The sequence below is a fragment of the Helicoverpa zea genome, chromosome 21 (assembly GCF_022581195.2).
Source record: "Helicoverpa zea isolate HzStark_Cry1AcR chromosome 21, ilHelZeax1.1, whole genome shotgun sequence".
In the NCBI taxonomy this organism is placed as follows: domain Eukaryota; kingdom Metazoa; phylum Arthropoda; class Insecta; order Lepidoptera; family Noctuidae; genus Helicoverpa; species Helicoverpa zea.
This window is the reverse complement of record NC_061472.1, coordinates 9,607,220-9,751,398: the sequence shown is the minus strand read 5'-3', so window position 1 is coordinate 9,751,398 and position 144,179 is coordinate 9,607,220. Positions and strand designations below refer to the sequence as shown.

The window sequence follows — 144,179 nt, the reverse complement described above, 5'->3', positions numbered from 1 at the left end:
CAAGCCTGAAGCATGAAAGCAGGCATGCAGCATGTAACCAGGCATGCAACATGGAAGTAAGCATGCAACATGCAGCAAGCATCACTTCTGTCACGGCTCCGGCGCTTCGTGGCTCCGGCGGTCAAATGCGAGCTTATCGTCGCAGATGATTTTCACGCTCACCACCGCAGCTTCGGCTTACTGGCCGGCCGAGCCGGCCAGCCTCAACCGCGTTGGCGAGCGTTAAAATTACCTGCTCCTCAGCTCGCAGGCCGCCTCGCCCCTCCGCGCCTACGCGGTTTTGAATTGCACTCTAGGGGTAGGGCAGACAAGACTACGTGGAGTCGGTTTTGCAGCGATTTGTTTTCGTTACTAGCTTCAATTTTTAATACAATATTTTTTAATTGAACTCTATCTTACTCACTCGCGCCACTCTGCACTCCAGTGACGAAAAAGCGCGCGAAGCCGCGAACCTTTTTCAGTTAATTTGTTCTGTTTTTAGAAATAATGCAATGTGACAGGATTTTTTTGTTATAATAATCATTTAATTTGTCAAGCATGGCTTCTTGAAAATTAAGACAAATATGATGAACAGGTTTTGTTGTACTTACTGGTTAATATGCGACTGGGATAGTTATTTTGCTATGAAATATGGAAAATTTGCTGGGCAGTCAGTATTAATGCTATGTATGTAGTATTTTTGTACAAGAATAAATTTAAGTGTATTGCATTATAATAAAAAAAGCAATGTCATATTGATGTATAATTTCGAATTATCTGCAGTTTGAGTATTGTTAAACATTTAGTTTATTTGTAGTGAACTAAGTTATTTGATGTAAAAAAGAATATAAATGATGAGTATTAATTGATAGGCGATTATTTATTTGATATGCAATTTATAATATCCCGTTAGATACCTATATATTAGCGCTCGACACAGAGTAACTAGTAAATGGAGTGTTGGCAGACATTTTGTGACTCAAACTATCCTGATTAAATCTTTATGAACTAATTAGCTTCCGCCCGCGGCTTCGCCCGCGTTGTGTTCGGTAATATCGCGTTTCCAAGAGAATCTTCAAAAGTCCGGGATAAAGACTATCCTCCTATCCTATTTCTTTCTCAAGGTCAACTCTATCTCTGTACCAAACTTTACTAAAATCAGTTCAGTGGTTTAGACGTGTAAGCGTAACAGACAGACAGAGTTACTTTCGCGTTTATAATATTAGTAGGGTTAAGTTCACAACATTTATAACTCTTAAAAAACACTGGTAGGTACTTCAAAGTTTATTGCATCCAAAGTTTTGATATTTGTATCCGCTATATGAAGGTCAAAATTATTTGAATTTAAGATTATGTAAAACAAGAAGTTTTTATGTAAAAATCTGGGAAAAATCTTAAAAGCACTTGCAGAATCAGCGCTTATTTCTAAACAGCTCACCGTGTTAAGCGGTAGGTAATTGTTTTTTTTTTTTAATAAAGTTTTATTTCTTTTAACTTTACACTTTTATTTCTTCGTAACCCTCCATTCTTTCACTACTCCATGCAAAACCTAGTTTAGTATTTATACAATCATTGGGTTGGCTAAACACGGGCTTGTTCAATAGTTTGTATTCAAGTTCAAATAGCCATCCATATTAGTTTCATTGATAGATGTTTCGCGATGTTTTCATGTTGATTTACTATTATTCATATGTTTATTTAGTCCCGATTTAGGTTAGGAAGATACTTGTAATTAACTCCGAACTTAATTTATTTTAGAGCAAAATGTTGTGAATGTGTAATGTGAAGATCTTATAAACTAGTTGAGGATCCTAGTAGTAATTTTAGTCTGCCTCGTTGGTCTAGTAGTCGCAAGCGCGGCTGCTGTACTCGAGGTCTCGGGTTCGATTCCCGGGTCAGGCCGAAATCGCTTTGTGGGTTTTCTTAAACTTTTACAAAGCAGCCCGTAGTCTGGAAGTTGGTGATTGATTCACGCACGTAAATGTCGGTCCTGCGCCTGATCTCTTTCCGGTCGTGTCGGATTACCGTCCCATCGGGTTATGAGAGTGAAGGAATAGTGAGTGCACCTGTGTCTGCGCAAATGCTTGTGCACTATAATATGTCCTCCGCAGCTGGCTGATCTCCTTAAGTGAGAACAGCCGCTGTGGCCGAAATCGGCCGTGGACGCCATTATAGTAATTTAATGATATAAACCCGAAGACTTTTTCAAGTTTCAGGCAAAAAGTAGCCTGTAACTTTCTTCAATATTTGGGCTATATAACACTGAAAAAAGTCTTATAAAACAAACAAACTTTTCAGCTTTATTACTTCATAGACTCCAAATCAATCATTTATTTCCTAAGAAACGTTTACATGTAATTCAACATTCTTTCCAAACTAGGTATGCCTTTATCTTGGGGACCAAGACTTCGGTGAAAATATTTATTTGATATAAAATAAATGTCAATTGAAACTCAATTTAACTGTTTATAGTAATGCCGGCATAAAAAAGTATTCCAACCAATTAAGAACCTCATCCTTTTTAGGAAATAGGAAATTATAAGCTATCCCTACTAATATTATAAATGCGAAAGTAACTCTGTCTGTCTGTCTGTATGTTACGCTTTCACATCAGACCACTGAACTGATTTTAATAAAATTTGGTGCAGAGATAGAGTTGACCTTAAGAAAGATCATAGGATAGTTTTTATCCCAGACTTTTGAAGATTTCCCGGATTTTCTCTTGGAAACGCAATATAACCGAACTCTACGCGGGCGAAGCCGCGGGTGGAAGCTAGTTATATTATAAGCCTTTATCTGGCAAATAGCATTTACTATTGGATAACTATAAACACTTTATCGGTAACCAGTGACACCGAGCCTAAGAAATAAATACCTACTTTGCAGACAGAGATAGGCTATTTTATATTCCAATCTTAGAAGCTGTATCTAAAGTTTTTTTTACTCAGTAAATTTCCTCTTTGTATAACCTAAGTTTTACAAAGTAACATCAACACTTACTACCCTCATGTAACGCGTAAGTGTGAAATGCTTTCTGTTCAATCAGCAAATGAGGCCGGCATTGTCTCAATCACTTATCGACGAATACCCGGCTTTCACGACAATACTCTTGGAAAACTATGCTTTCTTTTACTGTAAAGAGTACAGAATTTGTATTGAGTGCAATAGAAAAAGATAGCTTATTATCCTCTCTATATTATGGTGGTATCATCATCTTAGCCGTTTCCCAACTCTTTGGGGTTAGCTTCCAGTTTTGCCGGATGTAGCTGAGAAGCACTGTTTTACAAGGAACGACCACTTATCTGACCTCTTCAACCTAGTTACCCGGGCAACACAATATCCATAGGTAAGGTAACGGAACTGCTAGCATATCATTAATGTAGATTCTTTTGTTTTGTTAGAACTTATGGGTTCTTTACCATACGACCAACTTTTTAAGCGTACCGCTACATGACGTCATCACCTGCCTAGTTTCCTCTGCTTGAAATCTATAATAAATGAGTGCACTTATGAAATCAATGCAATACCTTTGTAAATTGGAAATTGCATTAATTTCTTCATTACTGACATCATTGATTTCATACATACTGAAGAAAGAAAATAAAAATTAAAGTCTTAATCTTCTTAATTTTACCTGTAGGTATGACTACACCCACATTTCATCAGTTAACTTACCTCACCTTACTTTGAGAAGACTTCTCAAAGAAACGAAACTTCAGTACATCTGCCAATATCCCTGCACGTTATCGTAACTAGTTAGAACAGGGACCTAAGGCTTTAAGACCATTGTCTAGAATTGGGAAGAGATTAATTACCGGCGTTTCATGCGGGTAGCTACATCTTTGCTTTACGCGGGCCTATTACGGATACGTTGAGTTAATTATCATGTTTTATATGAGCAATCTGTGGAATGACACATAAGAAAAAAAAATACGAAAATGTCATTATCATCGCGGATAAAATTGTGACTACAGGACTTACCTCGCAAGTACCAGGGTGTGGGTTCGATTCCAGATCTGGCTACTAACAACGTAACTTTTCAATGTAATGTTATTTCTTTGGATAAAATAATATGGTGAAGAAAAAGTCGGAAATCACCAACCCGCCCTGACAGCTTCTCGACAGCATTTATACTTAGATACTATTTAAATAATATGTAAGGAATCAAATGGCTGACTTCAATACAAAGCTATTTGATGGAAACTATACCTTATCTTTATGTTAACCACATTCGCCGATTGGTAGTCTTACTGCAGACCTCAAAGAGAAACTATTGTTTTCCTTACTACTCGTTCTTACCCAGCCGCAGATTAAGATCGCTTAAAGCCCGTAAGTCCTAAGCGAAAACAAATTATTTCCTCACAATATTATCTTGTTTTGTGGCTGTTTATCAAAACCGCAGGAGGCAAAACCCTAATCTTATCTCGAGATGAAATACTCAATTGTTTGTCAAAGGGATTTATTTGTTTGAAGGATCCCGTTTTTACTTGATGTGCTTACCCTCTTAAGATCAAGACGTGTTTGATCTCTCGTTTACAATGCTGACATATTTTGTGATGAATCTGTTTTCAATAACAAAAGGATTTAATCTTATTTTTGGAGTGGTCAAACCTTTTCGTTTGGCCGTTGGGTTTTTGAATACGGAGATTAATTTGTAAGCAGATTTTTAAGGAGTTGGGTGAATTATGAAATTGTGTAAAGTATAAATGGCCTTACTACAAAAACTTAAACATCTGTTTTACACTTGTCTAAAAGAAATTTGGCTGCAATATGAACCATATGTCAACGTCATAATTTGACATTTTTTTAGACAAGACCTAAACTCACAGTCTCGTGTCGGTAAGCGCGCGAGGTGAACGTATGCATCTCATTAGCGAGTTACATTTTTTAATCGTTGTGCATCGGTCCCTGCGCGCTGCGGTACTATACGTACCTGCGGGCCGCGCCCGCCGCCGCCTAGCGATAACGACGACACTGATCACGATTCAAGTGTATGGACAAAAATAGTAACCAGACGGAGAATGATAGTGCCATAATTATGGATAGCAATATCAATGATCGGGAGCAAGAGATGTCAGATTCTGAAGGGGAGTATCACCGAGAAGAGATAATAGTACAAGCTGAAATAGAAGAGAATACATTAAGACCAGAGAAGCGAGACCGAAGTGATGAAGAGGAAGAATGGAATTTAGTAAATAGAAAGGAGAAGAAATTAAAAATGCAGAAGGAGAAAATCGAGATATACTTATCAAGCCAGGAAAGAATGCCTAAACAATTTGCGTTAGCCAAATTGTTTAAAATGAGTGGTATAGTGGATATAGACAGAGTAAAATATATAAATCCCTTTAAAGTGCGCATCGAGGTAGACAATGAGTTTAGCGCAAATAAAATTGAGAAATGTCAAGCATTTATAGACAGGAACTGGAACATACAGAGGGCTATGGAAAGAAGCTCATCCTATGGGGTAATTAGGGATGTGGATTTAGATTTGTCGGATGAAGATATATTAAAATGTATATCCTGTAAGAAGCCAGCTGAAATAATATCTGTATATCGGCTAAAACGCCGTGACCCGGAAGGAATAGGCTGGCAGCCGAGTGAAGCCGTCCAGGTTTGTTTCAAAGGTTCCTTTATACCACAATATGTGTACGTAGAAGGTTTGCGTATCAAGGTTACACCATACTTGTTTCCGGTATCGCAATGTTCCAAATGCTGGAAATATGGTCACTTGTACAAGAAATGTCCTTCTAGTAAAGTAGTTTGCCCGAAATGTGGTGGACCCCACGAGAACTGTGAAACAGAAACCTTTAGGTGTGTCAACTGCAGCGGTAAACATATGGCATTGGCTAAAAATTCTTGTCCAGTATTTTTAAAAGAAAAAAAGATAAGGGAGATTATGAACGAGTTCAACTGTACTTATAGAAAGGCACTATCGGTTTACGTTCCTCCGTCGCCAGTGAATGTCGACAACAGCAGTGCTGAGATACAGTCGCACCCCAGCACGCGTATTGTTGAGAACACTAAAATGGAAATGGATTATGTTTTCAGTGATTCCCCCGCTCATATTCCTACTTTTTCGGAAATTGTCAAGGCAAAGAATTCGATACCTGTTACAAAAAAGAAAGTCTCACCGGTCAAATCTTCTGTCAAACAAAATCGACTGAATGATGTGTGCGAAATAGATCAGATTATTTCAAATAGCCCGCCATCGACGACTGACCAAGATAAGACAGATAAAATTCCCTCTCAGGAACATAAAAAGAAGTCGGTTAATTTTGAAGAACTTCTTAGCAGATTGAAGGAAATTATTTTTTTGAGAGGGCAAACAATGGAATGGAAATTTCATGAAATAACAAGATGCTGTCTTGAGTGGTTTATATTAGTGGTAGTCGATTATGTTTCAGATTGGTCATTGTTTAAGATAATTTTGGATTACTTTTATAATAATGGTTAAAAACAATCATATTGTTAAGCTAAATTTAATGCAATGGAATTGTCAAAGTCTTAAACCTAAGTTAGTTACTTTAGAGCAACTTCTTTGTCAGAATAAAATTCATATTGCCGCACTCAGCGAAACTTGGTTAGATGGTGAAGCACATGTAAAGGTCAATGACTACATCATTTACCGTAAAGATCGCGATGACGGTTATGGTGGAGTTGCAGTTCTGGTACACAAATCAATTCAATCTAGCCCGGTAACTCTAACCACTGTTAATCCAGGAATTGAAATAGTTGGGGTCAGGGTGTATAACTGTGACTATATCCAACATATTGTATCTGTGTACTGTGCACCATCAGTTCACACTGAACGCCGGGATTGGGATCATATTTTCTCTCTGTTCAACAGCAAATGGATGGTCTTAGGAGATTTCAATGGCCACCATACAAATTGGTCATGCAAGACAGATCATACAGGTTTACAAATCTATGAGGCATTAATGGATAGTTCCCTAGTAACTTTAAACGATAACAAGCCAACCCGTATTAAATTAGTAAATAGCCAGTTGCAATCTTCTTCTCCAGATATATCTTTAGCTTCCGTAGACATAGCTTATAAACTAAATTGGACCACTCTCAATGAAACCTTAGGCAGTGATCACATTGTTATTCAAATTTCAACACATGTATCCTGTGTCTCGCAACCCATCGTACGGCGAAATTATAAAGGGGCAGATTGGTCCGGGTATCATAACTTTTTGGCAATGATTTGTGAGAATTTTAACATTTCAGATAATCTGCAAGACTCGTACGATACATTTTGTGATTATATAGATATGGCCGCTGAAATTAACATTCCATTAATAAAGATGAGCACAAATCCCGAATCTAACTTTAGACCTAAACCATACTGGGAAACGTCATTGTCAAAACTAGTAGCAGAAAGGCGCCTCGCGTTATCGCAGTTTAGACGCAATCCAACTCCCTATAATTTAAATAAATTACAAAAGAAGATAAGCGAGGCTCAATGTTGCATGCGAAAAGCTAGAAGCAAATCATGGCAAGATTTTTGTTCATCCATAGACGGATCGCTATCCCAAGGTGATTTCTGGAGAAAATTGAAATGGTTTAAAGGGTATAGTGCACCTAAATATTTTATTAGTAAAGAGAGATCATATGATTTGCTACAACAATTGGCACCAGACTATGTAAGTTCAGAAACGCCACAATTTTTTTCTAACAATCCTTGCCTGGAGAAGTCTATTTCCATCAGCGAGTTGAATAATTGCATTAGGCGTAAGGACACTTCTCCGGGTTGCGACAATATTTCATACTCAATGCTGAAGAATTTACCTACTAACGCAAAACTAATCTTGGTATCTTTTTACAATAGTTTCCTTAGAACGGGTTTTGTACCCCAACAATGGCGTAATATTCGAATAGTGCCAATCCCTAAACCTGGACGTGATTTAAATTCGAGCTCGGCGTTGCGTCCCATATCCATGATATCATGTCTGTGTAAGGTATTCCATAACATCATAATTAATCGAATCGAATGGTATATTGAAAAAAATCACATGCTGTCTGATTACACCACCGGTTTCAGAAAGTGCCGATCGACCCTAGATAATTTATCTTCGTTAATAAGTAATATTCAAGTAGGATTTTCGAAAAAACAATCGACTGTTGCATGCTTTATCGATATAGACAATGCATATAATAATGTAAATTTAGAACGGCTTCTAACCACAATGGATGAGTTGGGTTTAGGCTATAGAATATGCACATATGTGTGGAATTTTTTAAAGGAGCGAAATTTAACAATTAACTTTGATCACGAGGGTTATATTAGTAGGAAAACATTTTATGGTTTGGCTCAAGGCGATCCTCTTTCCCCTATTCTTTTTAATGTTTTGACACATGAGATTTGTAAATCTATCGATGAAGTTTGCATTAGTCAATACGCGGACGATTTTGTAGTGTATGTAACGTGCAATAATCTGAATGAGGCAACGCATAGACTTCAACGTGCATTGAATAAATTAACTCAACTTCTGTCTCAAGCCGGTTTAGAAATATCTCCACAAAAGAGTAAGGTATGTATCTTTGACAATAAAAATAGTTTACCGCGTGATCACATTAGCCTCGTGATAAAAAACACTCCATTAGAAGTAGTAAATAACGTTAAGTATTTGGGACTTTGGCTCGACAGGAAATTGCGATGGGCTAAACAAATAAATGAGATACGAGAAAAAACATTAAAATTAGTCAATATTTTTAAAGTTTTAACTGGACCGGGTTGGGGCATACAAGTGTCAAATTTACGAAGACTTTATATATCTTGCATTCGCAGTAGGCTGGATTACGGCAGTTTCCTGTTTGGCAATAGTTGTAAAACTCATTTAGACAAATTAGATAAATTGCAAAATCAATGTTTACGTACAGTGGGTGGATTTATAAAAACTACTCCGATCCACGTCATGGAATCCGAACTGCACCTACCGCCATTATGTGTTCGTCGCCACTACCTCGCCGGTAAATACTGGTTAAAAGCGAAATCTTTTTCGAACTTGCAACTTATGCAGATATTAGATGAATTATGTTTGTTAATAGAAAATCCCTTTTGGAGATATAAAAGTAAGCCATTATTAAGTTTAGCTCATAATTATTTAAAAGAAAAGTCTATTTATGTTAGTAATCAATTAGATATGTTTAAATTAAATACTTGGGTGAGTAGTATTAATCTAGGCAATACACTCAAGTGCAACATAGACACTGTGAATATGCCAAAAAGGAGCTATAATTCACATGCTTTGGAGGATATTTGTTGTAACTACATTAGGAATAGATATTTAAATTATTACGCAATTTACACGGATGGCTCGAAAACTAATAATGTGGGTGGATTGGCTTTTTTCGATCCACAGTCAGATAGTTCGGTAAAATTTTGTATTGAGGCTAACATATCCATAATGACGATAGAATTATATGCTATTTCTGAGGCATTGTCCTATATAAGTTCCTTTCAAGCGGGTAAATTTGTTATTTTGACTGACTCCAAAAGTGCAATCCAACATTTAGCTCGATGCACCTCGAACAGTCGAGGCACACCGATAGCTTATAGCATTTTGAAATCACTGCTTGAACTGAACATGAACAATTTCGAAATAATTCTTCAATGGGTGCCGTCCCATATCGGATTATTCGGGAATGAGATGGCAGACCGTCTGGCAAATGTAGCTATATCAGATGGTGTCAATATTCCACATGTACCTTATTATACAGAAGTAGTTCAAACAGTTAAGCAAAAGTGTATGGAGATTTGGAATGAATATTTCGACAGTCGATCACTCACAAAGGGAATCTGGTATAGAACAATTCAGCCTGGGTTATCTCGCTCGCCATGGTTTGTGGATTCTGATCTACCGAGAAATGATATTGTCACGGCGTTAAGGCTCCGTTCCGGACATATACCACTAAATAGTTTTGCTTTTCTTATGGGCAAAGTTCCATCTAGTAAGTGTACTGAGTGTGATCAAGTCGAGGACGTCTACCATATTTTGGTGGAATGTGTGCGAAATGGGCCTGAAAGAAATTTATTTGAGACTGCGTGCAACATTAGTTTACATGAGTGCGGTATATGTAACAGCATTCTGGCTTACCCATTGTCAGAGCAAGCTAGAATGCTTTATAAATTAGTTCAGTATGCTCTAAAAAGAAGGTCTTAGTTTAATTTTAGTAGTAGGTATTATTATAATTTCTGTATAGACATATTTTTGTAAGCCTAATGGAGATGGCATGATCATGTTTGATCAAATCTCCTTTTTCATTAATAAAGATTAAAAAAAAAAAAAAAAGACCTAAACTGACGTTTAAAAGTTTTTGTGGTAAGACGGTTAATGTCTTAATTATATTGCTGATCAGGATGATACTTTTGGTTACTGGATTGGTAATAATGGTATTTTCTCATAGCATCTTCATTCTCCCAACGCGGTTCTGGTAGTCTCCACTATTTAAAATAATGATTCTTACGTAAAAAATCCCATCCATCATGAATATGACAAATTAGATTAGTAGCATCCACGAGACCTTTTTTCAAAAAACTTTTCCACCCATCTCAAGGCATCCCGGAACGCTAAACCATCGAAACGTCTTCAATCTCAACAGATTTTGTTCCCCGTTCATCGTCGTTTACGTCTCCAAGTTCCCGTAATACGTATCCTACGATATCAAGTCGCTCTTTATCTACAAAAGTTGGCCTTTGTCTCCCGAGTTTAATTTTATCAGTACCAACTTTGACAACTAACCGGCGAGCGATTTGGGAGTTACCCCCGAGTTATTGGACCTTTTCGATGTTCTAGTGCTTTCGATTCGAGATAAAAACTTCCGATTCTCGATTTTGAATGGGGGTTATTAAATTTGTTTTTTTGGTATTATTTTTTGAGGGTTTGTTGGAAGAACTGAGTCGCAACAATCAGAACTCAACATTTTGAAGTAAATATTTCAAATTATTAGAGACACTTTATCCGGCGGGTTTCAGTAACTTTTCTTTCCTAGGTATACCTTCCCTTATTACCTTCTTTCTACAGGCTGCGCTGACACAATGCAAAAATAATTAAGTTTGGTTCAGTTCAGAATTATTACGATTACTATAATTTTAAATACAAACCCCATTAAATAGAAAAAAGAAAGAAGAAAAAATATTTATTGACACAAGCCATACATACACATAGAAAAAAAAAATAGTATCAAAAGGTTGCGCCAAATATAGGTCCAGTTCAGCATTATACCAAATACATTACCAGAAAACCCAAGACCACATACAACTCGAATAAAATTCCTCAAAAAAAGAAACAAAAATTCAAAAGCTCAATTCCGTGGTAGGAAGTTAATAAATCAGTTCTGTTGCAACGGGCCGAAGTTTGCCGACCAATGAGCGGCGATCAATTAGTGCGGTGAGGCAAAAAGTGCGGACTAACAGTCGTAGTTTGTGATTGAGTGTGAAGACTCTTTGCTATTCTGAGACCCTGGTACATGCACTGCTAAATAATATATGACTTTTTGAGTTTTGGTTTGGTAAAAAGAATCAATCATTACATTGTTATATAGTACAGTAAAAGTTGGTTATGAAAGTGCGCTTTTTAATTTTCACTTATGAATAATCCAATGAGCGGCGATCAATTAGTGCGGTGAGGCAAAAAGTGCGGACTAACAGTCGTAGTTTGTGATTGAGTGTGAAGACTTTGCTATTCTGACACCCTGGTACATGCAGTGGGAATTACTTTATGCCTTTTTTACCTTCTGGTTGGATAAAAATGATCAATCATTCCATTGTAAGTACAGTAAAAGTTGGTTATGAAATTGCGCTTTTTAAAAGTGAAACTTATGAATTTAAATGGCATAAGCAGTAATAGGATTGATAAGTAGCAAAAGTGCTTTATGTATCTTCTGGGAATATGTTTATACGAACATCATTAAACTTGAGATACTTCCACAGGATTTGTGGAACATTCATAAATTCAAATACAAAAAAATCTTTGAGTAAGTATAGAATTCTTTAATACCAGAACCTATTTTCTATTAAAAACCAACAAACTAAATAAATAAAAATCTATTTGCATTCTATAACAGACGTCAAATCAAATCCAAAATAGGGCAGACAGCAATAAAAGCCATTTTAACTGACAAAGGAAACAAAAAATGCCTTTGCATTTCCAAATCTGATCCAGGAATAGAGGAAAAACTAATTCTGGGAGCTTTTACACTTAGCTCCAATTAAGCTGGCCATCCATTGCTAAACCAGTGCCAATGCCTTCGCCATTTTTTACTGCATTTTTGGCGCTAGTCTCTTATACAAGTACTTATTCAGGTAACTAATTATTTACTTAAAAGTTTCGTGTATATTAAAAGATTGTAATCTAAAATAATACACACACCGCGCCCGCGGTTTCACCCACGTCCCGAGATAACTGCTTCCCGTAGCCGGATAGAGACAAAAATCTTATATCCTTCTAAGCGGGAGCAACCTCCTCTCTAATTTTCAGCTTAAACGTTTCGGCCATTCTTGAGTTATAAGTAATGTAACTAACACGACCTTCTTACATACATATATCGGGTGTGTCGTACCTAATCACATTAAATCCTGCACATATACTTCATGATATTCTATGGCGAATTGTAAAAAAAATAACATTCAGTGGTTTAGCCACAGGAGTAATTTTTCGTTTTCTTTACAATAGCATGTGTAAAACAGAGTTAAAGTTAGGAGTATCGAATGTTTTGACCAGTTGACAGCTGTCAGTTTTCAAGGGGGAATTTCAGATCTTTGTAATGACTGACTCCGATATCCTGTTCTAATTGTCGCACATTGTTATTCTATTTACTTTGTTTGAAAAATTCATTTTTATATTTTTACGTATTTTTCTTTTTTCTTTGTGTTAATCGACATATATTTACCAATATATTGACGTATTTAATTTAATGTGATTAGGTACGACACACTCTGTATAAGATATGGATATCAAACCTTACAGACAGACATGTGTTGCTGGGGAGTTTGTTGCGCCACTTCTTCTTCCCAGCAAAAACACATAGGAAGTGGTGAAGGGCGGGCGTTTTGGGGGCTGTCTTTTGTTTTTGACGTTCAAAAAGTGCTGATTTATCAGCCTAATTTGAATAAACGATTTTGAGTTTGAGTTTTGAGTTTTATATGTTCTGTATCGTTTTAAATTGAGTGGCACAGATGCTGCAGACTGCAGTTCTCTCTATGTCAATGAATGAATTTGTAGCTAGTTAATTTTCTTGTTCGCTACTAGTTTGGATGCTAGAAACACTTGGTTTTGGATATTCTTGCCGAAGTACGTTTATTATGCAGGGCGTAAGTATTTTCTTAACGGACTGCTGTTGAATCCTGTTATAATTAACACGATATATTTTTTAGATAATTAATTTTTGATTCGATTTCTCATTTCACTTAAAAACACAGTTACACATACACTTGAGATATAAGTGTGTAAGGTTTGTAGGCGTACCTATTCATAGATTTAACACACAGAAAAACGTGCAATACTGAATCAGTTACTTCAAGCTTTCTGTAGGTAATGCTTTGTCCTATTGGGCTATGAGAGTGAAGAAGGAATGAGTACACCTGTGTCTGTGCAAATGATTCTTCGCTATAATATTTCCTGCGCAGTTGACATGTGAACAGCCGCCGTGGCCGATAATCGGCTAGAAGGACATCAATATTTTCAAAAAAAATTGTTCCATCTGCCACGTCACGCCATAGTCTGCTACTAGTGCTCCATAGTTTAATTAGGACAGAACGCTCTATGACGTTATACTAAATTACCGCATCTACAAAGAATTTTCCGTCTCCATGCATAAGGTCGAAAGTGCTCCACGGCAGTAATTACCCAGTTCCACTACACAGTTCTACTTTGTCGCTTCGTCTCAACATTTTTACAATGTGAACTGTTATATTTGCCTTTTAAATAAAATAGTTACGCCGCAATTAATGTTCGGCGTTGTTTGTACTGAATGGTGCCTTTATGGCTATAATTTATCTTCGAAACTTGAAGACCTGATGCAGAACACCAACAGACCAACAAAACTATAAGAGATACCAAAATGGTGCCATAGCAAAAATTGTTTCATGTGATGAGCATTTTCAGCTGAGATAATAAATTTTAAGATCTGGAACACCTGATGTGGAACCCCAAGAGCCCAGCTTCTCTGTAGCATATACAGGTATGATCAAAAGTTGTTCAACTTGATAAGCACTTTCTATTGACTTATACAAATTGAAGATCTAAAACACCTGATGTGGAACTCCAGGGGCCCAGCTAGACTATAGCATATAGAGGTGTGACGTTTTAGCAAAAGTTGTTCAATCTGATAAGCACTCTCTGTTGACTTATAAAAATTGAAGATGTAAAACACCTGATGTGGAACCCCAGGAGCCCAGCTATACTATAGCATATAAAGATATGACGTTTTTGCAAAAGTGGTTCAATCTAATAAGCACTCTCTATTGATGTATATACATCGAAGATCTGGAACACCTGATGTGGAACTTCAAGAGCAATACTACACTTGAAATGTATAGAAACGAATGTTATGAAATAGGTATGATGACACAAAACCGACGATTATCCCTTTATACACTATAGAAATATGAACTCAAGGACAATCCCCGGTGGACGTCGTTAAAAAAAGACAATCCCCGGTTCTGTGCTATACCATTGCTAACTGTGGATGAAAACTACTTGGGCTATTGTGATGGGATGCTAATGGACTAGGAATGGGGAAACTACGGGAACTATGGCACCTGCCGATGACAATGTATTAGATACATGTAAAAATTGCAGGTGGAGACTTCGCCAGCTCACTTACTGTACAGATCAGTCACTGAATAGCAACAAGAGGGCAACAGGGACATGAGCGGCTGAAGTGTGAGAATACCTCGGCGGATTTTAAACGCAGATTACGCGCTCCCTGTGGGTCACTTACCACGAGGCATCCTCCGAGCAGGGCTACTAACCCTGCTCTAGCGCCTCCACTCTGGACGGCTAAGCCAAGCCAGAGGCTTGAGACCTACCCCCGTCATGGTTCACTCCGACCGGCCGGAGATGGGGGCAGTATACTCTCCCTGGAGAACTTAGTATATATAGCCCCGCGGGGTAGCTACTCCCCGTCATCAGCCTCAGATGTCCTGCGGTGCTTATAGCTCATTATTATTGTCGTTATTATCTCAAGAGCCTTTATCCCAATTATGTTAGAGTCGACTTCCAGTCACGATGCAACTGAGTACCAGTGTTTTACAAGGAGCGACTGCCTATCTGACCTCCACAACCCGGTTACCCGCTCAACCCAACACCCCTTGGTAAAACTGGTCAGACTTACTGGTCTGACTACCCATAACGACTGCCAAGAATGTTCAATGACAGCCGGAATCTACAGTTTAACATGCCTTCCAAATAACGGTCATTGGTATCCAAAATATACGTAGAAAGTACATACGAACTTAGAAAAGTTGCATTGGCAGGTACTTGCCAGACCTGGAATCAAAGACGTTCTCTATCCTATAAACCACCACGACTTCCACTAAGTCACCACGACTTTGTTATCTATTTAATGTTTTTTACGTAATAATACGTGTAATATTTTTGCCACACACAACTTAAATGCGGACTAATTAGAATCACTACTTTTATCCCTATGGTCGCGTCTATTGCGCTTCAGTTCTCAGCGTTTTGTTTAGTCTGCTGTGCTTTTGCCGTTGAAGTACAAAAATAAAATATATGTAACGTTTCTAATGCGTATTCCGTTGTTTTCAAGTCAACGGGCTCTTAAAATTCAATATCAGACGATTAAGATCTTTGATTTTGCTGACCCCGTAGTCGCTGGCATAAGGGACAGGATCCGCGTACGAAGTCGCGGGCAGAAGCTAGTAAAAAAAATTCAACCGTTGAAGAATTTCTAATCATTTACGATGATTTTCTACATTGTTTTTAAAATATCGCAAAATTTTGCCTACTCACGATAGTAGACAAAACTATTATAACCATAAATATCTATTTTTAATCATACATCTCTTTGATTGTAAAATGTTTAAATATCTGTAGATCTATAATATCTATTTCATTCGTTTTATTATGTTTCAGATATAATATTAATAATTATTTTGCGTGGGATAAAGTCCTTTCACACTACTAAAAGTTGCACAACGTATATCCTTCGTCCAGTTGACCTAAAGTCAGTGTATTACTGCCCTTATGAACTTCAACCAACAGGGTTATAAGCTGCAACTTTTTCAATTCAGAAAGCACTATTCAAGCAGAACTATACTCACATTTAACAGCCTTAACTTTTTAGATTAAAAAGTCCAACCGATTTTTAATCGATACCTCTTTCAGTCGAATTTTAATTAAAATCGATTCTACATTTAATATATTCTAGTTTGTTATCTGGATAAGTGTGGGAGAGTGAAAAGTCGTGGTGGTCTAGTGGGTAAAACACTAAGCTCTCAAATGAGTTTGTGGGCTCGATTCCAGGTCAGGACGCCAATGCAACTTTTCTAAGTTTGTATGTAATTTCTAAGTATATCTTGGACACCTTTGGCTGATCAAAGTTAAACGAAAACATTTCGACGAAACCGGGACTATAAAGCCTGAAATAGCCAACCGGTGTTGAGGAAGCGTGGTGATTATTGGTCAATCCTTTTCTGTGAGAGAGGAGACCTGTGCCCAGCAGTGGGACAATAAACAGGCTGGTGATGATGATGATGAAGATATGGACAATAGTGCCTTCAAGACACGAGTGAAACCGCGGAAGTTAACTGGGTAATATTGAAAAGTCGTCGTTCATAAAGTTCTAAGTGAAAAAGTATGTATATCATGTCCTGATTAGACTGCGGAAACTACTGAATGGTCAAGGAGAAAATTAAAAAAGTTACACGCGGTCAGTTAGGTTACCTAGTTATTTTACTTGGTAAATGTATAATATACTGCGTTACTATGCCTATTAATAGAACATTTTTTACGTTACACTTTTGGTCTCGGTAGTTATTTGGAGATCCTTGATAGATATTACTAGTCAGAAATTAGAAGTTTTTAGGTTTTGTGTAAAACATTGTAAAGTAAGGCTCATAATAAATGAAAATAGGGCAGGCATATAATGAGCATGATACTTCTATATGGCTTTTGATACGATGGTTATTTGAAACTACCACAACCGCCATACTGACGAACTAAAATAATATAGTTCCTTTTGATAAATTATAGCGAACGCAAATTAGATTCGCGAACATTGTTTAACTGTCCAAATTTAACCGAGACGCCATCAATTAAGCTCAGAGTTAACTGTTGTAGTTTAATTTCTCTAACGGTTAAGTTTTAGATTGATTGCCGCGGCAAAATTTAACATAAGAAGTGAGGTAACTTTCATAATTTATATTATGTCCTATCTAGTGTCCGGTTACTTCAAGACTAGTTTTGTAAGCACTGAAGCACTGGTGGGCCTTAGGTTAAATGTCCTTTTCAGTAAACTTTTCGTTACCTAGCTGAAATAGTCGAAACAGATTTTTTCAACTAGCCATTCAAGAATACTTCATACACAGATTAAATAAATTCACACATTAAACCAGAGGCTGAAAGAGTTCGTGGAGACTGTGCCCATCAAAGGGTAATTTAATATGTTTAACAAAGTTTTCATTACGCCCAATCCCCTAAAGTTACCTACTGCCTTACTTCTTCCAGAATATTTCAACCTTAAACCAAACTGAAGTCGAACCATAACGAGACTCAAGGAATAATACAAAGTTTCCTCCGAGCATCTGTACAGAAATATCAAGATGTAGTTTTCCAGTATTTGATCACAACTAAATGGAGTAGAAACGAATATTAAAGACCAACGACCATTTTTACGCGCCATTTACTTTCAAACGTTACAAGTCTTAATCCCTTTAGTGGGAACTTTGCGAAATACTGCCAAGTGCCAGGATTTAAGAAAAATGCCGCCAAGCACAAGTTTGAATCATATTGAAAGTTTTGTTACTTTAATAACTTTAACCCTGGGGTAACATAGATATTCTGTTACATTTTGTCATTGTGAAATTGTGCTCGTAAGAGTTTTAATGTTTTTTTACATGCATCATCTTTTACTTCTCTTCTCTTCTTTATGAGCAGAGACCTATGCTCTGACGTGAGATGTAGAAAGGCTGATTAAAGAGAAATGATATTCTTTCTTCTTTATGGGGTCATATTTGTATTATATATTATTATATATATTTGGTAGAAAAAGATGATGATTATAGTCATCAAAGTAGCATTTAACTGCGTTTTTACTACGAGCACCACTTTACTTCAAAGTCATAAAGTCAGTCTATCGGACCATAAATATCCTCTGCCAATAATATCAAGCACGCCCAAAATCTTATTAAGAGGAAACAACAAAATTCGACATCACATCCCACATTCGAGATAGGATCTTTGAGCTGGGACCTAATTCCGTTGGTAGAATCTCAACGAGGAAGCCACAACGAATCATGTTAATATTTTCCTGCGGGCCTATATATCTTTGTGGGGGTTCAGACAGAGATCCCTTGGGCACGGCGGGCATTTCGTATCCCATCCCTACTCTGAGATTGCCCTTAGTTTTTTACTTACGGAGTGGAAGGATGGTTAACAAACTTAACCTACAATTTCAGGAAGGTGATTGAATTTAGGCTCATCACAAAAGTAGATTCTTCGTAGAGAAAAATATTTAAATAATATGATTTTGAGGTAAGGACAAAAACAGGTTTAATGAACGTGGTACAATCTCAATCGATCTGAAAATAATATACAAATAGCGAATACAAACACTCAAGTAATTGAAACTCGGAAATCATAGAATTTAATCTCAACACAAAAACATGAACATTTACCCTATATGTGAATCTACAGCCATCTAATGACATAATTTCTGTCTGTTGCCGCTTCCACTAGTCCGTATGTGAGATTTCGTATCCGCAGATAAGAGCCGTCGAAGAAATTGAAGTAATATCGCCAGTTGTTACTTGTTTGCGGGTAAACACTGAAGGATATCCGCGCGTTCTTTCGAAACGCTCCGAGCCATCTTCATGATGGACTCAGTAATCTCGTGTAGTAGTTCGTAATGCTTCGGGATTTTTGGGGATTTTCGCCAGATAAACTCCCTCTTTTTACTACAACTACGCTTTTTTAGGAGACTGCTGCGATACTTGCGCGCGATTACTGTTTATGGCACTTTTTTTGCGGAGGGTAGTTGAGAATTTTTGGTCTTGGCGCCCAACGTGGGACTCGCATATTCGACCATGTTTAAGTCAAAATGTCACTTTACCACGTAAATCCCTCCTCTTGTAAAGTAAACATTGCAATTTCATTTTTTATAACCCCTTCGCCGCAGAAGAGTATAAAGTGCCGGAAGATATTAAAATAATACGCTATTTCCACAAAAACGGTGGCAGAGATATGAAATTTTTCGAAACTAAAGAAAAACAAATTCACATTTTTCTACGACATTCCCACGGCGATGTCCTGGTATCTTTCCCGAGATTTTTTGTAACTTTAAGCTTCACGAGATAACAATGTATATATTTTTTTGCCTTTTGGATATTTTTGTCAACCTACGCATTTGTTATGTTCCACATATAATAGCAGCAGGAAAAGGTTATTTCTGTTCACACAAAATAAATACCAATTTAGATTCCTAAACCAGAATTAATTCCGTCATCTCTTGTACCTACTTTAATATGAATTGAATATTTAATTCCTCTAACAACAGTTTTTTTACATTAATTGGAAATCACTTAACTTCATTAGATTCGATCTTTTTTATTTCACGGAAGGCATCAAACCTTATCAAAATAAAAAAAAATAGCTCCTCCTAATTGGTCTACAATTTCACAAAAACTAAGATTCAATATAAAACTTCTTAGAACTGAGGAGGTAAGAAAAATAGGTTTTCAGTGTTCCAATTAATTAATAATTCGTGGACTGAGTCTCGCTGGGAAATGGGTAGTGGGTGAAATTTTAATGAGCTTCAACTCGTTTGAAGCGCTGCTGTATTCTGTTGCGCTAAATGTGATATAATTCTACTATCGAAGTTCTATTTACATTTTTAAATATTTTAGTAGCTTCATTTTTGTAATGAAATTTCAGAAAATCGTTTGAATGTTACTGAGACTATGAGTAGAAATTAAATTACAATCTTCTAATTTGTCAACATTATTTTTATGCTGCTCTACCTACATTTATTTCTTTCTAATTGACAGACAACGCTACTAAACTGACGAAATTAAATTTCTGTAACTTGAAGTAGGGTTACTTTTATGCTATATCGTCTTATAGCCGTTCCCTATATTAAAATTATATTAGCCCCAGGTACAACATCTTCTCCCGAGCATTTTTCCCAACTACGTTAGGGTCGGCTTCCATACCAAGGTTCCATAGGTACAAGTTATGACTTTCTATCTCTAGTAAGCAAGACGAGAGATAGATAGAATATTGAGACCGGTCATTGTAACACGAACTAAGCCGAGGGTAAAAAATAGTCTCACACAAAATTAGCAAATAAAACGCAAATAGGTACAAAGCCGCTATAAAAACCGTGTCTCTTAAAATGTAGTTTCTTTCTAGTAGCTTCTGTAAAATCTTAGAAGACGCATATCCCACATTTTGTTACTTTCATAAGTCCGGTTTATACTGGCCGTAAACTTTTAAACCTTATGCTTTAAGAAAAATAGAGTGTACTATCAAGTTAGGAATTTTAACTTAGAAAGGAGAGTTTATGGAGAGTTTAAGTATATTACTGTATTTATATTAGATATTTTAATACCTCGGTAGTCGTCGTGGTATCAGCCGTCCACAACTGGTCAAATAATCAAGATCACTAAACCTCGAATATATGTATATGCGAAATATACACACAAGAATATACAAGGTGTTGATTTGCATTTGTGCCATAGTTCAGGAGGAGGACATAAAATACGTAAATAATCGATTGGAATTACAGTAGACGGGAAATAGCTAACATGCACTGCTTTTTTTGTCATTGTAATGTCGTAGTATCTCAGAAGTAATCCAATTTTATGAATGAAAATGAATAATCGATGTGTATTCTTTGTGTTTGCGTTTGTGTGAGTGCGCAGTACGGTTTTAAAGCCAGTACCACACGCGCCAAGTTTAAATACGGCTAGACGATAGTTTTCGGAATTCGGAAAAAAAAAATACGTACCAATTTTTTTATTGATTTGGGTCGAGAATCATTAGCATAATTACGTCCTTGACTATGGCACGGATGCAAATCAACAGCTTGTATTTTGAAAATCTTCTAAATACATACTGATATCATAAAAAAATAATCTAAATACCTTTTAAATATCATGTCATGTTCTCTGAATAAGCCCGCTAACTGACAAGCCCGTTATATTACAATGTAACACAGCAGTGAAATTAACGCGACAACTCTCTGCACCTACATTTGTTTTATTCCAAAAGAGAAATATTATTATAACATCTAGATGAGACGGAAACTTATAAAATTTGCTTTAAATCAAATATTAATTATTATTCAGGATTTGTTAGTAAATAAACATTTTTTTTTTCAATATTTGCAGTAGTTTTAATAACGTACCTATTAACAAAACTTACTCATAATTTGGAAAAAAAGATAATTGGCATATACCAGGCTGCAAATTATATTTTACATAAAAGTAAAAGAAAGTATTGAAAACACAAAAGCATTGGTACTGAATTCTAGTCTAAATTTGTCAAAAAGTTACAAACAAACATAGGCTGATAAACATATTACCCCCTTTGCATTGCGCAGTCGAGTTCATATTTTACTATTTAACAATTTTACTAATACCAAAATCTAACCCAGATAAACGACCCAATAAAGAACCCATCAAAGAAAGTAGCAAGAAAATGTTTAATGCATCTATTTTGGACAAAGTCACTAAAGGAATCGTTGCTAAGTAAAATAGCCTTTTAAGCCAGTACTTTGCTAGAGGCTACATGTGAGAAACTGTAGCGTTTGGTTAAGCTAAAGTCCCATGGTAAACGAAAATGAGCTTTATTTGTCATTAAGTTCCTCTACTCAGACTTCGGTTCGGCAGTCAAAGACATGTCTTTTAAGTAAAAAATATAAAAGTCAAAAAATGATGTTGAAATAGTAGATTCGAAGCAAAAGAAGTGTGAGTAATTTTAGAACTGTGTTTTTCATCATCATCATCTCAGCCATAGGACGTCCACTGCTGAACATAGGCCTCCCCCTTTGATCTCCACAGATACCTGTTGGAAGCGACCTGCATCCAGCGTCTTCCGGCGACCTTTATAAGGCCTCCTGTCTGTGTTTTTATTTTACCGTTATTTTATGTAATGAAAATCGTGAATCGTAAGCTAGTAAGAACCATGCTCTATTTATAAATGCAATCATCACAATAGTAGAGGTAATGTAGTAATGCGTAAGTACACACGTTTTATAGTCAATTCAAAAATATAAATGTAGTGTTTTATTTATTATCATATGATTGCACAGTTTTAATTTCTTTTTCAAAAACATATTTTTTTACAAGATGTAGAGCTTGATTCTGAATCCACAATTCACAAAGCACCTACCTACAACAGACTATGAGACAGTATAAAATAAATAAATGATAATCACTGGACATTCTATCTCCGCTCATACCTCCCTCATCTTTCAACGTGACGTATCCTTACCAGTGACCACTTATCGTCAGGTCGGCTTCACCTTTTAGCTAAAAATAAACGCAGGTATCCTTTGAGACTAAAAGTATGCCAAGATTACTATGCGAATGCAAAGTTTCCCAGTGTTCCTAAATTATGTGCATTTAGATAATGTGTAAGAGTACGTGAGAGCGCTATTTTAGCAGACTGTAGTATTAAAATTACTTCTTGTTTGTGGAGATATTTATGTAAGTTTTTTTGGTAGTTTGTGTAATGTACTTCCGACTGACTACTCGTTTAGTGAGGGATGTTTTACATAATTACATTACCATAATTCTGAAAAGTGCCACCACTTGATTGTACAAAAAAAAACTCGACCAGGGGTACACACAAAAACATGATGGCAACAAAAAGAGAACTATGATATTTTCCTAAAAAATGACGACGACAATTAATTTTCGAATACCTACACGATACATTACAAACGACACACATAAAATACATAATAAAGCCACCAAAACAGTACCACAGATAAACAACCATAAATAAAATACCGCAACTGCATTAAAATCTAAACACAAACAAACAAACTACAGTGTAATGAAACGTTACCCGCTGTGGCCGTAAAAACTCGATTACGAAGAAAACTCGCGTGCAGCAAAACCAACCGAATTGAAAAAGGATTGTTATTATAGACAGTGGTTCCATCCTTTGTACCTTTGTACCTAAGAGTAGACTGCAAACTTTTAGTCGGCCGATTGTTTGGGCTCATAAATCAGTATGAAAATATAGTATTAGAAGTAGAATAGTAAGTTTGTATATAAATGTATTACAATAACGTATGTTAATAAAACTTTCAAGAAAGTGTGCAAATGAAAGGTAGCACGGACGTTACAAGGATCAGAAGTTAAAACTGCTATTGAGATTCAATTGGTATAGAATTGAGCCCCAGGTATTTAGCTAACTTGAATTTTGACTAGAACTATGATTTTCTTAAAAATTGACAACCGTCGACTGTCGGCCGACTGTTTAGTTTGTAGTGTGTGTAGGTTTCCCTAAAACAAAACAGCACTCAAATCTTTCAGTATTTGTAAGAAAATCTTCCTGATACCAACATTTCGAGTCTCTAGATATTCGTGCCTCCAATTTCCTAAATTAGAATTTTGTTTTACGTATGAATTTTGTGAAAGTTGGCCTGTCCAACATTTTCAATTAAAATCTATTCGTTTATAGTGCATGTTATTTTGTTTTAGTTTGTTGAAAATATAGATATAAATGTTACTTCATTTAACGAATTTAAATGTCATAGTATTTTTCGCCTAGTGTCCAATTTAAAATGTACTAGATATATAATATTATAAATAGAAATTCAGCAGTAAGTATACCCGAATGAAAGTGACATTTACCAATATAACTTTGGTTTAATTAAATCAAAAAAGTAAAGGTTAAAGACCTTTTCAAAAATCGAACGTAGTGTAACAATTAAATCAATTTCAAAGTTGTTTTTTTAAGAATTCACAAAAGTCCGTCCTAAAACTGGCAAGAGACCTGAAAAAAGTTTTTCATCCAAAAAAGTCCAATATAAGAGTTTTATTTAGAAAGTTGGTGAGACTGGAGTCGTAATTAAGTATCGTGTCGTGTTCCTCGCTACAAATCTTCGCCGATAAAGATCCTTGTTTAATTGACTGCTTGTGACACAGATGAGAACATCCGAGATGGACCGGCGTTGATAATTGCTGCCTGAGATATATCCAAGAACATTTACGAAGTACTGGGATTTTAGAGAGAAAAGGTATATAGGTAGAGTTTTTTTTCTTGAATCTGTTTTTACCGGGAAATACGTCTGCGTCCTTTTGAGTGTAGGTAACAATTTAACTCCATGGTACAAGCAAAATTCCATAACAAAATTTTATTGAAAAAGGTTTAGCCTTATTATTGTGAAAGAATTGTCAGACACCTAAGCTATTGACATGGATAGCACTGTAAAATGAAAATGCTTGGAGTAACGTAAATTCATTAATTTGATACGAACCTCATTGAATTTTCTTTATAAAGTATACGTGACTAATTTCCTCCGAGCTATCAATAGTCCGCAAACAAACTTCTAAGTTTCTTAGAGAAAGTTTCCAAGCTATTACTAATTCTTACGTATTCCCACTGAAAACTCCGCTTTTATTAAAACAGGAATGTATTTTTGTGGGTTCTTACTAAGTTCTAAGTTTTAGAACTTATTTGTTGACCGAGTTATGGTTTGGTACGTAACGGTCACAAGAGTTCTCAATGGTGAATTTTTAACATAAAATTAGTGAAAATGTGTTAAAATTCCTTGGCCGATTTTTTTATTTAATAAAGACTTGCATTTTTTAAGCCTTTATACCTACTGAAGTACACTCTCCATGATATCAGCTTATTGAGATAGGCCAGCAATGGCTGCCAACCATTTCATTACATTTCATCCCGGTCTTCGGCAGCCTGTATAATCAGCAACACACCACTCAGCATATGTATAATCAGCCGATTTCTTTTGTAGCATCATCCTAAATCCGCGAATTCGCTTCGTATTCGCGTTCGCATTGATTCGCCCATGAAAGACTTAGTCTTAGAAAATTATCTATTATCTAATATAATTCACTCGAAGTGGCAAGAGACCCGTGTAACGTGTCAGATTGACTATTGTCATTCAGTCGCTCCTTGTAAAACACTGGTACTCAGCTGCATCCGGTTAGACTGGAAGCCGACAGCAACGTACTTGGAAAAGGCTCGTAAGACTCGAAGTGGCAAGATTTAGACACAGATACTTCAGTTGTCGAGTCATCCTTGTTCCTATAATCCCACTTTGTGCTCCAGAAATTTGACTCTTTAAATACTCAGTTCTACATACTTTTCAACATTATGACTAGAATTTATTTAACCTTACCAGCAGGTAAGTATCGCAATTTTTGTCTAAATACCGTAGAGTTGGTTCAAGTTATTGTCGTATGTTGGACCTCCGCCAAACTTAGCTCCATTTAATGTTTAACAATAACGGGTCCGACGTAAACGCTTATTATCCACAACTTATACGGCTTTTAATTGGATAGTGGTTAACTTTCAGAAGAGCGGTAATTGTTTTTGGAATATCCTGTAGGTTTATTCAATACAAAATGGTCAAAATATTGTCTTTGTGACAAGAAAGCGTTCAGAAAAGCGTCTTGCCACTCCTCTTTTACTGAATATTTTCATTTATGTTTCGAAATAAATAGTTTTAATTAAATTTCCTCAATACATATAGGTTAATTTTTCATGAAAAAAGGTTTTCTTTGCCTACACCACACCTACATCAAGACATATATCTAATTCAAAAAATTGACTCTCTCAATCGTAATTTAAAAAATTGTCTCTGTCAATTTAATTTATTTTAAAAATCAACTATGGTCTTACAACCCAACAGCTACCCAAAAATACCAAACTTCCATACATATTTGAAAGAATAAATACTGGTGCGACACACGAAAGTATTTGAGACTCAAAGTGCAAAAATCTACCCGTATGATCCGCTTAAAATACGTTATCGAAGCTTGAAGTAAAATAGTGCTGTGCTTGAATTCTAGTAGTGTAAAACAGATGCCTTGGGTGTAGAGTGGGCACGTTTATTTTTTACTTAGGATAGACTTTTTTATATCTCAAGTAAGTACCTACTTAATATTATTTTATCGGATAGGTGAGCAGGTTTTTTTGTGTGTAGTTTTTTAGTTAGGATATGGTGTAATTGTGAAACATTGAAAAATTGAGATTTCTATATATTCTCAAAGTGAAATGCACTATTGAATTAAGACGATAACCAAACCATAACCAGCCGTGTACTTGCCGCCCATCGGTCGAAAAGGCGATTTGACAACAGAAAATGATTTGGTTCTCATTATAATGTAGTTAAGTAGTGCAACCCATTGTAAATCAATTTACAATAAATTAATTTATTTTCATAAAAATACACAAGAAGGTCTTATTAAATTATCGTTGCTTAATTAATTTGAAATAGATTAGTTCAAACATAGTTGCATTTCGATTATTAAATTCGAAGAACGTATTATTTTAGTAGTCCCAATTAACTGCCTACCTACTTCAATGATTTTAATTTAATATTTACTGGTAATAAATATTAAATTAATAACATATGTGGTTTTGACCACACCATCTTCAAAAAACTTATGTAGGTATGAACTAGGTAAAGAAATATAGAATAGAATTTTCAAATACATATTTCAAAGCGCTTTCAAATCGATACACTTAAAATATTCATGTGATTGTGGGCACACTAGTGCTGCACCCTCTTGGGGGACGTTGTGTCTGATTGCCCGGGAATTTTCGGGGATTTTGCCGGCGGTCCCGGCCGCGAGACTGCTCGCGCGGCTGACTCGGCGATATGTAGTAGGTGGTACAAGTGATAAGAATTGTAAGATTTATTGTGTTGCAACTAAATATATACAAAAATGTACGGAGATGTCATGAGAATGGGAGCGAGCGTCAAATACCGAGTCATTTGTGGCAAATAATTACTTTCTATTATTTATGGATGGTAAATGCCATGGCTAGGTACCTAAGAATTAATTATATTTTGAAACGCGCATTTGATTTCTTTATCGTCCCACTGTAGGGCTCAGGTCTCAGTAACCTAGAAAAGCATTGGTACCTACTAGCCTGACCTGGAATAGAACTCGTACATTCATACCTGAAAAGCTATCTACTATGTATTATTTTTGATGCAGCAAAAAAGCGCGCAATCGCTAGTTGCTTATGAATAATACCAAACTCAAACGAATTAGCGAACAATAGGGTAGTGTTTACTTGAAAACTTGGTGTCTGTAATAATGTCGAATTTATAACACGAGCCTTGCAAACTGGTGAGCGTTCTTAATGCTGGCCTCCCAGCTTCTGATGGAAGGGAAACTGGTAATAGCGGTTTTGTATGTGGCCTGTACTTTGGACATTTAGACCAAAAAGTTTTTGTGTAAAATCAGGATTTTATCTATTCGGTCTGAACTTTGTAGTAGAATTGGCAGTTTTAAATGTAGTGTAGAATTTAAATTGAACATTGAAAAAACTTACTGATGATTTTGGACTTTCATGTTTGATTATTACGCGATTTGATTACCAAATAATATTGGGTATGATTGAGTTTTTTTTTTGTTTGATGAAATTATGATTATTTTGCGTAAACCTCAGAAAATGATAAGCCTATTGAGTCATAGGTACCCAAGCATTGATCATCAGTCTTGTTCAAGACAGAAAAATGATTTTATAATTTTTAAGTCCCACTTCACAGTATAATCAAACAACCTTCTAGAAATAAAACAAAACCCACCAAGTAAAGCCAGGAACTATCAAAAGACAACATTGAAACCAGCCCCAACTCCCAAACTGCTGTAAAAGTCGTTTCGTTTGAAAACGGCACGAATTACTACTCCCATCTGATATATCTACGTGAGACAGGGATAAATTACTTCAGAACGGTGTAGAAGACGATTTCTTCGTTTCAACAACATATGTAGATGTCAGATTAACGGAAGACCTGATATACGCCGAGTTAATTTAAGTTGAACCGAGGTGTACAGGTGGGAACAAAAGTGTCATAGATATTACGGTATGATGTCTTTATTTGATTCTTTGCGTGGGTACAGTGAAAATAGCTTTGTTAGCACGTTTAAGAAAAGGGAAAGTTATTTTTGGTGAACATGAAATATTTTATACATTATGAAAGGAAACAGATTTCTTTGCGGTGTATATATTTTGAATGTTTTGACTTTTCCATTTGCTTAATTTTTTTTTTGCAAATTCCTCGTTGAATTTTTATCTCCACAGGATATATTTGATTTAATTTTAAAGATTCTGTCATCAATGATTTCAGCTCAATTAAATTCGAACACTCTGAAACGCGTTCTGTGTTCAACAGTACATTCAACCACAGTGGTTCCCCAGAGGCCCGTACAATATAAGTCTCTTGCAGCCAAACTAAACTTGTACCACCTCGTACAGTCGCGCACTAAATTTATTATAATTGCGCCATCGAACTACGGTATGTTCGGTACGGTGGGTTCTTATATTTTTGTAAAATAAATGTTTTAAGTTTTTTGAGTTTAGAATATGACGTTTGAGATGGCACGAAGTCCCGGCTGTCATTTAAACATCTTTAGCAGTCGTTTCTGGTAGTCAGGAGTCAGTAAGACTGACAACCAGTCTCACCAAGGGGAATAAGTTTGCCCGGGTAACTGGGTTGAAGAGGTCAGATAGGCAGTCGCTCCTTTTAAAAATACTGGTACTCAACTGTATCCAGTTAGACTGTAAGCCGACCCCAACATAGTTGGAAAAGGCTAGACAGATGACTTTAAGCTAGTCATAAAATACTAGGACTATTTATAAAAAAGTTATTTTTTTTAAGATTTGAAGTAAGAACTAAGGTTTCTAGCTACATTTATTTCGGGAAAACCTTTTGTATGTATTCTCTTGAGTACCTACCTAACCTATTTTACTTTACCTCATGTGCACCCTAAATTCAATATTTCTTTCCTCCTATTGATGTAGCACAATAATTACAAAGGAAAGTCACACAAAAAACCTAACTGTCTCTTACATTTCTTATAAACCTATATAAATGTAAACACTTAATATCTGTGAAAAAGCAAATACGTTGAAAAAGAAAACGTAATTTATTATACGTCTATCTAAAGTACATATTAAATCAGTATTTCTGAAAACCTCTTCTCTCAAAGAACTCTGACTTCTTTGAGGAAATATCAAACATTACCATAGAGAACAAAATTACAAGCAGAGATGCCATAACAGAAAATCTCCTAAGAAAGTTGTGCGCCAAAATGCGGGTCTGCGGGGGACGAGGAACGTTATTGTCTTCGCCTTTATACGCCTTCTTTAGAACCCGCCCATTTTACGTAATACCAAAAATGGTTAACAGATGTCTCAAAGAACCCGAGGGCCTGGCTAGTTCACTCGTAACTAATAGTTTTGGCAACACCCACTGTACGTATTTGACCTAGAAGAAGGCGCCTGACCTACCAGCATAACGGCATCTCCACTCATATTTTCTTACTCCATGCATATTACCATTTCAAATAAACATATTTGATTCTTCAGTCACGGAACTGTTTTATAGGCGGAAACAAACAAGAAACAAAATACAGTTTATTTTGTCTTCCAGGAAATAGTGGGAAGATATCTTTGTATGTCAAAGACTGGCTGTTATTTTCGCCCATCTGTCTTGAGGAATGAAAGGGGTAAAACCTCACCTATCCATTAACCGGCGACCTAGACTAACCTTAACCTCGGAAAACGGATTTATTCGGCAGAAAAATCGTATCTTTGGTACATCTTTCAGGTCATCTTTTTGGTCAACATTTGGTCATCTTTCGTAACGATAACACCCTTCTTTTTCTTAGCCTCTCTCTCTCTCTAAAGACATCAAATAAGTTTTTCTTGTTTTCTAACAACATCAGTTGCCTAACTTACAATCTCCTATTTTACATCGAAATCTTTAAAGTATTACATAAACCCCGCGGCCTAATTAACGACATTACATAGATAATAGCTAACAAATATATATAAACTGGGTCCGCTATCAAATCCGTGACTTATCAGCTTTCGTGCCCGGTGATCAACCTTCGTCACCCGCCACCTAAGTCTACTTAATAAGAGGGTACAGAAACTCCACTTCGATCAATCGGAAAAAAACTTGTTTCACTAACTGACACAATATAGTCATAGTTTTGGCTAACTAACGTAATACAGTCATAGTTTTTGCTAACATCGCATTTTATTCTTCTTGTGTTTTTAATCGAATGTTTTAAAATCCCGGGAATTGAGAGTCACTTCACTATTAGTATAGTTATCGGCACGAATCTTGACCTCTGACCTTCACCTGCGCAGAAGTAATTATTAATTATTGGGTCCTTTTGTGGCGGGGGCGGGCTAAAGCGGTGATTGGCCCGCAGTGCATCGCGTCATAGCCGTTACTCGGGATTGGTTCTTTGCTAATAAATCACTTCTGCGCAGATGTAGGTCAGAGCTCAAGATTCGTGCCGATAACTATAGGTACTAATGTACTTCACATTTTTAACCGAGCTTTTAAAAGTTAATTATCTAAATAACCTGCTGATCAGATTTTAAGATAAAAGAAGAAAATAAAACATGTATTGCGACCAGCTATTTTTTAAAAGGATATTTTATAGCAATGGTATAACGAAATACCAACCTAAGTTACATAAAAGTCTGGTACTTCTTCCCATATTTTGTTGAATGGTTACCGGATGAGCTGAGTTGATTAGGTGATAGTAACGGTCTGTCGTACCGACCTTATTATAATAGAGCAAACATTTTGGGAAATTCATTAAGCTTGTTGACAATTTTACTTCAAAAAGTTTCATAGTTTGCAGTCAATGTGTCGTAAAACGTGACATTTTGCGCAAACGCCGGTGACGACGGGTAAGTGTAAGAACCAATAAAACAATTATGTAAATCGACCTTTTTATCTTTGAAACATATTTTTTAGCTTAAAGGCGATAAATCTATATTAGGACAAACAATATGGGAAATAAATATTCCAAACAAAATATTCAAAGTGCACATGATTTTAAGTCATGAATGAATGTACCTTATGTTAAAATTAACTCCACATTATTGACCAATGAAGTTATGGCATATGGAAAAAAATACATCGGTATAATAAAAAATAATAAAAGCAAAGTCCTTTCCAACAAATCGTTTGCGTATACATTCTAAAAGTGATTCACGCAAGTCCCACTAAGCTCCGAAAAAATATGGCCGTAAACAAACGCGAATTCAATGAAGTAGCAATCACGGATGGCCGACGATCGTAAACTCCGAGAGAAAACATTTATTCACAACAAATTGTATAAAGAAAAACAAAGAGACATTCTCTAAGCAATAAAACTCACCTTTTATTGTGAATGTTACGCTTTTTGCTGCACTATATTTACTACTTTTGGTATGAGGAGAAGATGTATGAGGGAAATTGTTGTTCGCTTAAAAATAATGGTCGGATAAACTTCTCAAATTCTAATGTGAAATTGTGACATGTATTACACATGACATGACATGTATTAGGTATATAAAAAATACTTGTAATATTGTCTTTCACATACATTTCTTCTCCGTTGATTTAGCTACAATGGCTAAAAGAAAATTCATCGGGAAATTATCCGTCCGCAAAAATCCGCAAATATCGCAGAATATTATAATGATTCTTATAATATACCAACTTATAATCATCACTAATTTAAGTCGTAACTTCTATACAATCTAGGACAATTTCGTGTTTTCACAGCTCACACAATAAGTTAACTCACGACATCATAGTCCCAACCAAAATTACCCTCAAAATGCTTTATTCCCCCAGCTTAACTTCTAACAAAATAGCATGATACACCATACATTAGCCAAAACCACAAGTGACTCCCTTCGGACATTTAAAACCGTTTTTGTGGGCAATAACGCCGGCGCGGTTATTAGTCTCAGGCATTCTCCCCTGTGTCATATTCCAATGAGCAGTATAATGTTATGCCATTCTAACTCTGAATAAACAAACTTCAACCGGTTAACGTTAAGTTAAAGATAACATATAACATCATGCCTGTTTACCTCTGACGAAGTTGTAGCTACTTGGTTGTATAATGTACTTGTAGCCTGAAGATCTAGTTGGTGCAATAGTCTTGTCGACTGCCGAAAGGTGGTTGCAATTTTAATTCCTGTTAGGTTAGGTAGGTCCATATTTGTGTCATTTATGATTTATCGCGATAATATTGCTTTTTTTACAAATAATAATCAAATGTGGGGCATTTGATTATTTTTCCCATTGGGTGCAATGTAAAAAAGTGTCAGACTTTTACTGACGAAAACTCACATCTGTTCCCCCTGGCTATTCATGTACCAGGGCCGTGGTAAGTCTTTCGAGAAATCCTGCAGCAACCAATGACACTGGCTATCCAATACTGGAGTTACTCAACATCCTCAGTCATCGATTACCTACTGGGTTTCTGACTATCCAAAACGTTACAAGATCAAAAATTACAATCGTGACACTGTGTGACGAAAATATGAGGAAAAACCTTCGAAGTAGTCCCGTCAAAAGGCGAAAAAACCTCGATAAATATTTAATTCCCCTCCCTGCGTACTTTTCGATAAAAATATAATAACGTGTTCCAACATTTAAATGAATCTCACATAAAAACAAGTCATAAAAAAGTATTTTCTTTAAAAAGTTTCACATAGAAATTGTTACTTCACCGCGTGTCAGGAGTCGGGAGTTGTAATCGTGAAAAATAAGGGAATTATACCGTCGGGCGAAGCCTGAACGTATAAATTTTCAATCCTTCACAGAGTGACGTGTTATTTGCGGTATCTTATACAAAGCTTCTTTATAGTCAGACTTGTTACCAACTTATTTTGCGTTTAAAGTTGCAATTTTGTTTATTACAGAGTCGGTGTTGCGCTCGTGTAATATGGGTAACGTTCCGACTGAACAGTTCATTGCACTATTTATATTCTTAACGAAATAGAGAAATAAAAGAAACTCAATCAAGTATCATTATTTTGGAAATCGTTGTTAACACGAAACAAAATAATTGTTCTACGAACTTTAATGACAAGTCTGGTACAATAATTGACCCTTCTCATCATAAGTAAGGCCTAAGCCCAGCAATGAAATAATTGAAAACAAGAAACAAAATTGTACCTCATCATCATCATCCTCCGAGCCTTTTCCCAATCATGTTGGGGTCGGCTTCCAGTCTAACCGGATTCAGCTGAGTACCAGTGCTTTACAAGAAGCGACTGCCTATCTGACCTCCTCAACCCAGTTACCCGGGCAACCCAATACCCCTTGGTTAGACTGGTGTCAGACTTACTGGCTTCCGACTACCCGTAACGACTGCCAAGCATGTTCAATGACAGCCGGGACCTACAGTTTAACGTGCCATCCGAAACACAGCCAATGGTGTCTAAGATATACTTAGAAAGTACATACAAACTTAGAAAAGTTGCATTGGTACTTGCCTGACCTGGGATCGAATCCGCGCCCTCATACTTGAGAGGTTGGTCCTTTACTCACTAGGCCACCGCATTGAAAGAAACAAAATTGTACCTACGTGACAATAATAAATTATTCAACATTCATTTCTGTTGCTATTCTTCGTCTTCCTTCGGCTTAATTCATCAATTAATAAGTAATTGATATACCTTTAACCTTGAGATATTTAAAAATTATCTTTCCGCATCTTGAATTCACGATCGTACCTATAACGTCGCATTCGCTCAATATGGAATTGAAGCTTACAGAAGGCCCGTTTACATAGGTAAAACGAGCCGGTAGATCTTCAAATGTTAGAACCTCTTTACGACAACATTTTTGTGTGAATTTATTATTCCGGTTAGGTATTCCAATTATGTTAACGTGCAGTGTGTTAACGTGCATACTTTGTTTGCAGTTAATCTACATTTGAATCTCTTAGTTCTCTTAGGCAACTAATGTCATCAGTCAGGTACGATGACATGTTTCATGCAGAAAATAAAACACCTATGAACCCCGCTAGTACTTGCCTAGTATAAGCGCCCATAAAAACTAAAAACATAGAAACTGTAGTCAAACTTTCGTTGCCATTAAACTCCTGAACAATTAAATAAAAGCTCAAATGTAATGCAATATGTTACAGTTAATACTGGTTACGTAACCAATGTGTGCTGGTAAGTAATCCGATCTTACTCGACTGCTTACTGGAACGACGTAAACGAGCCTTAGAGGATTTCTGTGTGAGCTGAGCTCATAAACGAAGCAAAGGCTTACGATCAAAACTAGCATGGAAATATTGAAAATATTTCTGAAAATTGCAACTAGATAGTATAAATAGCTTTTCATATCAACCCATAAGGTTTTAAGTCGTATTTTTTTATTTTTGCTGGTATTTTATATGGGAATTAAATGCATGCGACACCGTACTGGGTTCAGAATAAAATTTGAGTTCGTGAATCGAGATTTTCTGCAGTGTAGGATACGATTTGAGGATCGTATGCAGAATGTCAATTACATTACTTCGAGTGTAGTGTAGGTATGGGATGCGTAGTTCAGTAAGGAATTTTGTTGAATAAAATCGGCTTTAATGTTTTCGAATATGTTATTGCCTTCTCAATAAAAAAAATGTACGATTTTCTACGCGGTTTTCTAAAAAAAATACTTAAATTCTGGGTGGCAGAAAATAAGTGTATAGGGCGAGACAACCGTTCAAAATCAGAAGCCAAAAAGTCTGTTAACTAGTTTTACCAACGGGGAACCGAGCTACCCCCAGAAAACTGGATTGAGAAGGTCTAAGGCCTTGAATTTTGCGGGCAGCGGGGCGGCGGCGGCGGCGACGCGGGAGCGGCAGGATCTTACGCGTATATTTATATGGACCGGCCCTCGAATACAGCGGCGCGGGAGCGGGCAACGAGCGGTGCACTCGGTGATCGCCCGCGCCGCCGCCGCTGCCGCCCCGCTGCCCGCAAAATTCGAGGCCGAGGCCTAATAGGCTATATTCATTTAGATTAAAAACTGACCCCTGCATAATTGGGAATAGCTATCCAAAAGATAGGTCGCAATAACCATTTACCGTGCTTCTTAGTTATTCCAATAGGTAGTCCAAAAATAACCTCACCCCGGAACAGTCTAAACTGAAAATCGAAAACTTAATTGGTGTCGACTACCTTTTCAGCCTATAACAGGCGTCCGCAGAATCTGTGTTCAGAGCAAATATTAGTAAGGCTTGTGTGTTCTTTGTGTGCATTTGTGTTTGTGTGTTCGTGTATTGCTGAAGTGACGGTATTCCGTATGCCCATTGAGGACCATAGTTACTGTTATGGTTAGGGCGGTGTAATTTGAAGCAATTGTGGAGTAATAAACAGATGCCTAGGGTTAGTTCGATTACAGTATTGTTTGCGTGATATCAATTTGATATTAAGTTTCAATTCTATGCTAAAAAAAAAAATTCAAGATTACCAAAATACGGGACTTCAGCTAGGTAAAAAAATAAATTCAAGAAGTTTCATTTTCATTAAAAATGTAAAGCGCAATAAACCGATGTTACGCATTAAAAACTGAAAGAAGTCAGTTAAAATATTGAAAAATCCGCACCGTCGCTGCACAATTGCAGTAAAATATGACAGTCAGTCGGGGTCTTTGAACTCGCTTAATATTCGTATATCGCAGTTACATTCAAACGCATTCACAGTAAATAAAATACCAATTGTCAACATCAAATTCAATTCGATTTTTAGTCGTTTCACTCGGAAAGAATTTCGTTGGAGTGTCGTAAAATAGCTGGGGACTGTCGCACCGACCGTTCCCGCGCTCTGACGCTCTGAACCGAATAATTCACGAGACTTTCCAACAAAACTCAAACTGCAATCCTTCTAGACCTTATCCCAGACACATAAGATCCATTTTAGATTGCACAAATCATTGTTAACTTAGCAGAAACCGGCTCCAGCAAGCAGCCGCATCGAAAATCCTTTTAAAAAGAATTGAGCGTCCCCTCGCTGCAAACCTTTGCACAGATAAAGGTTTATTTAAAAATATATTATATAGTATATTAGTTTGAAAATATGTAGCGCTATTTATTACTTTATATTACGGGCTATATTTTTAACTCATGGAGGTGGAAAATCCTAAGTAATGGCCATTGTGATCTTTCAATGCACAGACGCTATTTCTTTCGGAGAGCCTAATTATTCAGTAAAGAATAGCGAAGAGTGGTCTCTTAGTCAATCTTCGAAACGAGTTTAAAAGAGATTAACAGGCGAAACGTTATTAAAATCTAATTTTAAACAGAGAGATTATCGAAAGTTAAAGTACCTGCTCCATTACAAACAATAACTTCTAAATCCAAACTTTGTGTGACCGTTTATTTCTTCTAAAACAAGATTATTTCGCTTCAGCGACGTAGGAAGGAGGATTCGTACTATCGAGAGCCATTCATAAAGAAAGAATACCGATATTTCTTTCTTTCCATTCAAACACAACCTTGGTAAATGTTTTACTATACAAGTTGAATGTACAATGCAACGTAGACGCGTGTTTTCTATAAATTGTAAGGGTTGGTTAGTGTTTCATAAACTAGCTTGCGACCGTGGTTTCAACCGCATCCTTAGGAAAATTGGGCTGAAAGTCCGTTTGTTTGCTACGCTTTCACACAAAAACTACTTAACCGTAGAAAGATAATCATATTATGACCAACATTAAAGATGATGATACGTATTATAGACGTATTAAAGTTTACAAAGCACTACAACTTTTTAACCGATCATCATAAAACTTTGTACACATATTCTTGGTGGTACTAGAATGAACATAGGATACTTTTTATCAACACACCACGTAGGCGAAGCCGCGGGCAAAAGCTAGTATTCTTATAAGACTTTTTAACCCGTTCTATGCCGTTGTGCTCAGATACACGCGAGACAGAATTGTATTTCTATTGTTCTATAATTTACTGCACAGTTTCTATCAACATAAGTTTAGCCATTAAGTGATTGAGGAACCAACATCCAGTTTGCTGGTTATACTAATTGAAGATAATAATTTAAAAACTTTTAGCTTTATTCAGGAACTCAATAAAAAATGGCAGGCAACTTTTGCCAAAGAGTCCAAAACGTACTTGATCGAAAATCGAACTGGCCACCGTCTCCACGTTTGAAAAAAAATGCAAAAAAAGGTGCGAATACTGCAAATCGCTGTGATTCCAGTATATTGCTTTTCATTGTCTCGTTAAAGGTGAAAAGAGTTGTTTTCAGGATAGTCAATTGGTCTTAGCTAACACATAAACATTGCTGCGTCTCTTTAAAAAACAAAAGTTTAGAAGACTTTGTCATATATGATGATCATGACGGGACATTACTAGGATACTAAAAAAATCGCTTTGAAAAAAAAACAAACTGTTAATTTTTGTTATTATAATAAAATTGAGTAATGTACTAAACATAAACAGTTCGAAAGATATTATAAATCAAACAGTATTTACTTTATTTGTATTTATTTATTTTCTTCTTTTATTGTGACATCAGTCATGGGAGATATTCCAATCCCAATGAGTTCGGAAATATCTTGCCATGTAGACGCATCAATCATCAGCACCAGGTCAGATTCCAAATAAGCCGCTTCCACTGAAAAAATACGACACATAATTATAGTTCTTCTACTTACCGCACACGGATAAACAGTATCCGTCTTTGTCTCTAGTGTAGTGTACTATCTCCGTGACAAATTACATCTCAATCGGTTCAGCGGTTTTAGCGTGAAGTCGTAACAAATAAAATGCACTATCACCGCAGCCGCTCGATATAACACACTACTGATACCTCTTTTAATGAATCCTGTGTTTCGAATGGCACGTTAAACTGTAGGTGCCGGTTGTCATTTAACATCCTTGACAGTCGTTACGGGTAGTCAGAAGCCAGTAAGGCTGACACCAGTCTTACCAATACCAAGGGGTATTGGGTTGCCCGGGTAATCAAGTTGAGGAGGTCAGATAGGCAGTCGCTCCTCGTAAAGCACTGGTACTCAGCTGCATCCGGTTAGACTGAAAGCCGACTACCACATAGTTGTTAAAAGGCTCGGGAGTTGATGACCTCTTTTAATGAATCGTTTAGACTTGAAGCCGACTAGTAACAAAAATTCTAACCAGTTGATGATATGTCAGCGAAACGGTAATGCTTACGCTATAAAGTTGGTGCCAGCTGTTACGTACATATTTTAAGTATGCAATGCAACTACAAGTTATTTCAAAGCACCCCTATGCACCGAAATAACACGTAAAAGTTTAAACATTCGCAGTTGTGCTACTAAGAGTTCGGGAAAAACTACACGTGTACTACTTTATACTTAGAGTGTGGACACAACTGGAACCGCCTTGATGAGCACAATCAACAAATCTTTATGCAATGTCTTACAATTCAAGTGCGTGGGTGAGGCAACGCAACAAAAACCCTAGTTATAGGTAACTCAGGCATTTTTGATCACATCGCTTCGCTCACAAAATTGAAAAATAAAAGCATACACTTTGATACTATATAGCGATGATGGTCAACACATTGAATAAGCGATGACCCGATTGTCTAGTTCCTTTGGCACGACAATTTCGTCTCCGGTTGGTTCAATGGTCTAAGTTCGCCTGCCTCATATAAGTGTAGAAAATTCAAGCTACCAGGTTTTTACAACGAACCTATTTAAATACCTAGTTTCGCAGCGTATTCTAGATACATAGCCGACATTCTTTGTCGTAATATACAACTAGGTACCGCTGCGAATATACGCGAATTCAACTGATATTTAGTTTTACCTAGTTCAAGAATTTTATAGAAAAAACTACTAGGTAAGTATCTAATGAAAGTTGTTGAAAGAACATTTGTTTTCTCTGCTCGGCTGCCATATGGTTGCAAAAATCGAATGCTAAAGTTATTGTTTGACTCTTACATTGTACTGAATTTTTTATTACGTAAGTATATAATTAAGCATAGGTTTTACCCAGAAAAATGCACTGAGATGACTGAGAAAAAGTTTTAAAATATAGCACGGAAAGCAGTCATCATATTAAGTCAAGATACAAACGATAGGTACCAGTAAGTGTTTTTTTAATAATCAAAACATAAAAGGCAATAGAAAACAATACTACATAAAACAAGAAATCAAATCCACAACAATACACATGAATTTCAAGCCCCGATAAGATACACCTCTATTTATCTAGAAACTGGGAAATGTCCGTTCATTAGCAAATGTACGGCGATTAGAGCTTGCGGTTCCTAACGCTCTCGTTTGACGTACGGCCTAATGATTCAAGCTCCAATGCAGGGAACTGATCCCGCCAGGGAACTGAGCTCTCTAGCCAGGGAACTGACAATGGAGAACAAAATGACTAGCGGAGGTGCCATAACGGCCCGGGGCTGCGGGATTATTCGAAAGAGTTACCGTGGTCCGGGTATACAGGGTGTGTCGTTCACAATCACATTAAATCTAATCACATATACTTTATGATAGTCTATGGCGAATTGTAAAAAAAATAAGCTAATCCATTCAGTGGTTTAGCCACAGGACTCATTTTTCGTTTTTCTAATTTACAACATCATGTGTAAAGCAGAGATAAAGTTAGGAGTATCGAATGTTTTGATCAGTTGACAACTGTTAGTTTTCAAGGGAGAGTTTCAATTGTTTGTAATGACTGACTTTTATATGGTGTTCTAATTTTCGCACATTTTTATTCTATTTACTTTGTTTGAAAAATGCATCTTTTTTATTTTTACGTATTTTTCTTTTTCCTTTGCGCACTTTAATGTGATTATGAACGACACACCCGATATATGTAAAAGGCGTACAAAGGAACATTATGTGTTTTAGTCAGTTTAGTTTTACTTTTGTTTTACTTTAATTTTAATAAGAAGTGTTTTTTGTTTTGTATAATTTTCTAGTTTAAATTCTATCATTATTTAGCGTATGTTGGTTAACCTAGAATTGGCGACTGTGTAAGTCCTAGTAATAACAAAAATTGTACCCTAAGCTTTATCTACACAGAAGCTGTTGGTAAACCCTGTAATAAATAAACCCACCCAAAACAAAAATGTGAAAGACTGCCAAGTTCGATAATATGGGAATGCTTCGCCTATAAAAGAAGTGAGATCTGAATAAGTACCAAGTTCCATACACATACCTCAGTTAAAAATAGTTACTTTTTAATGATGTTACTTGGAAAGTTTTCATACACCTTGTTATAAACCTACTAAACGCAATGAATCAAGTATTTAATTTTCTATTAAAACTTGCCAAGTAACATCATTAAAAAGTAACTATTTTTAACTGAGGTATGTGTATGGAACTTGGTACTTATTCAGATCTCACTTCTTTTATAGGCGAAGCATTCCCATATTATCGAACTTGGCAGTCTTTCACATTTTTGTTTTGGGTGGGATTTCATTTATTTTTGTAAGGTTGTTTATTTTATTTTTTTCTTATGATGAAGTTAGTTAAAGGAATGTCTCATTTATACTATCTTTTAAATTTTTTAATATGCACTATGTTTCTTACAAAGAAATGAACTAGATTAACTAAATGGACTAGATTTACCAACTGACTGACATGACATGTTATCATATATTATGTTCGTGGATCAAAGTTACACATTCGTTATTTTCGAAAGTGATTCACACTTGGCCGTTTTCAGATTTTTATTTTACTTCTAACTACACTATTTTACTTCTAACTAAACTAAATAAAAACCATTCGAAGATATATTATATAAATATAGATAAATTTAGTTCGTTTTAGTTCCTTAGGGGTATAAATTTACACCGGGTATAAAACACCTTCATTATTTTGAAACCGACTCACACTTGGCCATTTTCAGATTTTCCCCTTTACCTTGACATAAAGACCTACCTCCATGCCAAATTTCAAGTCAATACGACCATTGGAAGTGGTCTAGGTTTTTGATGAGTGAGTCAGTGAATCAGTCAGTCAGTGAGTGTATAGTAAAAATAGCGATTTTCTGACGTCAATATCTCAAGACCTACAATAGGTATATTAATGAAATTTTGTATTTTAGATAAGTGAGGGGGTCTCAATAGATACTAGAAATTTGATATACGTAAATAAAATAGATTTTGAGTTACAGGGGGGTCGAATTTGGCCCGAAATGGTTCGTGTAATATAACCCACGGCCGGTGTGTCGCTTTTTTTGCTCGAACTTGGCGGACACACTGCCGTGTGTCTAGATAGTCAGTAAGGGTCTGACACTCCCTCGCCGCTACTGACCCACTGCGGGAGGATCCATATGATGATTTTACCATAGTTAAAAAAAGATGCCATCGGAAAATCGCCTAAGAAAGTAGCGCGCCAAAATGCGGGTGAGCGGGGGACGCGAATCGTTACTGTCTCCGCTCTTATACGCTTTCTTTGAACCCGACCATTTTTTTGTATTTTTTTTATAATGCCTATTTAGTTCAGTCATAACTGATCGTTTTGGTCATGCTCACTGAAGAAATTTGACCTAGAGGAAGGCGCCTAACCTACCTGCATTATGGCATGTCCGCTCATCTTTCATTAATCCGTGGAACTGAGCTGCCTGCCTGTACTTGTGACTGTAATACCTTTTTAAGCTGCGAACAGATTTCAGGAATAGACTGAAAACGTTCGTATTGATGGTACCTATGCTCCTTGATATGAAAAGTTTTTGATAACGAACTGAAACTGTTAGTGATGTGTTTTCTTTTTTATGGAGTTTTGGAGTAAATATATGTATGAAAGTTAAGATGTAGATTTTTATCAGATGTAGAACATGTTAAGTAAGAGAAAACATTTGTTTGTTTGTACCCTGAAGGCTCCAAAACTATTGAAGCGATTTGAATTATTTCACTGTTGGCAAGGTACACTCTTCAAAAGTAACATAGGCTAATTTTATCCCGGCATGGATAATAGATCCCTCTTATTTACCACGTAGGCTAGTATTTAATATGACTACTACAATAAATACGAAATAATTTATCAACCATATTTACCAAACAAAAAAAACCTAGTCCTACTTATATTATAAATGTGAAAGTTTGTGAGAATGTATGGATGTATGTTTGTTATTCAATCACGCAAAAACAGCTGGACCGATTTGATTGAAATTTTGGTATGTAGATAGGTGATACCCTGGGTTAACACATAGGCTACTTTTTATCAACACACCACGCGGGCGAAGCCGTTGGCGGAAGCTAGTATTTCATAAAAATAAAAACGTCTACAGGTAAGGTAAGAAAGACTATATGCGTTTCGATAAATGAGAAAACTCATCAAAACTACTTATTACAAAGACAAGCCGCTAATTATTATATTTATTTAAATTTAATATGAAGTCATTTAAATTAGATAAGGTCACGAGGTCAAGGGCAATAAAGGTACATCCTACAATTATTTAATTGAAAACCATTTAACCTTTGGATGACGCATTGATCTATTCTTAAACGAAATAAGAGTAACCCGGTTAACATAAAATCATTAGATTATATAATTTGAAATAGTATCACGATCTTAGCATTATGATATTCTTTTAATTGTTTATTTACTAAAATTCATGAAAGAAAATTCGTGGTGGCCTAATGGGTAAAGAACGTCGAGTCGTCGTCGTCGAACGTCGAACCTCTCGAGTATGAGGGTTTTGGTTCGATTCCAGTTCAAGCAAGTACCAATGCAACTTTTCTAAGTTTGTATGTACATACAAACTTTCATACAAACGTACTTTCTAAGTATATCTTGGACACCAATGGCTGATAAAAAGGTGAAGGAAGACATCTTGAGGAAACCTGGACTATATATAGTCTGAAATCACCAACCCGCATTGAGCAAGCGTGGTGATTAATGCTCAATCCTTCTCCGTGTGAGAGGAGGCCTGTGCCCAGTACTGGGACGATAAAAAGGCTGTAACAGTAACAGAATAGTAACAGTACTAAAATTACATTTTTAATTACAATGCATAAAATCTTTGTTACATATTTATAAAAAAAAAAATGTGTTGGTTCCACTACCTATAACTCAAGAATGGCTGAACCGTTTAAGCTGAAAATTAAAGTAGAGGTAGCTCAGACCAGCGGTTCCCGAATTCTTTTGGCTTCGGAACCCTTTTCGTTTCACCATTTATCAGCGTAAACTAAAGACGTAAATTACAACAAATACTAAATACGCGCTTACGTACTCTCTTATGTAATCCTCTTATGTACTCCTTCTATGTACTCTCTTATGTACTCTCTTATGTAATCTCTTATGTACTCTCTTATGTAATCCTCTTATGTACCCCTTCTATGTACTCTCTTATGTAATCCTCTTATGTTCTCCTTCTATGTACTCTCTTATGTACTCTCTTATGTAATCCTCTTATGTACTCCTTCTATGTACTCTCTTATGTTCTCTCTTATGTACTCTCTTATGTAATCCTCTTATGTACTCCTTCTATGTACTCTCTTATGTACTCTCTTATGTACTCTCTTATGTAATCCTCTTATGTACTCCTTCTATGTACTCTCTTATGTACTCTCTTATATACTCTCTTATGTAATCCTCTTATACTCCTTCTATGTACTCCTTCTATATACTCACTTATATAATCCTCTTATGTACCCCTTCTATGTACTCTCTTATGTAATCCTCTTATGTCCTCCTTCTATGTACTCTCTTATATACTCTCTTATGTAATCCTCTTATGTACCCCTTCTATGTACTCTCTTATGTACTCTCTTATGTAATCTCTTATGTACTCTCTTATGTAATCCTCTTATGTACTCCTATGTACTCTCTTATGTACTCTCTTATGTAATCTCTTATGTACTCTCTTATGTAATCCTCTTATGTTCTCCTTCTATGTACTCTCTTATGTACTCTCTGATGTACTCCTTCTATGTACTCCTTATATGTACTCTCTTATGTAATCCTCTGATGTACTCCTTCTATGTACTCTCTTATATACTCTCTTATGTAATCCTCTTATGTAATCTCTTATGTACTCTCTTATGTAATCCTCTTATGTACTCCTTCTATGTACTCTCTTATGTACTCTCTTATATACTCTTTTATGTAATCCTCTTATGTACTCCTTCTATGTACTCTCTTATGTACTCTCTTATGTAATCCTCTTATATACTCCTTCTATGTACTCTCTTATGTACTCCTTCTATGTACTCCTTCTATGTACTCTCTTATATACTCTCTTATGCAATCCTCTTATGTACTCCTTCTATGTACTCTCTTATATACTCTCTTATGTAATCCTCTTATGTACTCCTTCTATGTACTCTCTTATGTACTCTCTTATGTACTCTCTTATGTAATCCTCTTATGTTCTCCTTCTATGTACTCTCTTATGTACTCTCTTATATAATCCTCTTATGTACTCCTTCTATGTACTCTCTTATGTACTCCTTCTATGTACTCTCTTATATACTCTCTTATGCAATCCTCTTATGTACTCCTTCTATGTACTCTTTTATGTACTCTCTTATGTACTCTCTTATGTACTCTCTTATGTAATCCTCTTATGTACTCCTTCTATGTACTCTCTTATGTACTCTCTTATGTAATCCTCTTATATACTCCTTCTATGTACTCCTTCTATGTACTCTCTTATGTACTCTCTTTTGTAATCCTCTTATGTACTCCTTCTATGTACTCTCTTATGTAATCCTCTTATGTACTCCTTCTATGTACTCTCTTATGTAATCCTCTTACATACTCCTTCTATGTACTCCTTCTATGTACTCCTTCTATGTACTCTCTTATATAATCCTCTTATGTACCCCTTTCATGTACTCTCTTATGTAATCCTCTTATGTACTCCTTCTATGTACTCTCTTATATACTCTCTTATGTAATCCTCTTATGTACTCCTTCTATGTACTCTCTTATGTACTCCTTCTATGTACTCTCTTATATAATCCTCTTATGTACTCCTTCTATGTACTCTCTTATATAATCCTCTTATGTACTCCTTCTATGTACTCTCTTATGTACTCTCTTATAGAATCCTCTTATGTACTCCTTCTATGTACTCTCTCATATAATCTTCTTATGTACTCCTTATTTGTACTCTCTTATGTAATCCTCTTATGTACTCCTTCTATGTACTCTCTTATATAATCCGTTTTTCTTGCCCCAGCAGACGTCATCGCGTTAGCTTCTTCGGCTCTCGCTGAAAATCAGCGCTGAGGCTTTTGTCCTGTACAGGGTCTCAACATTATGCTGAGCAAGGGCCGTTTCACGTGGGGTGTGACACATATTTCCCATTCAATCAATCAATCAATCGTTTATTCACTTTGTACATAATTTTACAATATTTCGCTTAATTCTAAAAAGTGCTGATGTAAGATTTGCCTGAACTAGGTAAAAACCTGTGTCTCAGGCGTAAAAGTGCTTATTATAATATATCTAGTAGCGAAATTAACATTTCACAATAAATTGCTATAGTAATTAAAAAGTAGGTTACTGTGACAAATAAAGTGTTATTATACATATTTATTCTAATGCTTACATACTAATTTATTTCAATTATAATATCTAGGTAATTTTGATTTACTACAGTCGGCAATTCTGCGGTCTGGTCAAAAACAAGCCTTGCAAATAATTTCAACATTATTTTTTTACAGCTATAGTCATTTAAATTTACAGATCGTGTATAGTAATTTATTAAAATGTATAAAAGTTTCCTTAAAACGAATAAGTAATCAAACTATCTAAAAGTAAAACATAATAGTATGTACCGTGTAAAGATGATTAAGAGCTAAATATAATCTAGTATTTGGCGCTATCAGGCACCTCCATAATCTATAGAGTTGATATATCTATATTCTGCGGCTTTTCTAGCAGGGCAATCCAAATCTCCCGTCTTATGGTTGCAGGGTTTTTTATAGCGCTTGCAGGTTGCACAGTTTTTTAATTTGTATTATTTAATTTATTACTGTTTTTTAATTTGTAATTCGTCTTTTCTTTTCGTATTTCTAACGACTGCTATTTTTTTTATTATTATAATTGTTTATTGTTTGTAAGGCTGTGTCACACGCGTGCGTGAATAAACGTATTTTCTTTCTTTCTTTTCTTATGTGCTCCTTCTATGTACTCTCTTATGTACTCCTCTTACATACTTCTCTTAAATCCTTATCCATCATTAAATTATTCTCTTAAATTATTATCCTTATCCTTTTTATCCTTTTTCATACTCTTCTTTTAAACTCATCTGATGAACCCTCTTATGTACTCTCTTATGAACTCATCTTATGAATCTCTAATTAGATTACGGGAATCAGTTACCTCGGCACGCGGGTGTAACCGCGGGCGGAAGCGAGTATAAAATACATTTAAACATATAAAATTAGGTGAAAAGAAAAGTAAGATAAAAAATGTGCCTATCAGACTCACTCAATCCCGCATTTGAATATATAATTAAAACAATAATAAAATTAACCAGAGGTGCGTTTTGAATTCTTGCTGCCGACTGCAACAGTAACTGCCGACCGCACATGCCGCGACTGCATGAAGTCGGCCGCAGCTGCACTACTGGTTTGTATGTATTAACATGAAACCGTTTTGGATCTAAGCGGCAGCAGCACGTGCAGTCACAGTCAGATATCGATGTCAGTCATCTGACGGTTAAATATGAATGAACACTGCGTTAAATATGAAATAAATTTATTACCTCTCATTTGGTTGATATTATTAACAATTTTCTTCAACTTATCGAGCTCTTTCTCAATGGCAACTTTAATATTATTGAAGAAATCTGGATCGGGTATATCTTCAGTGGATTTACTCGGACCCTCCATTTCTAATAAAAAATTGAAATAGGATAGATGAAAATAAATACAAAATGACGAATTTTTATGAATTGTATTCAGACTTAAACATGTTTTATTCACAACTAGCTCCTCTGTTATCTTTGAATACATTGATATTTGAAAACCCAACGGACTTGACTTAAAATACACCCATTTAAAACAAAATATGATTCAGACTCATACTGACCTGCTTGCTTATTCTAGTAGTAATAAACACTAACAAAATCTGGAAATATTTTCACAAAATATTAAAAACTTTATTTGATTTCAACTCGGCGCCCTAAAAAGTTTGACAATCGGAAACGCAAACGGAGCGGGAAAATGTACGGAACTTTTTAAAATCAGAATTAGGTCAACGATTGCACGCGATCGTCGACAAACAGCCAGATTATACTAAAAGAGTTTTTAACACCCGAAACTGTTCATTCAAAAAAAGAAGTGAATATTGTATGAAAAATATAAATTAAATTAAGCTTTGCTATTTTCTTTTGTGATTATTGTTTGTTTGTATTGAACAAAGAATGTTTATGATATTCAACAAGGAGTTCGTAGATATTAAAGCAATATGAACAATCTAAAATATTTAAGCCCCTTTACAACATTTAACATAATTCACTGAACGAAATTATTTTGTCAATGTCAGTATAAAATCTCTAAAATGTCGCCAACCAAACAGGGCTTTGTCTGAAACTTTTAATAATTATCCGTCATTACGGCTTTTAACATAATTTTCTTGACAGACATACTTCGCTGCCAGTAAGATTGTGTTAATTACGTACTTTGACTTAATAAAATAAGAGATAGATTACATTAATTTATCAAACGACGACGGAAACTTTCATACGGAGTCATTTATATCCGGAAAAAATAAGGAAGACAAACAAACTAACAAAAAAATACCATCGTGTTTACCTATTTTGTTTTGAACACATATTTTTTCATGCGTGACAACAGCAAACAAGCTCATACATCGTACAGAAGGGAACCACCGAATATTGTTATTTGTAAAAGCCATCACAATGCATGAAATAACGATCAATTAGCACAAACAGTCGAACAATGATGCCAATCATCTCGGTCGAGCGAACTAAATCTGTTTTTGGATGAGTTTTGGTATGTCAGCCGCGTCACACGCCGAATGTCATTGGATTTATAAATACAATCAGCTCCAGAAATAGGTGGCTACAGGTTTTCCAGGCGTCCCGACCTAAAATAAAGCAGCCTGGATTCGTTAACAATATAATTGTCTCCACTTGGGACGTGCAACGGACTGTGAGCGTAAGAACATTTGTGTGCTTTCTGTAAACTAAATAGTGGCCATGGATGATGAGGATGTACAACAGTTTTCTTTGCGCTGGCACAATCATCAGGTAGGTGAGTAATATTTTATTTTATCAACACACCCACCACAGATGAACAGGTACACTTACAGTTTTTATCCTTGAACACTATTCTTTTTGCTTCAGTCATACAGCCTATGCGTTTTTTTAGTTGACCTGAATTTTATTTAAAAAATATATATTATAAATGTAGAATAGTGGCGTTGTTTTTTTTTCGTACGTCATCATTTATCGTAGGTTGTTTGAATGATATGATTAATTAGTTAATAGCTTTGTTTAAATGCAAAATATAAATTTTAATTTGTTCAACGTAATATTAATGTGAAAATATATTAGTACGTACTTGTTCTATAATGTAGGAAGTTTTAAACTATGAGGAAGCGTTGTATTATATTTTAGAATTTTATGTAGAGAATTTATTTGTGATATTGTAATATATTGTTGCAATTGTAATGTAAATATTAGCACCCTTGCTTAGCCTTGTATTACCTTTGCCGATGACACTAATGGCCGTTTCCGATATCTTATCTATCTGCTGTTTTGCTTACTAGAGATAGGAATTAGACATTACTTGTGTGGGGCTTATGTCAAAATTATATCTCTAGTAGTCAAATCAATGGATAGATAGAATATTAGGATAGGCCGTAAATAGAGAGGTTACTAATAGATCACACGCACACCGACTAATCGATTACAGAGCTATACTAATATCGATTAAAAACAGTTTTTAATTTCTTTTCTTATTGTATTGCAGCAGCTTTATGGTTGGAATCCGTCTATGGTACTTAATGTTATTTTTTTAATAGAAAATACTTTATTTTTAAAATTATCATTATTTTTGTTTTTGATTGGGTGTCGCGCTGTAAGTATATACCATGTCGCAGGTTCGATTCCTGCAATTTGAGAATTGTGTACATAAGGGTACGTATGGGGGCACATAGGGGGTTTACATAAAGGTACATGTAAAGAGAAGGTAAATTAGAGTGGTGAGTAGGTACACTCACAATGCTCATGTAGTGTATGTTTCATTAAGATGAATAGGTATTGAAAAATAAAATTTATGTTTTTCATAATGATGTGAATGTTAACATTTTTCAACAAATATGAATAAATAGTAATAGTCATGTTAATTCTTTTTTATACATAATTAATTTTACGAAAAACAAAAACTACGACTTATTTTAATGGAAAAATAATCTTATGTTTACGTAAACAACATTAACTAAGCTGCTTAGGATGTTAAAAAAGCTAGACTACAAATAAAATATTCACCTAATTAAATATTTTTTACTTATAAAAGCTATCTAGGTCGAGTTAAAGGCGTACCTACGTTAATTAAATCTTAAGCAAGTTAGAAGAACTTATAATTTTAAATAATATTGCAATTAGGTTTTATATAGATTTTACCATAAAAAAGCGCTAATCTAATTAGCCTAATTTCAACAAAAAGTTTCATTACCATAGAGTGCCATCCAACCTATTTGTACCATAGACGGATTTCTCCAGCAAGGCTGCTGCGGGCCAAAGGAATAAAATGGTGGTTTTGCTCAACAGAACAGTTTGATAGGAGCCCTAGGTCGTATGTTGAGCAGTGGGATCCTGACTGACGTCACACTGAGTGCTAGTGGGACATCCGTGAAGGCTCACAAACTTGTTCTCGCTTCTTGCAGCCAGTATTTCGCTCAGCTGTTTAAGGTATAAAATGTTTGCTATTTCAAATGTTTGGTGCTTTCTTATTGAAGTATATATGGGTGGCATCTGTAATATCCAGAGCTAAAGATTTTGGTTTTTGCAAATTAAAAAATAAATAAAAATGAAGTACATGAAGACACAAAAAGCGCCTAGTGCGCTATTTATATTCGTCGCATCGGCCAGTTCGATTCCTGCAAAGGACATCTAAAATCGTTCTGAGTGATCGGGAAAAAATCCTAGTATTAATTTTTTTTTTTTTTGATATTGACATTTTACCAATACCCTGTCTCAAAATTCCAGGAAGTGGAAGCGGAGAACAACACACTGGTGGTAGTCCTGAGCTGTGATGCTACGGAGCTGCGACTGCTGCTGACCTTCATGTACACAGGGGAGGTGACTGCCTCCAAGAGCATCTTACCCTCGCTACTCCGACTGGCACAGACCTTGAAGGTGTCGGGACTCACTGATGCCGATACGGTGAGTTGGTACTGCAGCTTTTAAAGGATGTTCTTGGCATGTATGACGCAGTGGCTGAGCTGTAGAGCTGCTGCTTTGAGGGATAAACTAAATTATTCCGAGTGAAGGAGGTTGGGCATGTTAAAATATATGAAAACAAACCCAGAATAAAGGAGGTAGGTATTCCTGGTGTGAACATTATCGCAGAAATCTGATCGCACAAAGGCCTTATTCTTGGTTCCGGAATTTCAGTGCCAGTAAATACAGATAAATATTTTTAGATACGTGTTTTCCTTTAAGCGCTTAATTCTGTGAGGTAGATACCAGTTCCACGATCTGATCACGATCGATGTTCAACACTAGATTTATATCGAACATACCATAACGCAATCTTCCATCATTACAGAACTCAACCCTAACGCCAACAGAGCCCGAAATTCAAGAAGAATTCAACCCCCCAGTGAAACTAGAAACGAAGACCGAAGCCCAACCCCCCCTCATCATCAACGACAACTCCAGCTCCAGTTCCAAACTCAACTACGATGAAATACTATCCCCAACGATCGAGAAAGACGGCCATTTTGTAAACGACTTCATAGTAAAAACCGAGAAGGATCGATTGAGCAAATTAGACCAGATTGTGCAGAATTTGTATAGCACCCACAAGATTGGCAACCCTCCTGCTGCTACTTTGGTTAATTCTGGTGGTAAGGAAACCTTCTTTATATTCCCATAATTATCATCAACATAACCATATAAGCCTTTTCTTTTATGGGTACATGAAGCAACCTAGAGCAGACTTTCAGAGAACTTGGCGATTGATATACCCCTGCCTCCTAAAGCACGTCATTAATTATTTAGCTCCTGCCCTTGATCTCTTGTTCTGTCTTGTCTTGAGAGTGAGCCTAGGGAATAGAGCATCTGTGCTTTTGCTCTATGTCCCATGCAACTGACCGATCTACTTGAAGAATAGCAGCCGCGACCTATTGCTATCCAGTGCTGAATGTAGACCTCCGCTACCAAACGCCAACCAGCCAGTCTTACATTGCAAACCACCTTCTTCAAATTCTATTCAATAATCTTCACTGTCAAATCGAAGATGTGCTAAAGTGACATTCTAATTAGCCAAACAATAACTTCTATTAATTTGATAGAACAAGCTTTCTATAGTAGAAAAGACAATTTGCAATTTTAGTCATAATTACAAAAAATATTCATAGCCTAAGATTTTAAACAATTCAAGAATTAGTTTAAAACTTTCAAATTTTGCGTTTATTTAATTTATTCCAAGTACCTAGGTTCTTATACTTAAACAGATTGCAGCAAGTAAATTGTTATTCCATTAGTGAATTTAGATATGAATTTGATTTAACAACAATGAGTTTCAAGATTTTAAGAAGCTCTTAGTGTCTTTAAGTTTCTAAGATTTTAATTACTTTATAACACTTTTAGTGTACAACGGTATTACGTAACTTTATATTTTATCATGCATTAAGTACATTATAAATTATAATGGAATGGTTAGGTATCCCATCTAAATATCAATATCAATGTAAATAGGCACACACTAACAATTATTATGTAAATAAAACTCAACATTTTTAAAACGACATTTCAAAGGGTTTTTCCCCATCGTGATTCGCTCGTGTTCAGCCTTACCTGTACTTATACTTACTTGATCTGTTTTCTTGAGAAAAAAATAATACGTCACTGTCAGAGCTTTTTCCTCGAATTCGCGGTGCCTGTAAATAATTTGCATGGTAGATAGAACGGAAATATACATATGAGGAAAAATATATTTCAAAAAGAACTATCTTCTACAAATAAAATGTTTGAACATACATCGCTTTATTGGTTCACATCCTTTCATCTCGTGAAAAAAATACGACAGTAACTTCTTACATACTTCACTTTTAGTTTCCGTTCCCGCCAAACTTGATGGCGGCTCACAACTAATTTCGGAGCAGAAGTTCGCGAACGCGGTGGTGGGCCTCTTCCCCATCCATAAAGTCTCTGCTACCTATGGTTTCTGGCCGCGTTTTGTGCTATTTTACGAGCCGCAGTCAAGATGGGCGACATAGTTGGGAAAAGGCTCAGGAGATGATGAGTCAAGCTGGGCGAGAACTATACCTAGCGTTAAATCTGACCCCAAATAAAATTGGGAATAGTGCAGGAAGATTAACGTATGGAAATCATTGCTTTGAAATCTTAAGTCTAAAGACTTGAATATCTTAAATCGAAAGCAGTTACGTGTTACACCATTGTCGCTTCCAGCATACGGCACCTACTCGGATTCACGGAAAACCAGATTCGTCATTATACAGGGTGTTTGGCGCATGGACCGACACAATTTTTTGGGGGATTCGTGAGGCCATGTACTAGTTTTCACTCATAGACCCAATGTCCTATATGTCACTGTATTCGAGATACGATTTTTTTTGTTTGTTTTTAAAAATTACCGGAACTATCACCTTTAAAACGCTATAACTTTTCAGTCTGTTGTCGAATTTACACCAAATCACTTTCATTGCGTTCTCTGATGTATTATTATTCCAAATAAAACATAAATTCATAGCACTAGATGGAAAAAAAATACTTGTTGAGCTTCCAAAGTCTTAAAAATGAAAAAACGTATGAAAAATGTCAAATTCAAAATTAATTATAAAAAAAAGTAAAAGCTTTTATGAACTTCATTTAATAAAAAAAAAATGCCTACTTAATACCCTTTCCAACGATATGCCACATGGGTGTGAAATCATTAATAATGTCGTCACAAACCTAAAGGTACACATTAACCAGTGCCAGGGTAATGAAAACACAAAAATGTTTTAAAATGTTTTAATTAAATTTAAGTTATAAATTATGTTCAAAATGACTGCCTCTGTTGCGAATGCATGCACGGCATCTTTTTCTAATTTCTACAGTCGTCGTCCTCAGTCGCATTTCTGCTTTCATAATTTCAAAGGCGCAATTTATTCTTTCGATTAAAATTTCTCTTGTGGGTACTTCAGTCGCATACACAATTTCTTTTGCACGGCCCCAGACATAAAAATCCAAGGGCGTCAGGTCTGGTGAACGTGCAGGCCAAGGAATTGGGCCGCCTCTTCCGATCCATGAATTTGGAAAACAGTTGTCCAAATGTTCTCGCACGTCTCGCTGGTAATGTGCTGGACAGCCATCATTTTGGAAAATAATTGGTTCTCCATCTAATACTGGTAATACCAATTCAGGTAAATCTTCGAGTAAAAAATTCAAATAATTTTCTCCGGTCAGGCGCTCTGGTAAGAAATGTGGACCGATCAGGTGTCTTCCAATAACCCCCGCCCAAACGTTTACACTAAACTTAGTTTGAAAGGAACTTTGTCTTTTCTTGCGGGGATTTTGTCTTTTTTGCGCCCAATGGTGAAGGTTGTGGAGATTCACAATTCCCTCGTGATTAAAATTGGATTCATCAGTCCACAAAATTCTTTTTAAAAAATTTGTATCATCTACGTCCGTATGCATCATAAATCGGCAAAAATCGAGCCGTCTCCTGTGATCATCATCTATGAGACCTAGAACAATCCATTAAAGACTGGTAAAAATTCACTTTTTGAATGGCAAAAACTAACATAAATTTAAAAGATAAAATTAGAAAAAATAAAAGTTACTAGGTATTTATTTGAAAAACGAACCAGTAAAGCTACAAGGATATTTGTAAACGTTTAAAATAAGTGTATGGTTAAAACCATTTTAAAATACAAGTTTTTTGGGTGCAAAATTTCAGCACAATAAGGTCGAAGATAACTGGTTCAAAATTTAGTTTTACGATTTCGCCTGATAAAATAAATAAAGTACTTAACGTACCTTGAACAGAAGTGTAGTGATACGCATGCTTTCCATTTTCCCGAAGAACTGACCAAACTTTCCAAACCGACAAGTGAAGTCTTTCAGCTACAACTCGAATACTTGTCGTTGGATCCTCATCAAAAGCTTGCAAAATGCTTTCATCAATTACAACATTATGTTGCCTCACATTAACGCGAGGCTCTTGGAAATTTATGTTTCCAGTCTCCCTCAGACGTCGATAGGTTGTAGCAAACGTCTCGTGGTGTGGTATACGCCGGTTAGGATAACGCTGCTGGTAAATTCTACGCGCTTCACGAGCGTTACAATTAGCGCTGCCATATGCCAACAACATGTCAGCATACTCTTCGTTGCTGAAGTTAGGCATTGTAACAAGCACGGTGAATACACCAACAGTTTAACAGAAAAGTTCAACAAACAAAACTTAACAAAAACAAACTTTAACAAAAAACAACGAAATAGGAAAACGTGAAATACACGGACACTTCCGATAGCAGAGATAGTCAAATCTCGACTAAACAAGGATCACATAACAAACTCCAACCCAATGATAGACAAAGACAAGAGATATTTTTCATGCGTAAGAAAGAGACAGGCAGTTTACCTGCCAATTACCTGCTTACCATTGTTCTATCAAACGGGTTCGTTGTTAGAGACGTTAGAGTGCGTGTTCGTTCCTGCTCTGATTTTGACGACATTATTAATGATTTCACACCCATGTGGCATATCGTTGGAAAGGGTATTAAGTAGGCAATTTTTTTTTATTAAACGAAGTTCATAAAAGCTTTTACTTTTTTTTATAATTAATTTTGAATTTGACATTTTTCATACGTTTTTTCATTTTTAAGAGTTTGGAAGCTCAACAAGTATTTTTTTTCCATCTAGTGCTATGAATTTATGTTTTATTTGGAATAATAATACATCAGAGAACGCAATGAAAGTGATTTGGTGTAAATTCGACAACAGACTGAAAAGTTATAGCGTTTTAAAGGTGATAGTTCCGGTAATTTTTAAAAACAAACAAAAAAAATCGTATCTCGAATACAGTGACATATAGGACATTGGGTCTATGAGTGAAAACTAGTACATGGCCTCACGAATCCCCCAAAAATTTTTGTCGGTCCATGCGCCAAACACCCTGTATTTAGCCATTCTGTATACTACTGCAAGGAACGTGCTTCTTCTCACACAGAAGAGGATTTAAATGATCCAAATTGAATGAACCTATAGGCTTATTTATTTTTATTTTAAGCTTAAGCAAGACATTAGTTTATACGAGTCTTACGTGTTTTTCTGTATGTAGCACGTTTGGGAAAACAAGTGATTAATGTTCGCGGAAATACGAACATAGATCAACTGTTTTCGAGTAGGTAATCATTCCAATTCATCAATAAGTTTGTATTCTACTATTTCCCCTGTGGGTTGACAAAAATTGCAAAGTTCGAGCTCATCTGTTTCAGTCTTTACATAGGTACCTATTTATTACCTTCCTGAAGTGAAAATCAATACTTACTAAGATAGTTAGTTAGGTCTTAGGTTCTATCATTTTTTTTGTAGTAAATTACCCCTCCCGCTGAGAGCGCAGCGTGAAGGAGTGTCAGACTTTTACACGTAGTAACTATTATAGTAATCTGTGCTTTTACTGACTAAAACCCTTTACGCCCCTTACGTGCCAGGGCCGCGGTAACTCTTTCGAACAATCCTGCAGCCCCGGCGTAAGATAATGTAAATTGAGTATAAGGTTTTTTCAGATCAGGACTCTATTCAAACTTGCCAAGTATGACTCTTGCAGTATTTAAAAATAAATTACGAACATTTTTAACTGAAAAATCATAGTACACGATCCAAGATTTCCTAAATTGTCGACCAATTATTAATTCCACTGCCCAATACCTACCCATGTAATTATTGTTTGCTTATTAGGCAGAACATAAGGCAGGCAATAATATTAGGCAGGCAGGACTTATTAGGGTCAATTCCGACTGAAAGAGCAGCGGCCGGCAGCGGCCGGCAGCGGCCGTAATTGCAAGGGATTGAGCGCGAGCGCGGCGGGCCGCGCGGTGCCGCGCGGCACCGCACCGCGCCGCGCTCTTACATTTTCCGTGCTCTTACGGCCGCTGCCGGCCGCTGCTCTTTCAGTGGGAATTGACCCTTAATACTCGAATATATTGTTAACATCTGTAGCTTGCATATGCCCACATAAAGATACTTTGACTGATTCTCCTTAACTTTTACTCTCAGTTACAGAGCAACAAGACCCATACGACAGAAAATGGCGCATGAACAGCTCAATCTGCACGATATGCAACAAGCGTCTATCAAACCAGTACAACTTGCGCGTGCACATGGAGACGCACGCGGGGCGGCGCCACGCCTGCCGCGCCTGCTCGCACGTCTCGCGATCTCGGGACGCGCTGAGAAAACACGTCGCTTACCGACATGCGCCGCCGCAGCATAGGCCCGGGAGAGACTTGTCCACTATCTAGAATAAACGGCTCAAAATATAAGGTGGATACGATTTGTGAAAGAAGATATTAAGTACCGTAAAATGGGGTGAATAGAAATTGCGGGGTGAATAGAAAAAAAATCAGGAAAGTTTACAATGTTAATATATCAGTAGCTTTCGTTGAAGAATTTTGGTAGAATTTTAAATTTTAATACAGCAACATTTTTTCTTTGCGTTGGCAACAATTTTTAATTGTCAAAATTGACATTTATCCTTCAAAATACATTTCAAAGTCGACCATCTGTGAACGTGTTTTATTCAACTGCCGAAACTTTTGAATTAAGGCTGGAAAAAGTTGTGATTTGTGCTTTTTAATGTGTTTATCTCATTAGGTGTACAATAAATTATAAAAATACAGTGAAGGTAAGTGAGAATCCGTTATTAAACTTAAAAAAATTGTTAAAATCACAGTATGTGTAAATTTATTGTATATAAGGGGTCAATAGAATCTATTGAAGGGTGAATAGAACTCTAGTAAGGGTTTAATGGAAACCTAGTAGGGAATAATAGAAACGACTAATGTTTGAATAGCAACTAATGAGGGGTCAATAGAGATAAATAAATAGGGTTGTCAAAAACTGTTAATAGAATTTAATACTACTAATAATGTATGGAGCTGTAGATTTAGTGATTGATAAATAAATAAGTTCATTTATTGATTTCTCGACATATTTTAAAAAAAAACATTTAAAAATACAAAAAATAGATGGCCACCGATATCGGGCATAGGGTCCAAGGTACCGCTGGTTAGGGTCCCAGAGACAGAAACCTCCTCACAATACGCGCCGTATCATGGAGTACTGCCATCTGAATCAGTCCCTTGATCCAACCGCCTAACGAGAGCCTCATGAGGTGTTGGTCGAGGCTCTTGGCTATTAGACCATTGGCCGTAACGGCAATCGGCACAATAACAGCCTTGTCGTCATTCCACATGGCGACAACCTCGTGCGCTAAGTCAAGATACTTTATTTGTTTCTCTGTCTCAGCTTTCACGAGGTTCTCGTCATGCGGAACGGCGACATCGATTATTATCGTGCGGCGCGATAATCGATCTATCACCACTATATCAGGCTTATTGGCTATAATAGTCCTGTCAGTGATGATAGATCGATTCCAGTACAACGTGATATGGTCCTTTTCGAGAACTGGGTCGGGCGCATACTTGTAGTACGGTTTCTCAAGATCTACAAGTTTGTATTGCAGAGCAATCTGCTGGTGGATGATCTTGGCCACTTGGTTATGCCTGTGCAAATATTCACCGTTAGCCAAACGAGAACAACCAGATATAATAGGTCTGATAGACTCACCTGGATGGTGACATGCCCGACATATGTCATCCGTCCCGTCTTTCATAATATATCTCCGGTAGTTATTCGTCAGGATAACTTCGTCCATAATTGCACATACAAATCTTTTCTCTAAATAGGTCACCGAAGCGTAGCCAAGATACGGACGCATTGAAGTCTACATCGGGGCCATGAAGTGCCCCGAAGAAGCGTCCGTGTAGCTGTTTGCTCTGCCATACCTCCTTGCGATCATGGGTAGTTACTACCACAGGTCTGCGCCAGTTCCCATTTGCCAACGATAGCGGGGGCAGTCCTCTGTCCACTGCTACCATATCACGGTGCATACCCACGTCGCTTTTGAGAAGACATTCCCTGAGACTGCACACCTCACGGTTGTGGAGCGTCTTTGCATTTAAAAAGCCTCGACCTCCACATTTCCGTGGGATGTACAGCCTCATCACCGACGATTGTGGGTGATGCATTAGTCCTGCGGTCAGCAGTGTGCGGACTCTCCTATCCAAGGCATCCAATTCAGTTTGAGTCCATTTGAGTATGCCGAAGGAGTACATCAGGACTGGCATGACCCAACCATTAAAGGCGCGAAACTTGTTGCCACCTGATAAGGAACTTTTTAGAACTTTATTCAGGCGGCTAAAGAAACGCTCCCGTAATGATTGTTTCATGACAGCCACATTGATGCCTAACCCCTCCGCCATACCCAGGTATTTATATGTATCGTTTGCGGAGAGTGATCTCAGGTTTATAGAATCTGAGAGTTGTACTCCCTCAGATTCCACAATTCCCCCTCGCTTTACATGCATGACTGCACATTTGTCCACACCGAATTCCATCCTGAAGCAGCTACTGAAAGTTTCAGTGACCTTCAGTAGCTTTATCAGCTGCATTTCTGTGGTGGCAAACAGTTTCAGATCATCCATATAAAGCAAATGGGATATAACCTGACCCCCTCTCCGCAAAGGATAGCCCAGCCCCGAACCCTCTAGCAATGTGCTCAATGGGTTCAAGGCCAGGCAAAACCAAAGTGGACTCAAACTATCACCCTGGAATATTCCCCGCTCGATCTTAATAGGATCGCCGATCCCTTCAATTTGTCTACAGCCTGGATAGTGAAGAACCGTTCTCCATTGCTCCATACATGACGCAAGAAAGGCGCGTAGAGTATATTAATTAAATAAATAATATTTTTAACGTGATTATTTTCATTTACAGATACATACCGCCGTATTCAACATGCCGCGTGTATATAAACCCGATCCTACAAAAAAAAGGTATAAAAAATATAACATGGAGATCATAAAAAAAGCTGTGGAAGAGTATGCATCTTCCCGAAATGTTAAATTAGAAGAAGTTGCAAAAAAATATGGTATACACAAATCGGTGTTGTATCGTCACTGTACGCGGGATATGAAGCAACATGGAGGCCAAAGAGCTTTATCCGATGAAACTGAAATGTTCTTAATAGAAAACATAAACAAATGCGCAGAATGGGGTTATCCCTTAGATACTTTGGATCTCAGGTACATAGTAAAAATGTATCTTGATAAGATAGGTATAATTCATAAAAGATTCAAAGACAATTTTCCAGGACCAGATTTTGTACAGAGCTTCCTATTAAGACACAAAAATGAGATTTCTCAAAGAGTTTGTGAAAATATCAAGCGTGTGAGAGCTAAGGTATCACCAGATACGATTAAAGAATATTTCATAGAACTTGAGAAGTCTTTAAATGGTGTACCTGCTTCTAACATCTTAAATTACGACGAAACAAATTTGACGGACGACCCTGGGCGGAAAAAAATACTAATCAAACGGGGATGCAAGTACCCTGAAAGAGTTCTGAACCATACCAAGGCTTCCGTGTCTATTATGATGGCTGGTACCGCAGATGGTAAAATGTTACCACCATATGTGGTATACAAGGCAACTCATTTATATGATTCTTGGATCCAACATGGCCCAGAGGGTACTCGATATAATAGGTCGACATCTGGATGGTTTGATGCAACCACTTTTGAGGACTGGGTGCAAAATATGGTGGTTCCTTATTTTAAGAATTTACCAGGTAGAAAGTGCTTAATTGGAGACAATTTGTCTTCACATTTATCAGCAGATTTGATCCAAACATGTAAAGCGCACAACATCGATTTTGTGTTTTTACCAGCCAACTCAACTCACCTGACGCAACCTCTGGACGTGGCATTTTTCCGTCCAATGAAGCGAGCCTGGAGGCATTTATTATTAAAATGGAAAAAGACAGATGGTCGACAATTACCCACAATTCCAAAAGGTTGCTTTCCAAAATTATTAAAATTATTAATTGATGATCTGCAAATAAATGCCTCAAATAATATCATTGCTGGATTTAAGAAAACAGGAATTAGCCCTTTAAATGCAAGTGAAATATTAGCCAGACTTCCCGGCGAGGACTTAGGTGAAGAGCATAAAAGTGCTGTAGAAGATTCTATTCTAACACTCCTCAAAGAAATGAGATATGGTTCAATGAACATTGTAGAACCAAAAAGAAAGAGAAAACTAAATGTACTCCCAGGTAAAAGTGTCGCTGCAGAAGAAATTGAGGACTATGCAGATACTGATGTTGATAATAGTATGGCAAATCCTAAAAAAACAAAATACGATGCCTGTACCAGTGGTTCATCAGGTTTAAACAATAAAAATAAAGGAAAAGCTAAAAAAACTATAATTACAAACATGAAACTTTCACCAATTGAAGAAAAAGAAAATTGCCCTAATAAAATAGAACCTTACAAAGGAAAAGGCAAAGGGATTGGAAAGAAAACGAAAACATCCTATTTGGAAACAAAAGAAGAAGTAATCTTCAAAAAAAATATAGAAAACAATGAGACTAAAGGAAAAGCTATCGAGGATATTACAAAAAAATCAGAAACAGAAGACAAGGACAATAATGATAACAATAAAGAATGGAAAGAAGAATACCATAACGACTCGGAACAATCAAAATGCGGAAATACAAGGCAGGAAGATTACGATTACATCACGGGTTACGACAATTATGATAATAATACTGGACAGGAAAATTACGTTAACGTTACGGCTTACGAAAATTATGATAATAATATGGGAGAGCAGAATTACAATAGTATCACGGAAATAGAAAACTACAATAGTAACTTACAAGGATTAGAGTGCAAAATATCTAATGATATGGACATAAACCGTCTGCCCATTCTCTTTTTTGACAGCTTATGTGAAGAGGTTACAATCAGTACTGGAACAACTGCTGATGATAATACCATTAAGGAGAATAAAGTAGAAATAATATCAAATGAACTAGTGAATGACGGCCAGTACAACAAAAAATACAAATTACCAATTATAAAGAAGAGCAAGACTGTAATGGTAAAAGATCTCATTAAATTGCCAAAGAAAGAACACACAAATAATTACTATAATGATAGTGACAAAATATTAAAAGTTTTAGAAGAGGATGATGATGACCTGTGAAAACTTTGTTAATTGTAAAATTGGAACGATTTAGAATTTTATTGTTTTTTTTAGAATTCTTATTATTTTTACATTTAGTGAGCTAACGTAGACTGAAGTTATCTACCTGTAACAACTTTTTTATGATAATTATTGTTAAGTTCAGAAGATTTAGAATTTAGTTTTAATTTTTTAAAGAATTTTGATTATTTTTACGGAGTAGTACTGATTCTACAAAGCCATAATGAAGGCTGAAATCGATTAAATGTGATATATTTTATGATAATTGTTACGTTCAGAAGATTTAGAATTTGTTTTTTTTTTTAAGAATGTTTATTACTTTTATGTTAGAATACTGATTTTATTTAATTCAAATAAAATGCGAATAAGAAGTATACATTGTTTAATTTATTGAAAAGAGATTACATTCCGTAAAAATAAAGTTGTTTAAAATACAAACATACCTAATTATTTATGTTAACAAAAACACATAAATAGTTTAAATCACAAATTTTGAATTTCATTTACCATTTACATACCAAAACAATTTTTAAATACACGACCTTTCATTTTAGCATGTTGGTTAAGTAATTTTGGGCAGCCCTAACAGTTTTTTCATTCACCCTTTTATGCATTTCTATTGACCCCAGTCGTCGGGTGAATAGAAATGATACATATTTTATTAAAAATCTGGAAAACATTTGCTTATAGTTAAACAAATATTGTTTCAGCTGTTTCTTTGTGATACCGGACATGATATTAAAATAATCTGTGGTTAAAAAAAAAGTAATAGACAACAAATTCTTAGAACAAAGTTGAAAATCATTGCTATTCACCCCGTTTTACGGTACTTATGAGGCCAAAGTTGTTTATTATGTGGTCTACTATTGTAAAAATCGATGAAAAAAAAAATCTACACAGTTTATTGAATAAAGGAGACTTTTTGTCGCGATTTTGCAAATAGCCTCATATTTAAAGCTCTTAAATTGTCAATGTTACCTACCAAGTGCTGGGGTAATTTATGTCGTATCCACTTTGTATTGATATCTAATCTAAAGAATAAGGAAACTATGCAAATGCTGGAACTGAAGCACTTAAACAGAAACATAACGCAGTTGCCTAGTTTTCGTATTATTCAGGACTTAACGGCCTTCCCCTTAATTGAGAGAAAAATTGGAGCTTCATTGAAAAAGACAGAAATAGTAAAAACTCAGAATGATGTTACCAGATATTTTTATCGTTAGGCAATTCTGGTGAAGACAAATCGTTCAATTCATGTACGTTTGATTATAAATAATATTCATCCTGTGTTTTAGAAAACTTATAAAATGTCGAATACCCACCGACGGTATATTACCAAAAGAAACGTTAAAAAAGACGAATTTGTTACATTTTTATTCACATTATTTTAATTATTGTTTTTGTTTCAGTTCTTCATTGTTTATTAACTTAAACAATAACTAATCATAAAAAAATATCAATGGTCGTAGCCATATTTTTAACGATATTTTATTTTTATTACCAGCAACACTCGTCATGTGTTGCCATAATCTGAAAAGGGTTTTTCTGGCTACACCCTACTTATACTTAGTTGATTTAAATAATAATATAATTTAAATAATGGTTGTGAAACCTTTCACTATTGTGAACTTGGCCTTAGCAAACAATTGCAATATAGAACAATTTTACAACGCTAGTAATTTTTACTCTGTATTTATTATCCATGATTAAGATATAATAGGAGTGTTGTGTATTAATGTTCAATTTTTATATTATTCTGTGATAAAAGGAACTAACGACAGTGTTGTGAAGCCAACTGTATTTATTAACCGACTTCCAAAAAAGGAGTATGTTCTCAATTCGATCGGTTTTCAGTTGAATTTGATGAGCAATAGCACAAATGCAATAGTTGCTTATATCCACACTCTATACAGATTGTGTAAAGACAACTGGTCGATGGTTCCTCAATTATTTATTTTGATGTCACTCCAATACAAAAAAAAAACTATTTGACTATTTATTCAAATATATATTTGGGCTTGCTGTCCTGGTGAGCTTTGTACCACCAAAAAAACAACACAGAAGCGCCACCTAGCGAGTCCGAGAATCCATTGAAAAAACATATGTACAAACTGTTATCTTAATCAGTCCATTAGGAGTACACATACGAAAAATATAAAAATAACAATAAAACTCACAACTTTGGAGGCTGAAGTTATTCGGAGTGACATCCACAATTTTATGTTCTAGTCATGTTTATAGGCCCTACGTTTACTATATTTAGCCTAAGCTAGCTTAAAAAGACATTTTATTTAATATAAAAGACAATTTAGTTAATTTTTAATAAATATTTTAAAGTGTTGTCTGGTTTTTATTTATATAATATCTTACCGTTTCTTATTTCAATGAAAAATCAACTTTAAATAGGTAATGAAATATAAAAATCATTTTACAAGTGTATACAAGTTTATTTTTATCATCTTACATACTTCATTTTAGTAGAAATCGCGTAAATCTAAGAAAAAATACATCAGAAAATTAGTATAAAAATACTGTTTAGAAAATGTTTTTGACTATTATTTGGAAAGATAACACGAATTGTAATAGTATTTTGTAGTGACATTAAAATTATCTACATTCTATTCTTTAAAATCGGCATAGGTTTTTTTTACAGTGTAAGTGCTAACATTTAAACTAATTTCTATATAAATAATAATTAAGTTAAAATATTAGTGACCGAATTATACTATTACACTTAGAATGAGAATATGAATTTTAGTAACAAATCTTAATTTTTAATACTGGACATATTTCAATAATAATATTTACAACTTAGCACTGCACTGAAGAAATTGAAAGAGTTTTTATTAGGAATTCACAAAGATAGACTTACATTGATCATAGACTAGTCATGTAAATATAGACATTCCAATTCAACTAATTTACTGTTCACGAAGACATACGAATAAATTAAATAAGTTACAGTTTATTTACTTATCTTTCCAAATAATTTAAATATACAAATCTCACTAGGATTATAAATGCGATTTCACACCGTTAGTATGCAATAGGTATAAAAGGACCGTTCAGATCGCACCACGTACAATATAAAAACAAAATCACAATGCTCGCACAGAAATAGGACTGATTCATGAAAAAAAAAAACAATTATTTTTAATTAACTAAGCTACTTGCACCAGTATAAATTAGCGTTAAATTCAATTAATAAATATTGTCATGCAAATCTTATTTGTACACTAAATAATACGATGGATGATGATGACAGTAAATTCGATTAAAATCGATACAATTAGTTTATGAAATCGAATTAAATATTCAATACATTATCGATCGTCAGTTCTAGAATAATCGATACCGATATTTTCGACTCTCAAAACTAACTGTTGAGCAGGTCTGACTGTCTTATTGTATGAGTGCTGATGTAAGACTAGAAATAAATGCATGTATGTTTGACTCGCTCTTTTCTTTCAAAAGCATTTTTATCGTATAATGTACGTGTCATAAAGGACCTGCCTTAGATAGAGTTTAGCACCGTCTACTCTTTGACACATTTATTAACCGTTAAAGAAAACTTTTGATGATAGTCGACATTTCACGTAGGTCAACTTCTTGCAATAAATTAAAAGACGTATTTCCATTGTACACTATATAAGAAAGCGCCAAATAGCAACTTTAAAGGTCGTATAGATATCAAATTAGATACAGATCGTAACCTAACCCTGGTCCCGCCAAACTTTTTGTCGTCACTGAACATAGCGCGAGTAGCTTCGCGAGCGAGGGGTGTGAGAGACATGCACATATCTGTGCTCGGAATTTAGTTGCGAGTCGCCATTGGATTTGGTACTGCACCTATCTTACTGTCAAAGGCGAGACGATTACGTTACGATTAGTGTGCGTTGCAGTAAAAGTGATACTGAAAAGCTCAACTTGATACTGTGACAATAACTTAAATCTGTGCACCTTGTTTTAAGCTTAAGTAATATGTTTATATTAAAATGTTGTGTACCAGTCCTTAATTCTAAATGCGAGCAACTTCACTCACTGTTAGTAACAAAAATCATATTTATTGTTAACTAACTGAGACGGTTCATAACTTAAATGTAAGCGAAATAAATACATTAGTATTCTTCTTATATAAGCTAGATAATCTGAGTTATTTTATTACTATTTTATTATATGTTTGGGGAGATATTCTTTGAAATGTACATTTTATTGTTGAATAAATTATTTTTATTTCCAGAATAAGCGGTATACTGCTTCAATAATTAAATATGTATTTGAGAATAATTTAGAATACGTAATAATACAAAATTGTTAATCACTTACATCACAATTAGATGAACATCATTAATGTTTATCAAATACAATGTTCATAATTAAACTGTAAGCAATATTCAAGTCACGGATTATAAACTTTTTGACACAAGTGATGAAAAACTGCCCTCAACATTTGTATTATTTTGCGGAAAAAAAATAGAGCTAGCAAGTTTGACATTGCAAGCGAATCAACAAAGTTTACAATACAGTTAATTGCTTCTGTTGACCGCCAACTCACATATTGAGTTTACAAAATGAAGGTTTTTAAGTAAAGAATATACCCCCCAAATGTTAGGATAGAGAAGCTTAAGCCTTGGGCACGTGCCAGACGCGGGTGTTGGCGTCCTGGCCCACGGACACAACGGTTTCCTCGTCCAGCCACGCCACGCCCGTGATCTGACTCTGCGGGTGAGCGTCTGCAACAAACAGGTATATTATTAGTAGTGAAACAGTTTTAAAAATAACTTTTACCTTTAATTGTGTAGTTAACTAAGAATGACATTACATTTATCTATCCAAACTAATATTATAAATGCGAAAGTAACTCTGTCTGTCTGTCTGTCTGTCTGTCTTTCTGTCTGTCTGTCTGTCTTTTTTTCACGCCTAAACTACTGAACCGACTTGTGTGAAATTTGGTACAGACATAGTTTGAAACTTGAGAAAGGACATAGGATAGTTTTTATTACAAAAAAAAAAAAAAAAATATTCCGGACATATAGCGCCATCTATTGGTCAAATCAAAAATCTGCTGGTAGTCACTATTCCACGCGAACGAAGTTGCGGGCAAAAGCTAGTTTATTATAAACATTTGATTAGCATAATAGCATCATTTGTACTGGAATTTCCTGTCTGTGCCAAAACAAAAAAGAACAACAAATAGAAAGGAGTCAGATTTTCTTCGAAATTAATAAAAATATTTTTTAATGTCTTTAGGTAGGCAGCACATATTTACTGTGGCACGAAGTCACTTGACTGATTTATTTAAGTTTCGACTTCATTAAAATCAGCCGATTGGCAATCTATCTACTCTTCCATATCTGTAATCCACCCTGTAAGTTCTAAGTTCAAAAATGTAAAAACCGGTCAAATGCGAGTCGGACTCGCGCACGAAGGGTTTCGTACTATCCAAACTAATATTCTATATATATATATACAGGGTGTTTGGCGCATGGACCGACAAAAATTTTTGGGGGATTCGTGAGGCCATGTACTAGTTTTCACTCATAGACCCAATGTCCTATATGTCACTGTATTCGAGATACGATTTTTTTTGTTTGTTTTTTAAAATTACCGGAACTATCACCTTTAAAACGCTATAACTTTTCAGTCTGTTGTCGAATTTACACCAAATCACTTTCATTGCGTTCTCTGATGTATTATTATTCCAAATAAAACATAAATTCATAGCACTAGATGGAAAAAAAATACTTGTTGAGCTTCCAAACTCTTAAAAATGAAAAAACGTATGAAAAATGTCAAATTCAAAATTAATTATAAAAAAAAGTAAAAGCTTTTATGAACTTCGTTTAATAAAAAAAAATTGCCTACTTAATACCCTTTCCAACGATATGCCACATGGGTGTGAAATCATTAATAATGTCGTCAAAATCAGAGCAGGAACGAACACGCACTCTAACGTCTCTAACAACGAACCCGTTTGATAGAACAATGGTAAGCAGGTAATTGGCAGGTAAACTGCCTGTCTCTTTCTTACGCATGAAAAATATCTCTTGTCTTTGTCTATCATTGGGTTGGAGTTTGTTATGTGATCCTTGTTTAGTCGAGATTTGACTATCTCTGCTATCGGAAGTGTCCGTGTATTTCACGTTTTCCTATTTCGTTGTTTTTTGTTAAAGTTTGTTTTTGTTAAGTTTTGTTTGTTGAACTTTTCTGTTAAACTGTTGGTGTATTCACCGTGCTTGTTACAATGCCTAACTTCAGCAACGAAGAGTATGCTGACATGTTGTTGGCATATGGCAGCGCTAATTGTAACGCTCGTGAAGCGCGTAGAATTTACCAGCAGCGTTATCCTAACCGGCGTATACCACACCACGAGACGTTTGCTACAACCTATCGACGTCTGAGGGAGACTGGAAACATAAATTTCCAAGAGCCTCGCGTTAATGTGAGGCAACATAATGTTGTAATTGATGAAAGCATTTTGCAAGCTTTTGATGAGGATCCAACGACAAGTATTCGAGTTGTAGCTGAAAGACTTCACTTGTCGGTTTGGAAAGTTTGGTCAGTTCTTCGGGAAAATGGAAAGCATGCGTATCACTACACTTCTGTTCAAGGTACGTTAAGTACTTTATTTATTTTATCAGGCGAAATCGTAAAACTAAATTTTGAACCAGTTATCTTCGACCTTATTGTGCTGAAATTTTGCACCCAAAAAACTTGTATTTTAAAATGGTTTTAACCATACACTTATTTTAAACGTTTACAAATATCCTTGTAGCTTTACTGGTTCGTTTTTCAAATAAATACCTAGTAACTTTTATTTTTTCTAATTTTATCTTTTAAATTTATGTTAGTTTTTGCCATTCAAAAAGTGAATTTTTACCAGTCTTTAATGGATTGTTCTAGGTCTCATAGATGATGATCACAGGAGACGGCTCGATTTTTGCCGATTTATGATGCATACGGACGTAGATGATACAAATTTTTTAAAAAGAATTTTGTGGACTGATGAATCCAATTTTAATCACGAGGGAATTGTGAATCTCCACAACCTTCACCATTGGGCGCAAAAAAGACAAAATCCCCGCAAGAAAAGACAAAGTTCCTTTCAAACTAAGTTTAGTGTAAACGTTTGGGCGGGGGTTATTGGAAGACACCTGATCGGTCCACATTTCTTACCAGAGCGCCTGACCGGAGAAAATTATTTGAATTTTTTACTCGAAGATTTACCTGAATTGGTATTACCAGTATTAGATGGAGAACCAATTATTTTCCAAAATGATGGCTGTCCAGCACATTACCAGCGAGACGTGCGAGAACATTTGGACAACTGTTTTCCAAATTCATGGATCGGAAGAGGCGGCCCAATTCCTTGGCCTGCACGTTCACCAGACCTGACGCCCTTGGATTTTTATGTCTGGGGCCGTGCAAAAGAAATTGTGTATGCGACTGAAGTACCCACAAGAGAAATTTTAATCGAAAGAATAAATTGCGCCTTTGAAATTATGAAAGCAGAAATGCGACTGAGGACGACGACTGTAGAAATTAGAAAAAGATGCCGTGCATGCATTCGCAACAGAGGCAGTCATTTTGAACATAATTTATAACTTAAATTTAATTAAAACATTTTAAAACATTTTTGTGTTTTCATTACCCTGGCACTGGTTAATGTGTACCTTTAGGTTTGTGACGACATTATTAATGATTTCACACCCATGTGGCATATCGTTGGAAAGGGTATTAAGTAGGCATTTTTTTTTTATTAAATGAAGTTCATAAAAGCTTTTACTTTTTTTTATAATTAATTTTGAATTTGACATTTTTCATACGTTTTTTCATTTTTAAGACTTTGGAAGCTCAACAAGTATTTTTTTTCCATCTAGTGCTATGAATTTATGTTTTATTTGGAATAATAATACATCAGAGAACGCAATGAAAGTGATTTGGTGTAAATTCGACAACAGACTGAAAAGTTATAGCGTTTTAAAGGTGATAGTTCCGGTAATTTTTAAAAACAAACAAAAAAAATCGTATCTCGAATACAGTGACATATAGGACATTGGGTCTATGAGTGAAAACTAGTACATGGCCTCACGAATCCCCCAAAAAATTGTGTCGGTCCATGCGCCAAACACCCTGTATATGTATATATTTATCGAAATCGAGCAAAAATGTTGTTGTATGGGAGTCCCCCAAAATATTTATTTGATAAGTATTTGTTGTTATAGCGGCAACAGAAATACATCATCCGTGAAAATTTCAACTCTCTGACTATCACGGTTCAAGAGATACAGCTTGGTGACGGACGGACGGACGGACAGAGCAGCGAAAACAATAGGGACCCGTTTTACCCTTTTGGGTACGGAACCCTAAAAATTGGTTTATTTAATAAAGCATATATTTGGTTCCTATATAAGGAGCACTTACTCTTGATGATAATATGCTTGGCAGGCGCGTCGACATGCCACACGATGAGGCAGGTGTCGAGCGAGCCCGACACCAGGCGAGTCGAGTCGGGAGACCACGCGGCGCAGTTCACGCGGGCTGAGTGGAAGCCCCACTCCTTGTTGTGGGCAAGCTACAACAGGACATATCATAATATAGTTCGCCATTCAGTTAAGAAATACAAAGACAGAACTACAAAAAGAAATCACCAGTCATTCAATCAAGAATCTGAAAAATGACGCTTTCCCCCCAAATAAATCTAGGTATATGAAAAAAAATTACCGCGTGACAATATTCCGAACAGTAATGCCAACTACAGGTGTAATCTCTAAAGATATTTTTAATACTTTGAATGCTAACCGTCAAAAAGTTGCAAAAGCCGCTACATTGTATACAAATGTCGCCATAGCAAGAAAAAATCTACAGCTAAACATGGACCATAACGCCAATGCCGCACGAAATAGGTACATCATCTTCCGAGCCTTTTTCCCAACTATGTTGGGGTCGGCTTCCAGTCTAACCGGATGTAGCTGAGTACCAGTGCTTTACAAGAAGCGACTGCCTATCTGACCTCCTTAACCCAGCTACAGTTGCAGCACCCGGGCAACCCGATACCCCTTGGTTAGACTGGCGTCAGACTAATATAATTTAATTTATTTCAAATACCTTGAACTATCTTTACAGGTCTTACCCTAATACGACAGCTAAGAACTTAATATTAATTAATAATTAATGGTCGAAGAGATACGAGAAGAAATCATATAAAACGTGATTTAATAATAAGATGGCAAATAGGCCTATAAAAGCTTTTTCGAAACGTCAAACTAGTTGCACGGTTCCAAAGAGTTAGTCTCATGAAGAAGAGCCGGCAAGAAACTCCGTGGACACTCTTTTAAAAAGAAAATCAATGTTTTAATTAGTTTTTTATCTATTCCTGAGAACGTTATACAATGCAAATTAAGTCAACAATTATGTATTTTAAAACAATAATAAAATCGTGAATTAGCCGAATGCACCCTGACAGATAGGCCAACATCGTCACCCAGTGGCTACCACAGGATGGTCATCGCAGGCGGGGTAGGCCCCGAAAGAGATGGCGGGATGACCTGGATGCCTACAACCCTGATTGGTGGGAGGTCTCAAAAGATCGAGAGGTGTGGAGGCAAAATGGGGAGGCCTTTGCCCAGGAGTGGGACAGTATGGGCTAAGAAAAAATAAATAATTTTAGTGCAATCGTAAATCTTACCTTGTAATCATCAGTTGAGTACAATATAAGTTTCCTGTTCGCGTCGGCAGCGACGAGGTACTTGGAGTCGGGACTGTAGCGGACATCGGTGACAGCACCCAAGTGCTCCAGGGTGACGCCCGGCGTCAGGGTGCGGACGTCCAGGGTGTAAATGTGCACTTTGTTATCCGCTCCTGGGGATGAGAAAGGTGAAATAATGGTTAAAATGTAGGTGTAGATGAATGTGATGATCGCTCCGGAAAAATAAACTAGCCGTTACTAGGTACTGTACTACTCACTCCCTAAAACTTCAAAAGGTTAACTTCAGAAGTTATTTGGTGCGAGTTATATTAATGACTAGCCGTTTTCCCGCGGTTTCACCCGCGTCAAGTGGGAACTACTGCCTGTATCGGGATAAAATGCCTACGTTACTCGTGGATAATGTAGCTTTCGAATGGTGAAAAATTGTTTAAAATCGGTCCAGTCGTGTTTGAGCCTATTTATTAAAACCAAAGAAACATTAATGGCCTTACTACAAAAACTTTAACAACTGTTTTACACTTGTCTAAAAAAAATGTGTCTCCAAAATGAACCTTATGTCAACGTCATAATTTGACATTTTTTTAGACAAGTCTCAAACTGACGTTAAAAAGTTTTTGTGGTAAGACGGACAAAGTTTATATGTTAAACTTTGTTTAACAATGTTTTATTCTTTATAATAGTAGTAGATAGATAAATCGTTTATTAACTTCATTTGTACATATAAATATTAGTTAGGGAGCCGGGTCTAGCGATCTTAGCTCTGTTTTTCTTGGGGCTCTTATCAACAGGAGGTTCTCAACTTTGTTGTGTTTTGTTGTATGTTCGCGGTATGAAAATACGACAGGAATAGGGGTTTTTTTAAATTACGCAGCAACTCTTAGGTACTGAGAGATATAATGGCCAAATTACAATTTGCGGCCGGTTCATCATAATATCTTTTTTATTATATTACAGTTAATCTATTAATTAAGCCTGTTTTCATTTATTATTGTGCAGTATTGTGTCGAGTCTATCGCATTAGGTTAAGACAAACCTGTGATGGTAGATTAGTGGTGTAAATAAATAACAACTTACCACCAACGGCCACGTGTCTGGACTTGGGGTCGATTGACACGCAGGTCGGTTCGTACGAGAGCGGCAAACTTGACTGCTTGCTGTTGCCGATCACTACAGCCAACTGTAAAAGTAAAAATTATTTGTTAGAACCCAAAAAAGTGTCCTCCTCCTAGCCGATTATCGGCTACGGCGGCTGTTCTCATGTAAGGAGATTAGCCAACTGCGCAGGACATATTATAGTGCACAAGCATTTGCGCAGACACAGGTGCACTCCCTATTCCTTCACTCTCATAGCCCGATGGGACGGCAATCCGACACGACCGGAAAGAGATCAGGCGCAGGACCGACATTTACGTGCTCTCCGATGCACGGGTGAATCAATCACCAACTTCCAGGCTTCGGGCTGCTTTGTGAAAGTCTTCTAAAACCCACAAAGCGATTTCGGCCCGACTCGGGAATCGAACCCGAGACCTCGTGCTCAGCAGCCACACTTGCGACAGCTAGACCAACGAGGCAGTTAAAAACCCAAAAAACCCAAACCCACCCAACCAACCCAACCCAACCCAAAAAAGAACCCAAAAAAGTAAGACTGTATTAAGTGTATTAATGGGAACTGACTTAATCAGAAGATAACAAAAACAATATTAAGAGCCAGTTTCTTCATCAAAAGTAAAAGCCAAAGTAATGTCATAAAGTAAAAGTAATGGTCAAATTCGTTTTTTCAAGCCAAAAGTAACAGCAAAACTAATAGAAAAAACGAATTAGACCGTCACTTTTACTTTATGACATTTTCACTTTGGCTTTTACTTTTGATAAAGAAATTGACTGTCAGTGAGCAGAAGTATCTTTAGTGCTAGCTAGCATGTGGTGGTTGCATATTGTATACTGCAATATACACAAATTTATATGTAAAACATTGTTCAAAGGTTCTTCTGGCCTACAGACAGCTGTTGCTGGGGAGTTTGTTGCGCCACTTCTTCTTTCCAGCAAAAACAGGAAAAGGTGAAGAGTGGGCGTTTTTTGGCTGTCTTTTACAAATTTCTGACGTTCAAAAACTGCTGTTTTGTGGCTACATTTGAATAAACAAATTTTGATTTGCCTCACTTCAGCTATGATTTATTGAGAACGTAAACTTGCAAAAGAGAGTAGGCACTCTGTTTATAACTACTGACCTCCTTAACGGTAGCTACGATAGTGGTGTCATCTTCAATGATGTGGTCCATAGCGCGAGGCTGCGAGCCCAGGGGTATCGACACATCCGTGTATGTCGGTACTTCACCTGAAATAATATGTTTTATAAAACTGTTGCTGAATAAATGTGCCTACTCCATTTGAGTGCGCACATATCTGTAGGTAAACAATCTTAATATGACTTATACAGAATTCTATACATATAATAAATCTGTAGAAAAGTAATTTTTGTACATTGAAGAAATCGACAAAAAAAATAGCCAGCATGTTAAAGGATAACTAACAGAACCCATTTCCATCATTTTTGTCTGTTTGTCTGTTTATCTGTTTGTTTGTTCGGGATTCACGTAAAATCTACGAATTAAATGCAGACAATGCTTATATACAAAAATTCTACGTAACTTGAGGTATTACTTAGTTTTTGTTTCATCGAAATCCATTCACTCTATCAAAAGATATGATTAATTTTGTGAATTCAAGATGTAAAATATTACGACACGCAATCTGTTTGTCAAAACTGTACATTTGAATGTTGTACTTATATTAGTTGATCGGCCTATTATTAATCTTTACACAGAAAATCACACTTTTATAAGTAACTTCGGAAGAAAAAAAAAATGAAAATTTTGTTTAGCTAAGGTTAAAGTAGCTCCATCTGTGGTAAATAAAATACATCAAATTTGTCAAAGGAGCGAGGTGGTAAATGACAATATTACCATACATTCTTTATAGAGGATTATTATTTCAACAGATGGAGATGTGTATTTTCCGTAATTCACCATATTTTAACACGTAGTGTAATTTTTCGATAGACATTTCAATAGTGTTTGTCAGTTTGCCGTGCCACATCAAAATCCAACTATAATTATTACCTTGATGAAAAGAAAATTAATAGTTCTCAGCCAAATTTAAAACGCTGCCATCTAAATTATTTTTTGAACATTATGTCAAAAATGATGACTTTAGTGGAACAATTAATTATCATTTAAAGTTACAGATGGAGTTAATATCAGGATTTTTTCATAAACATAGTTTAGCTTATCTTCCACTAATGTGGTGGCCTTAAAACAAATTACTTTGAGTGAGTAGTATTAAGTAGACCTTAATTATTTTTTCTGATGCAAAATATGTAAACTTAATCCTAGAAGAAATGAGGATCTATCTCACTTGCTTAGCTTCTGCGCTAAGCAAGTGTTCTTAATAGTACCATCAGAATTACATTCATCGTTGAATGAGGTGAATACATTTTCAGAAACCACAATAACAGTAGGAGCCAAAGCGTATTATCGCTTCATAGAGCTCTGATTGGCCCCAGGTGACCAAGTCAGGTCTGATTTGTTCGTTCATCAGATCTTTGAAAGTGTTTCGGTGGATACTTACTGTCGTCCTGTTTACGTGTGACACAAAATATGGTATATAAACGTCCTCCGCAAGAGCGAAATTTTCCCGGTGTGCGGTAGTGACGCACAGTATACAACACTTATGTTTCTTTTGATTTGCTGGCTCCACCAAGAAATGACAAATTGCGAGCGTACATTCTGAAAATCTTGGCAAAACTACAGGTTTCAAGTACGAACACATGAAGTGGACTCTCACAGATACGTACATTTTGCCTATTCGTGAACTAATGCAAACATTTCGGTGGAGTCCCGGCTTAGGCCTCCCCCACATTAGGCGTGCGCGATCCTCGGGCGTGTGAGTAGCGCGGGCGCCGCGCTACTCACACGCCCGCGTCGCGAGCGCGCTGCGTGAGCGTCGCGTTTTGCTGCCCTGCGGCATTTGCAGCGCGCTCGCGGCGCGCACGCGCCGCTCTCCTTGACGTTTAACTGCTAAGGCGTTTAGCGGGCGGCGGGGATAGCGGGCGAAGGAGTAAGAACGCAACTCGAGCGCCGCGTGCTCGCCGCGAGCGCGTCGCTTGCACTCTTCACACATGCCGCAGGGCAGCAAAACGCGACGTTCACGCAGCGCGCTCGCGACGTCCGCGCTACTCACACGCCCGAAGATCGCGCACGCCTAATGTGTGGTCAGCCTTACCATGAGTAAGTGAAACTATCCTACCCTATGCGCCTGCTGATGATGATGACTCATTTTATCATCCATCCAGCTATTCCCCAACTATGTTGGTGTTGGCTTCCAGTCACCGAATCTGTTTGAGTACCAATATTTTGCTTGGAGCGACTACCTATCTACCTATCTTTAATCCAGTCAACTACACAAGACGATATCCATGGTAAGACTGACAGACTTTCTGGCTTCTGATTAGTCGCAGCAGCTGCAGAAAATGTACAAATGACAGCTTTGTCAGACTCAAAGCATGTAGACATAGATTATAGCTGTTTCCTGTGAAAATTACTTACGCACCATACGTAATAATTTTCCAAATTGGCTGAACAACGTCACAAACTTTACTTCTTTTGTTTAGATAAATGGTCACATCCACAACACAACCTTGATCAATGAATCTATGCGACTGCGAAGTGCTAATCCTAATTATACTGTCACGTGAAAGAATGCACCTACGGGATAAGTAGTATTTTGACGATTCTATATTGCCCACGCAGACGAAGTTGCAAGCAACAGCTAGTAAATAAATAAACTGCTATATATAGTTACCGGCACGGATATTGAGCTCTCGGCGGAAGAGTGGGGATCGCTTTGCGCACTGTACACATAAGGCAATAAACCAATAAATCGCTTCTGCGCAGGTAAAGGTCAGGGCTCAATATCCGTGCCGATAACTATACTTAAAATAAAGGTTTAACTTCTCAATCAGAAGTAATTATTATTAGATAACATATTTAAATTGACTTATTGATGGACTGAGACTGGAGTTTTAAAATAAAAAGTCATATTAAGATTGTTTAGCTTTAGCTAAAAGCCTACTCAAATGGAGTTTAGAATTCAATTCAAAATTTATTTTCATCATTAGCATCTTTTCTTGTTTTATCTATCACATCATTAATTCGAATTGTCTATCACTTCATTAGGGTATGCTTAAGATAATAACAAAAAAACTGAGAACCTTCTTTTTTTAAGTAGGTTAAAAATGGGACAAATTACCTTCAGCGGCAGGGACAGCCTTCCGTAGCGTGTCATCAATGCCGCAAGTCAACAGCGAGCCGCCCGCACTCGCTCGCATGCCGTTCACCTGGTTACCGTGACCCTGGCCCAGGATGTGACGACCTTCGCCTAGGAAGAACAGAATAAGGTATTTTAATAAATAAATTAATTAAAAACACTATAAAATCACGCTTCCATAATGCAAAACTTAATCGTGGTCAATGTAATACAAGAATAATGGCGTCCACGGCCGATTTCGGCTACGGCGGCTGTTCTCATTTAAGAAGATCAGCCAGTTGCGCAGGACATATTATAGTGCACGAGCATTTGCGCAGACACAGGTGCACTCCCTATTCCTTCACTTTCATAACCCGATGGGACGGCAATCCGACACGACCGGAAAGAGATCAGGCGCAGGACCGACACTTACGTGCTCTCCGACGCACGGGTGAATCAATCACCAACTTCCAGACTACGGGGGTGCTTTGTGAAAGTTTAAGGAAACCCACAAAGCGATTTCGGCCCGACCCGGGAATCGAACCCGAGACCTCGAGCACAGCAGCCGCGCTTGCGACCACTAGACCGACGAAGCAGTCATATAGTATTTAAATACAAGAATAGTGTTGTTATAAACATTGACCACAAAGTTTCAACAAAAAAGTAAAGACTAACAGGCCCAAATACACAGTGTGTCTGTCTGGATGCAACGCTAGGCAAGTGATAGGCTTGTTGTGCCATCAACACTTGTTCACTATGTAACATGTATGTATCACTCACCAGTAGCAACGTTCCAAGCGGTCACACATCCGTCATGGCTGGCAGTGTACACAGTGTGTCTGTCTGGATGCAATGCTAGGCAAGTGATAGGCTTGTTGTGCCATCAACACTTGTTCACTATGTAACATGTATGTATCACTCACCAGTAGCAACGTTCCAAGCGGTCACACATCCGTCATGGCTGGCAGTGTACACAGTGTGTCTGTCTGGATGCAATGCTAGGCAAGTGATAGGCTTGTTGTGCCATCAACACTTGTTCACTATGTAACATGTATGTATCACTCACCAGTAGCAACGTTCCAAGCGGTCACACATCCGTCATGGCTGGCAGTGTACACAGTGTGTCTGTCTGGATGCAACGCTAGGCAAGTGATAGGCTTGTTGTGCCATCAACACTTGTTCACTATGTAACATGTATGTATCACTCACCAGTAGCAACGTTCCAAGCGGTCACACATCCGTCATGGCTGGCAGTGTACACAGTGTGTCTGTCTGGATGCAACGCTAGGCAAGTGATAGGCTTGTTGTGTCCCATGAGGACTTGCAGAGGCTTGTCTGGGTTGTTCACGTCTAAGTAGTTGATGACTCCGGATAGGGAGACGGAGAGAAGGTGCTTGCCTTGCCAGAGGCATGATACCTGTGGAAATGTATGAATAAAATGTAATTCTTTTGTCTGGTTGGAGAAATGTCGAAAAGGGAAGAGTTTGATAGGGTACTAATGACTATTCGAATCATGCGGGAAAAGTGTCATAAATAACATCAAAATTTTGCATTTTCTTATAAATGAAAATACTAAGGTTGGTTTGCCTTGCATTAACTTTAAAATAGCAGAACCGATGAGATTTGGCATTGGGATAGGATATAGGTATCCTAATCATGTTGTTATTATTATTATTTCTTTTTTCTTTTGCTTTATATAACTTGGTTTGTTTAATTTATTAACTTCTTAAAATAGTTTGTATAATAATTTTCTCTTATAACTTCCTAGTTCAACTTGCATTGTATAACTTTCTCAAAGTCAACCCAAAAAATATTGTAAACATTTCTTTTTCATGTTATTATCGTATGTATCAATACATACAAATTGTAACACCTATTATGTTTTTAAAAAGAGTAACCATGGAGTTTCTTGCCCGTTCTTCTCCATAGGAAGCTACTTTTGGAATGGGCAACTAGAAGCAAACTTATTTATAATTTTGACGTTCATAAGTGCTTGTAAAGGCCTACATGAAATAAATGATTTGATTTGATTTGATTTGTAAGACGATAGATAATATAATAATAATATTGATATTAAGGTGCTGAAATATAGATGCGAATGAATCCTACTAATATTATAGATGCGTAAGTCCGTTTGTTTGCTACACTTTCACGCAAAAACTATTTAACCGATCATCATGAAACTTTGTACACATACTTTTGGTGGTAAAATCTAGTTTTAATATAATATTACCTGTTGGTTCTCAACAGCATTGCCCATATTGAACAGGACAGATCTCTGCATGGTCTCAATGTCCCAGATGGCGCAGGTTTTGTCTCCGGAACACGACAGCAGCTGCTTGCCGTCCGGCGACCACGCGATGCCGTACACGCCGCCCTTGTGGGCTGGAGACCCGATCTGTCAGACACAAGAACATAATTAAATAAAAGTAGATCATTTAATTTTGTATGAAAAATCTACTAATATGCGCAAACAAACAAAAAAATACAAACATCCGAATTGAGAAACGGGAAGACAGTAGTTAAATAATTATAGCAGGCGTTAAACTACACTTAATTTTAAAAAGCAACCATTATAATTGATATTCAAAAATTGTCATTCATACTAATATTATAAATGCAGAAATCAGTTTCTTTCTTTGTTACATTTCAACGTCAAAACGACTAAACCAGTTAAGATGAAATCCTGAAGACGCGGGTGACGTCGCAGATCGTCGCAGAGATATATAACATATAACTAATGCTCCAATTACACAGACGGATCCATCCAATCTTCGATAAAGAATTGACTTCTTATGAATTCTATTCTAACTAATATTATAAATGTGAAAGTAACTCTGTCTCTCTGTCTGTCTTTTCTTCACGCCTAAACTACTGAACCGATTTGTGTGAAATTTGGTACAGACATAGTTTGGAACTTGAGAAAGGACATAGGATAGTTTTTATTACAAAAAAATATATAAAAATAAAATTTATTCTGGACATATAGCGCCATCTATTGGTCAAACCAAAAATCTGCCGGAAGTCACTATTCCACGCGAAAGAGGTCACTGGCAAAAGCTAGTAGCTAATAAATGCAAGTACAAACCTCTCCCTTAAGCTCGGAGGTGGCGCCATCGAACAGGAATATCTTGCCGTCGAAGCCGGCCGACGCGAACAGACTGCCGTCGGGGCTGTAGCGGACAGCCTGGGCGAAACGAGTGTGCTCCTATCGGGAAATAAAATATACATTGAAAACGCATAGTTTTAAAATCTAACAATCACCACATAGTATACGGCAGCTGATCTCATATAAGAAAATTAGCCAACTGCTCAGGACATCTTATAGTGCACAAGCATTTGTTTGGACACAGGTGCAGTCACTATTCCTTCACTCTCATAGCCCGATGGGACGGCAATCCAACACGACCGGAGAGAGATCAGGCGCAGGACCGACATTTACGTGCTCTCCGATGCACGGGTAAAGTATGAAGTCAGGCGTGGACAAACAGTGTCTTACCTGCTTAGTACACTTGAACTTGAAGGGAGGTCCTTCGAACACAGCAATGGTGTTGTCTTCCGAAGCGGTGACAATGCGGAAAGGTCTAGAAGGCTTGAAGTCTACGGAGTTGATCGGCTTGGACTGGCCGCTGATCTCGCCTACCGATGTACCCGTTTCCGACATGAATACGTGACCGAATCTGTGAAAACAAGTTGAAAATATTATTATTTGTTTCTGCCTGCGGTTAAACCCGCTTTAATGAAAAGTATCTTATACGTGTAATGTTGGATTTCAGCTCGTTTCGGTTTCGTTTGAAAGAACTTTCATATTTATAATACTAGCAGGATAATCTGTGCTTTACCGGACTCTTACACTTTCATGGTCTAACGGCTAAAGTGGGTTTACTTTATGAATTTACCCGACAATGTCGCTCGCTGATAATTCGGATATTTTTCAAAACAAAACAATTATTTAAAAAAAAGTTACTGTTACAGATCAGCGAATCGTAACAATATGGAATAATTTATGTGTAGTTTCTGTGAGTCATGATGAATTTAGTATTTTATGTACAGATGACATTTTATTCATTTCATATGTGTTTAGAATATCCGGTGTACATAACCTTGAACTCGCACAAAATAATAGGTAACCAGCATTTGACTTCCGTTCGTCAAACCCACATGGATACGACCGACAGGCATCAGTGAGAGTTTTCATTACACACTTCAAGGGGATTGAATAAGGGAGTGCAATTGCTAACTGAATCGAAAACCTAGCTTTAACTGATGACAAATTAGCCTAACTTTAGTAAGTGGTGTTCGTCTGTACCCACGCTTCGCCGCTATGATGAAGGTTACACCTAGTTCAAACTAAAAGGTACAGTTAAGTTTAGGCGCATTTGACCGGTTAGACCTAGCTAGCAGGCCAAGCCTAGGTGTACTTACTAAATTGTAACATTTTTAAGGATAAAAAAAGACGTATCCAATATCTGCTGCGTATTCAAAAGATAGTGTAAATACCCCTACATCATGTTACGTTACCTTTCCCTTCCTTCACCGACGGCCACCATACGCTGATTGTCAGCGCTCCACGCGATGTCCTTAATAGGACCTCCGATCGGCTGGAACTCATTCTTGAGGATATGTTCCTTGTTCACCGTGTCCCAAATCCTAATCTTGCCGGAGGCATCTGAAAAAGAAAGGACAATGCTATTCTTTGTATGGAAGTTGGGCTCAAGAGTTGCCCACAGTAACTGCATAGTGTATTATGTTCTCTAGGCTTATAATAGGTCCCAGACCGAAATATTTCGAAATCTATCCCGGGAGTCCTGAGAAAAACTGGTTTGACTCATAATCAATATTACGAAAAACATCCTTACGAACTCTTAACTATTCCACTTTTATTACCTTAATTGAAATGCATTATAATATTAATCGACAAATACGAGGTCGAGGTATTGAACGAGAATTTTTTTTACCGACTTCAAAAAATGGAGGAGTTTCTCAGTTCGTTTGTATTCTTTTTACGTAAGTACGTGCATATTAACTCCGTCGTTTACCAACCGATTTAAACAATCATTTTATTGTTTGAAAGGATTTACTTTCCAAATAGTTCCTTTGTTATTCGGTCCAGGGTCTGGTGATAGAAACCTTAAAACAATAGGGAACTCTCGGAAATTGTAAGCATATATCGAATAAAAACTTGTCATTCGGGTATATGTCTCCGACACCACAAAACTGTGGAGGTTAAGACCTGACCTGCCGATGGAGACGACAGTGAGACGAGGGAACTCCTCAACGGTAACTATTTACTACCTCGTGTTCGAGCTTATTTTATTCGTCCTGATAAGATTTTTCCATTGCCATTACGGATATTAATTGCATGACGCTACACGAACTTAGGACTGATTGTAGTAGATAGAGACTGAAAAGCAAGAGAAACAACAATTACCTTTAAACGTCTATTTCTGTTATTTTATCCTGTTAACAGTGAAACCACTAACTATCTGAATGTTATTTCAAGAAAAGAAGGTTGTTAGGTTTGTGGCTGCTTAAAATGGCTAGCTAACAATGGCTGGCTAACATGAGAACCGGTTTTTCTCGGGACCTCTGGGACCGATTTCAAAAATATTTGGATTCCGTGTTAAGAGTGAAGTAAGGAACCTATTTTAACTATTTCCACTACTGGGCAAACGGCTTGGGCTTTGTAAAGTGACTGTTCAAGTTGAACATTAGAACCGGTTTTTCTCGGGACCTCTTAGACCGATTTCCAAAATATTTAGATTTCGTGTTAACAGTGCAGTAAAGAACCTATTTCGACCACTTTTACTACTGGGCAAATGGCTCACGCTTTGTTAAGTGACTATCTATGGAGAACATTTGAACCGGTTTTTCTCGGGACCTCTGGGACCGATTTCAAAAATATTTGGATTTCATGTTCAGAGTGCACTATGGAACCAGCTGGAACTACTCCCACTGCTGGGCAAACTTTGAGCCCAGACCCTGGCATTGTCCTTTTACATGTTAAAAGGAAGGCTGTCATCGAACATCTATGGAGTTGTTACTGGTAGTCAGAAGCCAGTAAGTATGACAACCTAAGGGGTATTGGGTTTCCGGGGTAACTAGGTTGAGGAGGTTAGACAGACTCCTTGTTAAACACTGGTACTCAGCTGCATCCGGTTAGATTGATGCCGACCCCAACATAGTTGGGTCATAATGAGTTTAGTTTAAAATCCTGGTCACTGCTGAGAAAATTGCTGTAAAAGCCAAAAACCATTTGCGTGATCTTGAAAAGGACCCACTGGTTCTAAATTTGGGTTCATAATATGAAACATAGTTTTTAAAGCAACGTACATGAAACAGATTGGCAGAACAACACGTTATCGCTTAGCGATTTTATAATGGGTGTTTCATAATCAGATAATACAAAATGTGCATGTAATTTATTGCAACATTTCGGAGAAATTATTTTTTTCTGCGAATCGTATCTTTGTAATCTCACCGCAGTTTATTGATTAAAGCCCATATTACTATTTGTAACTAAATAGCAGTTATTATGTGAATGAGGTCACAGAATACATGGTATCAATCCAAAAATACTGAATATAGAATATTTGAAAAAGCCACTCGAATTCTGCTGAAACTAAATCATTGTTTTTTTTTAATCTATGTATATAAAAATGAAACCCGCTTTCCGTTGTCACGACATGACATGAAAACGGCTTGACCAATTTGGCTTAAAATTAAAGGGGAGGTAACTTAGACCCGGGAGAAGGTTTTAGGATAGTTTTTATCACCATCCGGCTACGGGACGTGGGTGAAACCGCGGGCGAAAGCTAGTAAGAGATATATCTGAAGCGATGACGCCAGATATCGAAGCATGAAATAAATTTAGATAAGGGTAGGAGGACGAGGAAACCAACTGATTTAGGCAACATATTAGACAAAGTACTTGTATGCCAACCCGCATTGAGCAAGCGTGGTGATTAATGCTCAATCTTTCTCCTTGTGAGAGCCTGTGCCCAGCAGTGGGTCGATAAAAAGGCTGTAACAGTCTAACAGTCTACCTTGAATGCCTTGATGATTTAATGACAGCCTTGAGACATTGAAATGAAGTAAAAACATTCTCGTAAAAGAGAAACCAATGGAATAGCCAAACCGACACGATATACGTAATAGGCACCTGGTGCATAGAAGCACTTACCATATGATCCATAATAAACGAATGCATTTTTACATAAATGAATCCAGACTTGGTAACATAGTTTCGTCATGAACGCTTGCCTTCACACTTTTCAAGAGCATCCACATTATCATGAGGAAAATGCCATATACGTATTAAAATGATACCCGGGCCGTATACAGAACCACCTCGGTATTTACATGTATAAGTAGGCAAGCCACACATGTTTTACGATACTGTCGCACGCAAAATTGCGTGCATCGAAGTATTAGACTCTAGTAATCCGATTGATGAGAAATCTTTATTTTTGTAGGAAGGGCCCCGATTGGCAAACGTTTTTTGTTAGCTGCCAGCTTTTCCTACGATTCTACCCACTTCCCGACTCCTTTTAAGAATTTCCATGTCCGAGAAATAAGTTTTTTTTTTTTACATTTTAGTGGCAAGTTCCACCTGTTTCATTTATTAGTTTATTGGTTACTAGCTTCTGCCCGCGACTTCGTACGCGGATCCTGTCCCTTATGCCAGCGACTACGGGGTCAGCAAAATCAAAGATCTGAATCGTCTAATATTGAATTTTAAGGGCCCGTTGACTTGAAAACAACGGAATACGCATAGCCATTAGAAATGTTCCATATATTTAATTTTTGTACTTTAACGGCAAAAGCACAGCAGACTAAACAAAACGCTGAGAACTGAACCGCAATAGACGTGACCATAGGGATAAAAGTAGTGATTCTAATTAGTCCGCATTTAAGTTGTGTGTGGCAAAAATGTTACACGTATTATTACGTAAAAAAACATTAAATGTTACTGAGATGACAAAGTCGTGATGACTTAGTGGAAGTCGTGGTGGTTTAGTGGGTAGAGAACCAATCTCTCAAGTATGAGCGTGCGTCTTTGATTCCAGGTCTGGCAAGTACCTGCCAATGCAACTTTTCTAAGTTCGTATGTACTTTCTACGTATATTTTGGATACCAATGACCGTTATTTGGAGGGGATGTTAAACTGTAGGTTCCGGCTGTCATTGAACATTCTTGGCAGTCGTTATGGGTAGTCAGAAGCCAGTAAGTCTGAGCAGTTTTACCGAGGGGTGTTGGGTTGAGCGGTTAACCGGGTTGTGGAGGTCAAATAGGCAGTCGCTCCTTTTAAAACACTGGTACTCAGTTGCATCGTGACTGGAAGTCGACCCTAACATAATTGGGACAAAGGCTCTTGAGATAATAATGACAATAATAATGAGATATAAGCATCGCAGGACATCTGAGGCTGATGACGGGGAGTAGCGACCCCGCGGGGCATATATACTGAGTTCTCCAGGGAGAGTATACTGTCCCCCATCTCCGGCCGGTCGGAGTGAACCATGACGGGGGTAGGTCTCACGTCTCTGGCTTGGCTTGACCATCCAGAGTGGAGTCGCTTGAGCAGGGTTAGTAGCCCTGCTCGGAGGATAGGTGCCTCGTGGTAAGTGACCCACAGGGAGCGCGTAATCTGCGTTTAAAATCCGCCGAGGTATCCTCACACTTCAGCCGCTCATGTCCCTGTTGCCCTTTTGTTGCTATTCAGTGACAGATTCCCGGGGGCCCAGTAAGTGAGCTGGCGAGTCTCCACCTGCCATTTTTACATGTATCTAATACATTGTCATCGGCAGGTGCCATAGTTCCCGTAGTTTCCCCATTCCTAGTCCATTAGCATCCCATCACAATAGCCCAAGTAGTATTCATTCACAGTTAGCAATGGTATAGCACAGATTGTCTTTTTTTTAACGACGTTCACCGGGGATTGTCCTTGGGTTCATTTCTATAGTGTATAAAGGGATAATTGTCGGTTTTGTGTCACCATTTCATTAAAGTTGTCTCAAAAGGGCTTCAGCGTGTTGGCTTTGGCCTCACGTTGGCTCCCAAAAATTCGGAACTCTGTAGTCCCGAGGTCTGGAAGAGACATACAAAATAATAATGAGATATATATAACGCAAAAAATTCGGAGAGTGGGGGCTCGTGACGCCACGTCTAGGTATGTAAAATTTGTACTAAGCAGTGACTTAACACAAAATTCAAGCGTGTTATATCTTCGTTATTATTTGTTTGTGAGAAGGAGAAAAGAAAAAATACGTGTCCATTATTTTAGGGCTATCTAAAAGACGGACTAATTACTTTTTTTGATTCACCATACCTATTTCATAACATTCATTTCTATACATTTCAAGTGTAGTATTGCTCTTGAAGTTCCACATCAGTTGTTCCAGATCTTCGATGTTTATACGTCAAAAGAGAGAGTGCTTATCAGATTGAACCGCTTTTGCTAAAACGTCATATCTTTATAAGCTATAGTCTAGCTGGGCTCCTGGGTTTCCACATCAGGTGTTTTACATCTTCAATTTTTATAAGTCAACAGAGAGTGCTTATCAGATTGAACAACTTTTGCTAAAACGTCATACCTCTATATGCTATAGTCTAGCTGGGCCCCTGGAGTTCCACATCAGGTGTTTTAGATCTTCAATTTGTATAAGTCAATAGAAAGTGCTCATCAAATTGAACAACTTTTGCTAAAACGGCATACCTGTATATGGTACAGAGAAGCTGGGCTCTTGGGGTTCCACATCAGGTGTTCCAGATCTTCAAATTTATTATCTCAGCTGAAAATGCTCATCACATGAAACAATTTTTGCCATGACACCATTTTTGTATCTTTTATAGTTTTGTTGGTCTGTTGGTGTTCTGCATCAGGTCTTCAAGTTTCGAAGATAAATTATAGCCTATATGTTGACCAGGCTTAATACTGACACAACAAAGAAAAAATCATTGAAATCCGTTCAGTAGTTCGGAAGATTAGCGTGTACAAACAAACAGACATACAGACATACAGACATACAGACGGAATTTTTTTTTTGGATTTGTGCTCCATTACTGTTTCTAAACCCCACCCAATTATTATTTTTTTAATATATTCAATGTACAGACACAGTTTTTTTACAGATTTATTATATGTATAGATTGTGTGAAAGATTCACAAATATCAAGAACGCGCAAACTTCATAATTTAAGAAATACAAATGGTGTAATTTACTCCGCCGAATCCTAGAACTATAGCAATATAGCGTAATGCCCTACATAAAAAAAAATATATGAGTATCAAAACATTCTGTCTAAAATACTGAAGTTGTTGTAACAAAATAGTGTAACATTTAGCTGCTTTCTATCATCAAGATAATCTCTCTAGAAGATATAATTAGCATAGTATTTGATCTTCTTTTTGTTGCAGCGGAGCTACGAATCGATACGTTTTTTTGCATAACGACAGTTTATTGACCTGAGAGCAACTGAACTAGCATTTCACGGCGAAAATTTCACAATTTCTGCGGTTTTACTTTCAGAAACCGAATCCGCTTCGAGAGACTAGCTTATTTTACTAAGTGACAACATAATATTTAGAAAATGGAATCTTAGCGAATACAACGTGTTAGTAGTTCAGTTTAATTCTGGAGTGAATAGCGCGCCGGCTGGCGTGGCGCCAATGACCGTTGTTACATGAGAAATCATAATAAATGTTCTTAGTTGCGATGTTTTGATAATCCCGGTGATGGCATACGACCTACAGGTTTTGGAAAACAATATTGCATAACAATGCTTCATCGGTGTCGGCAGTTTTATATCAAAATCAAAAGCGCTGTATGATTGTGGATTTGTGCTTATAAGCTTGCCTCTGCTGGGAGGGAGAAGACCTCATGGCTAAGGACTAGCAGTAAATAGTCGGGCCGACAGAATTAGATTAAGTCGGGCGATAATAGGAAATAACCTAACCTAGCCAGAATCGTTCGTGCCTCGGGAGTATCCCATGGTCTTCAATTAGTCCCAATAGTCAATAGCAGAGTTTTGCAAATATGTAGTTACGGACAGTCAGGACTATGCAACATTACAATCACAAATAGATCGAATAAATTCTAGAGTCTTAACGTATGCAGTTGCTACTATCTATAAAGTTCCAAGATTTAGGTACCTACCTCGGTAGTTTTCACATGATTTACTACTCTGTACAGTTTTCAAATAAAATCTTACGTTAGCCTCTTGGCCTAATTTGACAAATCGTAGAGCAGTTATTGAGCAATTTTATACAGTAGTGTTAGTTCCATTACAACGTGGGAGATGCCTATGATTTCTTCCGGCGACCATGTCATTTTATTACAATTGTCATTGAATTTATAACCGTATAAAAAGTTATGTCTTTAAAAAATGGTGAAGCTGATAGAGAATAATGGAATGAAGGGTACCAGAAGTTCTAGTATATGATAAGGGTAGAACCAACAATTAGTACCTAATGATAATATTGGCAAACTCAAAGATACAACCAGCCGAGGTCTTATCGCAAAGGGCAATGTCATTATAGTAACCTCCTCGTGAACTCATCTGTGTACACTGGAAACAGACTGTCCCATACGTCTAATGAAAGTCACTTCTTGCAAAAAAAAGGTTGGCAGAAACTCTGCTACGAATTGCCCAAAGAAACCGTAAATTCCTCATCATTTATTACTACGGAATAAGTCACGTAACCGATTTCGTGAAAGTAGTAAAAACTTTGGTAAATACCAGACTAATCCCTACTAATATTATAAATGCGAAAATAACTCTGTTTGTCTGTCTGTCTGTTACGCTTTCACGTCTAAACCATTGAACTGATTTTAATAAAATTTGGTACAGAGTTGACCTTGAGAAAGAACATAGGATAGTTTTTATCCCGGACTTTTGAAGAATTCTCTTGGAAACGCGATATAACCGAACTTGACGTGGGCGAAGCCGCGGGCGGAAGCTAGTTTAAAATAAAGATTCAAACATAGTCATAGGAGCCAGGGGCTTGCATTCAGAGATATCAAGCTTCTATGTAAATGTAGAAGATCTTTAATAGAGATAGGTAAATAGATAAATGTAAATAATATGCAAATCGTTGATGGCCTCGATTTTCTCAGCATCATAAGTGAGCATGGTGCTGTCTTATATATATGTATGTCTTTAACATTTTGTCCAGATCCTGAGCATAGTGCCAAATGTCGTCTAAACGCGTTAAGCGGATCTAGAGAAAATATGATCTATGTACCAAATACTTGGCAAACGTTTTGGATAAAATATCTTTCTAGTGAAAATTTGTACACCTAACACCTGCACGTTGCTTGCCTATGAAAAGAAAGGAAACAAAATAAAATTGATTGCAGTAATAAAAATGTTTAACAATAATAAAGCTCACTCAATCAGAAAATTGTATGTACAAACTTGGCAACTACACTCTAATTATTACTGCAAAGAAAATCATGAGTTCTTTCACCTAAAATTTCTAAAAGAAACTTTACGCACATTATTTGTTTAATAACTAACGACTTGGTAACAAAACAACAATCTGTTAATGATTTTGGCAAGTACTACATTTGTCATAGACTACAATAGTTCATCGTAAAATTACTATGACACATGAGCTGTAACTGAACTTGGGTGATTAATCTAGAGATGTCGAGTAAGTATTAGAAGATATTTGTCATACCTAGTGTGGGGGCTCATGGCAAGATTGATTTAGATAAATAGATTCTTGCTGCTACCAATTGTTAATCAGTGAAAGGGGCGACCCATTGCAACCTATTTTAAATAAAGACTGGCTGTCTATCATAATCTCAAACACTTAGCTATATACTTGTTTCCAGCACTTTCGTTCAGTGCTGTATGCATGCACAGTTTCTATGTGTGTTTCTCTCACATTTAGTAGAACCAATTTTAATGCGGTTTTCAGCATAGGATTTTTCAGACTTAGGAGAAGATTCAAGGTATATTATTGAACCCAGCGGGTCCGACCAGGGTGCAGGATTGTTCAAAAAGAGTTACCGCTGCTCTGGTTTTTTTGGTTTTCATCCCATTTTTTATATCAAAAAATTTTATATACAGAAATTGTAATAAACAAAACAAACTCCCTTTTTGATTGTTTAATAAAATGGCTTATATTGGGAGTGCCTTTATCAATATTTGTGACTATGATTCACACATTGAATCTAAAAGATATCTAAACTACAGTGGGTAAATAATGAATCATTATGAGTTACATAAACAACATGTTTCATTGATATGCTTTATAAAGAAAGTTTTTTGACCAACACATACTTTATTGGGTGGTTACAATCACACTATTTTAGTAAATGTGTTTTTTTTATTTCCTTGTTTAAAAAAATCCTGAGTGGATTCGATGAAAGTTAGTAGTAATATAGCTTATAAATGACAATTAAACTGTAGACTTAAATTTTGCTTCTAATTCCATTTACTTAAACTACCATCCTACTAATATTATCCTACTAATATTATAATTGTGAAAGTTTGTGAGAATGTATGGATGTATGTTTGTTATTCTTTACGCAAAAACGGCTATACCAATTTGGTTGAAAGAAATTTGGTATGTAGATAGGTGATACCCTGGATTAACACATGGGCTACTTTTTGTCAACTCACCACGTGAGCGAAGCCGCGAGTGGAAGCTAGTATATGATATAGATTATAAAATCTATAGAAACCTATATGCACTGTCATGTAACAGGATCAATATGTCTCCAAAATAAAGTTTCATTTTACAATAACTTAATTACTTTCACATTTCAGACAACAACTTAAAATGGTAGTTACTTTTACATTTCAGAATGACCTTGACTTTGAATACTAAATGCTAAGGTCAATGTCTCCTTTACAAAACATAGACATTTTAATATAGTTTATCTTCTCTTTACATTCCTGTTTTAGAGAATAATTTCAATTCATTGTTGATGAAATATTTATATGACAAGAAAGTATAAAAAAGTGAAAATTGTATGCATATGCAATGATAATACACATGCCGCATAACCAGGAAATTCTTAAAAACATTTTCAACAACATATTCCATTAGGTAATCCCCTAACCACGCTTGGCCAAGGCCCTTTTGGTTAGATTTTCAATACCCCTTGAAAGGGAGACAAAAAAGAACACTAACATAATAATACTGTTACTGTTACAGCCTTTTTATCGTCCCACTGCTGGGCACAGGCCTCCTCTCAAATGGAGAAGGATTGAGCATTAATCACCATAATAATAGTTATTTTTTTTTTACTAAATTGAATGAGATAATGAATAAACAGATTGAGACCAGGATTAATTCCATTAAAAAATCTGGCATTATGTAGTCAACTATACCATCATCATGAATAATATTGATGAATCATTCATCTCCTATATAATAAGTTTTAATTTGTAATTTTGATAGGTAAACACAGGTGTTAAAACAATCAAGAAGTTATTAATAATGAGGAAAATAGAGGAACATTTTCTCATAAATGCTTAAATTACAAATATAATGAGTAACATACTGTTATAATAAATTCATGCACGATTTAATAGTATGAGGAAGTGTAACACAGATTCCAAACTCAAGATACATACAGTTAGTTTGTCTATCGAAGAACTCATAAATAACCTTACCTCCTGAAGAGATGTAGAAGCCACTCGGAGAGTATTTCGCCACATTCACTTGGCAAGAATGCTCCGTGTATGTATCGGAGATCGCGGGGTTCTCAATATCTCGTATGATAACGGAATTGCCGTTGGTATACAGGAAGTTTCTGCCCTTCGGATCACCGCCTAAAACTAGCGGTGTACCTCTCTGGGTCCTCGGCAAAGCCGCCCAAGTATACTCTGCGAACACAAAACTACACTGTAAAACCACTTATCACTTTTATTTTCATACACAGACAGATTTATCATCATGTATCACCCGCTAGTTACAACAACCATGCTGCCCCGTATAAGATTCAAATTGGAACTTACTATGAGAATAAGACATTTTATAAACACACTTTGCTAACTAATCACTACTTTGATAACGCTATAACTATTGGTCACTCGGTAATTTTATTTAATTTTAGTGAAACACAGTCAGCCGCTATGCCCCATAGCCTACCAAAAAAATGACGTACAATAATATTTTTTTGTACGGTTGGCAAGTCTGTAGGTCTGTCGCTCATTGATATTACCATATATGGGCAGAGGAATACCGATCATTTTTATATAATAACTTCATTTCATTTTCATTATTTTATAAGTTCCTTTTAATTATTCGACTGCATTTACAAATTAATTAACAAACATATTATTTGTATTGAAAACTTATATTGTGACTTCTAGGCGATGATTCTTAGTCGCCAGCTTTTCTTAGTCGAGTTTGTGTCTATGGGAACCAGAGATTTTTTATCTATCTATTTTTTATCGCAGCACTATTCCGAACGAAGTATTTTTTCTGCTCACTCACTCAGCTACCTACCTACTTCTAGTCATTCATTCTATTTGTCAAAAATGCTGTACGAAGGAGCTCGCATCGCCAAGCAATGAAATTATTTTAAATATAGTTTTTCGTGACATTTTTTCGGCGTTTTTGTGATTAACTTGAATGGGAAGAGTGATGCTTGCGTGTAGTACGAAATATTTTTGCAAAAGAATTCCTTTGGTTGCATTTTTCGGCTTGATTATTTGACACTTGTTTCCACGTGGTTCACGTCACAATCGGTCGACGTGTTAATTTTCTACATATTATTTAAAGTTCTTGACTTGATTTAAACGAAGAAATGGAGTCATTGAACATCTCGAAACTCAACTTGTGCAGCGGCAGGAGCCGGAGCTCCCAAGACAACGGTGTGAAGTTTGAAAGGACTGAAGAAAAATTCGAAACAAATGTAAGCCATACCATGTGTTGTAAAATCATTTAAACACCAAAGATATTAAATGAAACAGAAAGAAATAGCTTTATTTGCGATGTGTTTCAGATTTTAAACTTAGTTTCTAGAATTTTCTCGACCATGTTATGAAATTTCATGGAGGTTCAATATCCAAAAATCAGATCATTTTTCATGACCAAATACAGATGTGCATGGAATCAAAACACTTTAAAATTATATTTTGCAGGGGGTTTGGGTGTTTTAATGGTAATCAGTAAATGAAAGAAATACTGCATTGTTTTTCCTGGTTATGCTAAGTCATTGCAGTTAATATTTGTATGATGACATGAAACAGCTGTTTTGTGAAACATTAACATCAGAATCATAACATTGGTCAATATTGTGTAATTTTACAACAATAAATAAATTCCTCAGATAATTTTTATCAATAAATGTTTGTTAGATATTTTTTTATTTTGCAATGTTTCTGTTGTATTTATTTAATTGTTGAAAAAACCAAAGCTTTTTAATTTAAATGCTAATTACTTTATATTTTTTTTTTTTTTTTTAATAATGTCTGGACACCTTTTCACACACGGTCGGTTAGCCCCATGGTAAGTTATTTATTAACTTGTGTTATGGGTGCTAACACAACTGATAAACTACATATAGCTACATATACACATATTTATGAATACATATTGCAACACCCAGACCACGGCCAACAAGCATGCTCATCACACAAATGTCGACCGAACCGGGAATCGAACCCGGGACCTCAGGTTTGGCAGTCCGGCATGGTGACCATTGCGTCATCGAGGTCGTCAAAAGGTCGTTATATAAATTGAATTCTTTAAGAAAGAAATTATCTAAAAAGAAAATAATATTTGTAGCGTAACCACATACTGATAACTGCTTTATTATGTGGAGTAGTTAAAATTTTATTGTTATAAAATGCAAATAAAATGTGTATGTACCTAGATAATAAGAACTCCAACTCTAATTTGTCCCAATTCAGAAGCCTCAAATGCATTAAACCTCCTTTTCATCTCATCTAATTCATATTATAGCAATGTTTACTTAATTTGCAAAAACCAATAACAAATTTTTTTCAATCAAATAGTAAATCAATCAATCAATAAATACATTGCGATTCATTTTAATATACTTGATTATGTGACAGTCTGGCAAGCTGCCATTTCCAATGATATTACAATATCTATAACACAAAGCTAAGTTTCATCATACTTGCAGGAACATTTATTTACTTAAAAAAAGAAATTTCTAGACTAATACACCAGGAAACCGCACAATGGCAAGCCACTTTTAAATAATATTCATTTTTAAATTCATACATAAGAAATTTTTAATATATTACTCTCATTTTGTCTGCCTTTTGTCATAGAGTAAGACTTTTTCATGCATTTAATACCACAGCATTTTCCATATTCATATGTTTATTTGATGTTGAAGAGGTTTTAAGCTAGGTATATAGAGTTATGGACCCTGCAAAAGAAGGCATTACTCATAGTCCTCCGAGCCTTTTACCCAACTATGTTGGGGTTGGCTTCTAGTCTAACCAGATGTAGCTGAGTACCAGTGCTTTACAAGGAGCGGCTGCCCTATCTGACCTCCTCAACCCAGTTACCCGGGCAACCCAATACCCCTTGGTTAGACTGGTGTCAGAATTACTGGCTTCTGACTACCCATAACGACTGCTAAGGATGCTCAATGGCAGCCGGGACCTACAGTTTAATGGATATCCGAAACAGATATATTTAGAAAAGGCTACATTTGTATTTTTTTTTGTTACAGGCACTCACAGATCAAGATGAAGAGTACCACTGTGAATATAAAGAAGAAATATGGAAGAACCTTTTGGAACAAGAAGCTGAGAAACCAACTATTCACCTGCAGTCACCACAGGTGAGAAATTCCTTTGTACTTAGTCTACTGGCATTGTTAACTATGTACTATTTTAACTGAGTTAAAAAAAAGATCACAACAAATTGAGAACTTCCTCATTTTTGGGAAGTTGTTAAAAAGAGGCTCTTTGTTTGTGCGTCTACAATTTTGGAACCTCCTCCAAAGGAAAGTTTAGATACATATACCTATGTATTTTTGAAGTTGGTTTCTTTAAAAGGTTTTTTTTATTAGGATGATATAGTCCAGTTGGTCTGTTGTAGACCTAGAATTAAATCCTTTTCACTCAAAAACTGGCAGCAATATTGCTTATACATCAAAATAAAATATGAGCTATGTATGTTGTAAGGGTGAAGGAAGTATTTCTCTCAGGAAGCGGGGGATAGTCTTAAATAGTAAATTAATTTACTGTGTAAGAAGCATTCGTTAAAAACTGGTCAATGGCCACTTCAAAATAATATCAGATAGCCACTGATAAATTACTGATTAAATTCAGGAACTATGGTCTATCAACATTGATCTTGAAATATTATTATTCTGTAAAATGTATAAACAAATTAATGTTATCTTGTGTTTACGTTTGAATAATTCAATCAATAATTTATTTAATACTGTAGTTTATTTTAATAATACACGATTTTTTATGTATGTCCATATTTATTAAAAATTCATTCATCAAAAAGAACCAGTCATGTAAAATCAATATTTGTGTGTTACTGAATAATTGTAGTTGCCTTGAAAAGTGCTAGACAGGGCGGCGATTGTAGCTGGAGTGTTGTAGGTTAATAAAATATATAGAATAGTGTGCAATACTAGGAATTTGTAAACAATACAAGCAAATGTTCCTACATAGGCTAGTACTTTTCACAACGCACAATACACTTCTGTATCGCTAATCGGAAGCTCGCATTACATAAAAAACAGCCAAAATCAGCTTTAATTACCTATTTCAAAATTTTTCTACAATTTATGAAATTAATATTTTCCAATGACGAAATGTACTCAATATTGAAGTAATTATTTTAACAAAGACAAGTATATACTAATGTAACGCTATTGAATATAATTACATGATTCATATCTGCCATTTCTTGCACAAGCTATTTCATCACAAACAATATTAACCTTTACGCCATAAGTATTAGAGATTAAAATCGCTTGCATTTTTTTTTTGTTGCATGGACATTGGAAGTATTGCAACAGATTAACGGTAAACTTGTCTCCCTTCGAAGCAGGTATTGTGTTAGATAATTCAATGACGCCCTTTGCAGAGAAACAAGATCACATTCTTTCGAATTCAAAAGATTTGCCATATTATTTGAGATGTTAAAAGGACAATGTGACGTACCAGCTGCTTTATAACAAAGAAGTAATATTTACTGAGGTACTAAGGGTTGTGCATAATATGAGTAATTGAGTTCATTTTCACAAACAGGTCTCAGGTAGTCTCCTAAATAAAGGAGGACAGATTTTGTACTAAAATTATTTCTAAAGTTATTGTAACCAATTTTGCTGATCTCAATTTTACGGCGTTTGTTATGTAGCAGATGGATACGACATGACTGCAAAATTATTTTGTATCAAAGATGAAAGTCGAAAAGAAAATTTTAAGAATACAAAACAAAAATTATACTCAACTGTACCTATTTATTTTACACTGTTCAATTTTTACATTTCTTAAACTGTGTTGTTAGAGGCCTAGTTTTATGAGATTTATTTTAGTTAAATTGCCACCCTTGTCCTCAATATGGCGTATTAATTATACAAGGGGATTAACAAAACCCAGTAGCCTACTCTCATTCTGTCTGAAAACTATCACGAAAGCAAGCCATGGCTTAGTAACCTGAAACAGTAACATAATGTCCTGAATGACGTCATTGATAAGTTTATTGGCTAGTTTACTTACCCTCGTAGTGAGGTCGTTGACTGATTAACGAGGAAAATTGCTCATTAATTTTGTGGCTTTGAAAAAGCACTGTTTTTCACCAGTTTTTTTTTTAATAATATTTTGCTAACTTTTTCTTTAACGTCGTCAAAAATCATCAAATGACCCCTTCCGTTGTGGGTTAGCAGCGGTGAGGGAGTGTCAGACTCTTACTGACTAAAAACCGTCGTGTTCCGTCGTAGGCCGCGTATGTACCAGGACCTCGGTAACTCTTTCGAACAATCCCGCAACCCCGGCAGACCTTGGCCCTGTTGGTTTTGCTAACTGCTATCTATGTTTGTAGATAACGATTGATTGATGGTTATTCTAGACATATTCAAATTAAACACATAGATTATTAAATTTTTGAGAGTTAGCCTGAAAATGTAAATTAGGTATCCCTCAGGAATTCGAACGTAACTCTGTTATCTGTTGGGTTTCATTCCAAAACGTACAATTTGTAAAGTTCTGTGTTAAAAGTAAAGCATTTCACATAACTAAATCCACAAAAATATTCGATGTACCTATAGTTGACGCTGTAACAAGGTACCTACTTATGTTACATTCATATGCATAGGCAGCCATGTTTTTTTTATCAAATTGCTTCCTAGTTATCTATTGTGCCCTCACGATGTTTGCCTACCAATAATAATCAGTTACGTTCAATAATATTTACGTGCACACGATTTGAATAGAATCGTTTATGTTCATCACCTTGTAAACTTATTCAGTTATCATTTATCGCGAAAAAGTAATAATTTTAGACTGTGACACGTGCAATGGTAAAAATTAATGTTTTATATTAAGTTTTACGACTGATGTAAGCTACCTATATCTATTACTGAATTACTGCCAACTTTAGTTTTCATTATAAATTCAATTTCACTAATTTTATTAAATAAAATAAATTTACATGTAATTCTGACATTTGTGGTGTAAGCTAATAAAAATTGTAAACTTTTTTATATGGGTACCTGAATTAAGTGATTTTTTATGTATTTAATCAATATCCGTTAGCGAGGAAACAAACATCCAAATCCACAAACTTTCTTTTATAATGATAATTGTATTTGAAATATGTGTTCTAATTTTATTATTACACTGGTATACAAAAAAAATAAAAAAATCTGCGGCAGGGATTTTGTTAATGGTTTTTGTTAATACTCATATTAGACCTTCACGCTGCATGCTTATTTATTTTTGATTCACTCTGGTTATTGAGATAAACGGAACAAACGGAAAAAAAAATGCATTTCTTACACAGCCATTTGGACCGATTCCCGCAGAACCTGGGTGATTACAGTGAGGAACAAGGAGAAAGGTTCCATCAGGATATCAGGATAATGGAAGAAAGATATCAAGGTCGATGGGACTGCCATATGATGGCTGACTATTGTTGGACCTTGAAAAGAGATTGTCCTGACAAAGTAAATAAGAGAAAATCCCAAAGCAAAAGTTTTTCATAATCTTCATTTATTTATTCTAGTTAAAGGTACCCCAAACTATTATTATTTTTGTGTATTTTTGTAAAAGTAAACAATTAAAATAAATTTTAAATACATCTTTTGGCCCATTTATTGAAGCATTTTATGGAAAATGTTAGTGCGTTTATCTCAAAAACTGGAGTCAATTTGACCATTCTGGTATTTTTCCCGTTATCAGCACACTCGTCTTATACAAAATCTACTTCAAGTATGCCTTCCGCGAAATGACTGTATAGCAGTGTTATTATTTGTTTCAGCTGGAGTTCCGAGGCGCGTTAGTACAGCAACTGCGTGACGTCACAAAGAAATTGGGGCTGAGCATTGCGACGCTACACTCGGCGGTTGCTCAGCTCGACCTGTTCATGGACGCTCACAGACTGAGGGCTGACCGACTCACACATGTCGCTTTAGCCTGCTTGAGCTTAGCAGGTAACGAAATATCACCTATATTCGTATAATCATCGGCAAGGATATTGAGCCCTGACCTTCACCTGCGTAGAAGTGATTTATTGGTTTATTGCTATAAGTGTACAGTGCGCAAAGCGATCCTCACTCTTCCGCCGAGAGTTCATTATCCGTGCCGATAACTATAAAGACAGTTAATAGGTATTCGTGTTTTGATATGAATTCTGTTATTGCAAATTAAATAAAGCGTTTCCGTACGTATTTTTTCAAGAGCTCTAAAACATCATCATGCTCCGAGCCTTTTTCCAACTATGTTGGGGTCGGCTTCCAGCTCAAAAACATGAAGAAAAATATTTATAACTTTTTTTTTAAATTGAATCTCCAAAAACATCAAATTCAGAAGTATTTCATTTAACTTACTTTGTACTAAATAACTGTCTTGTCATTTTAACACAAAATAAAATTGTCCAACAGCAAAAAGCGAAGAGAAATTCAGTCGGGCGCCCACACTGAAGACTTTATCCAAGATTAGCGGGGTCCAGCTATGTGGGAAGACGTTTAGACAGTTAGAGTGGATGGTGGGCCAGCACGTTCGCTGGCGACTGTTGGCTCCGACGCCCGTGACGTACGCCGCGCTCCTTGCTCAGTACGTGGTGACAGATAGCGACCTCACCACCAGACATCCTAAGTTCGTCAGACGCTTTAAGAGAGATGGAGCGAAACTCCTCGAAGCTTACTTGGATTTGACGCTGTCTGGTGAGTTGGTTCAATAAATGTGTTATTTTTATAATCCTCGTCTTATTATTATATTATTGCGTATTGGTTTTAAAAACATATGCATACAGACATGTATTGCTGGGGACTGTATTGAAAACATAAGAAGCTGTGAAGTGTGGATGGAGTTAAAAAGCCGTCAGGTCGAAGCTTCCCCTTCAATCACTCGTATCTATAAAAAAAACCGCATGAAAATCCGTTGTATAGTTTTGAAGATCTAAGCGTACAATGGGACACAGGGATGTAGGGACAGAAAAACCAAATTTATTTTAGGATCCGTAGACCGGCTTAGAGAGCATTGGCGTGCATTTTTCTTTTCACACACATCGGAATAGGCTCCGATTGGCTGAAAGAGCATGCAATCGGAGCCAAACGTCTGCAAGACCGAGAAAAAGTACGCGATCGGAGCCGGTCAGCTCCTCTTATTTCACTGCGCTCGAGCATTCTTAATGCAAAAATAAACTTTACCACAAATACTAAGTACTCGATTTTCAACGTGTTAAGAATATGCTCTCCTCTCCGAGCCGGACCCTTATACTATGTAGTGAAGTTTTTCAGTTTAGTAAACTAACTCCATATTCCGCAGACGTGCGGCTGAAGGTGGTGGAGTGCGTGGACGTGGGGTGCGCGTGCGTGGCGTGCGCGCGCGCGGAGCTGGGCCTGCCCGCGTGGCCCGCCTGGCTCGCCGCCCGCGCCGCGCGCCAGCCCGCCGCCGTGGCGCCGCTCGCCAGGCTGTTACAGAGGTACACGCATAACAACTACCTTTAAAAAGAGTAACCATGGAGTTTCTTGCCCGTTCTTCTCTATAGGAAACTAGTTTTCAATGGGCAAGTAGAATCAAATCTATTTATAATATTTCACGTTCATAAGTGCTTGTAAAATCGCTCCTTGTAAAGGGCTGGTACTCAGTTGCATCCGGTTAGACTTGAAGCCGATCCCGACATAGTTGGGAAAAAGGCTCGGAGAATGGATGGTTCATAAGTGACCTCCTCCCCCGTATAGTTTGCCAGAACTGCTTAAGAAAGAAGAAGCGCTGGCAAGTTAAACGGTACACTATAGCCATATTTACTCCAATCTAAAAGCATACAATGATTCATGATACATAAATAATTCTTCATAATTATCTATCTTTATCTATTTAAATTGCATTTACATATTTATTACTCTTTTCCCAAACCTGAATTCAAAATTTCTAAATGTCACATCCTAGGTTTCAACAGCAAGCGTATCAAATTACCTAAGCTGCCGACACCAATCATAATGCGAAACAAAACCCAACTTGACTAAAAACCAAAATTCAATTAAAAAAAAATAACCAGCGTAAATAAACAATATTTTTACTTAAGCGACATACTGTTTATTTATGATCAAATTCTCACAATGATGATCAAAGGCCGAAAAGACGCTCTTACGAGCTGCCGGTCGATATCCCTTTTGGTTGATGTCCCTATATGGTTATAACACCGAAGCGAATACCTGAGAACTCAAGCTGAACCCTCTCTATACTACATACTTTAATACATTACTAACCAACGTTGTTGATGTTACAGGATGATGCAAATTCTGAAGTCTCGCGAAACATCCGTGGAATCTGAAGTAGATCAGGGCTACAGCAGCGCCCGGACGTCCCCGAATCAAACACCGTGTACCTCGCCAAGCTTCCACGTGTCCCCGGCATCCAGCACTTGCAGCACTTCGTCCCGCAGCCACTTGAACGTCGACACATCTTACCGCCAACGGCCCGTTGAACGTCGACCCGACGCTACCTACTCCGTCTTAGACTTAGAAGATTCTAATGTGCCTCAGAACGTAAACGTTGATTACTACACACTGCCAACTGCTGTCGATATGACGCTGCAACGGGTGAACTCGGCTGCAGACTACAGGTACTGTAGGTCCCGTAGACTGGTCGATGCTAGTTTAGAAGTACAACCGTCTACCAGTATGGCTGTGAAGCGTGGCATAGACGCCAATGTCGACATCGAGAGGAAGAGGTACAGACTCGCCTCACAGATGTCCCAGGTAGTTCTATGATCATGTCTAGTCTTAACGTAAGTCTGTATTCATGTTCGGTACATTTTTCGTTCTACGACGGTTTCATGACATCTGCAAAATTTGTGTTCTTTTTTTCTAATGTTTCCTTTTTGTTCTCAACTGTTTTTTTAAGTCTTATTACAAAAATGTACTGATGCGGTTCTGGTGGCCGTGTTAAATGAATCCAGGCTATTGATGATAAATACTTTTGATTTGAGCTTTTAAATTTTATTGATGTACGTTTCTATACCTTAAACTCATATTTATTATTTGAATCGAAAGTATTTATGGTCAGTATACAAATAGGTTAGTAGGATGCATATTCCAGAATGTTGTTTAAAAGCGTAGCTGATTTTTACGAGTATGCTTTACTGTGTTGCAAGTGGAAATAATGTTGTATGTACCGAGCCTGCACTGTTTTTATTTGACTGGTTTTTTAACCTTTCCTAATACTCAAATATTTTATTTCTTATCAAATTCGAATGCTCATCATACATATTATATCCACTTGTAATAAAATGTATTATCATATAGCAATAATGATTGAGAAGTTTAGAAATATTGCTACATTTTAGAGATGAGGTTTTGAAAATTGAACTTAATTTACAAAAGACACGGATTTCAATAACTAGGTTGTTTGATGATGTGAAAGTTATAAACTGACTCATTAAAATTAGTTTTACCACTAGTTTCTACTTCATCTTCTGTGTGCTTTCAGGATAGGCGTTATGTTTCAGAAACGTCCTCAGTAAATTAATGCTTTCTTGTCAAATAACTTTTTGATCTAAAAATACAACTATAGTGTCAAACTTATATAAAAACCAACTCTAATGCAATAAAACTTCTCAATTACGCATTTCCTAATTAGCAATAGTTAGTGAGAAATTGTTGGTTAAACACCAAATCTCGAATTAGCAAAGTTTTCAACAGCCTGATTATATAACAATGCAAAAATGAAAGCTTATGATGAAAAGTACATAATTAAATTGTATCCTTTACCTAATTTAGAGTGGGTTGTACCATTTACATAATGACCGAATCAAAACCAGCCGTCAAATCGGCGATATCGCTTGTTGTATTCAAAATTCAAATGGTGCAACCCGCCCAAAATGTTAGATTAAAGGCGACATATTTATTCATACTCTATTTATAGAAATGCCAAATTGTTTATTATATACAAAATAAATTTGCATCGTTATGCAATTAGGTTGTTGGTTAGCATTTAAATGGTGATTATGACGTAGCTCATAGATCGAATAGGGTTGGCATAACATGCGTAAGTAGATGAAATATGTATGTACACAATGTAAACGATTCCTCAAGTACTTAATACAAATTAAAAATGGATACTTAACACGATCATGCAAGCTTATATAGAATCCGGTGTGCAAAAGGATGGAGCTATAGAAAATAAAATATAAATTTAATAGTTATTGCGTTTTATGTGTAGATAGAGGATATATCTGAAATTAAGTAACTTAAATACGAAGTAACACAGCAATAAGTTTTAATAACAGCATGTTATGTCAATCCGGTATTGTACGACTGCCTTAATATTACTGTAACGGATCATACGACGTGATAGAGTAAACTGACGATCATTATTTCCTTAATTTATGTTAGTTAGAAATTTATATCGTGTATACGTTGTAAAGGTGGAATTACTCATTTTAAAGGCGTTTGGTTCGCGTGAAACCTCTTTCGTTGTTGGCCGAATTTGAACTACTTCATAGACGCTTTCTACTTGTCTCTGGTTTGCATCAGTGAAACTGAAATAGCAACACAGAGATAGACATATCAACCATCGAAAGAACTAGAAGGTAATGTATATTTCGGCATACCTTATCGAAGGCAGCACAATAGCTGTGCTGTGATTGGTTGACGGTAATAAAAACAGTCAATCAAATTGCTTGACTGATGTTTGCGACGTTAAATAACGAAAATCAGGTTCTCGCACTAACGAACATTCATTCGTCTTTAGAAAACTCAATTTCACCTTGATTTACCAATCTAGTATATTTTAATACTGTATCCGAAATAGCAATTCTAGTAAATTAATGCCAATTTCATTTAGTACGAGTCATGTTATAGAATAACTTATTTGAATAATTTTTGCTGTTTTGGATGTAGAGCGGTTGTGATTAAGTATGTTTTAAATTATTGTTAATATTTAAATTTGCTTCTGCTTATAAATGTTATTGTATGCACTTATATTCGCTTTACGTTTGGCCAGTTACGTAAACAGCATGACAGTTCTAGCTGTCCCATTAAAAATTCAAGAGCCCTCATACTAATTAATTTACATTGTCAACATCGAAACGTTCGGCATGAATAGTTACTTACAAAAAATATAAACACACCCAAAACTGAGTATACCGGTGTAAGTGTACAGCCTAAACTTTAGGCAAATTGACTTTTTCTCTCTGGGTAACACCAACCCTATACTTGAACAGTTTTGGGTGTACACAACTTTACATATACATTTTTTAATTGAAAGCTGGCAAAATAACCATTATAAGCAGAAATGACAATGTTTGGACCGTGGTATGGAATAGAATCTTGTTTTAACATTAACGTTTTTATTGCTCATTTTTACTGCATTGTTTAAGTTATTTTTTAAATATTTTTTATCAACGAAATGTAAGATTCCGTTCCATATTCACATTTAATGTGTAAAACTGTTATGTGACAAAATATGTGGTGTGATATCAAAATTAATTTACCAGTGACAGTTCATGTCTTATTTACTTTTCACAAAATGTTGATTGTTGCGAAAATCCATCACATATTTGGGCGTATGGTATAAATGTTTTATTTCACTACCTTATTTTAAAGGGTTTTACAACTGTCAATAGGGCAAAGGGGACATAAGCAATAGTATTTTCGGTCGTTTTAAAAAATCGCAAACGGGTACATAAATCAATTAACTGCTTGAATGTCGCTAATTAGAGAACAATAAAAAATCAATTGTGTCTCGCGTACATTTTACATATAATACAAGGGGTTAATATATGCATTAAAATTATAAATAACAAAGAAAGTAGGCCTAGAGCTAAAGCTAAGTCCCACAAAACCGTTTAAGTGGCTATGTGGAACTTATGCATTTTATGCAAATTGTACCGAAACTAATACATTAGACAAATAATCAAATTAATGAGAAACCCCTTGGCCCTAGAAAAGTAATAATTTTTATACGGGTTTGTAAACGGTCTCGTAATGTCTACTATTTTGGTTTATTACTAATGTTGTACCAAATGTTTGAATGTTTTATTCGTAATATTAATATTTGCTACAGTGATAATTTCCAAGTTAATTTGGTACCTTTTACTCATATCGCGACCGACACCATGCTTATACTCGAATGTATTGTTTTTCCAGCTCAAGGCCTAATGAAATGAAGTTACCAAAACTATTTTTGAGTATTTTATATTATGTTGCAGATCTAAAAATGTTAATTGTATTTAAAATGTCATCGTTCACTACATAAACTTGTATTTGTTATTCGCATTTCATTAAAACATGTAAAGGTATAGTCGATATAAATAAACTGTGCTTCCTTAATCATTCTGCCTTACAATTCTTATTTGTCGATAATTATAATTACTTTTCAAAAATAGAAGTCATTGGTAAATAGCTTCCTTCATAATAATTTCGACTTTATCTGTACCATTTTGTATTACCTACCTAGTTTTTAATCTGTTGTTGAAGTCTTCAGAGTAAAAATGCTTATATACAATGATGTTATCGACAAATAAAGTTATTAATCCAATTAAAAAATAAATATATTCCGCTTGTAAGAATAGAAAATTTTCATTGCGTTCAACATTAATTTAGCAATCATTTCAAAGGGTTTCCACAAAACTTTCAGTGTAATTTTCGTAATGTATGCAATGGAAATTATCTATCGTATATAAATAGCTTCGAAATATTTTAAATGTAATAAGTACATGTTTAATGACGTAAAAAGTGAATGGTTGTACGAAGACTGAAGGATATGTAGTATACATTGGCATTGGACTGAACAGAAAATGAAAATTATTTTGTACCTATGAAAACTTAAGATAAAGACACATTATAAACCTTGAAATAAATATTTTACTTCTTTATGAACTGGTTTGCTTTTTCAAACGTTTAATATACCTACCTTTATGCACGCACTAGTATTACTCACAACTTGCCAAGTATAATTCTAAAGGAATCATAAAGTACCGTGTAGTGTGTATGGTAGTGTGAAAGTTCATTTAAGGTTCTAGGGCCGATCCCAGCGGGGCCCAGCAGGGCCAAGGCCTGCCGGGGCTGTGGGTTGTTCGAAAGAGATACCGCGGCCCTGGTACATAAAAGGCCTATGACGGAACACGACGGTTTTTAGTCAGTAAGAGTCTGACACTCCCTCACCGCTGCTAACCCACAGCGGGAGGGGTCATTTGATGATTTTTGACGTCGTTAAAAAAAAAAAGGTCCTAGGGCCGATCAAGCTTTAGAGCAGGAAAAAGTTAAAAGTACATAGATGTCGCTAGTATCATCAAAAATAAAACGATTTTTTGTTTCAGAATTTTTTATTGGCATCTTTACAATAAATATATTCAATATTTTTAATTTTCAGTAACTCGTCATCGTTCATTTACGCCTTCAATATCTGGTTTTGATAAATATGAAATAAAATTTCGACAGCAAAAAGCTGTTCATATAAATACATATGTACACAATATATTATTTACATCCTCACTATCGAAAATATAATTTTGTGCTCGTTTTAATTTAAGACTAAGCTAATCGGTAGACTGATGTGTCATCGGGGGATAGAGTAGGCAAGCGTGGGGGACGGCGTGGAGGGCGTCGGCGGCGACGCGGCTTGCACTCGCAGTGCAGCGCGCACAGCCCTATCCCGGCACAGCCCGACAGGAACAGCGGCACCGCCAGGGTCCTCGTCACCGTCGCCACTTGCTCTCCTCGCGACCAACGAGGCACCACCACAGACGTATCGGCCCGCGACCAGAAACAGGGGTATCGAGCACCTACATACCCGTAGCTTGTCGTGAAATTCTCACAGTCGACTGCCGGTGGATAACCACATCCCTTTATATTGACAAACAGAACAGCCGGACGCCATTCTTCTGCATGAGCTTTGTACTTGACGTGTAGCTGTGTACACTTATAAGCGTCGCTGGTGCACCCCTCTCTGCACGATGCCCAAGTACAGTTGTCCAAGCCGAGCCTGTCATCGCGCCTCTCAGTGACGCACTCCGCTGGGACTGGATCGAAATCAGCTGCTAGAGCACTTAACGCTGGATCAGCGTACAGCGGCACGAGAAACAGCAGCGCGGAGCCCCCACCTCCTAACAAAGTAGCTAGTATTACGGTGATATATCGCGTTAGCTTAGCACGCGTTTCTCCTCTACGGCGAGAGGATCGTACGACCAAACGTTCCGAACTTCCACCCCTCATTTTATGAGCACTGCGTCAACCCATGCTGAATTGAAAACCTTGCCCCATATACATTAGCGAGCTACGCATGCGCCAAAGCAAAACATGCGCTGTTTCGCTGTTCAAGATTCTTTCTTTACAACATTTTATTTGCATATATGTTGCTATTCATGTACGTATGTCTGTGATGCGGCAAACAACTATATTCTACCGATATCAATACCTATATTGTTCATATTATATTTGAAGGTACAAGTTTAAGAACCTTGTTCTTGAAATTTCAAATGATTCTGCTAAGTAATTTTACTTAAGCTAGGTACATACGATTGATATATATACATGTACCCAAATTCAATTGACTGTCTACTATTAAAGCGTATGTGACATTCCACATGTTTTTATTTTAAATAAACGGTTTATCCTTTTGCAATATGATTGTATAGCAGACTACCCTTCCGACCAAATGGCAGGCAGACCAATGGCAAAGCAATGAAATTTTATTGGAATACGATTGGTCTTATATTAGAAGCAGACTGCCCGCTAAGCTTAAAACTGCTATTGAGATTCAATTGTTATCCAATTGACACCTTATTAAATTAGCAGAATCAAGCTCCTATGCGTTATACCTACCGGTTATGAATAAGTTAGACTGTTAAAAGTATTTTTGAAGAAGAAAACGGGGCAACAGACAGGGGCCCGATTCTCCTAATTTTACTTAAGCGACATACGATTCAAGTTCGACTCGATTCGACTGAGATCCAATCCCGACTCGATTACGATTGAAGCGTATGTGGCATTCCGCTATTTTTTCTTTGAAATAAACTTTTTAATCTTTTCTGTCATTCAATAATGAATCATTTTGTCTGCAAATGATTTACGATTGCAAAATGATTGTACAGCAAACTACCGTATAGACCAAAATCACCAAAATAGCAGACCAATCGCACACCAATCAAATGTCAATCGAATACGATTGGTCTTTTATTAGTAGCAGAATGCCCGATATGGTTAAAACTGCTATTGCGATCATATTGAGCTGGGTACTCACTTAGCAGTGTAGCACGTAACGTATCAGATACGGTATCAACCTGCAAGTGGGTACGGCTCGTCCACGGACCTCACGAGCACACTGCGAGCCGCCTTTGTGTTCGCAGCGAAACCACCACTCGGCGGGTCAGTGCGAGCTTACAGCGCTCCACGCGCGAGCGGCTTGCAGCGGGCTCGTGCCTACGTACCCACTTGATACCGTATCTGATACGTTACGTGCTACACTGCTAAGTGAGTACCCAGCTTTGCGATTCGATTTCTATTCGATTTTGTCATTATTAACTTAGGAGAATCGGGCCCCTGGACCAATCGCAAACCAATCGAATGTCGTTGGAATACGATTGGTCTTATATTAGTAGCAGAATGCCCGATATGATTAAAACTGCTATTGCGATTCAATTTCTATTCAATTTTGACATTATTAACTTAGGAGAATCAGGGCCCCGATTCTCCTAATTTTACTTAAGCGTCATACGATTCACGTTCGACTCGATTCGACTGAGGTCCAATCCCGACTCGATTACGATTGAAGCGTATGTGGCATTCCGCTATTTTTTCTTTGAAATAAACATTTTTATCCTTTTCTGTCATTCAATAATGAATCATTTTGTCTGCAAATGATTTACGATTGCAAAATGATTGTACAGCAAACTACCATATAGACCAAAATCACCAAAATAGCAGACCAATCGCACACCAATCAAATGTCAATCGAATACGATTGGTCTTTTATTAATAGCAGAATGCCCGATATGGTTAAAACTGCTATTGCGATCATATTCGATTCGATTTCTATTCGATTTTGACAATATTAACTTGCTGGAGAATCTGCAATTGATTCTGCTTTCATTTTTATTTCTTGTATTATAAGATTTTGTTTCGTCTTCTCCATACATTGCTCACCAGACCGCCTAGGACCGAATAAGAATAAATTGAATTATTAAGAAGAGAAGATTATAAAGAAGTAGGTATATTGTATGTACGAACATCACGAAAATTAATAATAAGCGGCCATTTTGGGCCAGTTGCGTTGCAACGCAACTGGCGATGATGCGATTGCACAGTCTAGCTAGTTCTTGGCTTGCTCTTGCTACACTTACGGCCAGTTTCTTCATCAAAAGTTAAAGTTAAAGTTATGGCTAAAGTAATGTCTAAAGTAAAAGTAACGGTTAAATTCAAGTTTTCTATTAGTTTTGCTGTCACTTTAGCCTTGAAAAAACGAATTTGACCGGTACTTTTACTTTAGCCATAACTTTAACTTTAACTTTTGATGAAGAAACTGGCCGTTAGTAATCTGTGGATTGTGGGCTATGGTTGTGGGCCCGTCGAAGGCTGTCAAAGTCAAACACCCAATAGAGTTTCGTTTAAGCTTTATGGAATTATGGAAAAATCTTCAATCCAAGATGGATGACTTGACTTGTTGTTGACTTGCTTCTTGTTGAAGAATCAAACGTTGTCAATAATATATTAAAATATTTCTAAGTTTTGGTTGTGTTTAAGTGTTTCATCCGTAGGTATGTCCGTCACGTTATTCAGATTTGTTGTAAATACATTGAGACAGAATTTGCCGAGACATCCCATTAGATCAGGTAACAGAAAATCACACATGGGATATGGCGGTATTTCTATTTATTATTTCATAAACGCAAATCATCTGAGCTTGCATACAACGAAGTTCGATTTTGCATCATTGTATGTTAGTTATTCAGCTATGTGAATGTTGTACTGTGTATTGAAAGCTTGTTTTGTACGCACTACAAAGGTTATTGATCGCCGGCATAAACTAACCCATTTTGTATGAAATTAAGTTGTGATTTAAAATATATCATTATTTGTTGCTCGTTCTAACAAAATACGATAGTATTTGGGTACCGTTTACCGCTACTTAATTATTATTACATGTATCTGTGAGCTCACTCCATTATTTCATAAAATAATTATAAATCCATCTCTTGAGTTAAATGTATTTGTTATTTACCAAATTGAATTCTGAGATGTTTACCCATACTTTTATGTTAATAACCAAAGCTTTTTTATAGCATTTCAAGTGCGGTCAGCATCAGCCATGGACATGGCAGCCGTAGAGAATAAGGAGCCAGAAGAAAGCCCTAAAGAACCTCAAGAAATAGTTCTGAATAAAAATATGACTAGATTCAAAAAGCGTTATATGAAGCGACACTGGCAAACAGATACAAACCCTGATGAAAATGGTGAATCAAAACAAAGGAAGCTTTGTGACAAACCTGTGGAAAGAATTAAGAGGAAGAAAATGGCTCTGCTTTTAGGATACTGCGGTGTTGATTATTATGGCATGCAACGGTGAGTTTTGATTATAACAAATTAACTACTTGTAAGTATTAAAAAACAATAGAAAATCAATTGTGGCTCATGTATATCTGCAATACAACATACAATGGGTTATAATTAGGTAAAATTTTACTCTCTTCAACAAATCACTTTGTTTATGAAGTTGGCTGCTTGTTAAAATGTATAAAAAAATCTCTACTGTGCAAATGGAATGCATGAATGAATAACTAACTAATGCATGAATAACTGACTTCAGAGAAACAATGTTATTTAAAGAGAACAGTAAGAAAGTCTTTTCCCAAAACATTGATACTAGTGGAAATGTGAAATAAATGGTGGTTTCAGTAACCCAGGAGTGAGAACAATTGAGGAGGACTTACTAAGAGCGTTAATGGAGGCAAAGTATATAACGGAAGATGACTTTAATAACCAGCAGAATGCTCAATTTCAACGGAGTTCTCGGACGGACAAGGGCGTGTCTGCTGCCAGACAGGTTGTGTCACTTAAGCTGCGTTAGTATTCTTCTCTTTAATAACACATGTTGCACAATCGTGTTTCTTATAACTTTGCATGCAATTTTTAGTTTAACCAATTAGAGGTCAAATAAAAAGTATTTGTTATTTTGGAATTTTCTTTGTTTTCATATAGAATTGGGAACAGAAAAATACAAGAAAAACATGAAAAAAATTTTTTTTTCCAAAAAAAAAGATTTATTTGTGGAAAAAAAACCACACTATGCACATCATATTGTTCATAAAAGGGTGTTATAATCAAGTAAAATAACAAGGTTAACTACAGTAACTCTACAAGATCTGTTATTTACACTTAAGAATATGACTGTACTCAATCTAGTACTTCTAATGGGTTATCTAATGTAATTAAATAATGACTAAACATTTTAGATTTTAAAAACTGTTTTCTACTGCAACACTTGTAAATTATAAAGTCAAAGGTTTTTATTTCATTGGAAGAATTTCCATTTAATATTACGTTTTAGTTATGTACTACTTGCATGTACCTATTATGTTTATGCATGTCTTGGTATTCATATTCATATTCATATTCATATCATTTATTGCATTCCACAAGTTTCATATGGTGTTACAAAAAGCTTACAGCTAGGTACATTTGTGGACCCTGTTAGGGCACAGCAACATTTAGCATTTAATGCCAGTACATTTAAAACACTTAAAACTAATTCTAAATTTTTAAGGTAGTTTTAAACATTAGGTATAATAGGAGTAGTTAATTTACAATTAAAATTATATATTATATTTCTTTATATTTGTATAAATATATGTATATTAGGAAATTATTTAGATATCAGCTATTTTAGTGTATTGTAGTGTGTATAATGTTTATGTATGACTAATATTTATTTTGTCGTTCATGTATTCTTGAATTGTATAGTATGCCTTCTTAGTTAGGATTTCCTTAATTTTATTTACATATACATTATACTTTGGTTCGTTTTTTATAGCATTTGGTAATTTATTATATATTTTTATTGCCATTACATATGGACTATTTGAATGTAATGTCATACGGGAAGTAGGTAGCATGAGCATGTTCTTATGTCTAAGTGATCTGAATTGATAGTTAGGTAAATCCTGTAGAAACATTCACACTTTCTATTTAATGTAACTTCCAAACATTTGTACCTATTTATAGTCCTTCCTTAATTTTCTTTATTTCTTCTCATCAATTCAATGCTGTTTTTTCAAGACAGAAGAAGGCCATGGCCTGCCTATTTTTGCATATCTATGTATATGAATCTATGTTATGTTCTAACCTTACCTGTGGATCAACCTTTATTCAAAATATAATATATCTTACAGCTCTTGAAGTGGATGTTGCTGAAATAAACAAAAGACTGCCTGACTGCATCAAAGTGTTTGGTGTAAAGAGAGTAACAAATAGGTTCAACTCAAAATCAAAGTGCAACGCTAGAACATATAGCTATACCCTTCCCACTTATGTGATGGAACCTAGTCTAGTCAGTGAGGAAGAGAGAAAGAAGTATAGGATCACAGAAGAAAAACAAGAGCAAGTAAAGAAGATTCTAGAAGTTTATAAAGGGACAAAGAGTTATCATAACTTTACGGAAAAGAAGTGAGTTTTTATTTCCACATAATGTTATCAAGCATAGGGAACTTAATGCAGTTTGCACTGATTGATTAGGAATGATTTATATTAGGCCGGGCCGTGTCCGGGGCGTGCCGTGTACGTGGCTCGTACGGGGCACGGATGTGAAACGTTACATACATTTTGTATGAAGAAGTTTATATTACACAGTGCATGATCCGTGGCCCGTCCGGGCGCGTATTTACAGTATGTACATGGCTAGTACGCAAACGTGTGAAACTAGTCGCGAATAGAATGGAATTCACTTTTTATACAAAGTCTTCCCATGTATACAGCAGCAGTACGCAAATACTCGCATATATTTTGTAGTGGCCAGAGTAACTTGCTTTGTTCCATAATATACAGTGCTAGTCCGCATGCAAACTAATCGTGTATACATTGGAATAGGCGCGAAAAACTTTACGATTCCAATCTATTCGCGAGCAGTTGCATGCTCGCCATTTTGATTAAAACACGACCTAGCATTTAATGTTAATTTAAATATTAATAATGCTGGTTAATTCAACTTTTTTTTGGTTATTTTTTAAACAAGTTGATTTTTAATGGGATTTTAATGGGAAAACCATCTGCGACGATAAGCTCGCATGGGACCGCCGGAGCCCCGCAGCACCGGAGCCGTAACAGAAGCGATGCTTGCTGCATGTTGCTTGCTTACATTTTAAACGAACTGAGTTAAAAAAATAGAAGCTAGGTAATTAAATATATTTCATGATGTCATTTAATAGTATTTTAGAAGTTTACTGTTAGAATGCATGCTACAAATTTAGATGCTAAAAAATAACCATCATGCTGAGTTGTATTTAGAGTGGTTTACTTAGAAGATAACTAGTGGCTAAGATAGTATTAATTAGATGCTCGTTAATTGTGACTGACTTAGTAATTTAGAAGGCAACATACATTTTTGGGGGCGAATAATGATATTAAAAAGAAGCTTGTTTAATTAGCACCCATTTTTAATAAACAAACTCAGATTCAAAAGCCATTTTTATTGAATGCTTTAGGTGCCTAATATAAATTTTGTATAAGTAGTTACATTTGACCGTGTATAAATTGGAAAGATGCATGTGCACGTCTAAGCTACGAATTATACGCGAGCAGTACGCAAAATTCGTGTATACTTTGAAATCACAAATTAAAAAACAGCATTACAAAGTATCAGCGAGCAGTTTCTTATGGATGCGTTTTGGCTATGTACACAATGTAAATACGCCGTCCGGGCCACAAACGACGCTCGTCTTTAGAATTTCGTGAAAGCCCGGACACGGTCCAGCCTAATATAAATCATGCCTTAATTTTTCCGCCTTTGTAGTCAAAAGGTTGTCAGATTAATACTGATTTTGAACTTAACTAGAGTGTTTGTTTCAGACATTACCAAGATCCATCGGCATTAAGATTCATAATGGGCTTCACATTAGACAGAGTATTCATTGATTCAGACATGGAATTTGCTGTACTGCTAGTCAAGGTTTGTAATAATTATCATATTTATTTTTATAGAATTGATAGCAGGGCTATTTTATGTAATCAAATTAATAATATTAAATGTCAATGTTTGAAAGTTTCTAGTTATTTTATGAAAAAACAATCCATAGGGCTAATGTTGAAACTTATATCTCTTATATCTATTGTTATTCTGAATAGGAGATAAGAGAGATTGGTATTTAACAGTGCTGACAAAGCAGCAATGTCATCTGTATCTCTGTCCCTAGTAAGCAAACCTTTGAATACATAGGATATTGAAATCTGCAGTAAATGCATTGTATTGAAAATCGTCTGCAGTACACAATTTGATACAATTTAGGTACCTATATCCCAGTAAGGAAGTGGTTTCCTTGGGACACGAGTAAAACCGCGACCAGTAGCTTTTAACCCCTTATATGTCAGTGGCGGGGTACCACGAAGACAATTGATTTTCTATTGTTCTCTAATTAGCGGCATTCAGGCAGTTAATATTTAGATAATGTATTTCTATTATCCAGGGTCAAAGTTTCATGCTTCATCAAATACGCAAGATGGTGGGCTTGGCGATAGCTGTCCTGCGTGGTCACACTGACCATTCCATACTCGAGAAGGTGTTTGGCAAGGACAAAGTCATGATACCCACTGCGCCTGGATTGGGCCTTGTACTTGATACAGTATGTATTTTTGATATGCCTTTGGATCTTTAAAATTTTCTGTTTATTCACAATTTTACTCAAAATATGGCAGTTGCATTTTATTATACATCTACTTGACTGGTTATGTCAGCTGTGAACTATTATAGGGTTGATCTAGGAGTCCTGGCCCTATTACTTATTGTTACATTATGCAACTAATGCAAATAAAAAAAATGATATATAAAACACTAGCATCTGCCAGCGGTTTCACCCGCGTCCCGTGGGAACTACTTCCCGTACCGGGATAAAAAGTAGCCTATAGCCTTCCTCGATAAATGGGCTATCTAACACTGAAAGAAATTTTCAAATCGGACCAGTAGTTCCTGAGATTAGCGCGTTCAAACAAACAAACAAACTCTTCAGCTTTATAATATTAGTATAGACGTTATGCACATTTTAGGTCCACTATGACAGATATGACGCGAAATTCAAGGATAGCCATGACAGTTTGACTTGGTCAGCCGAAGAGGAAGAAATTCACAAGTTCAAACATGAGCACATATATCCCGTGATAGTTAAGGGCGAGGTTGAAGGCCAGTCTATGGCAACTTGGCTTGAGAAACTCAGTAAGCACTCATATGAGCCATCGGAAGAAAATCTGGAAAAAGGTGATGAAAAAGAGTTGGCAGGTGATGATGACGATGATGCAGACCTTGATGATGATTGTGATGATGATAAAAATGTTAGCAAAGATTGCGACACTCCGGAAGTTAAAGCTGGTGAAAACAAAATTGAAGAGTTGAATGACGAGGGTAAGATTGACGAGAGTGCGAATAAGAAAACTGATCAGTAATTTTACTTCGACACTACATTATATTAGCATATTCAAATGTGAAAAAGAACACTACGTCTACTCTTGTTAGTTGCTTCCTTAAAAATTTCAATCCTAAATAACTTCTGTAAGTTGTAAGAAGTTACTACAAGCGACAAGGGGATTTTAATTTGTAAAGGAGATGGCCAAAAAAAAACCCAGAGTCGACAGAAACTTCGTATGTATGGTTGGATTCAGTATAATTTGTAGATTACAAAAAGTATTTCATATCATCTAAAAACCATGGGGTTCTCTTTTTACACGGTTTTTTCGATTAAGATTTTAGTACATAAAAAAGCTTAACCTTTGTGTTTGCTGTTCATTAGAAGTTGTGCATAGGGTAAAAAACTTTACACTCAGGTGTATGTCTGTTAGCACTATACACGAGTGAAGGTTTAGAGCTGACCTGATGATGGAGAAAAGAGAAGGTAAAGGGAACTCGGCAATGGTAAATATTAACAACCTAGTGTTTGGGCTTATATTATTCGCATTGACGAGAACTTTTCACGTATGCGAATAGTGACTAAAAAGCTAAAAAAAAATACAAAAAAACTTTTTTTTTTTACTTTTAAGTTTTTTTTACTAACCTTTGCCAGTTCAGAAGTTTACACGAAGTTTTTTAACAGGGAAACCTCTTCAAGTAGGAAAGAAAAGAAAGGGTACTTAATCGTATCTGGAGTGGTTCATGTGAATAGTGCAATGGGTGGGGGTCAAACTCAAGACCTTTTAATTACCAGGCAAACTCTGTAACTATGGGGATATTACTATTCGCATGTATAATGTTAATGTTCCTTGTTTTTTAGGTCCTTTATGTAAATAATCTTTAAAATCAACATAAGTTCAACATAACCTATTTTTGTGAAAATATGGTACAGCTCCTATACCCCATGGATTTCAGGCTTGACTTTTTGGCACCATCAAAAGTCTATCATAATGAACCCATTGGTACCCATTTCGTTGCTGTCGATTCTGGGTTTTTTTACTATGAAAATTTGGCCATCTCCTTTATTGTTTAATGTGTTATTTAGCTACTTACGTGAGCAAAACTTTAAATTTAAGAGGCTGCCTCAATCGTTTCTCGCTGTTCAGCAGACAGTACATTTTATAAAAATAAATAGACTCTGTTTTGAATATGCTAGTATAGTAAACGTGCACATGGATAAATATCCATTTCTACTCTTTTATATTATATGATAAGAAAAATAAACTATATCGATAGATTTTGTCATAATTGTAGAACTAAGTAGAACTTAGATATTTATATTCTTTGTCTTTGATAAATAATAATGTAACATGAATCAAAATAGCCAAAATGGCATTAAAAATAAATGGCAGAGCCATACATCATACAAATATGAATTGTAGTTTTGAATTTTCTCTATTTTATTTGATTTTATCCTACCTCTAAGAATTATGTTTTCAGGTTAATCCCGGTATCATATTATTTGGCTGAAAAGTCAATCTTTCTTGTTAATTTATACTATAACTTGCCAAAACAGTTGAATGCTAGGCAGGGCGAAAGGTGCTATGGGATTGTACGAAGAGTTATCGCGGCCCTGGTAAATTAAGGGCTTAAAAAAGGAACAAGGTTTTGTCAGTCAGAGACTGACACTCCAGCACGCTGCACCCTTTGCGGACCCATGTCATTTGATGATATCCCAAAAAAAAAATGCTTGGAGATGGACCATGTAAACAGTGGCACTTGGTTTTATTGTGTTCAGTGATAAAAAAAGTTTAGCTAAGCATAGTTGGGCTAAAGCTAATATTGGTGAATCGTCGTTCTATCATTCAGACAATTCATACTTCTATATCTAAATTCTATATGTATGTATATTTTATTTATTTATCTATCTATCTATTGTATTTAATTCCTCCATGGTTCATTATTTCGTTGATCGCAAATTTTTAACCGACTTCAAAAAAAGGAGGTTGTCATGATAGTTTGAAGTCGCTCAAAAGGGATTGTTGTGTCTTTGAAATGTTGTGTACTTATCTGAAAATTTCGTTTGGCGAAATAAAGAAAAAGATATCGTTGTGTTTGGAGTGCTAATCTTGTGGCTAAAAAGTTTACAAAAAGAAAATATATACAAATATTGATTGGATTAGATAAAGTTACAATAAAAAAGTGTATATATGTATTTTTGTTGTCAAAAATTGTTTGTTGATGTCTGTTGGTAGTTATAGTACTGGTTTTTGTGTGAAATCAGAAAATCGTCTAGTTTGTCGCCAGTAATATCTTAAAATATTGGCAGTTTCAGTTCAGTCCCGTAAAAAAATTGGTCAAAGAAACTACTGCCTTGACTTTTCTTGGTGTCCTTTTCTGTTTCTTTTAACCGACTTCAAAAAAAGGAGGTTCTCATGATAGTTTGGAGTCGCTCAAAAGGGATTGTTGTGTCTTTGAAATGTTGTGTACTTATCTGAAAATTTTGTTGGCGAAATAAAGAAAAAGATATCGTTGTGTTAGGAGTGCTTTTAAGTCTTGCACGAAAAATAATCTTGTTGCTAAAAAGTTTAGAAAAAGAAAATATATACAAATATTGATTGGATTAGATAAAGTTACAATAAAAAATTGTATATATGTATTTTTGTTGTCAAAAATTGTTTGTTGATGTCTGTTGGTAGTTATAGTACTGGTTTTTGTGTGAAATCAGAAAATCGTCTAGTTTGTCGTCAGTAGTATCTTAAAATATTGGCAGTTTCAGTTCAGTCCAGTCAAAAAATTGGTCAAAGAAACTACTGCCTTGACTTTTCTTGGTGTCTATTTTTGTCTGTTTTGTCTTGTCGGTAGTCCTTAAATACGACGGTAGTCTTTCAATAAGTCGGTTGTCTAAATAAAAATAGCGGGAATTACCTATTGAAAAAAACGTCGTTTCTTCGCAAATGAAGTTGGAATAGTATAGGCCCTTTTTTACCTATGTTTATTTAATGATACTAGGTATATCAGATACATTTACATATCACAAAATTATGTCATTCAAAACAGATACAAAGGGGAAAAAACTTAATAAAGTAAACCTTGAAGACTGAAAAGCGACAAAAAAAAGCACTTGGTCAATGCATGATTATTTCGTAATTAGGGTTGCCAACATTTCTTCTTAGGAAATAATGTATTTGGGCATTTTCACTTTTAAGTGTACCCTGTTAAAAATACGTTATTTTTTTTAAAGCTGTGTTTTTAATATGTTTAAAGATCTCAACCTGTACTTCATAGTTCAAAGGACTGGATACAGTTTTTTATTTTTAATAAATTGAGTGTTTTCCTTATTAAAAACGGAAAATAAATGGACATTGTGGTGAAAAAGTGGTCAGTTTGGTGACAACATAAAAATCATCCTGTTTTATTATTTTAATTAATATGACTCAATTTTTCTTTTCTTTTGCTACTGAATATTACAAACCATCTAAAAAAATATATACTAACCTTAAACTGAAATCTCATTTCTCTAAAATGAGGTTTCAAATTCTGTTTTGTGACAAGTGACGCTACGAAGATCGATTTTTATTAATTCCCTCGATAAAGGGCTTAGTTTTTTAAAGGCTTGTGTTTAAACACCACCCAAAAAAGTACCTATTTTACTACCAAAAAAATTCTAAACGGTTACCAAAATGGATAAATGGTCACCAAATAACGTTTCCAAAAATATTATTATAGTTCGGCCATTCAGAGAATGCGTTCCTGACACGTCGCGATTGAACTGACGACGTAACTTTGCAATGGCGTTGCAGTTACGATAAAAATATTTTTGCTGGTTGTTTACCGTTTTAACAATTGAGGAGCATTAAAACAACATTATTATATCAATAATCAATGAATGTTATTACGTCGTCAGTTCAATCGCGACGTGTCAGGAACGCATTCTCTGAATGGCCGAACTGTAGATAATACCATTTTTTCGTATTATTGACTACTAAAAAAATATATGGACGCCTTTAAAATACACTTTAGACCAAATATTATATATTGTCACTACTTAGATGTTACCAATTATGTAATACCATGACTCCCAATTTGGTCATTTTTGTTAGACTAAAAAAGCTAACGATCGCTAGAATATTTCCCAAATACCAATTAATATACTAGGGTTCCCAAACATACGTCGCTTATTTATTGTTATATGAATTTGGGTGTAACTCAGTGCGTTTAAAATGTAAGCACGCAACATGCAGCAAGCATGGCTTCTGTCACGGCTCCGGCGCTGCGGGGCTCCGGCGGTCCCATGCGAGCTTATCGTCGCAGATGGTTTTCACGCTCACCACCGCAGCTTCGGCTTGCTGGCCGGCTCCGCCGGCCAGCCTCAGCCCCGGCGGCGAGCCTTAAAACTACCTGCGCCTCAGCTCGCAGGCCGCCTCGCCCCTCCGCGCCTACGCGGTTTTGAATTGCACTCTAGGGGTAGGGCAGACCAGACTACGTGGAGTCGGTTTTGCAGCGATTCGTTTTCGTCAATAACTTTTTGGTAGTAATATTAATCTTTTAGTTGGATAGAATTTGGTGACCATTAATCCATTTTGGGAACCAAAAATAATATTTGTGCGAGATTTGCGATTTTTCTGATGTTATTTTATTTTTTTTGGATCATAACATTATATACTTTAGTGCCCTTTTAATAAAGTCAATTTATTTTTTTTGGCGTTGTTTATTTTATTTGGTGCCTCAGCTTAGAGTCTTAAAAATATTTTTGGTGACCGCCTAAATTATACCCTTTTTTAAATAAATGTGTTTTGTAGTGTTCAATATTGCAAAAGGCTAAAATAATATTCAAACAAATATAATTACATAATGAAACAAAAGTTAAAAAATATATATCTTGTTTTTATACAAATTGGGACAGTCACCAAACTGACACATTGAAAAATCTTAAGCTGAGATTACATGATACAAAATAAAACATAGCGTTGGTAATTAAAAATCTTTATTCTTTGACAAGAAAACTTGAATTTTACGGGCTACCACAGTGGATCCACATTTATCTAATAAGTTATCTATAGACAACTTAGGAACAAATTTGACCATAATCAATATGCTAAAGGAAAAATCATCGTAAATATATATTATTAAATATAATTGCAAATCAGCCTTTAAATTACCTATAAAAGGAATTAAATCAGTCTCAAGTTAATAGTCTTTGATGTCACTAGAGTATAATTTAAATAGTAACCTAACTATCTGTTGTGCGTTTTAAGAAAGCTAATCTTTGTACTTTTATTAAATAACCTAATCAGTCTCACAGTAGAAGTTACTGGATTACAAGTCTCGCTCATTATTAATTTAGCTAGGAATGTTATATTGATCAACGATATATATCCAAACATATGACTTTGATATATCCAATAAAATATAAACTTAACAAAAATATATATGTTCTCAAAACTTACAAACTATTAACCATATAGAGTGCATATCACATTCATCTGGAGTGAAATGATCATAAACAAAATAATTACAACACCAGAAATATGAACATTGCAACAAATTGAAAATGTCCAATTTAGTCATTTTTAAAGTAAAATGATGTAGTCTTGAGGAATTTATCTCCTGTTGACATCCAAAGCATTTTTCAACTAATATGAAATGAGTGATGGGCCACGGCCAGTTAGCGTCATCAATATAAAACTGCTCCAAATCATGCATTGTGAGTACTTTGTCCACGTCATGGAAAATCACCATATTTTGCATCAGCCAATTAATCTGAAACAAAAATAAAATATTTATTTTAAATAATCTTTGAATGAATAAATCTCATCGAGGTCTACTAGACAAAATATTACCTTCCGATTCCAAACATGATTCGCAAACGTAATTAAGGCAGTTAAGGCTAGTTCGCATTAGGCTAGTAGTTTAGTCGAGTGCCGAGTAATTTAGTAGCTAAACTACTCGCTACTGCACAGAAATCGTTCGCATTATGGTCCAGTACAGTACACAAGTGTGTGGTGTTTTGCAAGATGAACGCGCTGCAACGTAATGAAGTTAATAAAGTAATTAAGCTAATCGCAATGGCTATTGTAGAAGAGGTGGAAGAGGAAATTTTAGAGACAAAGAAAAAAAAAATATGGGTGCGAAAATGGATTGATAGAAGAGACAAACTAGGTGCTACTAATTGTCTTCTGAAGGAATTAGCATTGGAAGATCCCAAAGAATACTTCAATACTTTGAGAATGTCCGAAAGTTGTGTAAATTTTCTGTTAACGAAAATACACTCTCAAATTCAGCGTAAAGATACTCTTTTGAGGAGTGCAATTCCTGCAATTACAAAATTACAAGCAGTTCTTTACTTTCTTGCTACTGGATGTAGTCTAAGGACACTCACACATATATTCAGACTCGGAAAATCAACTATTTCTGAATTCATTATCGAAGTTTGTGAAGCAATCTATGAATCATTAAAGGAATTTATCAAGGTAAGACTAAATAACCGTAACAGATTTATTATGAAACATTTATTTATTAGAGAATAATTTTTAACATCTTAAGTATAACTTTTAATGAAACTATTTTGTTTGCTCCCATCACTCTTCATTATCAACATTTGCGTTCCGAATTGCTGTGAAAACTAAGTCATTTGATACAATTGTAACATCACTCTGCGTTTCATTGTTGTTTAAATGGTTAGATGGAAGCATATTTGAGGAAAGCTGATAATCGGCAACGTGTCCAGTATGATTAAGTAAAATAGACGAAGAATTATTTTGAGTTGCTTGCTCCCCCAGATTATAGTTACTGATGTCACTATAATATATCGAAGAATCGCTATTACCTCTATATTGTGATCCAGTAGCATACGAAGATTGTGGCGTTTGAGGGATTCTGTTTTGATCAGACGCGTTTAAAATATGCCGACGTCGAATTCTATTTAAGTGAAGTTGAATGTGCTCCTGTGCTTCTAATGCCGATAGTAAGGGCAAAGATTTCAGTTGAAGGCCTACGTGTTTACCGAAGACCTCAAACTCATTTTCTTCGACTGTAGAATTAGTAGTATCAGCTATTTCTTTTAATTGGCCGACCATGCTCGAGAGCTGGGCAATTCTTCTCTTTTTTGTCGGAGGTGGAGGAGGTGTAGGTAAACGAAAAGTATCCACTAAAGTACTATTTTGCTCAGAATCTGTATCATCAGTGTGTGAACTATTGGAAGTCTGAAACAACCAAAATTTTATTAGTATCAAAGAGCATTATTTATTCATTTATTTATAATTCATTGTACACAAAAAATACATAAAAATTAAAATATATTTATGACCATTAATTTTTCTTTTTAGATTCCTACTACAACAGAATGGAAAATAATTGAAAATGGTTTTCGAGAACAGTGGAATTTTCCAGGGTGCTGTGGAGCTATCGACGGCAAACATTTCGTCATTAAGGCACCCCCTGAATCAGGAAGTTTATATTATAATTACAAAGAGACAAACAGCATTGTCTTAATGGCTGTTGTAGATCATAAATATTGCTTTTCTTATATAGATGTTGGGTGTAATGGAAGGGTTTCTGATGGAGGCGTATTTCGTAACTGTAGTTTGTACCAAGAATTAGAAAACGGTGGTCTACCAGAGGGTCATGTCCTAGTCGGTGACAACGCATTTCCCTTGAAAGAATATTTATTAAAACCTTTTCCAGGAAATCGATTAACGCTACAGCAAAAAATTTTTAATTATCGTTTATCTCGGGCTAGAAGAATAGTAGAAAATGCCTTCGGTATATTAGCTGCCAGATTCAGAGTGTTTGAAAAACCGATGCCCTATAGTCCTGAGAAAGTTGTTAAGATAGTAAAGACTTGTTGCGCTCTACACAATTGGCTTCGACAAACAAAATTACAGAACAAACAGTATGAATACACAGTAGACTCAGAACACTTTGAAACAGGAACTATCGTTCCTGGTAATTGGAGAAGTGAGCCACAATCTCAGGGAATTCAACCGCTACCTATTTCTTTAAGTAACCGGTCATCCCAAAGATCTACAGATGTTCGGGAGAGATATGCAAATTATTTTGTCGGAAGTGGATCTGTCCCTTGGCAGACAAGAATGATACATTAAATAGCAACACTACAGTATAATCACATAATTATTGTATTGTAATAATGTGTAGATAGGTAGGTACTTACCAAATTACTTTCACTTTCTGTGAGTATTGAGGTTATGTTTCTTAGATATGAATCTAATAAATTGAACCATTTCACTGAAGGGATATAAATCGTGTCGGTCCCAGAGCCTGAACTTTTGGAGTCCTTTATTTTTTTTAATTCCTGCGAGTAGGTAGATCTAAAAAGAAATGGATGTCATTAGGTTAGATGACTTCTAAAAACATAGGTATTAATAATAATAAGAGCTTATTGTATATAGTAATAAATATGCTTCTGAAATACTTAAAATAAACAAAAAAAAGCACTAACCTGATGTTTTTAATTTTCAACTTAATTTCCTTCTCACCGAATCCGGGTATGTTCATTGTTTTTTCTAAATCTAAGTATGCAGATTGTTTCATTTGTTTGTTTTTATAATTCGGGGATTTGATATTCCACAAACATTCGTGTTCAACATATTCGGAAACAAATTTAAAAGTGGTTTCTTCGCTCCAGCGAAATGTCATTTTCGCGCCCACTCACTAATGAACTCGACTAAACCAACAGGTTCAGATTTGTTTAGCCGATAAGCCAGTGAGCACGGAGGAGTAGTGGGGGACGCTACTCGCCCGATAGAAATAGAACAAAATGGATTGGCTCGACTAAATGACTTACCATCCTACTTGACTAAATTTTTGGTGTTCAGACACATTTAGCTACTAAATTATTCGGCACTCGACTAAACTACTAGCCTAATGCGAACTAGCCTTTAGGTTCAGCCATGCAATCAACAAAACCAGTTTTTGCAAGAAATACATTTTCCCTTTTGGGTAAGCATAGAAGAAAAGCATTTATGACATTCCAGAAAATTAATCTTTGGTACAATTCTGGGTTTTTTAGAGATTGCCTTGCTTTGGGCTTTTTCTGCACCACTTTTCTCAGATAACTGGTTTGTTGCTAAAGTAGAAGCAGGTACTTTGGTATCTTTAATTATCATTTCTACTTTTTTAGCAACTGTTTTAGTTCCCGTTGATAATTTTTGAGGTTGTCCGACTTGTGGTGTTTTAACAAAAAATACGTTTTTGGGATCAACAAAGCAGTGACTTCCATGTGCGGAAAGGTTTTTGTTAGATACTTCTTTTTCTGACGATAAATTTACAGACATCTTATTAAAATCGGAAAGGCAGATTGAAGTTGCGATCAGACCTGCGCCATCATTTCCAAGTAAACCTTTCTCAGCATAAGATGAAGTAGACGCTTGCTGATTTTCAAAGGTGGTAAGTTGCCATGAGTTCTCGGTGCCTAGTTTACCTCTATGAAGTTTGTCGTCATTTTCTTCAAAAGTAAATGTTAAATGATTAATGTCAATAGAATTCAAATCAAAAGGTTCATCGTTAATCAGCCCCTCAAATATTTCAGATGGGAAATTTAAAGAAGATTCATGGGCAGCTTCAATTTTGGGATCGTTTGTCACTTCTTTGGTTATATCATCCAGACTTTTCTCAGTTTCTAATTCGTTATTCCCTTTAACATTTTGGGATAAATCTTGAAAACATTCCGTTACATTTTCTGTAGTTGGAGGGCAAAATTCGAACGATTTACTTATGTTGCCCGAATCGATTACTACAGAATGTGACTTAGTCGAAAAACACGCACATTGACCTCTTAAGTCTCCGCAAAAGCAGCCAATATCTCTATATTTTATAATGAACGATTCGTCACTTTGGCTGGTGGCGATTTGGTGTAATTGTATTGTTCCCTTTAATACCGGTATTTTATCAGGTAAAACTTTTGTCACATTTTCAATTGCGCAACTATCAATCAGGAATACTTGGGTGACTTTCAAACTTCGTGTTAATATATTGTAAGCATCTTTTGCGTCAACAACATCGTTACCAAGATACACTTTTCTATCAAGAGTTCGTTTGATGCTACCTCCTATTCCACCTGCCACGTTTTTGCCGTGGCCAGCCTCATAAAATGTCCAAGTAGTATATTGCAGCAGATACTTTTTTGTATAGTGAACCAGCAAATAAAAGTTTTTTTTCTGGCGATATTGAGATGAGGGTCCATCCGAGAAGAAGTGTATTATCGTTGTTTGAGGGGTAATCTGCTTTATCATCTCAATAACAGGAGTCAGATGTGCCCATATCGCTGGAGGTTGATGACTTGTATTGTCTGACAATGTGCAAAAAGATTGAGTGCGATCTTTCCAAAATACCATTCCGCCCTACAAGCAAAGTAATCCTATAAGAAAAATTATAAGTCTATTACTACTTATAACGTTCTTGTTATGGTATTGCGGTAGACTCTATGACTTATAACAGCATTTGCCAAGCCTAAACATACTCAAGCGCATTAGATTTTATATCTCGGTCTTATAGTCCGCTACAAGACTGACCTCTAAAACATTTATAAGACACTTTTACTAGTAGCAGCATTTCACAAGCATAGATATGCTCAAGAGTAATTGTTTTTATATATCAGTCTTATAGTTAACTACAAGATTATCTTTTAGGACACTTATAGGACTAAACAATCCTGAATAATATTTTGATCCTATACTAGCATTTTGTGAGAGAAAACGATATTATAACATCCTTAGCTGAGACCACTACAAGTTTGTGCCGTCATAGTCTTGCTCAAGACTTTTATTAGCCTTAGAACTTAATAAGAGCGCTATAAGTTAAAAAAAACTTATAAACTTGTAGATCAAACACTTTATTAGTAAACGTCAGCCATTTTGTAACATTCAGTTGTACCCGTCCATTGTGAGAATTCAGTTTAATATGAACTTAAATGATTGGAAACGATTGAAAAGAAGTGGTGGTTACAGGAGAAAGGTAAAAAATAGGTATAAAGAATTAATTATGTCAGGGTCTTCAGAAATAAAATCAAGTGCGTTAGGCGGAATAATTGAGGGTTCCGTGAGCAGAAATATTTTTCCACGTCTTCCCCACGACTCAGAAAGTGAAGAAGTTCAGAACAGCGAAGAAGAATATATCGAAGAGACCACTGACTATGACAATAATCATGAATTTCTGAAAGACATGCAAAGCTGGGCTATAAAATTTAATATACCTCACCTGGCCCTAAACGAACTCTTTACTTTTTTGAACAAAAGATTAGGTAATGTTTTACCCAAAGATGCTCGTACTTTACTTCATACAAACAAAGAAACGGTGCATATTACAACCTCAGATCCAGGACAGTATTGGCATAACGGATTGATTAAATGCCTAAAAAATACACTGCAGGGGCTGGATTTGAATACTTTACGAAATACGATTTCGTTAAATGTAAACATAGATGGGTTGCCTGTATACAAAAGTTCAAGACATCAACTCTGGCCTATTTTGTGTAACATCTTTGAAATTCCCCACATACCTCCCTTTGTGATTGGTAAGATAACACTATTTCAATATCGTAGAAACTTTAACTACCTACTTTATTAAATTATTTATATAGATATATTATTTTTCAAGGAATTTATGCGGGTGAAGGAAAACCATCTGATCTAAATGCTTATTTAGAGTCTTTTGTGAAAGAAATGAACGAACTTGAAGAATATGGATTAGATACATCGTTGGCGCCAAATGAATCTAAAATCAAAGTCAAATTAAGAGCCTTCATTTGTGATTCACCAGCAAGAGCCTTGATTAAAGGCAAGTTTAGTATTGATATTATTTGAATTATCTGATATCTGATATTTTAATATGAATGAAAAATATGGATGTTTAATTTCTTACAGGTGTCACAAATTTTAATGGAAAGCATGGCTGTCTGAAATGTACGGTGATTGGCGAATACTCACATAAATCAAATACTGTAACATTTCCTAAGTCCAATTGTCCTAAAAGAAACGATAAAGATTTTCGTGCTAAAAAATATGAAGAACACCATAAGCATGATTCTCCGTTATTGAAACTAAACATAGATATGATAGAGGATTTTCCTGTGGCAGACTCATTACACCTAATAGACCTTGGCTTGATGAAGCGGTTGTTGATTGGATGGCGTGACGGAAAGTTGGGAAAATACCTAACCAAATGGAGTGCTCGTGAAATTGATATTGTCAATAGCTTTTTACTGAATTGTCAAATGCCCAAAGAAATTCACAGATCAATGAGATCTGTAGATGTTTTGGCCCATTGGAAAGGTTCCGAATACCGCTCTTTTTTTTATTATCTAAGCGTTATAATTTTAAATCACGTGCTCAAACCAGAACCATTTTATCATTTTTTAAACTTGTTTTGCGCCATAACGATTTGCTCAAATGAAAAGCATTTGCCACTCTTGCCAATTGCTGAAAAAATGTTAGAAGATTTTACAGAAAGTTTTAAGGCCTTCTACGGGCGAGACTACATTACTAGTAACATACATAATTTAACACATATAGTTGACGAAGTAAGAAAATTTGGTATTCTGCAAACTTTTAATGCATATCCTTTTGAAAATAAATTATACGCTATTAAACAAACTATCAGACATGGAAAACAACCATTACAGCAAGTTGCAAGAAGAATAATTGAAAGGCAGTTAATCGAAACGGAGCATCTTAGCGAAGAAATTGTACACTATCCATATATTAAAAAAAACCAGCGAAACGGTTTATTAGTTTTACACCTAGAAACATATATTTTATCATCGAAAGATGAAGACAAGTGGTTTCTTACTGACAAAAATCATGTAATAGAATTAAAATCCATCAGCTTAAAAGACAACACTAAGCTTGAAATAGAAATCACGGGATATCGCATTGTTAATATCCTCGACGCTTTTGAAAAACCACTAAAATCTTCTTTTTTGAATATTTATAAATGCGATTGTGCTCCTATTGAAAAATCGGAGGTATTATGCAAAGTTCAAAATATAAAATGTAAACTAGTTAGTATTACTTACAATTCAGAGATATTTTTCTTACCATTGTTACATACCCTGTAAATTTCAAGTTTAAAGAGCAAAAAATAAAACGATACTTTATAACAATTATGTTTTATTCAAAATTAAACATTAGTCTTACAATCTTTATAATCAGTCTTATAATCTTTATAATCAGTTTCATAATCAGTCTTATAATCGTTATAATCAGTCTTATAATCTTTGTCATCTTCATAATCAGTCATATAATAATCTATTGTAGTCTTCATAATCAGTTTGACTAATAAAATAATCACTCATCATCATCGTCATTTTAGCCTGACATTACCTATGTCTAGGTATGGGCCTCTTCTTTTTTCTTTTTAATCAATCTTATAATCATCTATTGTAGTCCTTATAACTAGTCTCAACAAACTTAATTTTTAAGCTTCTTTGTACGGCGGCCAGCACATCAACCTATCTCAAAAATCTGACAAATTTTCAAAATTGAACGTAATCCATAACATATAAGCACCTTATTATATTATGAATGTTTTATGTGTAATAAAGTTGAAAGTCATTTAAAGAAATTTGTCAGATTTTTTGGGGTTGCTTAATGTGCTGGCAACAATTTTAAATTTATCTTAGCTTCCTTGTACTAATAAATCTTATAACTAATAAAACTTTACGAGTTAAACAAAATATATCAATTTAACTTCGCCATTAAGATCATGTAATCATCTTTATGGCAAATTTAAATTGAAATATTTTTTATAATATAATATAAGATTATATTCTTTAATTCAGGTCAAATATATAACCCTAATTTTGAGCATCGTCGCAGTCTGGTAAAATTTACTAAAACTACACAACTTAGAAGATAATTTCAGCAAATCAGATCAGACTAAATTTTTGTCTGAAATGATTTGATTTAGTTACTAGGGATATTGATCTATTTGTATTTGAGTGACGACAGCACGTCAGACTATCCCAAACTGTCAAAGACAGATTGGGGTAGTCTAATGTCTCTCGTGTTATAATTAATATTGATGCAAAAGTCACTTAGTCAAATAAAAATTAGATCAAATAGTTTCAGACAAAAATTTCCTCTGTAACATCTTCAACTTCTAATTGGTTACCAGTGGTTTGTGGTGTAGATGTAGGATTTTCAGAAGAAGTCCTTTTGGCGCTATTTTTTCCTCTGCATTTACTTGCGGAAGTTCGTAATTGCTTCGATTTGGCCCGCTGATCGGCATTTCGCAAAATTGTTTTAAAAAAATTATGACAGTCAGTTAAATGGAACGACGAGTCTTGTTTATAAATAACTTCAAAAAAGAAACCAATCATCTTAGAGAAACCTTTTAAGCAGATTTTTTCTGTTGTTTCATTTTGGGAACGTGAAGCTCCAGTCCACGAACACGATTTGAAAAACTTTCTTTCAAACAAAATATCAATAATTGTATATGCTCTTGTGATTCCCTTCCCTGTCCCTTTAGTGCCAAACACACTAAACTTTCTTAGTAAATCTTCTCTATAATCAGAATCCATCAATTTATTTTCAAACTCTTCTAAATCTTTTAAATCTTGTATTGGTTTTAACATCAACGAATGGTTTTGTTTTTCTGTAATAGATTTTTTAATGAATTCTTCGTTCGTAACTTGTATTTCAGTCACTTGTAATAAAATCGATTTCAGTGTTTCGTGTAATACGGCTTGATTATTTAGTGTTGTGTTTAGGGTCCCCATTATAGTCTTCATATCGTCATTTATGGATTTTAGGTCACTTTTAATAGTGGTGATATCTATTTTCATGGATTTTAATTCGCATTGTTCTTCTGATAAACTTGTTTCTTTATTAATGTACGAGTATATTATAGGTGTGTCCGACTGATTACTTTCAGGAATAACAATGTATTTTTCAATATTTTCTTGCGGCGCGCTCAACGGTGTTTCAGATGGAGTTGACTCTTTCGGTGTCGTGATTTCGTAATTAGTCTAAACAATAACAATCATGAGTTAGCTAAATATGACGGCAATACTATTTTTTATGTAAGTAAATATTAAGTTAGTACAATACAGTGAGCTTATATGTTTGGAACGGTGATATACTTATAGTAACGGCACATTTTACTATGTTGCTGTCTAATATTCTCTGCGTAATATAACATCAATATATTTGTATGTTACGTATTTATAACTTACCACCATTATTTGTTCTCCATCTTCAGGTATTATTGCTGAAGAAGCATTATGCTCATTATTCTGAAAATATAATTTATTGAAATCATTTAAAAAATAACGGACAACAATTTTGAAAGCAACGGTTTCGTTCGTGTGGTACAGACGGCGCGGCGAGCGTCACGATAATGCTAGCCCTTTCCACATAGTGACGCTAATACACGAGAGACTAGCACAGCGTGACGCTGTTTGTACCAGTCTAAGTTCATATAATCTCTCAGACAAAAAGGAAATACCTACTTAATGTAAAATCGATCCACGATCTGTGAAAATATCACGTCAGCTACATGCACTATAAACAGGTATTTCAGAAGCGACTTTGAAATCAATTAACTTTAATTCAAAAGCACATAAGTATAGGGGAGACCGGGTCAAAATCGTATAGCTAAGCGTTTAGGGTTGTAGGTCTTTCAATTTAAAACACTAAAATTAATAATCCACAATTATAATTAGTCAGTCTCTTAAGGAACATAATCACTTGCACATATTTGGAAAAATCTAAATATTAAACAAAAAAAAATGAAAATTACGAACCTCCTTCTAATTACGGTTTTGCCCCGACACATGGACAAAACCGTATACCATATACGATACTGCCCCAGATTTATCTGGAAGCAACGCATCCCATACATACAAAATTATCTAAATTCGCTGAGTCATAACCTGTACAGCCTTCATGAGCCCAACCTTCACACTCCCTACAGCGGACCCAACCTTCATCCAAGCGGCTTGAACCGTATTCTTCGAGGCAATACAAGCAAATGTTATCATTTATAATATTTGGTTTTGGTTTTTTGGTCTTAGGCGGTTGATTCAAATTAAGCTTAGGAGTTTTTGTTTGTGAGATGGTCATCAGCTCATTTTTATAGGGGGAGGAAGTAATAATAGCAGTTTTTCCTCTTCGGTGATCGGTTGCTCTTTTTCGGACCGCGCTTATTTTAGGAACTGGCATTATATCCGCTGGAGACATCGTTACACGGTTCTGATTCTTCAACGTAGTAGGAACTGGCGGTGTGTTGTTACTTAATGGCGGCGGATCAATGAGTAGTGGAGATGTTGATGGTATCGATGAGTGAACGATTGGCGCAAAAGAAGTTGATGGTGTCGGGTTGACATATGGATCAGCGGAAGTTGATGGTGTTGTGGAAGGTATTTCCGTTGTCTCAGCCGCAGCAAAATCTGCTTCACCAAATACTGTCCTGTTCGTCGGGAATATACCTGTTTTACTAAAGCCAGACACGGCGTTCTGTATAGTAGCTGCTTTACAGTACGCTGCTCCAAAAAGTCTTGCCAGCTGGAATTGTGTCACTACTCTACCCGGATTATTCCGTAGCCACGAGTTTACTTCTTGGGTGTAATATGCGCTCAATGGACCCATTATACTCACATCTAGTGGTTGAAGTCTGTGGGTACAATGAGGGGGGAAGCTTAAAATTACAACTCCATTGTCCCTAGCTTTTTCAATGAGTGGGAGATTTTTTGTGTGGGTCGAGTGTCCATCGAGTAAAAGCAGGACAGGATCTTCTTTTTTGGGCTTTACTGATGATATGAAGTGATTCAACCATTCAACAAAAATATCACTTTGTATCCAGCCACTTGGATGGCAAACCGAAACTGTCCCAGGTGGCGCACCATCTAGAAGTTCAGCTTTCATCCGAACTCGTGGAAATATTAGCAGCGGAGGAACATAATTTCCAGAAGCCGACACACAAAGGACAGCAGTAGTCAGCTGTCCTCTTTCTGCGGAACTAGCCAGACCAACCTGTTTTCTTCCTTTTAAAGCAATTATTCTGCTTTGTCTTTTCGGTACCGTTGTCAGGCCCGTTTCATCCACATTATAAATGTTGGTAGGCAAAAATTTATGTTGATCTATAACTTCCTCTAGCAAATCAAAAAATCTGTTGACACTGACCATGTTAAACCCCATCGCTCTTGCTACGGACGTCGGCTCGGCAGCACGCAGTGATAATTCTGGGTGTCGCTTCATGAATCCAGCTAACCAATCTTCTCCCGCTAGTTTATAATCTTTATTGAAACAATGGTCAATACTGTTTGATTCTGCGAATTGATACGCTAAGCGTCGAAGATCTTTGTACGTGAGACCAAATAATCGTCTTTCCATGATCAAGACATGCTCAACTAGACTTTGTTCTTGTGAGATCGAAAAAATCGGTTTAAATCGTCCCAAGCCTTTGCGTGTGGAACAGTCCAAATCATTGTTCTGTCTAAATCGGTTAACTCGATCTTGTAATGTTGATTTCGGTACCTCAAAAGTTTTGGAAGCTTTCAAGTAACCCATGGTGCCATCAAATACGGCTTGAACGGCTTTTTTCATGCTATCCGGATCCCATTCTTGTCTATCAGTAGTCCTTTTATAATTACGCGGCATCTTATCTGGACCTAAAATAAAAAATAATACGTTAGTTTATACCCACTTAAGCGGGTCAAAATCGTATAGTGGCCGGTATTACCCCGTACGGTTTTGACCCACAGCTCAATGTATAAATATGACACTCACAACTACATACGCAAACCAATTTTACCTACTCAACTATTTGTTAAGTACGAGTAAATTCACAGACTTTATGATAGTTGATTGGACACTTACCTGTTATATACGTTACTTTCACTAATATTGACTGAATTTTCACAAAAATAAGATCAAATACACCGAAAAACAATAAATTTTAATATTTTGATAACGCGCGTGCATGCAGCGACAAGTGTTCGTTGACAAATAGCTCTGATTGGTCGGGGCCACTGAGTAGTTTGCGCGCGGGAAGTTTGAATTATTGACAAGAATAGACATGCTGTACTGTTTTACCCCGGTATACGATTTTGTACAGGTCTCCCCTACTTAAATTCATCTTGGCGCGCGGCTCTAGAGTGCGTGTGCACATATATATAAATATGCAGCTTTGATTTGTGTGACAGTGAAGCGGGTGACGCTCAGTCGTCGTCCGAGCAACACGTGTGCAGGTTCAGTAATTGAAAATACCTATAATGTCACATACAGTTGTTAAATATATCATAATAAATATATATATACCTTACTAACAAAAATATTTACATAGTGTATACATACGCTACACAGTGTTTTGTCTTTTTCGCTCTTTTTCCAAAATAAGAGAGTTCGTGACAAAACACTGTATAGATTAAACACTGTAAATATATTTATCTATACTAATATTATAAAGAGGAAAACTTTGTTAAAAAACTACTGGACCGATTTTAAAAATTCTTTCACCATTCGAAAGCTACATTATCCACGAGTGACATAGGCTATATTTTATCCGGGTACGGGCAGTAATACCCACGGGATGCGAGTGAAACCGCGGGAAAACGGCTAGTTAGTAATAAGGATAATGTTAACGTCACGTAAATCTTTATTGTTACATTTCTATATATTTAATCAGTTTAATAGTCTGATCAACAATCAAATCACAATCAGCCGCCCGCGGTTGTTAGTAGTTAGTCACCCGCAGTCATGGTATCTATGCCTACAAGCTTTACGCACACATAGAGCCGCGCGCCAAGATGAGTTGAAGTTTCTGTACAAACCTTTAAAATTTCTTCTGCCATATTATCATATGACAGCTGTGGAAGATCAGAGCAATTGCGCTGTTTTTTTGATGAGACGTATTCTATGTCAGGTTCTGTGTCTGAATTATTGCTCATTATATCAATTTCATGTATTGCATTTTGATACGTTTTTATGCTCCGCCTTTTTACCGCACAGTTTATTTTTTCCCAAGATTCATCGGGCCAACTACCTTCATCCTTTTGTAACTTACTCGTCTGTGACTGGGTTTGTTTTCTGGGCCAATACAAAACTCCATCGCTCTCCCATTGATGTGGTACACATGTCAATACAATGTTACCCTTTTCAATGGTCTGAACAATTTTAAATGGCATTTTGAACCTGTAAACAAAATAATGTTTGACTAGAAAAAAAAGAATAATATAATCACCCACAAGTTTGTGGAAACACGTTGACCTTGCCTCGTAGAGAGTTTCAACACAACGCGTGATCAGGTCCGTCTCTAGGAAATACTAGTAGCTACTATACTCTAGGAAAGTTACTTCAAATATAGTAAAAATACGTAAATCTCTGGCGATACACCTTACTCACATTAAGCACACGCGCTCTTCCTGACAACTCAGGTGCTACTACTGCTAGACAGCTACTGGTTCGACATGCAACCGCCCCCCGCACCTCTGGCGCCCGTACTGCAGCTGTGTAGGTACTACCGCTATAATACGGCCGCTGAGTTATTACTGATTTGACAGATTCTTAATATTTATTATTCCCTTTATTCAATTAATTAAATTAAAGCAAATGAAGTGACTCCAAAAGTAGCAAATTGTATTTAATAAACAAAAACTGCGCAGCTTTATCTCTGTCTCCAATTTATTTCTCAACGGATCATAGATTAGACCAGAACCACTAAAAAGTTGCTCGCTTGCTACTGAGCCTGCTGGACGCGATAAATATTCAATCACGAAACAAATGACACGATCTCATTACATGCAAAACAAGAAGTGATAGAGTAATCGACAGAAAGCACGCGGAGAGAGGGGATTCCCGTGCGGCAAGTTTAATTTCGTTCGTACATGCTTAGGTACTGCTGTTCCTGTGGCGCTGCCTCCGATCGACTTCCGATTTAATAGTGTCGAAGCCGAAACCAGAGTCGGAGGTGTATCAATCGGAACTTCCGACTTTTCGGAATCGGAAAAAAACTTCGTAACATCCTTATACTGTAGATACATTACATATTTTTACATATAAGTGTATACTCGATGTAAATAAAGTAATTAAATTAATCCTTACTTCACTAAAATTGACAATTCGTCATGTGTCAAATCGGTTATAACTCCGCGGCCGTACTATAAACCACTGATACAGATAGTAATTCGATAGATAGCAGTTGTATAATCGTACCTTCAAAATATTTGTCAAACAGGGTGGCGCGGGAAGGAATTTCTTGTTATTTCGGTTGCCCAGCCGTATAATGTTTTTTTTATTATTATTTTATTGGATAGCACTATTCTAAAATTAGTTAAGTACTTTTGCGTGTGTAAAAAGTTATGTGGATACAAAATCAGTAGCAATTTGTGCATTCATCTTCTATGTAATGGTCATATATGCTGTACTGGGAGCAATTCGGGCACCAAAAAAAGCTTTGATGCATGAAAAGTTTTAGATTTTCTTGATTAGAAATGAAGTGAGTAGGTCTATCCATATTGTTTAAATAAACTGGAAATCCACACCCATTGCAGCTTTCGGATAACACAAAATGTGTGTTTGTCCAAGGCCATCTCACATGATTTAGTAAAATCAATGACGATTTGGTCAAAAAACAGTCAACATCAAAAATGACCACCATCTTGTTGATTAAATCCTAAAAAGGAAAATCAATCATTAGCTAGCTGACTTTAATTTACTTCAAGGGAACCCTAATTTGTTTTAAAATGGAGGCGAGTAGTCTGGACAGAAACTGCTACAAGTACTAGTTTACCTATAATGGTTCCATAAAGGACTTAATCAAGAGCAATTTTAAAACATGGCCGATATGCATAAGAATTTATGAAATAATTTATTCGCAACATTATACTAATGTGGAATTTTCGAAGGGCCCCGTGAAATTAACTAAATTTCGATACATATTTACAGTAAATATTACTTCCCCACGAGTTCACACACTATATTTACAATATATTACCGATGTTTTAAAGTACTACAAGTAATAATAGTAATAGTAAGTTTACTTACGTTTTTACGTGCGTGGTAACACAAAAAATCCGGCACGACCAGTCAAAGCAACAACGAAAATAACTTGTATTAAAATATACTTAAAACTATTTTCTAAGACCATTACAAGTGCTTTATAAACAAGATTGCTCTAATAAAATACTTACGTCAGATACTAACAAGAGTGTTTGCACTTGTAATTGTTTAGTCTCATATCATTAAAGGCGCTATTGAGCTTCGTCAAGTATATTATAAGGCTTAATAACATTGTATAAGATGATTATAAGATAGTTATAGAACTAAATGCTCGTATAACTGCGCCCAAATTCAACTTTGTAGCATGCTACAAGATTCTTATAAGTGAAAATAAAATGCTCTTAAAGAACGTTTAAAGTACTGATTTTGCTTGTTGGGCGGTATGCAGGCATATTTGAAGGTTTGATGCCCCGTAATGCATAGACTGAATCTCCTCAGCAAGTTTGGTTTGGTAGTTTTCAGAGAAGTCGCATACTATCACGGCCAATTCAATGTTGGCAAAGGGTGGGACATGCCAAAAACAGCTACTCTGAATAATTGAAATACGCATAAATTAATAATTTAAACGTGTTTTACATGGATTTCAGATGTATTTGTAAATTAAAATTAATAATTGACGTTTTTATTCCATAAATTAAACCATATGCCCATGATTTATCTTGTAATATAATTTTGAATAAGTGGGACATTCTCAAAACCGTGGGTACACTTAAAAGTGAAAATGCCCATTTATCAAAATTAAAATAAGCTACAAAAATATAGTCCACTAGGATACTGAGGGAATGGCGTTCACTAGATATGGGAAAAACGTACCATTGCAAAGCAAAGATTTGTACGTATCTTTTGATCACTGGGAAATGTATCACTCTTTTGTATCTTTATATCCTTTCGAATCCGCGAGTGACATTGTACTGTTGCTCAGAGTGACTCGCTTCGTTCAATTCAATCCAATGTATTACTAAATCTAGGTTGATGTATTTATAAATCACTGGCTATGTACAATGATTTTTTGATTACTAATCACATTATTTACATTAATATAGGTAAATACTTATACCTAAGTACTTATTCATTAGAGTTGCAACTTATGAAAAGAAGTTGTGACACTTTCTTTGTTGTCAACCGTCGTCTGCGTTCGTTGAGCGTATATCCCGCTTTAGAAATATCCTCTCACAAGGAACAGAGGTTGCCACAAGGTTGTGCCTTTTCATGATGCAATTGAAGAGTAAAGGGTAAATGTTTTTTCGAGCGTGCCACCATTTTAAGGGGTCTTCGGTACGATTTATAAGCGGCTCGTGTAGATATTTGTCTAACTCCACTATTCCTGCTGCCGTTGAGGTTAGGTTAGTAATAGTTTCTTCTTTTTTCTATTTGAGTTACATCTCATACCAGTTAATTAAGGATCAGAAGTCAATAAAAGTCGGTTTAGTACGTCCATGTTGCACTATAATCGCGAGAACTTTCTTGTGAAGTTTAGTCTGAATGTCCTAAAATTCTTGTTGCGAGCTTCTGCTGCTAAATCTGACAGTTGCCCAATTGGTAGTATTGCTTCCTTGATGACAGCTGCTCCATGAGGAAGAACTTTGTGTAATGTAGGGGACAAGGGGTAAAAATGATATAACGACACAAAGTTTGGCAGTTTCTTTGCAATATTTTTCAAATTGTTCCACATTTATTTTCATACCGGAACATAATGCATCTAGAATTACATTTAAACGATAAATTATATATTCGTATTCGTGTGCTTCTTTTTGCGCCCAATCAATGCGTGGTCGGTGTCAGCCTCCATGTGTATATGTCCGGGTACGGGAAATTTATGTTCAATAGATATCAATTGTGGAGACAGTTTAGCAACTAGCATTAACATTGTTACTACAATTGAATTCTTGTTTTGCCCAATACAAGAGTCCGAGTACATAATCAGCTTCTTAGCGTTTGGGTGTAAGTTTGGTAGTTGATTGATGATAAAATCGTAGAGACAAGAAGCAATATCGTTAGCACCTCTATTTCCCTCGCACTCTGGCCACATGTAGCAAAAAGCCTTGTTGGTTTTCAAATCATGTATGGTCTAATTAAATGTCCACAATTATTGTCGCTTAAAAAATGAAACATTTGTTTGCAAGTATGGGGTTGGCAGACATTGTTGTTGACAGCTATATCTTCGCAAGACTGAGCTAGTTTATCTGCTTTTTTCTCTTCTTAAGCGGCCTTAAAAGCCTCTTGATGTTCCCTGAGCGTCTGTTTCAGAATTCCAACCTGATCTCCGGATGCGTACTTGAGTTTATGCTCACAGTCACATTCTGTGTTATCAGTGAAGGGCCATCGGATGGTACTGATATTATATTCACTGATGAGACTAGAGCCAGAAGTTAAATCCGAAGATTTCATCGAGATGTTATCCCAGTTTTCAGGTTTCTGACTGTCTTGAATTTTATTAACGGTTTCAATTCTTGTCCAACGGCTGCATATTGTGTGTACAATGGGGTGGGAAGCAGAATATAATGATCCCATTATCTTTTGCATAAGTTAAGACGTCTAAGTTTTTATGACTAGAGTGCCCATCTAGAAGTAAGAGTGCCTTGGTTTCTTTCGAAGGCTTTACATGTTTAACAAAATGCTGCATCCACTTAAGGAATACCTCTCCATTCTCATCCACCCTGTTTCTTGGGCAAACCCAACAGAGCCCGTTGGAGCATGGTCCATTAGTTCTGCCTTCATATTTTTACGAGGAAAAATTAACGCTAGTGGGACGAAGCTTCCTTGCCTCTTTCAGCACTGGTTATTATTCCAACTTGTTTTCTACCCTTAGTGGCAAATATTTTCGGATTTTGTGATGGCACTGTGCTAAATCCAGATTCATCAACATTACATATTTGATGGGGTTCAAAGTTATGCAGCTTCATTATATCAATCAACAACTTGAAAAAATAATCCACCTGGACTTTATTGAATCCTCGTGCTCTGGCTGCTGATGTCGCCTCCGGTATTCGAAGTGAAATGGATGGATTTCGTTTTCTAAAGCCTCTCAACCAGTCCAAGCCTGCCATTTGGTTTTCCGATGAAAATCTGTGAGGAATTTTCTTAGCAACAGCAATTTGATAAGCAAGTTTTCTTAAATCAGTTGTAGTCATTCCAAAAAAACGTACTTCTAGCTCTTGTAAATGTTCAACTATTTATCGTTCGAGATCTTTACTAAATGTAGTTTTGTGACCACCTAAATAACCTTTAGACGTTTCCCCTTTTTCTGCTCACGTAGGTAGTCTTTGAGGAGGAGCTTCGACCAATTTTAAGTTTGAGGTCTTTGAAGGCACGATCATACAGTTTGGAGTCTTGAAATCCCTTGTTTTTAAAACGTGGATCCAGAATTATGGATTCCGCGTTTAATATATTGGATTCTATGTAACCGAATCTCTGGTTTAGTTCCTTATGTAAATGTAAAACAATGTTTTTAATTTCTGGTATGATACTTTGCTCTTGAAGCCTAAGTTTAATGTGACTTAGCATTATTCTACACAACGGAATTGCCTTAGACAAGGTAACATTTTTCTCGCTGACTTCAACTGTCACGTCATAAAAAGTTTCAAAATAGGGAGCACAGATTGTATGACTACCAGTCATGATCAGAGAGTGCGAGGTCTGGTCTGATGAGGGCTATAGTTGATATAGATATTATAGTTGTGTTATACTTTTTATTAGGTGCATGCTCACGTCTGTAGTGTGATATTGCGGGATTAAATGACATTATTGATCCGTAATTTTAGTAGGTTCAATTTTTTTTGGATTCGGGTTGTGATCACTAACTGCTGATGCTGGAATCAATTCACCGCTATTATAGTTACTATTAATAACATTTCTTACTGCTTTACGGTTATTTTTGTTGTAGCCTAAGGTAGTGAGGAAAAAAGTTTTGCAAACTGGTATTTTGTCACCGTTTTCATCCATCAAAAAATATGTCACAGTCTTTGATCGTGTGTAATGTTCGCTCGGCGCGCGAGACTGCAGTGAGGCGCCCGCCGTCGCGGCGCGCGCATGTTTTGATGTATTGCAGCTACATTCCTATCGGCACTGGAGACAGCACGCTGACTGGAACATTGATATTGATGTCCTGGAGTATCAATTTAGATGATGTGGGTGTCGCAGTTATTGCAGTAGCTGTCTCTAGATTGGGCTACTGATAGTGGAAGTGGGTTGTCTGCGGCTGATGTGATTGCAATTATCAGTGATGTCGAACTGCCTGCTTCTACTTGAGATGGACCTGATGACGGTACGCAGGTTTTCTGTTGCCGTTGAATCTTCTTCGGGCTCTACCCTATCTTGTTGCATGGGGATGTTTGTCGTCTCAGCTGGCTCAAACAAATAATCTGGAAATAAGTCTGGATCAACAGGCCAGAGACCTGTTTTTTGAAACCCATTGACGGCAGCTGCTTTGCCATAAGCTTTGTTGACAATTGCACCTATTTGAAAATGAGTAATAACTCTGCCTGGATGGTTCTTTAACCAAGTGCTCACTTTTTGATTAAAATATATCTTCAGTGGCCCATAGAAAGATACGTCTAATGGTTGCATGTGGCGCGTGCAGTGAGGTGGCAAGCATACCATAATGATTCCGATTTAAACTCAGCGCGTGTGATACTGGCCATACTGGCCACGCTGTAATACTGAAATTTCATCCATTTTGGTGGTAACATATCGGAGTCGTAAATACTTTTCATGCCATCGGTGCTTAGTGTAATCATAGCTTTTATTTGCTCTTCTACATTATCCAGAGGAGGTGCCGTGTTCTTGCCACCTTCTCGGTGCGGTAGAGCTCAGAGCGTATTGCAGCCGACTTTTTTCTCACCGTATGTTTCAGGCCCTCGTACTTAACTTTTAACGGTTTCGTCGATCTAAATGTGCCTCCAGATCGAGCATTAAATTCATTTTGGAAGCTTTCCCAAGGGGCTTCTTTAATTTTCCATGTCGAAGCATCACTTTGTTTATTTTCTAGGACAGTTTGGTATTACACTGTACAAGTGATACCAAAATGTTCCTTTAAATTGCATTTCCCTAACAAACGTAGATTGTAAATCCATAGTTTCATCTATATTGTAATTAAAAATAATATGTTGATTTCTTTTTTTTCTGTATTGCTTTATTAGTGCAATATCATTAGAGTTTAATTTCCATGTATTTTGTTTTTCCTCTGTACTACTTTCATTAGACCTTGCCTTCACTTCATTTCTTTTTTAATTGTTTTTTTTTTTGCGGCTGACTAGATTTATCTTCATTTTCAATATTTATACATTTTCGTTTTTCTTTTGTAGTTTTCTTTGAACGCGTCTTGAATAAATTGGGAATCTCGTATTTTCTGGTTCCGTGAAAACCTCGGGTCAACTAGTTCAGGAAGCCTAAGCTCTAACCAGTCTGATCAAGAAGTTTGCAGAACAGTATCTCGTTAAATTTTTTGACGTTTTTCCTCAGTTTTTTTTTTTAAATTTGCAAGGTCTCGTTTTCTTTTTCAAAAATTTCAGAATCCATGTCGGATTTTTCACAATTTTCCCCATAGCTTTTGCAAAAGAGTAAATTTTTTCTTCGGCAATATTTTCTTAACGCTTTCATGCGTTTTATTCTTCTTTCTTCTAACATGTATTTACATAAAATTACATTTACATACGCTCGTGGACTATGCCCTGCGACAGATTTACACACAGTCGTCAGCACTTTGTGTGTATTAAAAGAAACTACAGCAGCATGGCACTAAGCTTGGTAAGAGCCACGCCTGCTGTAGTTAACCCTTTTACCACCGATGAGCTTGGCTACAATACTGTTATAGCGCTCCACACTGTTGCTGTCAATGTCGTGTATCAAGCTCGGAGCATGTGCTGCCACATATGACATTATTGGACCACTTTGGACCATAATGTACCGGTAAAAAAGGGTTTAGGAATATGTGAAGGCTGTTCACTACCTACGAAATTACGAAAAAAAAGGTTTGCATCTTGTGTGATCATCAAACGCGTGATTATAAGCTAGCAGTATGTTGGCATATAATGGTTCTATATCCGCATGGTTGTATGCACCGTCTTTCGGATTCTGTACCTGCTTTATGAGCGTATATGATTTTTCGAATACACCCTCTAAATCATTATTCGTTAAGTTGGAATACATTTTCTAAACCTACACAGGTACTTGGTATCCGTTTGTTATATACATATAAGGCCGTAAGTTTGTTGCATAAGTTTCGAAGAATGTGGTTCCGACATTCTATTTTTTCTATAGTGCGTGCGTAAAGCGCTTATGAACGCCGGATTCGATATGGAGTGGAAGTTGCTGTGATTTGGAGCATCTTGAGGGTTATTGCTCATGTACCGATTCGTGCTATCACGCCAGTAACTCTTGAGTGGCTTAAATAGTCCTACATCTGCTGCTTGTGGCTGTAAAAGATGCGTGCAATGAGATGGGAAACTAAATAAATAAATGTGATTTTCTTTCGCAACATTCAGATCTTATCTCCAATATGTGCAGAATGTGAGTACATTAACTAGACGACTGGACGTTCAGGTGGTATGGCAGTTAAAAAAAATATACCATTTCAAAAATAAATATGAATTGATCGTCCCTTTTGGAGATAGTTTGATTATAGGAGGAATCTATGTTTTATCTGCACAAATGCATGCTAGCATTGTTTGTGTTTGACCTCGTTCAGACATACTTTTTGTCAATGAGTCTGCGTTCACGTGATACTTGTAAGTCAAGTCTGTGTCACGGGCTGGCAGAGGGTAAGCAGTTTTAAGGCTTTCTAGCTTAGCTTCCAAGACTGCTAGAAATACACGATATTAAGCATAAACACTAGGTACCACAATTTCGTGATACGACACGGCGATAAAGTTAAGATGGCACAAACCAAATCCTATTGCACGGGTAGTTATTGACAACGTTGTGGCCTTTAAGGTGTGGTTCTCTCCAATCTAAGTGAGAAAATCATCACTAGATTTTGCTCCTGGATGCAAGCTTGATTTAATCATATCATGGATCTTGTCCAGAGTCCTTCCACTCTTCTCTTGGCTTCAACTCGCGCCGTCTGAAATCCCTGACGGGATCGTGTTTGGCCACGTCCTCTTCTTGGCGGACGGGCTCCTCCTTTATTTGCTGGCGGAAACCAGTTTCCATAGCCCTCAAATACGTTATAGCGTTGGCGACTAGTGCCGGTAGGATTAAACTCATCGAAGTTCATCTCAGCACGTTCGATTCGTCGGGAGGAATCGAACGTGCTGACTGGAGTCCCTTGAGCTGTTGCAGCGTATCGCTCCACCAACGAGGGCGTGAGGTTTTGACATCACTTCAGGTCCAACTTTTGAGGTCCCAAACTACTATTTCTTTCCTTTTCTGACTCTCGTAGATGTCTCCAAGTTTGACTGACTTTCTTTTGCTCACTGTATTAACCTATATTAATGAAAGATTTTTTCATCATTTTGAATAACATGCAAAACTTAATAGGTATGTTTACTTATCAAACTATAATAATATTTTAGGAACATTTACAGTCTTCTAAGAAGACTGTTAAAAAGATTGGTGGCATGGTAGGGCTTATAGCGTAGGCCCTTTTTATACCTACGATAAAAGTCATTTAAAACAGATATAAAGGACTATACACAAACGTGAATGGCCATATTGGCCATGGTGTGTTGCTGATCCCTTCAGAAGTAAACTTTTTACAATATCGAGTTAAAATGTGGTAATTAATTCCAAAAACAAATGACCTTATGGACTTGTCATAAATTTTAACTTCCCTTCCTTGTACGCAGCACAATTGAACGTGAAACAAGCTCTCGGTTGGTCTTCCTCTTGTAAAACAAATAGGTCTAACAAAAAAAAAAAAACTTTAAAACCAAGAAGCAAAAACGCATACCATGTGACAACCAGCCCCTGGTATGTATTCCGACGTCATTCAAGATCCGACTTCTGGTTCCAAACTATTTTTTCTTTTTTCTTTCCTTTTCCTCGGTGACTCTCGTAGGCATGATGATGACGACTGCAAACTTGACTTTCTTTTACTCAATGTATTTAATTAGCCCTTAATTACGCAACGGTAAAAAGTTAAAATTTCCTCGAAAAAATGAAAAAAAAAAAAAAAAATCCTATTTCTAATCCCTTGGCTTTTTTTGTGGTTTTGTTGGTGGTTACCACGTCTCTTCTTCAGGTATTTGAGGAGATGGAGGATGTGCCTCAGTTGATGGGAGAGAGAACATACTTTGCGCCATTTCTCCTCAGACCTAGATTCGCCTGTGCCTTCACTATTTAATTTATTTGTCAATTC

At 36.2% G+C, this 144,179-nt stretch overlaps 11 protein-coding genes across 19 annotated transcripts; 5 read left to right on the top strand and 6 right to left on the bottom strand.

Annotated features, from left to right (window-relative positions):
• Positions 1 to 37,592: 37,592 nt before the first annotated feature.
• Positions 37,593 to 48,040, bottom strand: LOC124640602. 2 transcript variants are annotated; one of them, XM_047178436.1, is made up of 3 exons: positions 47,916 to 48,040; positions 46,865 to 46,993; positions 37,593 to 37,817 (listed from the first exon to the last, which is right to left on the bottom strand). In XM_047178436.1, the coding sequence occupies exons 1-3, from the start codon at positions 48,016 to 48,018 to the stop codon at positions 37,687 to 37,689; spliced, it is 363 nt and encodes a 120-aa protein (XP_047034392.1). In that variant the 5' UTR covers positions 48,019 to 48,040; the 3' UTR covers positions 37,593 to 37,686. The 2 variants fall into 2 exon arrangements, with proteins under 2 accessions (XP_047034392.1, XP_047034393.1); XM_047178437.1 differs by lacking the exon at positions 47,916 to 48,040 and adding an exon at positions 47,191 to 47,250.
• A 198-nt stretch (positions 48,041 to 48,238) lies between these two features.
• Positions 48,239 to 63,973, top strand: LOC124640601 (longitudinals lacking protein, isoforms H/M/V). Of its 3 annotated transcripts, none has more exons than XM_047178435.1 (6): positions 48,239 to 48,377; positions 49,903 to 50,038; positions 50,336 to 50,512; positions 50,898 to 51,198; positions 56,579 to 56,875; positions 62,460 to 63,973. In XM_047178435.1, exons 2-5 carry the CDS (start codon positions 49,925 to 49,927, stop codon positions 56,821 to 56,823), a joined length of 837 nt encoding a protein of 278 aa, XP_047034391.1. In that variant the 5' UTR covers positions 48,239 to 48,377; positions 49,903 to 49,924; the 3' UTR covers positions 56,824 to 56,875; positions 62,460 to 63,973. The 3 variants fall into 3 exon arrangements, with proteins under 3 accessions (XP_047034391.1, XP_047034390.1, XP_047034389.1); XM_047178434.1 differs by having other exon boundaries at positions 49,898 to 50,038; XM_047178433.1 differs by having other exon boundaries at positions 48,240 to 48,373; positions 49,898 to 50,038.
• An 86-nt stretch (positions 63,974 to 64,059) lies between these two features.
• Positions 64,060 to 91,784, bottom strand: LOC124640600 (actin-interacting protein 1). The gene is made up of 13 exons (XM_047178432.1): positions 91,626 to 91,784; positions 91,281 to 91,493; positions 81,168 to 81,315; positions 80,146 to 80,326; positions 79,735 to 79,854; positions 78,880 to 79,044; positions 77,856 to 78,063; positions 76,650 to 76,778; positions 73,571 to 73,677; positions 72,417 to 72,519; positions 71,322 to 71,494; positions 70,058 to 70,208; positions 64,060 to 66,366 (listed from the first exon to the last, which is right to left on the bottom strand). The coding sequence occupies exons 1-13, from the start codon at positions 91,639 to 91,641 to the stop codon at positions 66,257 to 66,259; spliced, it is 1,824 nt and encodes a 607-aa protein (XP_047034388.1). The 5' UTR covers positions 91,642 to 91,784; the 3' UTR covers positions 64,060 to 66,256.
• A 344-nt stretch (positions 91,785 to 92,128) lies between these two features.
• Positions 92,129 to 105,159, top strand: LOC124640706 (cyclin-J-like). Its single transcript, XM_047178596.1, has 6 exons — positions 92,129 to 92,527; positions 94,325 to 94,435; positions 98,098 to 98,269; positions 98,720 to 99,001; positions 99,606 to 99,762; positions 100,570 to 105,159. The coding sequence occupies exons 1-6, from the start codon at positions 92,420 to 92,422 to the stop codon at positions 101,051 to 101,053; spliced, it is 1,314 nt and encodes a 437-aa protein (XP_047034552.1). The 5' UTR covers positions 92,129 to 92,419; the 3' UTR covers positions 101,054 to 105,159.
• A 431-nt stretch (positions 105,160 to 105,590) lies between these two features.
• On the bottom strand, positions 105,591 to 107,040 carry LOC124640707 (protein tipE). The gene has a single exon (XM_047178597.1). The coding sequence runs from the start codon at positions 106,496 to 106,498 to the stop codon at positions 105,818 to 105,820; it is 681 nt and encodes a 226-aa protein (XP_047034553.1). The 5' UTR covers positions 106,499 to 107,040; the 3' UTR covers positions 105,591 to 105,817.
• Positions 107,041 to 108,873: 1,833 nt separating this feature from the next.
• LOC124640897 (tRNA pseudouridine synthase A) lies at positions 108,874 to 116,302 on the top strand. 2 transcript variants are annotated; one of them, XM_047178858.1, is made up of 8 exons: positions 108,874 to 109,113; positions 109,564 to 109,843; positions 110,177 to 110,343; positions 111,670 to 111,943; positions 113,342 to 113,441; positions 113,956 to 114,111; positions 114,533 to 115,081; positions 115,948 to 116,302. In XM_047178858.1, the coding sequence occupies exons 1-7, from the start codon at positions 109,041 to 109,043 to the stop codon at positions 114,923 to 114,925; spliced, it is 1,443 nt and encodes a 480-aa protein (XP_047034814.1). In that variant the 5' UTR covers positions 108,874 to 109,040; the 3' UTR covers positions 114,926 to 115,081; positions 115,948 to 116,302. The 2 variants fall into 2 exon arrangements, with proteins under 2 accessions (XP_047034814.1, XP_047034815.1); XM_047178859.1 differs by having other exon boundaries at positions 108,883 to 109,038.
• Positions 116,303 to 120,625: 4,323 nt separating this feature from the next.
• On the top strand, positions 120,626 to 123,326 carry LOC124640568 (putative nuclease HARBI1). The gene is made up of 2 exons (XM_047178383.1): positions 120,626 to 121,339; positions 122,195 to 123,326. The coding sequence occupies exons 1-2, from the start codon at positions 120,884 to 120,886 to the stop codon at positions 122,969 to 122,971; spliced, it is 1,233 nt and encodes a 410-aa protein (XP_047034339.1). The 5' UTR covers positions 120,626 to 120,883; the 3' UTR covers positions 122,972 to 123,326.
• LOC124640569 lies at positions 121,364 to 123,768 on the bottom strand. Its single transcript, XM_047178384.1, has 3 exons — positions 123,328 to 123,768; positions 123,040 to 123,196; positions 121,364 to 122,071 (listed from the first exon to the last, which is right to left on the bottom strand). The coding sequence occupies exons 1-3, from the start codon at positions 123,522 to 123,524 to the stop codon at positions 121,448 to 121,450; spliced, it is 978 nt and encodes a 325-aa protein (XP_047034340.1). The 5' UTR covers positions 123,525 to 123,768; the 3' UTR covers positions 121,364 to 121,447.
• A 1,448-nt stretch (positions 123,769 to 125,216) lies between these two features.
• On the top strand, positions 125,217 to 127,983 carry LOC124640564. 2 transcript variants are annotated; one of them, XM_047178375.1, is made up of 3 exons: positions 125,217 to 126,399; positions 126,483 to 126,662; positions 126,749 to 127,983. In XM_047178375.1, exons 1-3 carry the CDS (start codon positions 125,787 to 125,789, stop codon positions 127,939 to 127,941), a joined length of 1,986 nt encoding a protein of 661 aa, XP_047034331.1. In that variant the 5' UTR covers positions 125,217 to 125,786; the 3' UTR covers positions 127,942 to 127,983. The 2 variants fall into 2 exon arrangements, with proteins under 2 accessions (XP_047034331.1, XP_047034332.1); XM_047178376.1 differs by having other exon boundaries at positions 126,256 to 126,662.
• On the bottom strand, positions 127,977 to 136,228 carry LOC124640566. Of its 4 annotated transcripts, XM_047178379.1 has the most exons (5): positions 135,869 to 136,228; positions 134,228 to 135,497; positions 133,657 to 134,017; positions 130,060 to 130,119; positions 127,977 to 129,852 (listed from the first exon to the last, which is right to left on the bottom strand). In XM_047178379.1, coding segments are annotated over exons 2-5 (1,326 nt in total). In that variant the 5' UTR covers positions 134,230 to 135,497; positions 135,869 to 136,228; the 3' UTR covers positions 127,977 to 128,949. The 4 variants fall into 4 exon arrangements, with proteins under 4 accessions (XP_047034335.1, XP_047034334.1, XP_047034338.1 ...); XM_047178378.1 differs by having other exon boundaries at positions 134,228 to 136,228; XM_047178382.1 differs by lacking the exon at positions 134,228 to 135,497.
• Positions 130,525 to 132,955, bottom strand: LOC124640565 (MFS-type transporter clz9-like). Its single transcript, XM_047178377.1, has 2 exons — positions 132,704 to 132,955; positions 130,525 to 132,495 (listed from the first exon to the last, which is right to left on the bottom strand). Exon 2 carries the CDS (start codon positions 132,482 to 132,484, stop codon positions 130,700 to 130,702), a length of 1,785 nt encoding a protein of 594 aa, XP_047034333.1. The 5' UTR covers positions 132,485 to 132,495; positions 132,704 to 132,955; the 3' UTR covers positions 130,525 to 130,699.
• Positions 136,229 to 144,179: the final 7,951 nt, after the last annotated feature.

Bases quoted from the DNA above. Each gene is read 5' to 3' on its own strand.
- LOC124640601 (XM_047178433.1), top strand. From the start codon at position 48,323: ATGGATGATGAGGATGTACAACAGTTTTCTTTGCGCTGGCACAATCAT. The intron at 50,039-50,335 runs GTATAAAATGTT...TCAAAATTCCAG, and splicing joins ATTTCGCTCAGCTGTTTAAG to GAAGTGGAAGCGGAGAACAA. The intron at 51,199-56,578 runs GTAAGGAAACCT...TTTTACTCTCAG, and splicing joins TACTTTGGTTAATTCTGGTG to TTACAGAGCAACAAGACCCA.
- LOC124640602 (XM_047178436.1), bottom strand. From the start codon at position 48,018: ATGGCTTTTACAAATAACAATATTCGGTGGTTCCCTTCTGTACGATGT. The intron at 46,994-47,915 runs GTAAACACGATG...ATTTTTTATTAG, and splicing joins ATGTGTTCAAAACAAAATAG to AAATGGAGGGTCCGAGTAAA. The intron at 37,818-46,864 runs GTAATAAATTTA...GTATTTTTTCAG, and splicing joins TAATATCAACCAAATGAGAG to TGGAAGCGGCTTATTTGGAA.
- LOC124640565 (XM_047178377.1), bottom strand. From the start codon at position 132,484: ATGCCGCGTAATTATAAAAGGACTACTGATAGACAAGAATGGGATCCG.
- LOC124640569 (XM_047178384.1), bottom strand. From the start codon at position 123,524: ATGACATTTCGCTGGAGCGAAGAAACCACTTTTAAATTTGTTTCCGAA. The intron at 123,197-123,327 runs GTTAGTGCTTTT...ATTTCTTTTTAG, and splicing joins TTGAAAATTAAAAACATCAG to ATCTACCTACTCGCAGGAAT. The intron at 122,072-123,039 runs GTAAGTACCTAC...TGGTTGTTTCAG, and splicing joins CAGAAAGTGAAAGTAATTTG to ACTTCCAATAGTTCACACAC.
- LOC124640566 (XM_047178378.1), bottom strand. The intron at 130,120-133,656 runs GTTTGTACAGAA...TTATATTTTCAG, and splicing joins TGGCAGAAGAAATTTTAAAG to AATAATGAGCATAATGCTTC. The intron at 129,853-130,059 runs GTAAGTTATAAA...GTTATTGTTTAG, and splicing joins ATGGAGAACAAATAATGGTG to ACTAATTACGAAATCACGAC.
- LOC124640568 (XM_047178383.1), top strand. From the start codon at position 120,884: ATGAACGCGCTGCAACGTAATGAAGTTAATAAAGTAATTAAGCTAATC. The intron at 121,340-122,194 runs GTAAGACTAAAT...TTTTCTTTTTAG, and splicing joins CATTAAAGGAATTTATCAAG to ATTCCTACTACAACAGAATG.
- LOC124640897 (XM_047178858.1), top strand. From the start codon at position 109,041: ATGTCCGTCACGTTATTCAGATTTGTTGTAAATACATTGAGACAGAAT. The intron at 109,844-110,176 runs GTGAGTTTTGAT...TGGTGGTTTCAG, and splicing joins GATTATTATGGCATGCAACG to TAACCCAGGAGTGAGAACAA. The intron at 111,944-113,341 runs GTGAGTTTTTAT...TGTTTGTTTCAG, and splicing joins CATAACTTTACGGAAAAGAA to ACATTACCAAGATCCATCGG.
- LOC124640706 (XM_047178596.1), top strand. From the start codon at position 92,420: ATGGAGTCATTGAACATCTCGAAACTCAACTTGTGCAGCGGCAGGAGC. The intron at 92,528-94,324 runs GTAAGCCATACC...TTTTTGTTACAG, and splicing joins AAGAAAAATTCGAAACAAAT to GCACTCACAGATCAAGATGA. The intron at 94,436-98,097 runs GTGAGAAATTCC...TATTTGTTTCAG, and splicing joins TTCACCTGCAGTCACCACAG to CTGGAGTTCCGAGGCGCGTT.
- LOC124640564 (XM_047178375.1), top strand. From the start codon at position 125,787: ATGAACTTAAATGATTGGAAACGATTGAAAAGAAGTGGTGGTTACAGG. The intron at 126,400-126,482 runs GTAAGATAACAC...TTATTTTTCAAG, and splicing joins CATACCTCCCTTTGTGATTG to GAATTTATGCGGGTGAAGGA. The intron at 126,663-126,748 runs GCAAGTTTAGTA...AATTTCTTACAG, and splicing joins AGCAAGAGCCTTGATTAAAG to GTGTCACAAATTTTAATGGA.
- LOC124640707 (XM_047178597.1), bottom strand. From the start codon at position 106,498: ATGAGGGGTGGAAGTTCGGAACGTTTGGTCGTACGATCCTCTCGCCGT.
- LOC124640600 (XM_047178432.1), bottom strand. The intron at 80,327-81,167 runs GTAACGTAACAT...TTGTTTTCACAG, and splicing joins GTCGGTGAAGGAAGGGAAAG to ATTCGGTCACGTATTCATGT. The intron at 78,064-78,879 runs GTAATATTATAT...ACATTTCCACAG, and splicing joins ATGCTGTTGAGAACCAACAG to GTATCATGCCTCTGGCAAGG.